Source organism: Mercenaria mercenaria, chromosome 11, assembly GCF_021730395.1.
Source record: "Mercenaria mercenaria strain notata chromosome 11, MADL_Memer_1, whole genome shotgun sequence".
Lineage (NCBI taxonomy): Eukaryota > Metazoa > Mollusca > Bivalvia > Venerida > Veneridae > Mercenaria > Mercenaria mercenaria.
This window is the reverse complement of record NC_069371.1, coordinates 52,449,875-52,594,053: the sequence shown is the minus strand read 5'-3', so window position 1 is coordinate 52,594,053 and position 144,179 is coordinate 52,449,875. Positions and strand designations below refer to the sequence as shown.

The 144,179-nt window shown below is 35.9% G+C and overlaps 5 protein-coding genes across 6 annotated transcripts; 3 read left to right on the top strand and 2 right to left on the bottom strand.

Moving 5' to 3' along the window:
- Positions 1 to 42,721: 42,721 nt before the first annotated feature.
- LOC123532766 (solute carrier family 40 member 1-like) lies at positions 42,722 to 56,249 on the bottom strand. Its single transcript, XM_053518106.1, has 9 exons — positions 56,246 to 56,249; positions 51,418 to 51,512; positions 49,432 to 49,591; positions 47,977 to 48,222; positions 46,777 to 46,980; positions 45,572 to 45,649; positions 44,859 to 45,110; positions 43,729 to 44,130; positions 42,722 to 43,397 (listed from the first exon to the last, which is right to left on the bottom strand). The coding sequence occupies exons 1-9, from the start codon at positions 56,247 to 56,249 to the stop codon at positions 43,114 to 43,116; spliced, it is 1,725 nt and encodes a 574-aa protein (XP_053374081.1). The 3' UTR covers positions 42,722 to 43,113.
- A 3,838-nt stretch (positions 56,250 to 60,087) lies between these two features.
- Positions 60,088 to 61,536, top strand: LOC128546780 (alpha-(1,3)-fucosyltransferase C-like). The gene has a single exon (XM_053518105.1). The coding sequence runs from the start codon at positions 60,088 to 60,090 to the stop codon at positions 61,534 to 61,536; it is 1,449 nt and encodes a 482-aa protein (XP_053374080.1).
- Positions 61,537 to 66,900: 5,364 nt separating this feature from the next.
- Positions 66,901 to 81,832, top strand: LOC123532468 (carbohydrate sulfotransferase 10-like). Its single transcript, XM_053517438.1, has 3 exons — positions 66,901 to 67,085; positions 75,936 to 76,024; positions 79,925 to 81,832. Exons 1-3 carry the CDS (start codon positions 66,944 to 66,946, stop codon positions 81,056 to 81,058), a joined length of 1,365 nt encoding a protein of 454 aa, XP_053373413.1. The 5' UTR covers positions 66,901 to 66,943; the 3' UTR covers positions 81,059 to 81,832.
- Positions 81,833 to 87,971: 6,139 nt separating this feature from the next.
- Positions 87,972 to 126,506, bottom strand: LOC123530984 (uncharacterized). 2 transcript variants are annotated; one of them, XM_053517437.1, is made up of 8 exons: positions 126,361 to 126,462; positions 116,265 to 116,326; positions 113,626 to 113,801; positions 111,383 to 111,519; positions 104,704 to 104,816; positions 101,672 to 101,827; positions 99,284 to 99,401; positions 87,972 to 96,882 (listed from the first exon to the last, which is right to left on the bottom strand). In XM_053517437.1, the coding sequence occupies exons 3-8, from the start codon at positions 113,784 to 113,786 to the stop codon at positions 95,396 to 95,398; spliced, it is 2,172 nt and encodes a 723-aa protein (XP_053373412.1). In that variant the 5' UTR covers positions 113,787 to 113,801; positions 116,265 to 116,326; positions 126,361 to 126,462; the 3' UTR covers positions 87,972 to 95,395. The 2 variants fall into 2 exon arrangements, with proteins under 2 accessions (XP_053373412.1, XP_053373411.1); XM_053517436.1 differs by lacking the exon at positions 116,265 to 116,326 and having other exon boundaries at positions 126,361 to 126,506.
- A 7,414-nt stretch (positions 126,507 to 133,920) lies between these two features.
- LOC123531776 (uncharacterized) lies at positions 133,921 to 143,002 on the top strand. Its single transcript, XM_045313019.2, has 3 exons — positions 133,921 to 134,280; positions 136,550 to 136,683; positions 137,320 to 143,002. The coding sequence occupies exons 1-3, from the start codon at positions 134,202 to 134,204 to the stop codon at positions 137,728 to 137,730; spliced, it is 624 nt and encodes a 207-aa protein (XP_045168954.2). The 5' UTR covers positions 133,921 to 134,201; the 3' UTR covers positions 137,731 to 143,002.
- Positions 143,003 to 144,179: the final 1,177 nt, after the last annotated feature.

Genomic DNA, 144,179 nt, shown 5'->3' with positions numbered 1-144,179 from the left:
CACAACACTCAAACCCCCCTTTTCCATTTCACATCAGGAAAATCTAACAAAATATATACAAGAATATTTAAAAGAAACAAATCTTTTCATTTTATCATTATCATAAAACATCAAATAGATAGGATACATTCTATTCCAAATACATAAACAAGCAGCCCATTTTAATTTTATTTTACTTGTGACAAAATATCAAACCACTTAAGGTTGTTTTTTTTTTCTTTCCTAACTGTCACTGATTTGAACTTTTCGGTAAAATACAGTTATTCGCCAAATGAAAATACCTATTTTTTCCTCCCAAATGGAATCCAAAAAAAAACCACAAGAAAAAGGGTGAAAGTTTGTGCCCGAAAGTTTATCAAATCTGCATTATTACATCATTTGGATATCCTTTTGACAAAGAGTTTTTTCATTTTGATAAGGTTGCAATAATTAATATTCAAGCAAGTGTCCCCCTCGTTTGAACGTTTCCTGAAACATATTTTTATACTTTCAAAACACAAAGAACAAAAGTTTTTGTAAAAAATCCATCATCAAAAAAATGTCACTTTTTACAATTTCCCGCTTTATTCCCCTTTTCTTTAATAAAGACAGAAATTCCACTTCTGTCGTTCCCAAAAGCCGCCTCATGAAGGAAAGATGGGTCCTACATTTTCAATGTAAAACCGCCTATAAAACATAATTTTTAGTGGGAACAAACAAAAAGCATGTAAATTATAAAAAATGACATTTTATTAGGGAACAGAAAGAAGTGAACAGATGTGTTTTTCACATCAATCATCATCAAGAAAATGTATATTGTCCATCCAAAAACGGTATTTTCATTCACGTTTTAAATATTTTTTAGCATTCAAATTTTGGATATCCTGGTGGTTTTCCTTCCCCCCCCCAAATGTAAATTAACATGTATTTTCCTTTTCCGCCGTTTAATTAAACTGACAGTGTTACCGATAGATACATCTCTTCATCCAAAGAAAAATCGTAACCATGACCTTCACCACCCGCTTGCTTTATTATTTACCCAGTAATTACTTTTTGGTCCTGTCTGTTCTCCCCTGTCTGTCCTTAGTCTGGCTACTGTTATCCTATTATATGCCTCCCCTGAATTCCCGAAAAGACAACAGAATTGGTTCTTATAAGCTGACTTTTTGTTTTAGGTTCAGCAATCTATCTGTATGAGTGTAATGCAGTCAAAAAAGTATGTCCTATTTCCATATACAATGTTTTTCTTCAGATAACGGGGACAAGTTTTTGATAAGTTTTCAAAGTGTAACACCAACGGTTCCCGTTATATCCACTGGACAATGTCCTGATCCGCTTTTGTCAGTAGGTTTGCACTGTCATTTGTCAGTACGATTTTGCATTGTCCATAGTCAGTACTTTGCCATATCCCAAATTTTTCTAGTACGTTTGTATTGTCCCATATATTATGCGAGCATAACTACCCCTTTGAAATTACCTACATAATATTTGACATTAAATTAGATTTTTTTCCAACAGTAGAATAGGGTACAATATAGATTAACAAAGCAACAGAATTTGTAGCATCATCTGCTATAATCAAGAACAAAGTGCATTGCCCAAGCATACGCAACAATGGGTAAAGTGACCAGAAATTCGAACCCAGGACCTTCGCCCCGTTGGAAAAGCGTCCTTTAGGCCCTCTCGACCAATGCTTTAAAAACGTAATTATCACAAGCCCCGCACTGTACTTTCAAAAAGATACAGCGATGTGTGGTCCTGTAATAAGTAACTCCATATCGAAAGCCTATCAAAACCCCTTTCAGAAAGACCGGCTTTACAGTACTTGACCACACACACTCATCCTCTCGTCACAACTTCAATGTTTTTTTTTCATTTGGGAAAAAATTCTCACCTTCTTATGTGAGCTACGCAACTTTTGCTTTATTCAATCATAAAGGAACATTATCTACTGTAGGGTTACAAAATTATAAAATAACTGAGGAACCGCGCAATGTTAATCAGAATGAGCAAAGGAGTAGTTAGCTATCAGATCGTTACCCCAATGTTCACCATGGAAAATACGCATAAACCAACCTATTTGTTACTGATGGATTTCAAAATCACGTCAAGAATTCTTATTCATGTACCAGAACATACTTGGGAAAAATGATACATTACTGGTGCAATCAGAAAGGCATAATTTGGAAGCAACAAAAAAACGCCGAAAAATGATGGGATGAAAAAGTACAGTGTCTAGAAAGTTAAACCACAAAAAAATGCAAAATATGACATTTTTGTGTCAATTGTAATACAAGTATATATGTTTTTCTTCCCTCCATTAAAACCACAGATTTTTAAACAAGTTTACATTAATTTCAAATGTGGACTGTCCCTCCGTCTAGAACAGCCCTATGTCGAAGATGTAAAATAAATTTGGATATGTTAATTCTTGTGGTAAACACTGTTTCAACTTTCTATAATGGAAGCAGAACCATAACTCTTTGGGCCCAAATATGTTGGAACATATACTAGTTACATGTTTAGACAAAGAAACACGTAATAATAAGTTTCATAAATTTGCGAGCCAAGCAGTTACCTGTAAGCAGAAGATTCGAAATGTAGAAAATTCCCCATTAGTTTGGGAAATGCCGCCCAAAGCTAGGGAAAATAAGCATTTGTTAAGTGTTTAGAGTGGGGACAAAAATATCCTCACATATTATGATAAATCAAAATTTCTTGTTATTATTTACTGTAGCACTTTCAGTGCGCATACATTTTGTCTAGATTAACGTGAACCTCTCTTGCTTTAATTACCCATTTGCTTTTTGGAATCCCAAAATTTTTGTAAAACATCCCAAGTTGAAATAAAGAAAGCAAAACAGTTGAAAGTCCTACAAAAAAGAACAAACAAAATTTTAAGCAATAATTTTCTCATTTGGGATTTTTTTTTAAATAGAATGAATTGGGGTTTTAAAGTGTCTGCCAGTTAATGTTTCAGCCCAAAATTCATTTCAAATAAATGTAACACTTATTCCCCATAAAACGAACCTTTTGATAAAACTGAGACAAAAAGGGGAAGTACATGTAATTGCCCATATCTAATAAGTCCAACTAAACATCAATACTCGGAGGGACTATGACATATATCAAAAGAAAATATTCATTGTGGGGTATTGCAGTCCTTATATCCAATTGCCACTGAAGACACCGTGTAAAAAATATGCCATATACTTTATAACTATAAAATAAATTCTGTTATCACAAGAGCCATGGTGGAACCAAACACAATAAAAAGGGAACAAGTCAAATGGTTTTTCGCGGCCAGAAATTTGTCACAAACCAGACAGAAGTTGGCGAAATTATGTGATTTGTGCAAGGAAAGAAGCTTTTACCCAATAATGTCCCAGTACTGGACAGGTATAGTGGACCATGGCAAACGGACAACAGCCCAATTTTTCCTCAGAGGGGGGTCCCGATCCCCTGGCCCCCACCCCAGACCCCGCCCACCCCCCAGGAATTTTTGAAAATTAGCCACTTTTTCATTTTTTGCATTCTGGGGCAGTTTTAATGGACTAAAACCCTGTTAAATTTGGGAAAAATGATAAAATCAAGCCGTTCCTTGAAGGTTCAATTCTTAGTTTCTTTTTTAGATAAATAATATGAATTTAGGTCGTGGTCCGTAATGGAGCCCCAAACAGCAGCCGCATATACTTTACACATGCAGTTCCTAATGTGCCCTTTTTTTCGAAAAAACCAAATTCTTTCCCTTCCTGTCTTCTTTCTTTTGTTTAAAGATTTTTCCAGAGGGGTTCCGGACCCCCGTCCCCCCCTCCCCCCCCCCCCCCCCCCCTGTATCCGCCGCCATGGTGAACATAAAATCACGCTTTCTGTTTACTAGGTTTGCAGTAAACTTGTGTTTGGTTAAATTTCGACAAAGCACAATTGTCCTGAACAGTGTAAACAAACTCATTACCGTTTTTGATTTTTCAGAGGCAAGGGTGGAAAAAAAGTGTAGAAAATGAAAGCAGTAACATTTTTAATTATTAAAAAAAACAATAAACAATGAGATACCAAACATTTCAACAATCTTTGGGACGGTTTTCAAAAATCCCTCGTGTTAAACATACGATAAATCCCGAACGCGTGAAAAAATGTTTCCGAATGTAAATCGGGTGAAGTTAAGCGCTCCCTATGTATGCGTCTAGATTTTGAATAAATGTGCGAGTCTACTTACTTATTACTTTGAGGATGAAAAAAACGTGTTTATTTAAAATGTTGCTCTTAAAAAACAAAGTGGCGGTTGCAACACTAAACGACCATAACAGTTAATTCCACAAACAAATCATACGGTATGCGTTTTTAATAATCAGTAGAAGCTAGGCGTATGTAACGGCTTATCTAGTCGTATTTAAACGCTTATGAACCTGGTTACATCACAACCCACAAGTAAAGAATTCACCAGGTCCCATCATGAAATATTTTCCCCACACGTATATACTTGTCCCCGAATTCAAAATGATTCGGCGGCCTTATCGGAAACCGCGATCAATAATTCCATAACGAATCAATTCTGCTGTCCGACAATAATAAATCTACTCAAAAGCCTTGTCCCTAAAAGAGTTTAAAGGCTACATAATGTCTCTGTATAAAATGTGAAAAGTAAAGTATGCATTTCATCTAAATGGGCAATTGATGGGGGGGGGTCTGTTTTTTTGGCCCTGTATGGAACTTAAATAGTAGAAAAAGGGCTCAACTTATGAAAAACACAAAAAATGAGTAGTATGAACCTTAAAAGCAATGCGTATAATTACGTCGTGTGAAATTACAATCCATTCTCATAGTGGTTTACCGAGAATAGCAACCAAATTTACATCAACAAAAACAAAACAAGAGCTTCCCATAAGATAACCGTGCTCGAATATTCTACAGGTTCCCTACGTCAAACAAGGGTATTGCTCGGGCAACTTATTAAACGGAAGTTACAAACATATAAAACGTGCATGCAACTTCCATCAAATTTTCATTAGTCAAACAGAGGCCATAATTTCAATTAACTTAAAGTAAGATTATCTAACTTAGTTCTCTGATTAGCGTTATGACTGAAAGCTCTGTGTGGAAGTTTTTTCAATTCAGTTACACGTAGTTTATTATGGAGATATTGCTGGTCAGTTGCACGCAAACCTTAAACTAAATTTCTCTATTGTCCAAAAAGGGCCATAATTTTTAATTAGAACCCCACAACAAAGAGTTTCTAAGCATTGTTAAGTCAGTCCTCTTGTGTATAGTTTTTCAATCAATACACGCAACAGTTACCGAGATATGACCTCGCACGCGAAATACTTTAACCAAGGTATGATCCGACGCGCGCCGGCACCGACGCCAACATCAACGCCCGGGGAGGCAGAATAGCTCTCACTGTACTTCGGAAAATTCCAGCAAGATGTGCATAATTGTACAAGTGCACAACAGACCATTTTTAGTACAAACTAGATGGCAAAATTCTGTTTCTTTTTCTTCGGCTTTCCTTGAATAATGTTCTTCCGTGGTTTATTTGCCCTGCCGGGAAGTCGTAAAGAGAATAAAAAAAATAAACCATGTCTGTATATTTTCTTTCATACAATGGAGGATAATCTGTAATCAAATTGAAATCAGAGTTATGGAACTTTGTTATGACTTTTTGGAAGTTAAAAACATTAAAGACAAGAAGAAATTCTTTCACATGTTTTGAAGGTTGATAGAAATATCTGGGCCCGAAGGTAACGTTAAGAGGTAACAGAAATCTGCCGCGTTTTAACCCCCAAAAAGAACGCTAAGGCCAGATCTTTTTCCATCTGCACCTTCAAGTAGGTGAAGATATCTTTTTCTTGCATGTCGTATAGTTCAATAAGAGATCAAACTAAAGTAAAAACAAAATGCATTTTATCCTTTTAGCTCGTTTATTATATAGTAACGTATGATACGCAATTAATTCATAAACTATACAATACGTTGAGTGAGCTTACATACCGGGGTGTCCAGACGAGTATTTATCACTGGCAAAAACACGAGGAAGTCCTGTCTGGGCATGCAAGAAAAATTAAAGTACGTACACTACTGAATCACTGGCAATCGTAAACAGAACTGTGCTCATAAACTAGGTGGGGGTGTCCCATACTAGACACCTAATTGGCCCCCCACTGTTTCCTGTCACTGTAACATGATGGATTTTCATGATTCTGATGTGAAAATATTGTTTTAGTATACATGTCTGCAACACAACTTTTCAGCACTTTATTGTATAGGTATTGTGTATTTTCTCAAAGTGAATGGAAATACAATCTGGTCTGCCTGGGAGAAATTCAAAATATGAAATACCAGATGCACAACTCCACATGCTATACAACAGTCCTCTAAAGTTTTATACCTCTAGGTCCAAAATACTTTTAAAGAAACAAATGTACAATGGGACGCAAACGTTGATGCCTTAATGTAAATATATTTTTTTCTAAGTCAAGGCCATAATTCTAGTCCTTGCAAAGGTGGAAAAATGTGAAAAACTCAGGTTTAAAAATGCATATACTTAAATAAAATTCTAAACGGTAATGCTGATAGAAAAAAACAAACCCCTAAAGGTTTTATGACTCTTAAGTTTTAATACTTAACTGAGATACAATGGTACAAGCAACCTTGTATGTCCTTTGTATTGAATATATTTTGACGAGACAAGGACCATAACTCTGGTCCTGACAGGAATAGAAAACCCGAACAAAACCCTTGTGGCAAATCTTTCATAATGGCCCTGATAATATTCCCATGTTTTTGTGACCACGTTATAAAGAAACTTTTGCGACCACAAACTTTAATTTATATTGTTTTACAAAGTTAAGGGCAAAACTCTAATCGGCCGGAAGTAAAATCTCCTAACAAAACCCAAGGGGAGAAACAACCTAACATGCGAAAGGATAATTCCTGTATTTTGGTTTCATAATGCCAAAGTTAAAATACCTTTTTGAGAACATACACAAACTTTAATCCCCTTTTTTAATTCCATATGTTTTTTACTAAGTTTAAGGGCAAACACTCTAATCTGGCTGAGTAAAATCTCCAAAAAAAACCCAAGGTGAACAACTTAACTGCTGGAAGGATTTCCTGTAATGTTTTCATAATGCTAAGTAAAATATACTTGTTGAGATACATGCGAACCCAAACTTTTAAGACATTTTTTATGCATATTTGACTATTTCAAGGGTCCAAACTCCTGGTCTGGACTGCGATGATTGGTAGTGATGTTTAAGTAATAAGTTATATAAAGAATCTTTCCACAGGTTGAAAGTGTGGACTGAAATATCGGCTCTGGGGGTTACTGTTTAGGCGGTCCACGAGACTCTTTTTTGATTTACCGAGAAACAGTTTACCAAGAGGCCGGTTATTTCCATCCGCATACCTTAACCAGTCAATAAGATTCTGCCTTCCCTTTTTCTCCTAGCATACCGTATTCTTTTTCAAACAGTAGAAGAAATAAAAATCAATCGACCGATTTTCTTTATAAGCACTATTTGACTATAGTGCAAAATAATAAAATTTACGCGTTTTGTTCGTAAGCTCCAAGCCCCTTAAAGACCCACCACAAACCAGTAAACTATTTTTTTCTTTCCACGTGAAAACCCATGGCAAAAATCATTTTATGATACTGCTTTTAATACCATGTATAATACAAAAGGGACAGTAAAATTTTTTTATAAACCACCGGTAAATAACCCGTAAAAATAAAGTATGGTTTGCATAAAACAAGAAGCAGCGTTCAAATAAACGCTTGATGCCCCCGGCGGCACCTTGTCGATACAAAGCCCCCACCTATAGTCCCAAAACAAGGTCAAGTTCAAGGTCAACTGAGGTCAGTGATGTCTGAAGATAGGAATGGAAACAGGTTAAAGCTGCATTAGTATCATTTCCTTCTAGATAAGGGAGTATTGGAATGCTATAACCAACCGGTCCCCATTTGGTTAACCTCGTACGGACCGGATGGGACGAACGAACGGACCGGACAGGACAATCACTGATTTGCCGTCCCGGCATCAGTAGATCCGGGGGGCCATAAAAATGTGCATACTGCAACATTCATTCAATTAAAATGTTTTTAGACATGAATATTTGCTTGGCCTAAAATGTCAGATTGTGTAAACTAGAACATTACTTGCATTTCTTTTTATTTTATGATGCAATTCATGCAAATAATTCTAAATCATGAAAAATAAAAGAAAAGAATACAGCTATTCGTGCGCGTCTTTAAGTCTTTTTACCCTTGGGTGTCCTGGGAAAAAAACATACACGGGAAAATTCCTGTCCAGTATGCAAGAATGAGAAACATATCATGGCCATGTGTCCCCTTTCAGTGGTATTATCATTGGGAAGGAGAAATTGAAACGTTTCCTTAGTAAGTTGTGATGTAGAGATTATATCTGATAATATGAGTTTGCTGAGAACCGTTTTACTGCGATGCCTTACGTCAGCGCGGGGAGTACAGCATCAGCACTTTGTAAAACATCGTCCCTGAGTGCACTAAAGGGAAATTTTTGGGGGGAGGGGAAAGGGGGGGAGGAAACTCATACGGGGTTGTTTTCGAATGGTTTTTTTAACTAAGATTATACGGTACGGGGCCGCAGAAGACCATACTTTTTTTCAAGATTTCGTTCCAGGGCATTTTGAATGCCGATCTGATCAAAGAGCCGTGTCAAAGCCTGGTTTTTACATCACGTTTAACCACTTGTTAAGTGGTATCCCAAACAGCATACTTGACAATTTGCAACATTTCCCCCAGAACAGGGTAAGCTAGCATTATCACTAGGAACGACCCGTTTCACGATCATAATACACAGGGTTATTGGTTACCAGTGAAAATACAGATACAGTAACAAAGTTCCTGTCCTGCTTATGGGCTTCTGCATAAATCCCCCTGCCTGTATAAAGGGGGCATGATAGACGTGTAGAGACCGGACAGAAACAAAGAATCACAAGACAGGCTGTTACTGGTTTGTGGCCGAAGCACTAAAAACGTGTGATGTTGTAATGGCAAACGAGCGTTCTGCTTTACGCTCCCTGCTCCTAAAGCTATGGAAATCTCTCCGAACCCCTTCTTGGTGTACAACATTACGATGTAGTTTTACGCAAACTGAACTAACATATATTGTTTTCCTTTTCATGTCACAGCTAGACAGTAATTTGTTTATCACTAAGGTCACTTAATTTTTTTAAAGATGGTTAAATAATAGGATCTGTTTGGTCTTACTTTGTTTTAATCTATATGTTATTAAACATTCAGTTTTTCACACGGTAAATTGGAAAAATGGCGATTCTTTAATAAGTTGTTTAATTTGTAATTTGTAATTTGTTGAAATTGTAATTCTGTACAACACTTTTGAACGTGTGGCATGTGCATGAAAAAGGTTGCTAAATAAATGGTGAAATAATATAACAATATAAGTAATAATAATAAATGCGCAAGTCAGCTAGTAAGGCGCGTTTTTTGGTGTTTTAAAAATGACACTTATGCAAGTGCCGACTTCTAAATGGTTAATTCAAATTCGATTAAACTATTTAGGTTCAAGCCCTCCCAACTTTAAAACTATTTTGAAGTCACGGTTTGCAAGACCTGTTGGATATAAACGGCTACACTTATGCGAACAGGCTTGAAAATTGACTACGTAAGACAGAATGAGGCGTTTAATTACATACAGCCAACTACAACTATAGGGTAAACATTGAGCGATAACGAATGGTCTCGTTTCCGAGAACACGAAGAAATGAACTCGACGGTTTTCCACCGTCAGTTAAAAACGGGTTCAAAATCAAAACGCAACAAAACCGTCTTCCGAAGGATTCATTTTTTCAAATGTACAAGACCATTGAAGACGTTGCAAACGGCAGTTCCCAAGAAAAATATCCGAAAAAAGAACAAGGGGATCAAAATTATGTACCGTGGATTTCCAAATCAGATCAACACTTTGTGAAAAGACGGTGAATTGTGGGGTGCATTCAAGCCTTTTAAAAAAGCCCAGTTGCATCAGACGTAAAATAGGTTTGGCAAAATTTAAAAGGCAAACATTGAAAAGAAGGTTAAAAATGGGCTCAATGATACATAGTAAACAACCTATTCGGGGATATTATAATTGACCTCTAAAGCCGTTTAGAAATATATTAAGTGACCAAAACTGAAGAAAAAAATCTGGAATTCCCTCCCTTAACAACTGATGAACTAGAGGAACCAGTAAAAGAAAATTCTGATAACTGATAGTCAAATGAAATTGAATAAACAATTCACCAACGTGTCCTTTTAACAAAAGTCTGACCGTAAGACAGCCATGCCTTTTAAAACTATTCGAATTAATTTGGTCCCAGAAGCAGGAAAATAGTCAGCCCAATTGTTAAATATCATAGAGTTTTAATCCAGTTCTGCATTAGTTTTTGGCGATAGTAAACTTGCATGCAAAAACTTTAACCAAAGTTGTATGTTCAAAGGGGACATAATTTTGACCAAAAGTCATGGGCAGAGTTATGGGAACTATGTGAAATGCAATCAACTAGTACTAAAACCCCGAAGAACATGTGTGGAAGTTTCAAATTTAATATCTGCATTTGTTACTGCAGATAAGTAACTTGCTCGCAAACTTTAACCCAGAATTTCTAAGTCAAAAAGGGTCAATAATATTGACCAAAATACATGTCGAAGTTATGGACCTTGGACCCAGTGGAGGGTAGGTGATTGATCCAGAAAAAATAAAAAATAAGTTTCATATATATCGTTATAAAGTAATACTGTAATGTACTTGGCACGCAAAAAACTTTAACCAGTATGTTTTCCCAAGTCCAAAAGGACAATATGCAGGGCAGAAGATGTGGACCTGATGCCATCAGGCTAGTTTTTTTATTAACCCGAAGACACATGTGAAGTTTTTAATCAATCTCTGCATTAGTTTTTTGGAGATAGTAACTTGCATGGTAGAACTTAACCAGGATTTTTTGTTAACGTCCAAAAGGGGGCCAATAATTTTGGCTCAAAATTACATGTCAGAAGTTATGGAACTTGATCCAGTGAGGCTGGGTTATTGATCTAGAAAAAGAAAAAAATAAGTATTCAAATCTTATGCCCTGTTTAGTAAATAGCATGTATGGTACGATCCACGTAAAACTTTAAACCAGGATTTTCTAAGTCCCCCAAAGGAGGCATAATTTGGGCCAACAATGCCAGGTCAATAGTTATGGACTTGAGTTATCAATCTAGTTTTATTAACTCCTACAGAACACAAGGTGAAGTTTCAATTCACAATACTGCATTAGATCCAGGAGATACGTACTTGCATGTAAAAATAGTTAACCAAGATGGATTTTCGTATGACCCAAAGGGGCATAATTGCACAACATCAGTTGTCAGCTTATGAACTTGACCTAGTGAGGTGGAAATTGGCCTATAAAAGGAACAAATAAGTTTACAGCAGCCTATAATTGCCGTTCTAAATGAATAGCTTTAATATGTTACTTGCATGCAAAACTTAACCAAGGAGTGGACCGCCGACGCTGACGCCCAGGGTGAGTAAAATAGCGTAGACTAATTCCTTCGAATAGTCGAGCACTATTCGTTCCGATAGGTTCGTAGCAACTATTTCTGTCGAATTAGTCGAGCTAAAAAACCAAGACTGAAAAGTAATCCAGAGTGATAGTAATGTTATAAAATGGAAAACATAATAGAAACAACACGAAAGGGGTAATAAAACAAAAACTTTAAACAGATTAAATGCAAACTTAAAGCAACCGGGAGTTGAGTTTATGGAACACTGTGCAGTGTAGGGATCAGTTTTATTCACAGTGAATAAGTTTGTTGAAGTTTCAATCCATTTCCACATAGTAGTTATCAGAGATAACCCCCAGCTTCCAATTACAAAAAACCTTGAACCAAAATCGTGACGCCGACGCAGAGCTCAGACGCCGACGCCCGACCGCAATGGGTGAGGTCCGCAATAGCTTCTACTATTCCTTTTGATCTTTGAATAGTCGAGCTAAAAAAAACCCCAGTAAATACATTCATTACGGATATAAAAAAACAAGAAAGCTGTCCCCGTACAGCCAGCCAAGCTCGACTATTCGAAATATTGTCACAGAATCGTAAATTATTACCCAAAATGTAAATATCCAAAAGTATATTTTAGGTTCGAAACCGGAATAAAAATTTTGACCAAAAAACATGCAAATCAGGAGTTTATTGGGAACTTGATTGCGATATCAACATAGTTAATGAACCCCAGAAGAAACATGTATAAGTTTTCATTTCTCCAATATCTGCATTAGTTTTTTGGAGATAGGTAACTTTGCATGTACAACTGTTAACCCGAATTTTTCTAAAGTCGCAAAAGGGGGCAATACTTTGCTCAAACTACTGTATAAGTAAGTATTATGGAACTTGAACCACCAGTGAGGTTGGTAACTGACCTAGAAAATGAAAAAATAGTTTTACAAAGTTATATGCCTTTTGGTAATAGCTGTATGGTACTTTGCAACGCAAAACTTTAATAAAACCAGGAGTTTCTTAAGTCCAAAAGGGGGGCATAATTTGCCCCAAATTACACACCAGAGTTAAATGGGAACTTTGATTCTATCAACTAGTGTGTTTTTTGTAACCCGAAGACCACATTTAAGTTTCAATTTAATATCTGCATTAGTTTTTGGAGATAGTAAACTGTGCATGTAAAACTGTTAACCATGATTTTTCTAAGTTCCTGAATGGGGGGCAAATATTGCTCAAAAAACATGGTCCAGTCAGTTTAGGGGACTTGCCCATGTGAGGTAGGTAATTGATCCTAGACAATGAAAAAATAAGTTTCAATCAATATGCCATTTTAGTAATAGCTGTATTACATGCAAACGCAAAACTTTAAAAAGCCAGAATTTTTCTAATGTCCAAAGGGGCCCCAAAATTTGTGCCAAAAACCATGTCCAGTTTTATGGAACATGACCATTGAGGTAGTAAGAACTAGAAACAGAAAAAATAAGTTTCCAACATCTAAAGCCTTTTAGTAATAGCTGTATGTACTGCACGCAAAACTTTAACCCAAATTTCTACAGTTGACAAAAGGGGCATAAATTTTTTGGCCAAACATGAAGGTCAGAGGTTACGGGAACCTGGTGCTATCAACTAGATTTTAAATATAACCCAGACGACCATGTGGCAGTTTTCACAACAATTCAATATCCTGCCTAAGTTTTGGAGAATAGTAACTATGCATGTAAAACTTTAACCAGAATTTCAAAAGGTCCAAAAGGGGGCATAAATTTGCTCCAAAATACAATGTTATAGATGATAACTTGACCCCGTAGTCAAGTTGGAACAAGAACCTAGAAAAAAGAAAACAATTAAGTTTACAAAGCTAATATTGCCCCTTATACACTGATAGCCGAATTTATAGCCTGCCAAAAACTTACCCAAAAGAGGAGACGACCGACTGGCCGACGCCGCACGTCCAGGGAGTGAGTTGACGAATATCCTTAGACAATACTATCGAAATCGTCCCGCGCTAAAAAACTGGCCATCCTAAGTCCACCAACACTATGAAGCCGATGGCCGCATTTTATGGAAATGATCGTTGAGAATGTACAAAGAACAATATAACCACACTGACTTCATGCACGGAGACGGAAAAAAACGATCACCACACCACCTTGCGTAACCCGGTCAAGTAGAAAGAAGAAAAACGTTGTAGCACGGGATGGGAAAACGAAAGTGTAATTCAAAAGCACTAAGAGGTTTGGACATATTAAGTATAAATCACCAAGGAAAAAAATATGCTGCCAGCCAAAGATGTGCTTTTTTCCAACAACTCTGACATTAAACCACGAAAGCTCATCAGCACAATGTTATTGGAATGTAGCTTACGGAATACCAAAGAGGCGGTTAAAAAACAGAAAACAATGTACAATGCCCCGAGAAATTTAGTTCAGAAGGAGTCCTTGCTTTTATCAATCGAAGACCGTATACTGTGTTTAGTTTTAACCATAGAGTTATAAAGTTGTTAAAGCCTGGACATTTCGGGACAAGTCACGCAGCAAAATGCAATGTGAGAAGTTGAAGAGTGAACTTCGGTCGTCAAAATTTTCAAAATACTTCACGTCTGCATCATCACCCGCGATCATTCAAAAACCCAAATCTATAGATCCTGCCGCTCTCCCTGATACTGAAAGTGCACGTAGCAAAGATAAATGAAACTGAATACAAACTATTCAACACTTAATTCCAAGCGCCCGATGCCAGGTGTGAGAATAGTCACGAGCAAAAAGTCTAATTCGGCAACATGAGCAAACCATGTAAAAACATCTTGTATAACATCAGAAAACCGATTTAAAGACCCACCGCACGATCAAGTGACCTACTTTTTTCTCCCACCAAACTTCCAAGCAAAATCAATTTATAATCCATTAAATAAGCAGTTCTATACTAACAATTTTTTCCGGTTGACACGTTTTAGGCCCCACTCTCCTTCTTGATAAATGTGTTTTTCACATCTGTTATACTGCGAACCTATCTGTTCAATCTTCTTCTCAAGCCTAGTTTAATAATATAGAATAATAACAGTCTTACACCTGTAGAAACAAAAAGTGATTAAAATTTTAACTAATGCAACTGATATAGGTACCTATTATACTACATTCATTCACCCAAAATGGTTTAAGACAGTAAACAGACTTACTTTGCATGATACATATGGTCACCGGTCCCAATTTGAAACTAACATTCTCATTTTTTTTTTTCATGCAAATCCAGTATAATTAACCAACCATGGAAATACAAGAAGAATACCGTTTAATTTTGGGTGCCCTCTTAAGGGACCAAACCACTACACTAGTGACCCTACTCCATCCCACCCCACCCCCACCTCATATTGTAAATTCTTGAGCAAATCCATTGGGATCATACTTGTAATAATGAACTACAAGAAGACCAGGTTGAACAATTAGGGTCCTTCCCCTGAATTAAAGTGTTTTCTATTCAAAACTTCAAGTCTGGGAAAAATAATTCAGTCAATCTCATTCAGTATAGTTTTTACAAAAACCATAGAATAGTAATAACCTAATCTATCTACTGTAAAACCAAATGTGGGTCTAAACCACAACTCCCCACCTTAATACATAACGTACGGTGTACTACTACATTACAAATCAAATTTCATATTTTAGGACCCTTTATAATTATATCCACTGTCAATTTGTAGTAACCAGATACTTTGTTTATTTAATCTTTCTTTATTTTTACATACAAAGCATGTATAATTACCCATCAATGTGAAATGCGAAAAGAATATGCCGTAAATTTTGGGTGGCTCGTCTCATTGTAGACGCAACACGTGCATCAGAGTTTCATGCAGCCAAAAATAAATTGTGCAACAAAGCTACTAAGGTATAACATTTTAAAAAACGCAAAACATCTTGCTTTAAAAAATTAACTGCCATATGTGATACCAGAAATAACTTTAAAAATGCTGGTCGGCGAAAATGTAATAAGGAAAACGTTTATGACTTTTTTACATCTAACCTTCCATACTTTTCATCTAAACAATTTCAAATTACCAAACAAACATAGCCGCACTTTATCAATTTAAAAATAATGGTTCTTCTTATAAATTTTACCCGCAAAGGTTTCGTAGGGTTGCAATTTTGTCTGCATTTTAGCCATAGACGCAATATTTACAGCTTGTAGTTTTGATGATGTTTAATGAAGCGGTCATGAGAAAACTCAGCAACGGAGTTTATCAAGTGTTAGCTATATGGTCCCTATCCCCATTTGTAACAAAATAGCAGAGATCTTATCATATTTTTTCACATCGAGTTTGGATAAATAAGCCATTACATTTTAGGTTTTTTAAGGCCAAATAAAGGCATATCTAACTTTTTAGGCTATAGTGTCCCCTAATAGGGCCCCAACGTTCCTATATAAATAAAGAGGACCCTATAATGATGCTCCAGACCAAAGTATGACACAGTGCCCCCAAGCTGTTCTTGAGACGCTGGATAAAGATAAGTGCATATCTTAAATTTTTAGCTCTCTAACTGCCCCTCAAAATGGGTAACTGTCCGTATTAACATAGTTTTGCTCGGGCCTAATAAAGATGCTACAAATCAAGTTTGCATTTAGAATACAGAGAAAACAAATCAATTACAGGATTTTTTAATTCATTATATTCTATTTATGTTCTAAAATACGGCCTACTGATTTACCACGCTTTAAAAAAACAAAAGCTATTTGCTATTCAAATGAATCTTGGACAAATGACGTCTCGACACTTAATTTAAACAAAAAGTGAAGGTCCAATAAAACATACATGGCTAATTATTTCAATATTTCTTTTCATACAAGTTTGACCATAGTCATATCACACAGAATAAACTGTATGCAGCGTAACCTCTTTTTCAGTGTAAAGAAGATTCAGTCCATTATTATTAGCATATATAATAATAAAACAGATTTCAACTTCAGGTTCAATATTTGCATACCCAAACTAAAGAAAATAATCATATAATAATAAATCAGTTTACATAATATTAATAACAAATATATCAAAGCCAACAAGTACTTCCATTTAATAATGGCAATCTGAATAAGCCACAAAAGCAAGAAACCTTTTCATATACAGACGACAATTGTAACAAGGAAAATCTTTTAAAAAGCACTTCTCTACATAAAAGACTCTTATCACACTCTTATTCATGTGATACGCAGACCGTATTCAGCTCTTTCTTTAATTTAATATATGTTGGTATTTGAGAAGGTTTTTATCATATTTATTAAACTTACTTATCATTTTGAGATATATCAATATTCTTGCTAAATATACTGAGCCAAAGTTAGCTTTAAAACTGTGAACAGCGTCGTTTAGGATAAACGCTTTGTCTACATTTCACTCAGCGTAGCACAATCAAGAGAGTGAAAGAAACTGACACTCTCGGCCAATCAGGCAGAGTGTTACATAAATCTTCCATTTTGATAAATTATCTATAATGCGCTATCGAGTAGTTTGATTTGCAAACTGAAGTCACGTGGCATAGGTAACGAAAACGAATTTAGACGGCGTCGCCGAAAAATAGGAAAATTTTTATTAGGAAAATGTCATTGAACTACTCACAACAGAGAACTAAGAGGTATCATTTCAGTTCATATATATTATTTCAGGCCAGTTTGTTAAATTACCACAAGAAAGGTTCATAGGGTTCAGGTCTGCTTACCTGGCTTGTCCGCTCCCTGTGCCTGTGTGTGCTACCTTCTAAACGTTAAATATGGAAACAACACCTACCTTTCACAATAGGACCGACCTACATCCTGTATGGAACTATCGTCATACGAGAATTCTATGGATCGTCTCATGCAGCCGACAGTGTATGCCTATGCCTATGTGGATGTAATCGCGTGGGTATCGAACCTCTTAATCTGATTTCACGACAAGAATTCTGCGAATAGGTGAAGTTTACCGTTATCTGAAACAAACGTAACATGTAATGTTCAAAATAAAAATAGCAACACGTGCAATCTGTCAAAAAAGTAATGGTATGCTGCGAGTTTTCAAAACACGATTCCTTGTCCTATAGTTTAGTAGCGTTACATCAATAAATTGAAAATCGATAGTGTTTACAAAAATAAACACGAAAATATAAATGTTTATGAAGTATGAAATACCTGATAATAGATATGTGCAATAAAATTAGTTATTTTGAGAATTTAAAGAGATCCCTACAAAAATGGCATTTTTATTTCTCATTTCAAAATGTGACATGTTACCTGAAAGGCATAGAATGCTTGTACGTACAGAAACCAAGGAAAGTTAAATAAAACATCCACACACTTGCAAAAGCATTTGTTCAACATATGTACTGTTATACAATTAATAATTACTGAAATACTAGCCGTTCAATAGTCAAAACTATTTCCCGAGGTCCGGAGAGGGTTTCGCATGTTTGTTAGAAGCAGTGGTCTCCCTTTGGTTACATCATTTTCTGGCATCTAGGAAAACACTGTTAACAAAACACCTGCATGGAAATCAATCACTACAAGAAAGTTTATAAGTTTCATAGGGCTCAGGGCTGCTTACCTGGCCTGTCAAAACCCTGTGTCTATGTGCGCTACCTTTTGAACGCTAAGAATGAAAACAACGCCAATTTGAAAAACAGGAAATTTGTTTTTTAATAAAATGTCATTGAAATATTTACAATAGAGAACTAAGAGGTTAAATAGTATTTCAGGCCAGTATACTGTGTCTATGTCCGCTACCTTTTGAACGCTAAGAATGAAAACAATACCTACCTTTTACATTTCTATGGATCGTCTCACGCAGCCGACAGTGTACGCCTGTGTGGATGCAGTCGAGTGGGTAACGAACCTCGTAATCTGATTTCGCGGCCAGAGTTCTGTGAACAGGTGAAGGCTCCCTTTTATATTTACCATTACTGTATCTGAAACAAACATAACAAGTAATGTACAACATTAAAAAATAGCAACACGTGCAATATATCAAAAACAGGTCTAGGAAAGTGGAGTATTTACAGATTATCTGTAAATTTACAGATTTTTCAATCTGTAAATTTACAGATCAAGTGTTTGAAAACTGATGAAATAACATTTATCCTCAAAACCGCAGCTTGGAATTAATTGGTTTATTTACAGCATGCATAAATTAAGGTCATTTGTGGGTTTCAGCCATTTTTGTTGAACAGAAATGACTGAAAGTTACAACTGACCTTTATTTATACATACCATAAGTAAGTCAATTAATTTCAAGCTGCGATTTTGTGTCTAAATATAATTTTAGCAGTTTTCAAACACTTGATCTGTAAATTTACAGATTGAAAAATCTGTAAATTTATAGATTATCTGTAAATTTACAGATAATCTGTAAATACTCCACTTTCCTAGACCTGAAAAAGGTAAATGGCGCGGTGCGAGTTTTCAAAATCAATAATTTAGTAGTGTTACATCAATAAATAAATTGAATATCGATAAAGTGTTTACAACACGGAAATACAAATGTCTATAAAGTGTGAAAATAGTAAATACCTGATAATATATTTCCAATTTAATTAGTTATACTAAGAATTTAAAGAGATCCCTACAAAAATGGCGTTTTTTAGTTTTGTCTGTTTCCCTCTTTTCAAAACGTTACCTGTAACCTGAAAGGTGATAGGATAGAAAAAGTCACGTGAGAAAGACCATACAGGTAAACTTCCGGAGGGATATGGAACGCTGGTATGGACATAAATCGAGGAAAATTAAATAAAATATCCACAGTGTTTCAAAAGCATTTGTTCAATGTATGTACTGTTATACAATATATACTTATTAAAATACTAGCCGTTCAATAGTTTTCAATAGTCAAAACTATCTCCTGAGACCCAAAGAGGTCAGTGGTTTATCCCCAGAAAGAGGGTTTCCAGGCCCGTGTGCAGGATTTGTTTGCTGGGGGGGGGGGGGGCCCAACCCGGGGGGGGTTCGGGGGGGGTATCCCCTCCCGATTGCGAATTTTTTTTAATATGGCACATAAATAGATGCATTTTCCTGCTACCTGAAACACCTTTAAGGATGCATGAATGTATCATATATTTAAGGAAAAGTCTACTTTTTAATCATTTCATCAAGCCTTTTCAATGTATGTATGATTGTACAGTCACAGTGTATGGACTTATTTTTCTGTATGATTCCCAGTTGAAAAAAAATGTTGACGTTTCAAGATGATTATTAAGTAGACTAGCTCCTAGACTATGATATTTTTTTCACATTTTTATGATTTCATGTAGTGAACTGAGTCAGTCTATATACTATGTTCAATATTACAATTTTACCATCAGTCCTCTTAGAAAATCCCTAGAATAGACTGGCTTTTGTCTCTATGAACATAAAAAAGAAAAAAAACATAGAAATATCGTAATTATCAATCTAAGGGCTAGTCTAATTATTAAGGGTATCCTAATTGCAAAATGGCCAAATGTTTTTAGATTTCTAACAAAACAAATGACGTATTATGACAATTACTATTTTAAAAATAGATCATAGATTTCAAATGACATTGAACTCATAACTGTACCAAAGATCTATAAGAATAAATAGATGTGTATTTTATACTTCTTTGAGTGTACAAACTATAACATCACAGCATATATTAGTAAATGATATTTTTATGTATAAAACCCCACATAAGTACCGAGTTTTAGATGCGTTCTGTAAGATTTACTGAGAAACTACTTTTAAAACTATGAGAGTTTTAAGTAAGGTTATTGGACCCAAAAGAGTAAAATTGATACAGTAGTTTCAGAGTCATAATTGTTGTAAAATAAAAAGATAGGATAAATATCTATCAATTTAATAAATTTGGGGAATGTGCCTTAATGTAAAAACAAAATACAACCATCATAATATTTCAATTGTCAGATTCATTTTAAGATTTACTGAACAAAACCAACAATGTTCTGATCATTTTATAACACTTCCAAAGAGTAAAAAACATAATAGTTTCTCCACTACCCAATCAAGCGATCAATGAAGCATGCACATATAAACTTTTACCTGTGACATGCCTGGGGCTAATTTCCGCTACTGGACAAGGTTTTATGGCTCTTTAGTCTGTGTATTGCTGTCAAATCAAGCCAGTTGCGCTGGTGTATAAATTTGTTTATTGAGGGGCCCATAGTAATAAAAATCGTAACTAGCCAGCCAGCTGGGGGGGGGGGCCGGGCCCCCTGGCCCCCCACCTGGACACGTGCCTGGGTTTCGTGTGTATCTGTCTACACCGTGCACGTTAAACGACCAGACTGCCTGTTCGCAAACAGCTAGGCTAATGTAACTGAATAGGATTTTTTTTCTCTCTGTCACAGTCTAGGGGCTATTTCTCGCTCAGCCCCTCTGCAACTCTGGTAAAACATAAGTATCATAAAGGTTTTATTACATGATATGAAAAACATTTTAAAACGATAGTTTTTTGTTTGTTTGTTTCTTTTCTTTCTTTTTTTTCATACTATAGACAGGTCATTAACACAAACTATAGACCGGTTATCTACATAAAGAACTTTGTAATAATTACAATTGTCAGGAGGTTGCAGCATGCACAAGAATCTCTTTCAAAGTGACTTCCTCACAAAAGCGAATTCTACACCACAAGAGAGGGTTCAAATCAAACAGCGGTGAGGGACAAGTGATTCGAAGTCAGCGACCATAACCACTTGCCCACAGAGGCCCAACAATTTCAAAAAAAAATATTGAATTATAGCTAACAATAACTTTTCTGACGGTGAGATCGAGACTGCGGACTGTATGATCATTTCATAGTCTGTATTGAGACATATGATTAATAGTAATGCCTAAACTAACACCTTTATTTCAGTTTTGTGGGGACAGACATAGCTGTGAAGTTGTGAAAGTGATGGAGTGGTAGCTTGTCTGAGAAGTTTTTAGATTTGCGCATTATCTCATAGAATTGCAACTTTTACTACAGTTCAGTACATTTAAGAGGTGATTGTAGATAATTAAGTACAAACAATCTATGAAACGGTTTGTCCACATTTAAAAACGTACCAAAATTACGAAAATCATAACTTTTATTTTCTAGAAAATACATCCACTTCAATGTTGTTTATGCCATGGCCTAACCATGACCCATGAAATATTAAACTTTATCCAAATTCACACAACAGAAGTCTGTCAGACATTACCATAACATTAACAAGGACATTTTCAAAACTACTGTTTTGAAATATAGGCACAGTTGTCCGATTATATCTGCTCCTTTTACTCACGGAAATAATAGAGCCGCGCCATGAGAAAACCAACATTGTGCCTTTGCGACCAGCATGGATACAGACCAGCCTGCGCATCCGCGCAGTCTGGTCAGGATCCATGCTGTTCGCTTTCAAAACCTATTACAATTAGAGAAACTGTTAGCGAACAGCATGGATCCGCGCAGTCTGGTCTGGATCCATGCTTGTCGCAAAGCCACTATGTTGGTTTTCTCATGGCGCGGCTCAATAAACGATAATACTGTTCTCTTAAGATAGACATAAATTGCTTCTTTAGCAAATCAATTAGGTGAAAGAAACATATATATGGCAATTTTCAGTATATATTAGGAATTCACTATTGACCTTGGTGTTCCTATCTAGATGTTGCGGAGCAAATTTCAGGAATGCTAATGGAACAAATGTATTGGCTGATACACATTAGCACTCTTGATTGGTTAATGGTTCTTAGAACATTACTTCTGGTAATAGTTTTAATCCTGAATGGAAACAATCACAAGTTTGGTTAGATTATGCAGCAATCAAAACTATATACTGATGATAAAATAAACGTAATTGCAAGAAAATAAAGACAAATATCGTTCTCTCAATGATCTTGTGTTTTTTTTCTTCTCCACCAGATAGTCTTGTTTATATAAAAAATAACTTTACTTCCTTTCGAAATCAATTTTACCTAAGATTCAAGAAGCAATCTTGGAACAACATTTTTCATTGTATTAACTGAATTTTACTTCCTGTCGGAGATTTTGTCATCTATTTGCCGCAAAGCAATTTCAAGAATCGTCAATGGGACAAATGAATTGGTTGATAAATGTGAGTACTTCCCTGTGATAAATGTTTGGTAGAAAATTAGTTCTGATGAGAACTTTCGCCGCATTGTCGTTATTGCGGAATCTGGTATATCAACATACAGTCATAGGTTCTGTTTGATATTAATTACTTTATGTAGTTCCAAAGATGGTTGCAGTTTTGTTGGCGTAAATGTGTCGTGATGGTCTTCTATGATACAGTAAAATTGAATGGACTCCCTTCTCCCAAATATTCAAGCCACTAACTACGGAAGAGCATTAGTGCCAGGTGCGTTTTGTTTATTAACTCGACATTTCGAGAAACTAACTTGAAATTTCGGTTTATTTACTCGAAATTTCGGGTTACTAACTCGAAATTTTGACATAATTAACTCGAAATTTCGAGTGACTTAATTCAAAATTTCGAGATAAGTCGAAATTTCGAGTTAATAAGTCGAACTTTCGAGTTAGGTAACAAGAAATTTCGAGTTAATAACACGAAATTTCGACTTCGTATTTTGTACTTTCATCCGAAAAATGTGTACGTCTGTCCGTCTGTCAAAGGTCAAAAATGTAATGGACGATATTTGACTCTTCGAAGTGGAATCTTCTATCTACACATCCATATATTGTACCCAACATGTAGAGATTTGAACATATACTACCATACCTTAATGTATGATCTACCCCATAGCCTCTAGAGCTACTCCAGATTTCAAACTGCATCCAGGATATATACCTTCTCTTCTTCTTCTTCTTCTTCTTCTTCTTCTTGGCGTTCACCGCCTACACTGTCACCCCTGATCCAGCAATGAAGGATGCCGTCTTCTTCAGCTCCTCCTTGCCGTGCACTTTAGTTTTCATTGGAGTGCTGTTTGGCCACACTGTTTTTCTTTGGTTTTCCAAACGTGGGCATCTCTGCAGAATGTGCTCAGCAATTTGCTGTTCCAGACCACAGGGGCACATCGGAGAGGGAGACAATTTAAGCTTTGTGCACATGTGGGCATTTAACCTGTTATGTCCTCTGCGAAGCCTAAAGATGATGACTTGTTCCCATCTTTCTAGTAGGTGGTAGTCATTCTTGGTTGGCCTTGGCTTTGTAAGTGCTTTGATCATTGTCACCTTCTCCTCGTGAGTAATGGCATTTTGTGGCTGGATATATACCTTTATTTACATGTATTGTATGTTCACGTGGTAGGGGCTCGAACAAGGTCGAAAACGGTCAAGATATGGTCAAAATAGTGAAATATTCTAAGTTTGAGTACTTTCCGGTTACCATCTAAGACGTCTCTTCAAAATCTAAATTTATCCAGGTACCCAATCTTGGTCAGACTTATTACTCCTCGTTCATGAAGGATATGTATATATTTCCTTGCCATGTGGCCTCAAACCAAGTCGAAAACCTTCCAGATTTAAACGACATTTTTTATGAGCAAACGCTGCCTGGTCATCTTAATTATATGACCCTGTTCGGCTCATTTCAATCATGGAATATTGACTCTGTTTCCCATCAAGATGTCGCGTAGCAACTGCAGGAATTTCATTGCAATAATTAAAATGGCTGATAAATATGAGCCCCTCTGTCATTCGTGTTTTGGTTAAGCATCAGTTTTTGTCTGGGTTGAAAGGAAATCTGGTTCAAGTTTGGTTAGATTGCTGTACACTGATGCAAATAGTGTTTGTAAGCAAATTGAAATACTGTTACTCTGGCAGGCATTTATTGCTATAAAGCTACGTCAAACTATGGCATGTCAAACGTTGCTAAATTATATATGTATGTTATTATTATTGTATTTTTGTTATTGTTATTCAATGTCTTGTCATTCATATTCTAAAAGTCATTATTGTTATTCTATATTTCGTTATTCTTATTGTATCTTTGATATTGTTATTCAATGTCGTGTCATTCATATTCTAAGTCTTACCATTGTTATTGTATATGTCGTTATTCTTATTGTATGTTCGATATTCTTATGGTAAAAGTCGTTATTGTTATTCTATATTTCGTTACTCTTATTGTATCTTTGATATTGTTATCAATGTCGTGTCATTCATATCTAAGTAATAACCATTGTTATGTATATGTCGTTATTCTTATTGTATGTTCGATATTCTTATGGTAAAAGTCATCATTGTTGTTCAAGATCTGACGATTCTATTGAAAAACGTGTCATTCTTATTCTATGTTATGTGATTGTATTTGTATAGCGTCGCTGTGCTATTTATATCGCATGTGCTATTTATATCGCGGGAAATCCCACATACAATAAGAATATCAAGCTTACAAAAACAATAATGAATATACAACAACAATAACGTCTTTTACAATAAGAATATCGAACATACAATAAGAATAACGACATATAGAATAACAATGGTAACACTTAGAATATGACTGATACGACATTGAATAACAATAACAAACATACAATAATAATAACATACTATATAATTTAGCAACGTTTGACATTCCATATCAAACATCTACTTAAAATATATTAAACCAAATTGTTTAAAAAAAATGAACAATTGCCACATAGTATCATAGTATCATAGAATTAACTAATGTACGTGTACAAACGTTACTAAGCGTTTAATTAAGTTTGAAATGATACAAACATTATACATAGTATAATTGTATATGGAAAAGTTTCGACAAATGCCCGTAATACATGACATTTAACAGTGATTGTATGTAGCTCAAAAACACAGTTGGAGCATTAAATATCTATAATCCAGTGATATATATATTCATTTGACATAGGATTTTCTGCAATTCTAAATCTAATATTTAAAAATACTCTATTTTAGTGATACTTACGAACTGGATATCTTTAATTCATTGCATTTGCCACAGCATTTTAGAGACTTTTTTATTTTTAAAACAAACGATAAAGAATAGTTCAATCAAATCTAAAACAGTCTGTGTTGACGGATGGGAAAATATTCCACAAATTCATGACGAATTAGGCAGTGTCTGGAAGCTCGTTTCTCTTTCTGTCACCATCGCAGCAGAAATCCATTGATTAATTTGAAGTTGGGACAACCGGATCAGACGCAACATAACTGAAACGACAACAATACAATGACACACTCTAGCTACAGTACAGCAATAAGAACTATTTTCATCTTTGAATGAAAGTACATACATTCAAAGGTGAAAATTACTTTATATAATGAGCTTACTTATGGAATAATATAGATATGGAACAAGGAATCATTAAAGGGTACTGTTAAATGATACGACGTGTTCGTTGATAAGCAGTTCACATACATGTAACAAAGTCGCAAAACCCATGTAGTCGAGCTGAATAAAAGTAAGATCTTATATTTATGATATCCCGACTTATATTTCCGTTTGAAAAAATTACATGTACGACATATATATTTTTGAACATTATTTTTGAATGTACATGCCACTAATAAAGAATCGTTTTGTACTGTATGAAAAAGACTTAACTTTTATCAAATGCCGAGGAGATTCCTTTACTTGAAATTCATCAACGTTGATAATGAGCATGAACAATGTTGTTTTATGTTATATATACAAAATCAGATACACTTTTATTTATACTTAACAGTGAATTAACTTTTTTTATCGGATCTTTGATTGAAAAGAAGTTGAAGGAAGTATACTTTAACATATTTATTAGACAAGCGTATGTCCGTGCTCAATAATAGAATTAATAGAAATAATGAGAATAGTAGGCCTAATCATGTCGCTGCTACACTTACGTCATATAAACGTCGTCTTGTTATTAATAAACGAATATTGATTACAATTGTACATATTTGCATTCGTTTTATTTCTTTCCATTGAGAATTTTGATGTTCATTTTGTATGAAGAGTAAAAGGAAAGGCATCGCAGACGCTAGTTAGTGATAACGGGCCACTGTTTTGACGACATCCACTCGTTCCTTAGATGACGTCGAAAATGTTCCTTTTTTTTAACAGAATGGCCGGGAAGTTGATTTTAATGTTGAATGCAACACAATTTATGCAATTTATAATATAATCTTGTTTACAAATGAAACAGAAATATAATATGAATATAATAAATGAATTAATTTTTTTCGGCGTTCATGCTAAATGAACGACAGAATAGGATCGACAAATTAAATACGTGTCGCTTAAGAGTTCATAAAAGAAATCCTGTAGACAGGTCACTTATGCCAGATACTCGCATTATAACATTTGAACACTAGAAACAATGTCAATGTGACATACTTTAACTACTTTCTTCTCAATGCTTCTCCATCAGTGTTCTATATTTTATACGCGAAAAAAGTGTTTTGCATCTTAATTTCCCAGCAAAAGGTTCTTCACCATACGTGATAACTGCTTCGCATAAACTTGGGAAGTGCTCTAGAAATTAGTATCGCAACTAGGAAAAGGCTTATAACTTGATTTCAGTTTAAGTTGGTCTGCAGTTCGCAGTTCGCAGTTCGCGTTTCCATTTGCGAACTGCAAACTGGTCTGCAGTTCGCAGTTCGCAATTCGCGTTTCCAATTGCGAACTACAAACTGGACTGCAGTTCGCGATTCGAATTGCAAACTGCAAACTGGTCTGCAGTTTACGATTCAAATTTCAAAGTGCAGTCTGATCAGCACTGTCTTGCGCATTGTGGACAAAAATGCATTTCACAGTTGGTCTGCAGTTCGTGTTTCCAATTGCGAACTGCAAACTGGTCTGCAGTTCGTGTTTCCAATTGCGAACTGCAAACTGGTCTGCACTTCGCTATTCAAATTGCAAACTGTAAACTGGTCTGCTGTTTAAAATTAAAATTTCAAGGTGCAGTCTAATCAGCACTGCCCTGCAAATTGTAGACAAGAATGCATTTCACAGTTAGTCTGCAGTATGCAGTTCTCAGTCCACGTTTCCAAACGCGAACTGCAAACTGGTCTGCAATTCGCAGTTTGCAATTCGTAGTTCATAATTCGAATTGTGAACTGCAAACTGATCTGCAAATCGCGATTCGAACTGCGAACTGCAAACTAGTCTGCAGTTTATGATTCAAACTTCAAAGTGCAGTCTGATCAACACCGCCCTGCGAACTGTGGACAAAAATGCATTTTACAATTCGAAGCCAATAGCTTTGTAATCGAATTTCGAATTGCAGACCAGTTTGCCTTTCGCAAATCAAACTGCGAACTGTAAACTGGTCTGCAGTTTACGATTCAAATTTAATAGCCCAGTATGATAAGCACTGCGCTTCGAATTTCAGACTAGAATGCATTTCACAATTCAATGGTCATGGCTTGGAATCGAATGACAAACTGCAGACTGGTTTGCAGTTCACAATTCGAACTGCGAACTGCAAGCTAGTCTGCTGTTTACGATTTAAATTTCAAAATGCAGTCTGATCAGCACTGCCCTGCGAATTTCGACAAGAATGCATTTGACAGTTTTCAAATGCGAACTGCAAACTGGTCTGCAGTTCTCAGTTCGCAGTTCGCAATTCGTAGTTCATAATTCGAATTGCGAACTGCAAACTGGTCTGCAGTTCGCAGTTCACGATTCGAATTGTTAACTGCAAACTGGTCTGCAGTTCTCAGTTCGCAATTCGTAGTTAATAATTCGAATTGCGAACTGCAAACTGGTTTGCAGTTCGCAGTTCGCAGTTCACGATTCGAATTGCGAACTGCAAACTGGTCTGCAGTTCAAGATTCAAAATAAAAATATATTTGAACGTTACTTTTATACTTTTAAGTAATAGGTCAGTATTTGCTAAATATAAATGAGCCGTGCCATGAGAAAATCAACATAGTGGGTTTGCGACCAGCATGGATCCAGACCAGCCTGCGCATCCGCGCAGTCTGCTCAGGATCCATACTGTTCGCTAATGGTTTCGCTAATTGCAGTAGGCTTTAAAAGCGAACAGCATGGATCCTGACCACACTGCGCGGATGCGCATGTTGGTCTGGATCCATGCTGGTCGCACACCCACTATGTTGGTTTTTTCATGGCACGGCTCAAATGTTAATGGTCTGCACTTCCTCCCTCTTCATTAGAACTGCGAAGTGCCGGCTAGTCTGCGGCTCTTAGTTTTCGATTCGAACTACGAACTGCAAACTGGTCTGCAGTTCTCAGTTCGCAATTCGTAGTTCGCGATTCGAATTGCGAACTGCAAACTGGTCTTCAAAATAAAAATATATTTGAACGTTACTCTTATACTTTTAAGTAATAGGTCAGTATTTACCAAATATAAATGAGCCGTGCCATGTGAAAATCAACATAGTGGGTTTGCAACCAGCATGGACCCAGACCAGCCTGCGCATCCGCGCAGTCTGGTCAGGATCCATGCTGTTCGCTAATGGTTTCTCTAATTGCAGTAGGCTTTAAAAGCGAACAGCATGGATCCTGACCAAACTGCGCGTATGGTCTGGATCCATGCTGGTCGCACACCTACTATGTTGGTTTTCTCATGGCACGGCTCAAATGTTAATGGTCTGCACTTCCTCCCTCTTCATTAGAACTGCAAAGTGCCGGCTAGTCTGTGGCTCTTAGTTTTCGATTCGAACTACGAACTGCAAACTGATCTGTAGTTCTCAGTTCGCAATTTGTAGTTCATAATTCGAATTGCGAACTGCAAACTGGTCTGCAGTTCGCAGTTCACGATTCGAATTGCGAACTGCAAACTGGTCTGCAGTTCACAGTTCGTGTTTCCAATTGCAAACTGCAAACTGGTCTGCAGTTCTCAGGTCGCAGTTCACAATTCGTAGTTCATAATTCGAATTGCGAACAGCAAACTGGTCTGCAGTTCGCAGTTCACGATTCGAATTGCGAACTGCACACTGGTCATTTGCTGGTCATTGCCTTCAAGTTGTAAAGGCCAGCGCTTAAGAAATTGACAATAACTTATGACAATCCGGACAGTCAGACAGACAGAATACAATGCACCTCCCTTGAATTGTCTGATGGCCCTACGTCACTCATCATAGTTTCACAATGGAAAGGGTAGCATGTGTGGCAGAGAGTCATGAAGGAGTCATGTCTGTACTTTGTACTTTGGCCTGCAGATTCAGCGGAAGTATACCATATAGCCAGAAAGGGAAGTATAGCCTTTTATTTCACTAGAAAAGATGGCTTTAATAATTTTGGTAATAGTTCATCCAAAGAAAATACTTTTGAAGTTTTGTACGAATCGGACTAATTTACAATTCTTGGTTCATGGTAATCTAACGGACCATGTCTGTGTAAAATTATTTAAAATCTGGCCATCAGGCGAGAAGATCCTTCAAGTTACCATTATGTACATACAGGAAAAAGTGATCGCGCCCTCTAGCGGCCATGTTTTGGCGAATCTAAGGAACTTGACAACAGCAATAGAGGGTCAAAATTAGCAAACATTTTATTTGAAGATTTGTTTTTGTCTTGCGGCCATGTCTTTTGACCAATCGGATAATTTAAATACACTTGATGGAAATTCCCCCATGAAACATTTCTGTGTAATACTTTTGAATTTAATATAGTTTCTTGAAAACATCATTTCAAGTAAAATATATTTTAATAAAATGTAATCGTTGAAAAGCTTAAGTCGCTCCATTATTTAGAAAACTTTCAATAAAATCATATCCGGAAATAGATATTTTAATACGCACAACCGAGATGATATTTTCACTCTAGACTAATAATTTTCTAGGTAAACGTTTACGAAATGATCAACCGCTGCATTGTTTCAAAACCTAACATTCCACAAGAAAAGATATTATAACATCATGACAGTAAACGGGTTCGACTTTAAGCCATTTAATAGTTACATTTGGCAATACTTCGCTGTAGACGATTCCTTATAATGGGTGTAAATGTCTTTACATTGAAATATGTAAATTACATGTCACAACATATATCAACTCCCGGCATAGGTTCGTTCTGTTTTATTTTCCGTAATATAAAAAGTCTAAAACTTAATAGCGATAAAATTAGCACTCGTGATAAAATAAAGATAAAATAATACAAAGTTTGCACAAATAATAATTCACGCGCTCTGTAAAGAAATACAAACTACAATGTTGAAGATATTTCTAAATATTCCTTACCACACCGACTGGTGAATTAATTGAAGTAATCGAAAGAATTCTACATGATTTTAATTAAGTTTTCTCTGCATTTTACCGGCTTACTCGTAAGAGTACATTAACTACTCTGAGGGCAGAAGGAATTTGGCAGTAAAAAGTACTAAGAGATTAAAAAGAACACCAGTGTATTTCTTTCTCTCATTCTATCTCTCATTCATACACATAAAACAAACCAAGAAGATTGGTCATACATGACAAGAATTCACAAAGACTGTGCGGGCAAGGATGAAGTGCCTCGGACATCTCCGTTAATATTCGTGATATATCGTACATTGCCGAGGATATCCGATTCAATTAAACAGCAGACGATACCGCGAGGGCAAAGTATTAGTTTTCCCGCTATGCGCGGCGCACGTCACTATAAAGTTTAAAAAACATGAAATGTCGTCCCGTGACATACATGCTATAACTTCTACATGTTTTTTTTTTGTTTATATTTAAGCTTATCTATATTCGTCACAGGTAATTATGGAAAGTCGTAGTTCACCCCCGGAGTACTATTCATTTTTTCTATACAATCATATATGGCTGTTCTTCTACTTCCCTTACTCATTGCCGGAGAAGGAGTATCCAGACTATATCGTGTTCTTCTCCGCCGATTTTATAAAAGGACGAAGAACAACCAACACCGGTATTGTACATCTCCCCATGATTTTCCGACGAATCATCTAAACTATGCTGTGTTATCTGTCGCCTTTTGTAAGGAAACGAAGAATAACCAACCGCATGTTATACAATTCCCTCGTTTTTTCTCGATACTCCAAACTATATTGTGTTCTTCTCCGTCGGTTGTTAAATTAAAAATTTAGGAAAGTCGTAATTCACCCCCGTAGTACTATTCAGTTTTTTTCTATATAACCTTATATGGCTGTTCTTCTTCTTCTCTTATTCATTGTCGGAGAAGCAGTATCCAGCCAATATCGTGTTCTTCTCCGCCGATTGTAAAAAAGACGAAGTACAAACCAACACCGGTATTGTACATTTTCGACGAAGCATATAACTATGCTGTGTTCTCCATCGATGTTTGTAAGGAAACGAAGAACAACCAACCGCATGTAATACAACTCCCGAACTATGTTGTGTTCTTCTCCGTCGGTTTTTTAAATTAAAAATTGAGATGAAGAACAACTTTTCAACGCGATACTTCTCTGTCTACTTCTCCAACAATGAATAAGGGAAGTAGAAGAACGGACAAATATGGTTATATAGAGAAATCTGAATAGTACTCCGCGGGTGAACTACGGCTTTCCATAGGTAATTGATATGGGCGGCTCCTCCATAAAAATGTTACCAATTCACTGGAAAAAATCCTGCAAGATACAGAGGACGCTCCACTTCAAGAATCTTCCTTTCTTCTTTACTATTCCAAATGTAAATCACCCATGCACGTGACACTTATCCGAGTGTTAGTAACTTTAATTGAGAGCTGGATATCGAACAAATAACCGATTTCGTAGTTAGTTGATCACTGCGTTCGCTCTAAGTTTGGTTTGTTTGCATTTAAATTTATTTATAGTCGCCAATAGTAATCCTTCGGAGTACAGACAACAAATGTTAGTAGGAGGATACGGCAAGAAAATGACAGACGCTCCCCTAGCTCTTTAGCGTGTCGTATGTAAAACACACAAAAAACAAATGACAATTCAATTTAAATGATAAATTGCAAAATAAACATAACCTGTCCGTAAGACAGCCAGTGCCCGACTTCTTGATTCACTGTCCCAGAAGTAGGAATATTACTCTAAATGTTATCCAGTATCTGCATTAGTTTTGGAGAGTGACTTACACGCAAAACTTCATTAAACCGCAGACCAGTTTGCAGTTTGCAATTCAAATCGGAAACTGAGAACTACTGACTAGCAGGCGGTTTTGCCATTCTAATGGAGAAGGAGTAAGTGCAGACCCATAACCTCAATTTATCCACTACTTACTAAGTACTTAAATTATAGTAGTAACATCACTTGTACTTTTATTTTGAATCGTGAACTGCGGACCAATTTGCAGTTCGCAATTCGAACCGTGAACTTCGAACTGCAGACCAGTTTGCAGTTCGCAATTCGAATCGTGAACTGCGAATTCTGAACTGCAGACCAGTTTGCAGCTCGCAATTCGAATCGGAAACTAAGAACCGCAGACTAGACGGCACTCTGAAATTCTTAATGGAGAGGGAGAGAGTGCAGACCCTTAACATTTATTTAGCTAGCACTAGCTTAGTAATTAAATCATAAGAGTAGTGTTTCAATAAACTTTCAATTATGAATCGTGAACTGCAGACCAGTTTGCAGTTCGCAATTCGAATCGGAAACTGAGAACCACTGACTAACCGGCGGTTTTGCCATTCTAATGGAGAATAACGGAGTGCAGGCCCATAAACCTCAATTTAGTCACCACTTACTAAGTACTTAAATTATAGTAGCAAAAATTCCTTGTACTTTTATTCTGAATCGTGAAATGCAGACCAATTTGCAGTTCGCAATTTGAATCGGAAACTAAGAACCGCAGACTAGACTTTGTAATTCTTAATGGAGAGGGAGAGAGTGCAGACCCTTAACATTTATTTAGCTAGCACTAGCTTAGTACTTAAATCATAAGAGTAGTATTTCAATAAACTTTCAATTATGAATCGTGAACTGCAGAGCAGTTTGCAGTCCGCAATTCGAATCGTGAACTGTGAACTGCAGACCAGTTTACAGTTCGCAATTCGAATAAAAAACTAAGAACCGCAGACTAGCCGTCACATTGCTATTCTAGCGGAGGGGCGGGGGTGGAGGGTGCAGACCCTTAACATTTCAGAGTAACATTCCAATAAACTTTCATTATGAATCGTGAACTGCAAAACTAAAAACCCACAGACTAGCGGGTGTAGTGAAGTATTTCGACCCCCATAGAATAACGACCCCCCCACCCCCGATCATTATTCTATAGAAAATGTGACTCCTTTCCTGTAAAATATTGACTCCCCTTATAAAAAAACTGACTCCCTTTGAAAACTTTATATAATAACGACCCCCGGTCATTATTCTATAGGAAAAACTGACCCCTCCAAGTAAAATACTGACTCCCTAAAGATGACTCCCTTCGAATCTCATAGAATAACGACCCCGGTTATTATTCTATAGAAAAAGTGACTCCTTCCATGTAAAATACTCACTGCCGAAATTACTACATTCGAACTCTCATACAATATCGATTCCCGGACATTATTCTATTTAAAAAAGTTACTCTTTCCGTGTAAAACACCGGCTCCTAAAAAGACTTTCGACGATAATATCTATTAAAAAGTGATCCCCACCAAACCTAACGGACAATTTTACTAGATCTACAACTCTAATACCCGCCATTGCCAATAGTTAACATTTTGATTGTACTACTACTACTGGTGCCGCTACTTCTATTGCTATTACTACATGTACTTCTTCTTCTTCTACTACTACTATTACTACTTCTACTACTACAACTGCTACTACTGATACAACTATACTTGCTTCCACTAATACGTCTTGTACATCTACCTCTTCTTCTCCTGCTGCTGCTACTGCAACTGCCACTACCACTGCCACTACTACTACTACTACTACTACTACTTTCTATTGTTGCCGCTACCGTACTTTACTGCCACTGCTAAGTATTGCAACTTCTATTAATACTAAGTTCTATGCTAGCAGTTTCTTGTGCAGTTTTCTTCTGAAGAATTACTTCATACCGAAGTTTGCAGGGATTATTGACACTGGTGTGTTTTGTGAACGTATTGTGAATTGTTATTTTCCTGAAAAAAATGTATACACCAAGATACAGCGTCTAGAAATAGAATCCCTTTTCCCGTTGCGGAATGCTCTGATTTCTGTGTCAAGTGATGGTATCTGGGGCTAATGGTCAAACGGAAGGACGGACGGACGGACGGACAAGGGCAAATCTATATGCCCCCTCCCCCGAGTGGGCGCATAAAATGCAGCAATTAGGCCTTAGATACATGAGTTATCACTAAATTTGACCAAATGACCGGGGGTCGTTTTTTTATGGGAGTCAATATTCTTCGTGAGGTTCAGTTTACTTCACGTGGGGGAGTCATAGTACTATGATCTGGAGGTCATAATACTATGACCGGGGGGTCCTTTTTTCTATAGAATAATGACCGGGGTGTCATTATTCTATGGGGGTCGAAATACTTCATTACACCTGCACTTTCAGAATCTACAAACTTTATGAACATCGGTAGGCCTATATAACATGCCTTGCGGGTTACCCCTAGAAATAGTGGATTTTCTTGGTCGAAGTCACCCTACCATATATACTCCATAATAAAGAAATATGATTTGGATTCGGTTTATTTATCTCCCTTTAAAGTTCTTCTTTTAAAAATGCCATTTTATTTTCTTGCTCTGCAGTTTATTAAGTATTGTTAATACTTTTATATAGATAATTTGTATTCTAAAAACCAATACAATATTGAATTTACTGAAAATAAATTACCCCTTTGTTTAGTGTAAGATATTTATGTAAGCAGTAATTCCAGTTTTTGACTAGTTCCGACGTCTAGTGAGATTCTTAATTTTAGTTGATGTATAAACAAATACACTCAGGGTTTGTATTTCATATAACTTTGGAATCATTGTGATTCTGGTGTACTGGTCAGGAACCCAGGCAATCCTTGCGTGTATCAGTGCTATACACTGGGCACGTTAAAGAACCAGGCTGTCTATTCGCAACGAGCTAGGCTAAGTTAGCCGGACATGCCTGTATCTGATTTCTGATCTTTCTGTCGTGGGGACTTTATCTCCCTCTGTCCCTCTGGTCAGATCGCTCTGTGTCTGTACTAGTAGAGGATGTATCATGCGCCCTGTGTGGCTGCATTTGAACTATATGTAAAGCGCCTTTGAATGTGAAATTGATCATGAAAAGGGCGCTATATAAATCTGGTATGATAATAATAATAATAACAATAATAATAATAATAATATTTATGATTATTGAATAAATTCTAACACATGTGGGAATATTTAATGAGATATGAATAAACTTATTCATGTTTTACCTGTAAAGGTGTCTTGTACAGGTTGAAGTTACCTAGCTAAACTTCTTGGATATTTTTCCATCTTGATATGGAAATATCCAATCTGTAAGTCTCAAAATCAATTTCACCCGAGAGGGGTCATTTCTAAAGTTTGGGAGAGTGTTGTGTTGTCAACTGCCGGGAACCATAATGACAGAATTGGGCCAAACTTCCAATTTCCGTTTTCTTTTCTGAATTCCGGTTTGCTCACTCAAAAAGTCCAGACGTCTTTCTGACATCGGCATTCATCACCTATTTTCAGGTAATTGTATGTTTTAACTTCCAGATGCAAAAGGAAATTAAAATTTAACCTAATATTATTACAACATTAGAAAGTTTCTAAATAATTAAATATTCCAGTTATTTTGAGTTATTCTTCTTGTTAATTGTTATTTACTAAAGATGCGCACCGACACAAGTATGTGTCAAGACTTAAACAGTCTGCTGAGATCAAGAAATCTGTAATCAGGTTTATTTCTTTCTTCATAATGACACCGATAATTTCTATGACCTTCTAAAACCATTTTCTCTCTAGGTTCATCTCGACGTTAGAATCAGAGATCAGAGATTTTTTTTTCAGAAAATGCTATTTGCAGGTTTTTAATGGCAGAGGTGTTTATTTTATTGGACTCTAACGACTGATGCCAGTCTGGTATAGGAGATATTGCGACATCCAGCTTTGATGGTGGAGGAAGACCCCATGTGCCCCTCCATGCATTATTTCATCACGAGCGGGCACCTGGGTGGGACCACCGACCTTCCACAAGCCCTCACATGAAGGTAAGTGATTGTAAGTCAGCGACCTTAACAACTCGGCCATGGATGCAGTTGTACCCGTTTCGGAATTCTTTTAATTTTAGTAACTAAATATTTCATCAGAAACGGATCGACTTGTTTACGATATTTTTCATGTTTCTGTCAAGCTACCTCAGTTTCTGAAAACAAGTGAATATAATCGCCTGCAGACAGGGTCAGTGGATTCAGATTATCATTTGCCCGATCCAACAGTTTCTTTTGGGACCTAAAGACATTGTACTGAGTTCAGTCCGGATTTCATTTAATTTCTCAGAACGCATGCCCTTACATAGATCTATGTTCGATAGATCTATGTTCGGCCGTTTGCAGACAGGAAACTTCTGAGCTATCAAGGGAAACCCTTGACTGTTACAACCGTATATTTCAAGATGTAGAATGGACTGCATGGTTGATGATTGAACGTTGGTAGGTTATTCAGTGAACTACATCTATCTAGCTGTCGAAAAATGCCAGTCATACATTTTGAAGTAAATAGGCTACTCTACACTGACTCCATACGTGGCAAAAATCTTCATCACATACAAGAGGCAACAAACAATATGGCCTTGTTAGCTAATGGATTGTGACGTTTTACTTACTGAACAGTTACCAAGCTTCCAAGACATAGGTCAATTTAGCTTGAAGACAATTTGAAAAAGTACGACCTGGGTCGGACATATTCCAATTAGTATGACCCTGGGTCGGACATATTCCAATTAGCTTTATGACAATTCCGAAATAGTATGACCCTCAATTACAGCAGCAGTCCTTAGTACGACCCTGGGTCGGATATATTCCAATTAGTATGAACCTGGGTCGGACATATTCCAATTAGTATGACCCTGGGTCGGACATATTCCAATTAGCTTTAAGACATTTCCGAATAGTATGACCCTCAATTACAACAGCCATCTTAAGTACGACCCTGGGTCGACATAGTTACAATTAGTATGACAATGGGTCGGACATATTTACAATTATAGTATGACCCTGGGTCGGACATATTCCGATATGTCTGACCCAGGGTCGTACTAAATATGAAATAGCTTTAAGCTAATTCCGAACCTTGGTCATACTAAATATAATATGTCCGACCAGGCTGGGTCGTACTAAATGAAATAACTTTAAGCTAATTCTCAACCAGGGTTATACTAACTGGAATATGCCCGACCCTGGGTCATACTAAATCGAATTGTCTTAAAAGCTAAATCGGCATTTTCGACCCTAACGTTACGCCATAAGTTAATACAAAAGAAAAACCTATAGATCTAGATCTAGGTCTATTGTCATGCGCGGATCCAGCCAATTTTCTCAGAGGGGGTCCGACCCCCACCCCTCTGGAATTTTTTTTAATTTAGCGCTTCATTTTCTGCATTCTAGGAGCATTTAAGAACACCTTTTCACTGCAATTCTATATACAATATACCCCTTATTTTCACAGTTTTATGGGCTAACCTGTTAAAATTTGGGAAAATGATAAAATCAAGTTTTCTTGAAGGTAAAATTCTTTTTTTCATATTTTCTTTCCATCTTATCGCATAGTGCGGCAATTTTCCTTTGATCTTTGCAGCATGTTATACATAGTAACACACATTATTACTACAAAACTGTGCTGATATCTTACAAAACTGTTGCGATATATATCAACACGGAAATCTCTATGGAGTTTCATAAGAAAAAAAGTGTTCCGATATATATCAGCATAGTAAAACTGTTCCGATATATATCGGAACACTTTTTCTCTATTGAGGTCCTATCAAGGGAGTATAATTTTTTCCTTTCAAAGAAAAGATGATTTTAGCTCCAGTTAACAGTTCACAGAGAAAGAATTGTCACAAACACCTACATTTATAAAGTAAAAGAATAAATAAACTAGAATATTTCAAAAACTTGATAGTTATTGCCAAATTCAGAAATACATGAAATATATGAAATTCTGAGATTTCTCAAATGTTTCTTTTTCTTTGATTTTTTTTACAAACAAAACAACAAGTTTTACAATATGTCTGGCCAATGAAATGCAAAGATTTAAAACCAATGCAGAAATTTGTTGGGTACTTTTATCTGGGGAACACATTTTCTGAAACAGAAGTTTTAGTGTTTCAGTCAGCGAGGCGCAGAAAGGGAATCAAAATAGTAAAAATAATAATAAACAAATTTAAATGAAAATGATATATAAATTTTAATGATAAACTATGCGATAAAACAGTTATAATATGTAGTGCTCGTGTGTTACCAGGATATATCAGAGCTAGGGGTACATCTCGTTATTTTTCTCTGCACATATCTGTCTCGGCCTACCGGCCTCGACGATATGTGCAGAGAAAAATACCCTCGATGTACCCCTAGCTCTGATATATCCTGGTAACACACTCTCACACATACTATAACTATTACTTATCTTCTTTCCAGGATTTGGGCAAGGCACTTTATCACGATTGCCTCAGTCGACCCAGCTGCAAATGGGTACCAGCAAATTGCTGGGGGTAAGGTATAATTGGTTTTTTTAATTAACTGTTCTTTAAATAGGGTCGCTAAAAAGCTCTACAGAGCTTATGTTAACTGTTTCACAAAGCGACGGTAAATGAAATTTACCTTTACCTTTTTTTTACCTTTTACAATACAATACAATACAAATTTTATTTAAAGTCGATCGGTGCATGTAGATTCTATGTAAACAGGAAAACATTAGCTATGTATAGCTATTTACCGACATACATAACAAAGACAAGTTTAAATAAAAAATTCAAAAATGCCAATCATTTTTTCGCCATTTTGCATCTTTTGTATTTCGTTTCATTTTATTTTCTATTTATTTTTTTGTAGAGCTACCGAGCCTGTAACATTTTCGTTTTTGCTGTGTTGAGCGGTCTTGTTTACTCCGTGGATTTTGGTTTTATTATCTCCCTTTAACATTCTTTTTTTTATAAAAAGGCCATTTTATTTTCTTGTTTCTCAGCATTTTAATAAAGTATTATTAAAATTTCCAATATAAATAACTTTTATTTTAAAAAACTTAACAAAATTTAAATTTACTGAAAATAAATTACCTTTCTGTTTAGTGTAAAGTGTTTTATATATATGCTACATAACTAATGCGGTCGGTACCGACCATAAGCTCACTCCATTTATAATATCCCCGCAATACGGCCATATTATAATGGAAAATTTTGCGCACCTGTATATAGGTGGTTATTGTGCTAATAATTGATATGTCAAAACATGTTACCACCCTAATTATATTCTGTTCACACCTATAAAAGATTTACATGAAAGCCAGAACCATGTTAATTAGCATTGTCCTCTCATCTCTTAATATGTTCTGTAAATAGATAGTTATTTCCAATCTACGATTTTTGTGAATGTGCTAATGCTTTTAAACTAGAATCTTATGCTTATAATTTTGCTTTCTCTCCTTATATAGATTGTTTGTTTGTATGTTAAATGATAGTCTTGTTTTGTCGGAAAATAGCTTGTATTAGCTAGTGTTAAAATGTTTGTTAAAACCGACGTTAAATAAAGATTATCTTATCTTATCTTATGTTTTAGCAGTTCAAATGAATAGTACAATATGATAATTTAAACGGGTGACGATAATATAGGTTCTTCGCGAGGTAACATCTGCAGAATTTCCTGGTTTGTGTTTGGCCCGAATGATTCTGAAGATGTTTTAATACGAAATGCACATTCGCTAATGCTACTCTAACATAAAACGCGTAAAAACTAATAAATGAATAGCTATAAGCTTTTGGGTCAAAATGCGATTTTGGTCGAAAATGGGTTTTTCTGTCTTTTCAGCTGATCTGACAGATTGTCATGTTCTAAGTATAAATTTGCTATTTGCTGTTGTTATGGAGAAATAACCGCTTTTCGAACACCATATTTTCGTCTAACTATATCAAAATTTTAATTTAGACTCCTTCTTAAAAGAATAATATATACATAATGAAATAACAAAAACACAACATGCATGTAATGAAATTTCTTTCTTTCTGTCTCTTTCTTTCATTCAGCACAAATTATTTTTCCCTAAAATCGTTTCCATAACAGTTGTTAAACTCAATTTTAATAGTTCCTTGATAAATCCAGCCAAAACTTACATCTAGAATGTGAAGTTACTAGTAATATATAATCAGCATTTTCTAGTGTACAGACAGAGTTCACAGACAACTGTTTTGTGCACAAAGTCTTATGGCCTTCTTTTGTACAAAAATAAAGACTTAGTGGATATTGAGTAAGATAACATGACAAAACTAGGACATTAACCTTGTTGTTAGAACAAAATTCATTGGCACATTTCTTTAACTGTTAGAAATATTATTAGAAATATTATAATTTGCTCAAAGTAGTTATTTCCATTAAATGTGCTGTTTTTTCCCCACGTTGGCGTCATTGGTTGGTGCCTCCGTGGCCGAGTGGTTAAGGTCGCTGACATCAAATCACTTGCCTCTCACCGGTGTGGGTCCGAGTCTCGCTCGGGACGTTGAATTCTTCATACTAGGAAGATATCCAGCTATCTCACGGAAGGTCAGTGGTTCTACCCAGGTGCCCACCTGTGATGAAATAATGTACAAAGTGACACATGTATGAGGTTTTGTCCATCATCAAAGCTGAAAAGATGCCATATGACCTAAAATTGTGTCAGCGCGACCTTAAAACAAACAAAAATACTTTGTCTTGAGAATTTTATAAGACGTATTATATTTGTTAACAAGGGTAGGCCAATATTTAGCCGAGATTCATAAAACAAGAGGGCCAAGATGGCCCTAGGTCGCTCACCTGAGAAACACACCATAACAGTGTAAACATATTTGACCTAGTGATTTCATGGAAGCCAGTTTTCATAAGGATTGGACCAAAAATGTGGTCTCTTGAGTTTAAGCAAGTATTTTCTTTGTCATGACCTAGTGACCTAGTTTTTGACCCCAGATGACCCATATTCAAACTTGACTTAGATTTCATCATTGCAATCATTCTGACCAAACTTCATGAAGATCAATTGAAAATTACAGCTTCTATCGCATACACAATGTTTTTCTTTGATTTTACCTAATGGCCTACTTTTTAAACCTAGATGATCCATATTCAAACTCAACCTAGATTTCACCAAGGTAATCATTCTGACCAAATTTCATGAAGATCAATTGAAAACTACAGCCTCTATCGCATACACAATGCTTTTCTTTGATTTGACCTAGTTTTTGACCCCAGATAACCCATAATTTGACCTAGATGTTATCAAGGCAATCATTCTGACCAAATTTCATAGAAATCAATTGAAAAATACAGCCTATATCGCATACACAAGCTAAATGTTGACAGACGACATACAGACAGACAGACGACGACGGACGCCGGACATCGAGCGATCACAAAAACGCACCTGAGCAGGTGAGCTAAAAATGAAAGTTTGAACAAAATGTTATTACCTCGTTTCGCCCATCTTAACTGCAAACTTGGAAGTATATCTATCAAATGCAAATATTTTGAAATAAAAAGAAATACTCAGCGTTGGAAATACTTCCCCGTGACAACACGGTGTGTATGCATGTCGGATCCCTCTCTGTGGTAAATGAGAAAACGGATCCTTCTGATCGCGCACAGGACCTTCTTTATGGTAAATAATGAACTCCAACGTCGCCGCTTTGTCAGGGAGCTCGGAAAGTCGAAATTTTCGTCCTGAACACAGGTTTGTGCATAGAAACATATGAATCACGGGAAGACTTAGCTATATACCCTTGCTTTTTTATCGTTACATTTGTTTTATCAGTTGACATAAGTCCTAACGAGATGGAATGAAGACGGAGGGTACCAGCTCGAATGAACATTAGGCCATATTTATGAAACTACAAAAATCTTTTTGTACACTAATTCTGCAGGCGATTAGCGTGTACTTTTCAGCCTGATCTGCGGAAGTGGCTTAAAATGTGACTCTCTTTTTTTCCTTTTTTTTATTTCGATTTTTCGGGAGGACTCTAACCTACCATATAATTAATTTGTTTATTTCACTTTTTGGGGGAGGACCCCAAAGTCCCATCTCTACTTGTATTCCTTTATGCAGGCGGGCAGTGTGTACATTTCAACGTGGTTTGCTCAGATTCTTGTTTGAAATGGCTTAAAATGCACCAGTTTTTTCTTCTATAAATTCGAAAATTTTCGAGTAGAACCGACCTGAACGCCTACCTCTACTTGTACTCAAATTTGAAATTGCTTAAAATGCAATTTTGTCTTGTAGAATATCAAAATAAACAACAGAAAACTTGAAATATTTTTTCTATAACACTTTTGCACAAGACAAGTCATCCTCCGCATCTTATTAACATAAAAGGTAAGGGTAGATTGGTAGATTTCGCAGAGCACAGAACACCCAGATACAGCCAAAGAGCCATGCATCGTAAAGTAGGCCCGCAACAAAAACTATAGCACAGTTGTGTCATAACTGATACGGAATCAGCCATGAGCCTAAAAGTGTTCAAATAAGTTTTGTAGTATTTTAGATACTAGTACATATTCTTTTTCATGAAATCGCACAGACTAAAACAACATGGATATGTCTCTATCTCATGTCACTGTTTTGTATCATTCAAACATGAACATTTAAGTGACTTTTGAACATATAGTCTTCTATTATAAAATTTAAAGAATGTATCATTTATATTCAAGACGCTCTGGTTTAAAGCAAGGGAACAAGTAACCGCGTGTTTTCTTCACATACACCGCAAATAAGATCCATCCTAGGCAAATGAAACAATACGATATTATGACAAGGTATCCGAATACTTCCGGAACCGGAAGTAGAAGCACAATTGCATATTTGATCATGTCCATCAGTTGATTAAGGGCGTTCTGAACCCCTGCCACGATTCCACGTTCTGTGACGTCAACGCTTTCTAAAAACAGCTGGGTAATTGTGAGATCAGCTAGCCACAAACCTGCAAATATAAATTACACTTGAATTAAAGTAGTTCTGATGGTTACTTTATGTAGGCATATTAGATTTTTTTATTGTTTTTCGTTGACAGCTGTATTGTATATCTCTCTAAGATATTATTGCAACGTGTTACGTAATAGGCCTAATGATCTTGAATTTACGTCACCACTAAACGCTTTCAATTAAAACATATTTATTGACTTATCAAGACAAAAATTTACGTTATGACTGATAATTCATGTTATCATTTTAACCATGTTGAAATCGGCTTATCCGAAAGAAACATGCACAAAGACGTTCTACCATTTATGACGTATAGCTAAAGGTCATACCTATCCGGGCACCTATAATTCCCGTCATAAGAAGTGAAATTGACACATATGACGACGCAAAGGGAGCCGGAGCAGTGGTTGGCTCAGAAGTAACATTCACTGTGGTATTGTTGGTATAAAACGTTGACAGGTATGACTCGGTTATTGTTTCGGTGTTATTTATAACCTTTGAATAACGTGAAAAATAAAGCGGATCAAACGGACTTCCGGGACAAAAGATGGATATTACACACAGTGTGAGACTACTTATTTCCGCTGCTAAAGCATAGAGCCCCGTTCTCTGAAGACCAATGCGCATCCGTATCCTTGGATACAGGAAAGTTCCGATAATGCCTGAACATGCTGCAGCTGCCAAGAGACCCCCAATTAGGTCCTCACTAAGTCCTTGTGAATACGCATACCCTAAAATAGTAGCAATAAAACTGAACAAGGTAATCGCCGATGTTACAAATATTAATGAACTATAATTATGAGATATTGCCGATGTAACACATATCAATGAACTATAATTACCAGATATTGCCGATTTAACACATATCAATGAACTATAATTACCAGATATTGCCGATGTAACACATATCAATGAACTATAATTACCAAATATTGCCGATGTAACACATAGCAATGAACTATAATTACCAGATATTGCCGATGTAACACATAGCAATGAACTATAATTACCAGATATTGCCGATTTAACACATATCAATGAACTATAATTACCAGATATTGCCGATGTAATACATATCAATGAACTATAATTACCAGATATGGCCGATTTAACACATATTAATGAACTATAATTACCAAATATTGCCGATGTAACACATATTTATGAACTATAATAACCAAATATTGCCGATGTGACAAATACTAATGAACTATAATTACCAAATATATAGCGAAGAGTTGTTGCTTGATTTAACGAATGTGAAGGTAGTAGATTCCCTTCGAGAAATCACAATACATATTCACCTCGATTATAAATCCTTTCATTTTCTAATCTAATCAGGCCTCTGCCCAAAATTAAAACGTATTTAAGAAATTTTACATGTGCTCATGAATTTGTAACTATGGCTTGCAGAATGTTGGTGTGCAACTTCCAAATAAGACATACCCGATATACATACCAATAGTGATGCTATGGAATCCCAACACTGTAAGGTAAAGAGATGCCAAAGAAAGCCCCGCAAATGCCACGTTATAGCCTCTGAATATTTTCCATCCACGTCTCAGCGTGATGAAACTTGCGCACAGACTCGTCAAGAATGTGTACTTTGGTTTCTCGTTGACAAATTTCATCTTTTTGATGTATTGTTGTTCCGCCATCTCATCGCGCACTGGCTCTTCTGTTGTATTTACATTTGTAACCATATGATCACCTGACAATGAAAAATAGTAGACATGACGTAACGACAATCGGCAATTTCCGTGTGTTTACGTATTTTCGTATGGTATTTAGGTATTTCAAGCCCACTTGTATAACCTTTCCGTACCAGTCTGAGGATAATATGCAGAATGCCTAATCAAATGTCATTACTTACCCGCTACCTTAATTCCAAAAAAAAAATGGAAATACTTGCCCGCTACCTTAAAGTAAATAGGGTTACCTTCGCAATTAAAAAGAAACAGCATTTGTGAAAATATGTCATACGTTATTTTGTTAAGTTGTCTTTTTTTTTCAGAGTCTAAGATAGTGCAAGATAAGATAACGAACATATCTCCTATGTCTAATTAAAATAAACTATAAATGTAGCGATAAGCCATAGCAATACCAGCCTCACTTTATCGAGCCTGTTAGTCCTATACTGGTTATATGGCGAGTATAAATCTGTATTCTTACCATTTTCTTCTAGATCTTTAAACTCCATTATCATATCGACACCTTGCATATGTCCGACAGACATCTGATGACGCTCCTCTGAAAATAAAAAAATCTAGTGATAAGAATCAGCAAGATATACAGCCAACTTGATTTGCTTCACCTGGTGTGGATTCTAAACATGGTGTTTTGCGCCATATATATCAAGTGGCTGGTGGAGACCTTGCGTTCTTTACATATCAGCTCTCTCTGCCCGAGGTTGTGCGGATGGTACAGGTGCAAAGAACGGACTGACAAATTAAAGCATGTCGAAAATGGTAAATATAGGTTAAGAATCAGCTGTAACGCTAAAATACATGTATGCATACATTTATATCAATAGCTGTGAAAAAAAGCAACATCACTCAAGTATCAAATAAGTCGTAAGCCAGTAACAAGGTTACAACACACTAAATAGCTGTTCTTCTTTATTCTATATAAAATTGACATATTTCCAATGGCCGCAGCACACACCAGAACGTTACCCATTTTAAATGTCTGTAACTTACATTTTCTTGAAGAATATTGTCAGTGCTAAATAAAAATCAAAAGAAAAGTGGGGGTCATGTTTGATGCAAGAAAAATATTTTCAGTCAAACACACAAACTGCAAAATCAGCTAAAAAAATGAGACCCCAAATTGTAGTGGTGGTGTATCATCTAACTTTCCATGAAAAATTCTGTCATGTTGTTATTTCATTATGAAAATGCTACCTACATGTCAAGCATAGATCTATCATGTGATTTCAGCAAAAAAAAAAGGTAAATAGCTCTACAGAGCAAAAAAAAAACTGATGACTATTTGTATCCGCCATTATGCGGCTACCATATTTTTCGCGCCATTTTCCTATTTAGTGTCTGTATGCCACAAGTCGGCGCTTTTCGGACGCCATTAGGTGTTAGTGTCCATACCGGAACACTTCGTTTACTTGCAAATGGTGCATGACACTGAAAAAAGTTTCGTGCAGCAAAGTCAGTTGGCATTTGTTGTCAGTGAAACAAAAATGATTCGAAGACTTCCTCGACGTTTTGAGTATAAGCATGCTAACTTTCGGACATCTTTGCTCAATATGAACTAGCTGCAGTTCACACCTTGACTCTTCATACGCATATATATCATTTACATTTATGTTTTGCTTTTTCCCCGCTCACTACTGTCACATACAAAACATGTATATAATTCCTTACCCCTGACCTTTTCCCTCCGCAGTTGAGGAACCTCTTGGTATATTTTCCATAAAAGGGCATATTCTACAAAAATGGTTACGAAATTCCAGCCGGCGACTGCAAGTGCACCTGTGCTGTGTGAGGTACGACTAAGGATCTGACCTGTTACTATAGGTGCTATAACCATTGTTAACAAACTGATTCTCCGCATTGTAGCACTCAGAGCTGAAGCAAATATAAAGAAAATATAGTTTCCACAATAACCTTACTTAGCAGACTCTAACCAAATTGTGTTGCGTCCTGTATTTATGGTGGCCTAAAGTTAACGTGTGATCGTTTTGCTTAAACAACTAAATGTTGGGCATATACTGTACTTTCTTGGTTGTTGGTAAAAAGAAATTCTGCGAAATTTTACCAAGAGAAAGTCGTGTCAATTAAGCTATTTTGCGAATATTAAGCAAAAAATCACGTTACCTTTATGTAAAGAGAGCATAAGTTCTGGAAGGTGTTATTTATTTATTCAAAGTTTCGACAAACTAACTTGAAAATTAAAAATTTTCATCTTAAGTGTTCGAACCTGGCACGGAAATGGTATTGCATCCTATACAAACGTTTGAAACCAATATGGTACTTCGAAATCTCGAGAAAATCAGTCGATATTTGTAAGCAAATAGACAAATTCTGAGTTAGTCGACATTTCGAGATAGTCGAAATTTTGAGTAAGTTTGACGATTTTCCAGTTCAAAAATAACACGCACCTGGTACTATAGTGCTGTTGAGTACATAAAAGTGCCAAAAAACGCATATTACTGATAGTTTCAAGATTTTTTTGAAAAGAAAATAATAGACGCGGAACACTTTTTGTCATTTCGCTATTATTCAGAAAAAAGAACTGCACCGACAAGTTCTGGTTATTTATATGTCATCTTTATGCCATCATAGTTCCAACATAGTACACAGGTCATTGTAAGTATCACAAGGGTTGTGAACATGTAAATGACTGGCATTTAACGTTTTTGTTCTTCTCTTAGAAGCTGTTTCTAAAAATTGTTTTATTTAACATGACATAATTTACTGACAAAACAAGTGAATCAGGTGAACAGGCGAATGTCTGCATGCACATATTTGTATGAAAAGAACAGACTGATGTTATAGAAGCTAAAATAGGTTTTACAAATACAAGGACTATCTTAGTGACTCCTTACTAGACCAGCTCCTTACTTGCGAGCATATCTTTGTCTTTGTCACAAATTTCAACGACCCAGTCCCTTTCTATAGCCGTCTTTCGCGCCATGTTGGTTAAGTTGGATAAAATGGCGATGATTATAATAAGGGCATAGCACATGCGCAGTAACCCTTCATTCGGAAGAACACTGGCTACATCGGTCTTGTACTCTATGACGACATAGACGATTAGACAACACACAATCAGGGCCGAGTTCTGAACAAGAACTGTTGCTCTTGCCACTGTAAAAATGTTCAGAATGCACTATACATTTATCAAAGGTAATGACACTTTTGTGACTGATCAAAAATGTTCGCGGCATATAAGTTAATAGTACTTTAAACTGTCACTTTTTGTAAACACAAAACAAGAATTACATGTATTTTTAAACTTTGATATTTGTTATAGGTACAGTTAACAAGAAATATATAGTAGTAATGTGGTTTGTAAATGACAAAAAAGGATCGCTTAAATTATTCTACAGAAACCTTGAAAAGCTCCTTAGCTGAGCTTTATAAAACACTTAACTAATTATACAAAATCTTGATATATGATATACTACACGGGGGTATTAATTTTCAAAACGGTTATATGTCGGAATTGATTGGTAATTACAAACTACATGTATTTTAAAGATTATAGTATGAACCTTTGGAATGATAAACCTTTAAATATTCGACATGTAAATAATCTTTTTAATGGTATATGTAAGTTGCGTTCTCTTGTAAGGGATTATAGATAATTCATTATTGGATTGTACATGTATTTTTTTTAATTTCTGAAAGCCACATTTGAAGTAACATGTGATTAATTGTTTATTTCTTTGCGGTCAGTGCAGACCAAGATCACTGCATGCACTTCCGTACAGGCTGATCATGGTCTGCACTGTTCGCTATTCAGTCAGTAAATTTTCAGTGACACCCCTTCGAATAATAAATGGTATTGCCCAAACTAACTGATGGACCAGTCCATTTTAGAAATTAAGAAGGGTAAAGGTTAATGTGTTACCATCCTTGAATAAAATGTAGTTATTTTTACAATTATTATGATGATGATGATGATGATGATGATTACTATTATCATTATCATCATCATTATTATTATTATTATTGTTGTTGTTGTTGTTGTTGTGAAAGCACCCACCTCGTGTGCGTTGATTTATATCTGGAGATATTCCGTTAAAAAATCAGTAGCGTTCCATGAAATCTTACTGAAATTAAGGAGCTCTCATTGGCCACCGACAAATTTCTCAGAACATAAACACATTATGTACATTGTGCTTGGTCAGATGAGAGAAAATATGTTATTTTAAAACTAAATTGTAGAATTTGTAAATTCATTTGTGAATAAAAATATGCCATATTGTTAACAAGATTTTTTTTTTAGAACATCTCACAGAATGATTTATATATATAAAGAAGTTTCTACATTATTTAAAAAAAAATACACACCAGTGAGCCTAGAGGTACGATCAACCCAGTCTCCCACAACGGTACCGAACAACAGGACGGCAATGCCACCCACTAGGCCATAGCTTGCTGTGAACTGAAGATTCTGTGGTGTTATCTCCACAAGGAACAGTCCGAGCGCAAACCACCAGATATTGTCATCCTGAAAATGTCAAGATAGTCACTAAATCAGTATGATATATATTTAAATGCATTTCATAATTTTAAAATGTTCTAGATATATCATAAAATAAATTAATGATGTAACAAAATTAATTATGATATTGCAAAATTATGGTAGCTGATTTTTGCCATTTCGCTTTAGAATGTTGGTGCTTTTGAAGAGATCGGGTTAGAGAGAAGGTTAAAGAGTATCGAAGATTTGTAAAGGGTTGGAGTGGTTAGGTTAATGTAACATAGAGCTTTTCGGCGTAGAAGTATCATTGTTTAAAAGTTAAGCGTGGGACAAAAACTGTTTAAGAAGCTGATGTATGGAAAGCTGGTGCTAATTGACAAATTCAAAATGATAAGTATTTAAAGCTAAATGCCATTTATCTAATGTTAAATGCCTATTACTTAATGCTAGATGCTACACACCAAATGCTTTATGCCATAGTTACTGCTAAATGTCAATGCTAAATGTTAAATAGCTAATGCTTATTGCTAAATGCCAATTCTAATCGTCAACTTCTTTTAATTTATGAATCAATGATTTCTATCTCTTAACCTTATGAATGTAACTTTTAGATATTTGAAGACATAATGTTCTACCTGTCAGACTTGAAATAATAACATGTTCTACTAACATTTGATCGAAACTATTTACTCTAAAAATGTTTAGAAAAACACTTTTAACACAGACAAAATTATATATCAATGGCCAATGACTATTTAAAGGATGCATTCATACATTGATATATTCAGCTCTTTTTTAACAAGCACTTGGCAATAAGCATTTGGCACTTGTTGTTTCGCATTTTCTCAATTAACAATTAGCATTTATCGTTTGACACTTACCGTTTGACAGTCAATATTTGACATTCAGCATTTGGCAAATAGTATTTTTCATTATCTATTTGTTATTTAGCACTTGGCAACTGGCATGACGCGGTGGCCTTACATACTAAGTCAGTGTACCTGGATCGATATAGTTCATCTTGTAAATGAACCTGTGTTTGTGTGTTACAAACTGCAAAATTTCTTATTCTATGCAATCTACATGTGTTGAGCAGTAGTCATAGAGTAGTTAGTGCGGTCAAGTGGTCAGTAGAAGGACAGGTGGTAAACAGTGGCGTTTTGGGGTTTATTATATCATGAACAGTGACCCTTGCGAGCGATTTGTCAAAGAACTTGACAGAGATATCGCGGACAACGCAAGCTTTAATTCTCACTTATTGGATGTACCACACATTGAGTGTATATTATACCGATTAACGGTTAGGGTAAGGTTTAGCCTAGGTTTGATAGTGTAATTCAATGCGTGTAAACGTCCAATGTGTGAGAATCGTTGCCAACACATGGACAACGGTGGTGCAGTTTTGTCCAAAACAGTGTGAGCGAAAAAATAAAAACAACTTCTCTCAAATTGAAAAAAAAAAACAGAGTAAAGAAGTTTCACAAATTCTTGTATGACGGAAATTTTCATTGATTACCGTCTATATGCCGTTGTAAATCGTAGTAGGTCCTAAAAGGAAATACCAAAGATTGTAACATTCCACGTGCAGCGTTAGGCTGTGACTCTCTCTACCATCCGCCTCTTAGCTCATTAGGGAGAACGCAGGTCTACTCTAGTGAGTTGCATTCCTGGGCGAAGCGATATATGCAATACAGACAGCCTATGACCAAAGATAACCTGGCTTTAAAGTTTTCAAAACCATCAGCTTCATATCAGATTAACCCGTAAATAACGAACACAATTTAAGTAAAAATCACCTTTTAACTTTTTCAAGGATGACCTCTATATGTAGAATTGACTGTAATAATGCTTACCCATCCGACAATGAAATGATTTAGATACACCAGCCATTTTGCTTTTCCTTTAATCCCTTTGTCATCTAAATTAAACAAAACAAAATGAGTTTTTACTAAAGTAAAACATATACCGGATAAATATTCATATTTGTTCCATTTTCGCTTCTTTCAATGTCGGCTCTCTTACGCATAGCTACCTAAACGACAATTAATTAACTTAAATAAGTAAATATTGAAGCTAACTGAGTCCCGAATTTAAAGAGGATAAAGCAAATTAGCTGTCGACTGTGTCAGTCTGACTACGTGGATAAAATTTAAATCAAAGGCGGGAATGATTCAGTTTGCTTTAAGTTTGAGCCCAGACCTAAATCTTAAAAACCAGTTAATTTGTTTCCTTTATAACATATCGATAGATCTACAGGTAGATCTACTTTAAAAGAAAACGTGTAAAAAGGGATTTTTCTATCAACGACAAAAACAAACAACCTTGACGTTACCGGTTACGGAAGGTGCGCAGGCCCGGATCCAGGGCCGGGCCGAGGGGGCCCGTGCCACCCCCCAAAAACTGCACCGAAGCAACCATTTTATGCCTGTATTTCAAAGATTATCAGGGGAGAGACCACTGACCCCACTAAAACGAGGGGAGTACACCCACTAATAAATGCACCAGAGGACACCATTTCATACCCCCAAAGAAAACAGAAATAAATATGTTAAGGGGGTATGTGTGCGAACAGGCTCAAAATGTATTCAGATTAAAAACTACGGTGTTCCGTTTGGACAATCGTGACTCTTTGTTTAATACTAAACCGCGATGCACGATGGTACGATGACAAAAACGCGATGGCGCGATGGCACGATGATGAAACAACGATGGTACGATGGTGAAAACGCGATGACACGATGATAAAATCGCGATGGTGCGATGGTACGATGGTGAAATGTCGATGAAATATCGCGTTTTCATCATCGTACCATCGCGTTTTCACCATCGCGCCATCGTGCCATTGCGTTTTCATCATCGTACCATCGTGCCATCGCGTTTTCACCATCGTGCCATCGCGTTATCATCATCATACCATCGTGGTTTCACCATCGTACCACCGCGTTTTCACCATCGTACCATCGCGTTTTCACCATCGTGCCATCGCATTATCATCATCGTACTATCGTGGTTTCACTATCGTACCATCGCGTTTTCAAATACGTAGTTCCGTACACTTGTATTTTTGTCAAAAATAGATAGAATAAAATGTATCTCAATGTATTTTGTGAGACGAAATTTACCATTAAGATTCTGCTGTTTTGCAAAATGTTTTAAAAATGTTCAGTGCTCAGTTTATTACAACTGTAAAATCTTCAAGACCACGTCCTTTGTATTTTATGTATGCATGAAAATAAATTAAAAGCTGGGTTTAATAGCCACATGGTATTATTCAAACTCAGCTTATTCTTGTCAGGATGTAGAAGGTAAATGGTGCAATGTGAAAATGAGATTGTATCAAGCCTGTATTTTACTGACACATATACTGTACCTCTGCGCATGACCACCAGATGGCACGATGGTGAAAATGCGATGGTACGCTGGTGATAACGCGATGGTACGATGACGAAAACGCGATGACACGATGGTGAAAACGCGATGGTACGTTGATGAAAACGCGATGGTACGATGATACGATGGTGAAAACGCGATGGTACGATGATATTGTCCAAACAGAACACCGTAGAAAACCATCCTAGATAATGTAGATTCATAGGAAAAAGTCAACAAAATGAATCTGGCCATTGAATTACTGGATAGGCGTATTAGTAATTGTAAGAGAGAATTATCAGCATGTAAATTGTCGAATAATGGTATAGTACACAACTTCACAAATTTATATATTGATAACAACTTAACTAAAATAAAATTCATTTGACATGTGACTATATCACGGCTTATGTACATGACCGCAGTGATATTCCGTGTAGACTATGTTGCATTAGTTACAAGTTGTGGCAATTGATACCGTCATTTTTGCCTGAGTATATTTTTGTAATGAACTTGATGCGTAGATGTATTTAATAAGCTAGTTATACACAGTAAGGTAAAGTTCATGCAAGTACAAATCATTTTTTAAGGAATAATTGTTTTTTTTCTGTGGTGTTTTTTTGTTGTTGTTGTTGTTTTGCGTTCAACGTGTTTTTTGGTTGAATTTTCAATATAGTTCTGTACTGTCCCGTTTGTAATAGAAGTAAATGTTTCGTATACGTACGTCTTGGTGAAAAAAAACACACACAAAAACACGTGTAAATGACGCGTTTTCATGATGCTTCTTTTATCTAGCTGAAGAACAAAATACCCCTTCAAAAGGTCATATGAGCCGCGCCATTAGAAATCCAACATGGTGCATCTGTGACCAGCATCCGCGCAATCTAGTCAGGATCCATGCTGTTCACTAACGGTCTCTCTAATTGCAGTAGGCAGTTGACCAGATTGCGCGGATGCTGGTCGCAAATGCACTATGTAGGATTTCTCATGGCGCGGCTCGTATTCTTATTTTGTCTATAGGTCTACCATGCCTATCAATAGCACAAAAAAATGTTTTAACATGCCACTTTGGATTTAACTGAACGGCCGAGCATGAGAAATAAAGACGCGAGGATGGAATTGAAAAACTGGTATTATGTTATAAAGAATAAAGGCAATTATTAATTTGTTTAACGTAGTCCCTTATATAGGCGGTTGTCTCAAATTGAAATATGTATATTTTAAATCATTAATTGCATTGAGGAATAATGTTTTACCTTGATCGAACGGTCACAAAAAATAGTGAGCACAAGTCAGTACACAAACATGTATTCATGCTATTAAAAAACAACATTTTAACAGACGGTTATCATCCGAACCTTTGATATGATTATAAACAACAGTAACCAATAATGAAAATGAGTTAAATGGGTTGCGCGTATCTCCGCTGTCCCCACCTCTATTACATAGAACGGCTGAAACAATGATACGCACTTGACTTGAGACATGTATTTATTTTACGTCAATGCAAACGAGTAAGTACAAACACATTTTCAGAAAAAAAGCTGAAAACCTGAAATGGAAATAACTTTAATTTGAAGTAAAATGTTAATTCAGGGTCTTCCGTACAAGAAAATACTACAAGTTTTGGACAGAGTTTGTTTTAATTTTTCATGTCTGTTATTCAAAAATGAAAATATCTGACGTCGCTAACTGTGAGCAAACCCCCAAATGACGTTTGTATGGACGCCGCCATCTTGAAATAGACGTCGCGTCATTTTACAATGCAAGTCTATGGGGAAAAACATAAAATCTTGATTTTTAACTTCATTTTACATTTTTTCAAAAAAATGAAAAAGGTGCCTAGAGATATTAACCGTCTGGTATAAACGATGTCATTTTTGACAATTTTGTTTACAGTATAAATAAATTATCGGAGGTCCAAAATTAGGTGGGACAGACTTTAGTATCTTTAATGAATATATTTTGTAACAATGGAAATTCTAACCCTAACCTTTAGTCAGTATGTTATACATAATATACACTAAATGCGTGCGGACATGCAAAAATTTGCGTATATTTGCTGTGCGCTCGATGGAAATGATTTTGTGACATGCGCAGAACGACTGCACCAGATCTGTAATGAGAAACATAGTTGAACATTTGCAGGTTTGGAGAGAATTTCAATGATTTTTTTTTTTTTGGGGGGGGGGGGGGGGGGGGGGGGGGGGGGGGTGGGTAAAGTAATAGGTAAATACTTACATATATGATAGAATATTGACTTTTCAATTTAATTTGCATATTGTTGTTGTTTACATAGTCTTTTTTTTTCATGAAATTTGGGGCTTCCGTGGCCGAGTAGTTAAGGTCGCTGACTTCAGATCACTTGAGCTTTACTCGGGGCGTTGAATTCTTCATGGCTTACGGAAGGTCGGTGGTTCTACCCAGGTGCCCGCTCGTGATGAAATAATGCACGGAGGGGCACATGGGGTCTTCCTCCACCATCAAAGCTGGAAAGTCGCCATATGGTCTATAATTGTGTCGGTGTGATGTTAAACCCAACAAAATAAATAAAATAAATTTTCATGAAATTCAGGATTTTTCAGCTGACCCAAGCGAGGTACGCAACGGTCGATTTCTCTTGCGATGTTATTACTAAAGACTTTAAAAATAGAATAAATAATTTATATTTTGGGTAACAAAACTACAAAATATCATCTATTTAATATGTGCCTTCTAATATCCAATGTCATTTATGACTTAGTACTAAATGGTTTAGCTTTTCAGCTCGCACCTGTTCCGTTCCCCGATTACTATAGAATATAGGTCAAAATCCATGTTATACAGCTTACGCCGAAAAATCAGAATAATTATGCAAACATTTAATGATAAATATCCAAACAGACCACAGGATTTGTTTAATGTCATTCTTCAGCATTTAGACAACAATTTGAGCGTACGTTACTTACTAAACTATCGTTTTGTATCATACAGTCTGTGTGTTGCTACAGCGAATGATCTTTTTTTACCAACTACCATGAAATTAATATAAAAAGATGTAATTTAAAAGATGAATACGTCAAGAAAACTGCTTAAGATAAAGTGATGATAGTTTATTTAATTTGACAATTTAAGGGGCAGTTTTGTTTCACTTTGTGGTTTACTTAAAATTAAACGAACTGTGTACTCTAATTTGTTTGCATCGTAGAATTTTTTTCGGAAGCAAATTTGCGATGTTCACACAGTTCTGAAGGATAAATGTTGCACTAACAAAAAAGTGTACAATAGTTTCATTTAAATACATTCATAAAATGTGCTACAAAAAGAACTTACCCATTTTAGTAAGATAAAATCCGTTATCCGGCGTTTATTTGCTAGTGAACTGTTTAATCATCTTAACAGGTTAATATGTGCGTGACGAGTAATATTTTCTCCAGCACGAGATCAAACACGGCATCAAATAATTAAGATTGAAAGTATAATATACTGTATATAGGCTAAATAGACGTGTGGTGGTCAAATGATGTATTGTGTCAAAATATTGGCACATATTTGAAGTTTATGGTTCCGCCAAAACAAAATTCTGATCTTAGTGCGCACCGAGAAATCTAAAACGGCGTCCAAGACGGCTACCATTTTTGTCAGATATGACCGAAAGTAATAAAAAATCTTTTCTTTTTTTTTTCTTCTTTTTAAGCATATTAAACAGCTTAAAGTTCATGTTTAAAGAGGAAAAATTAGAAATATTTTAAAAACTGAAGAAAAAATGCTCAAATGTGTTAAGGTCAAACCCAAAATCAAGGTCAAAAATGAAAAAAGTGTCATTTTTTTGTCCTTTGTGTACACATTATTATTTGTATATATTGGCAAATATCTGGAGTTTATGGTTCCGCAAAGACAAAATTCTGATCTTAGTGCGCACTGAGAAATCTAAAATGGCGTCCAAGACGGCTACCATTTTTGTCAGATATGACCGAAAGTAATAAAAATATTTTTTCTTCTTTTTAAGCGAATTAAATAGCTTAAAAATCGTGTATAAAGAGGACAATTAAGAAATATTTTAAAAACTGAAGAAAAAATGCTCAAAGGTTTTAAGGTCAAAGCTAAATTCAAGGTCTAGACATATTTCCAACTTTGAAATTGGAAATATGTAATTTTTTTGTCTTTTTGGGTACACATTAATATTTGCATTTTTACTGAAATTCAACAAATGTGTTATTTATTGTCCTTGAAGGAACATTAACAAGTGAGCTGTATTATCTTAATAACAGAAATATTACGAAACGAAAATCCATGATGGTGTCCAAGATGGCCGACATCCTCGCTAAAAAATGAAATATTACTGTTCAGTTCTTATGTTTCTCAATATCTTTACTGTGAAGACATTTCAGGTGAAACTAAAAAAAAAGGTAAACAAATTAAAGATGTTTTAAACTCTTGACAAGAATAACCATATGAAGGTAAAAGATTAAGGTCAAATTCAAGGTCAAATCTCGAAATATGTCTTCTTTTTTTTCCGTGTTTTAAATACTATTTTAACTACATTTTCATAGCAAATGAATAATCCTTCATGATTATTGTTTTATCATTTTATTGCGGCATTCTTGGACACTATCTTGGATTTCTCAGCTCGCCACCATTTATGCCGGTGTAATGAAGTATTTCGACCCCCATAGAATAATGACCCCCCGGTCATTATTCTATAGAAAAAGTGACCCCCCGGTCATAGTATTATGACCTCCAGATCATAGTACTATGACTCCCCCACGTGAAGTAAACTGAACCTCACGAAGAATATTGACTCCCATAAAAAAACGACCCCCGGTCATTTGGTCAAATTTAGTGATAACTCATGTATCTAAGGCCTAATTGCTGCATTTTATGCCCCCACTCGGGGGATGGGGGCATATAGATTTGCCCTTGTCCGTCCGTCCGTCCTTCCGTTTGACCATTAGCCCCAGATACCATCACTTAACACAGAAATCAGAGCATTCCGCAACGGGAAAAGGGATTCTATTTCTAGACGCTGTATCTTGGTGTATACATTTTTTTTTCAGGAAAATAACAATTCAAAGTACGTTCACAAAACACACCAGTGTCAATAATCCCTGCAAACTTCGGTATGAAGTAATTCTTCAGAAGAAAACTGCACAAGAAACTGCTAGCATAGAACTTAGTATTAATAGAAGTTGCAATACTTAGCAGTGGCAGTAAAGTACGGTAGCGGCAACAATAGAAAGTAGTAGTAGTAGTAGTAGTGGCAGTGGTAGTGACAGTTGCAGTAGCAGCAGCAGCAGCAGCAGCAGAGGAATAAGTGACAGCAACAACAGCAGCAGGAGAAGAAGAGGTAGATGTGCAAGACGTATTAGTGGAAGCAGGTATAGTAGTATCAGTAGTAGCAGTTGTAGTAGTAGTAGTAGTAGTAGAAGTAGTAGTAGTAGTAGTAGAAGAAGAAGAAGAAGAAGTATATGTAGTAATAGCAATAGAAGTAGCAGCACTAGTAGTTGTAGTACAATCAAAATGTTAAATATTGGCAATGGATGGTATTTGAGTTGTAGATCTAGTAAAATTGTCCGTTAGGTTTGGTGGGGATCACTTTTTAATAGATATTATCGTCGAAAGTCGTTTTAGGAGCCGGTGTTTTACACGGAAAGAGTAACTTTTTAAAATAGAATAATGTCCGGGAATCGATATTGTATGAGAGTTCGAATGTAGTAATTTCGGCAGTGAGTAGAGTCACTTTTTCTATAGAATAATAACCGGGGTCGTTATTCTATGAGATTCGAAGGGAGTCATCTTTAGGGGGTCAGTATTTTACTTGGAGGGGTCAGTTTTTCTATAGAATAATGACCGGGGGGTCGTTATTCTATAGAGTTTTCAAAGGGAGTCAGTTTTTTATAAGGGGAGTCAATATTTTACAGGAGGGGTCGAAATACTTCATTACACCGGCACTTCCAAATTCTACAAACTTTTACGAACATTTCGGTATATAACATGCCTTGTTAAAAATTGGGTCCGGGTTACCCCTAAAACTAGCGGACTTTCTTGGCCGAAGTCCCCTCACCATATCTGAACCAGAGTCTAAGTTTTGTTTGGGATTTCAATCTGCAAACCCAGAGTTATATATCTCTTAAATTAGTCAAAAATATGCACTTAGGACCTCCAAGATCTTGTCGCATATATCTCATCAAGTATCTGACCTGGAATCATGAAACTTTATAGGGGATGGTGTTAAGCGTGTGAAGGTATGCATACATGTATATACCCCTTTCCCAGTCAACTTACACAGAAAATCATCAAGAGTTACATATCAAATTAATTGGATTCCTGCCATTTTTTTGGTGTGACGGCTGAATTATTACATCACTGTCTGCTCTATGTGATTTTTCTGATGATTTCTCTGAAATATGCAAAATTTTAAATATCTACTATTATTTCACCATATTATTGAATCACCATGTTTTATAAATTTTCTAGTATTCTTTACATTTTTATAACATAATATATCTAGGACAAACTTGAGAATGGAGAAAATGGAATACAATTTGCATAACAAGCAGTTTAACTTAATGAACACTAGAAATAATGCTTCGAGCAAATTTAATAATTATTTATTGTCTTATTGATTAAATAAAGATAACCAATATTTATTGTTTACGGCAATTTGTTAACGTAATAAAAATATCGTAATGATTTCACCTCAAACGTGTATTTTAAGTTTTACACACAGCTCACCACAAAATTTTGACAAAAGACCGCATCTTGCGAGATGCTGAAAGGAAGAGGAATTAGCCATCATATCCTTAAGGTTAGCGTTTTGAAGTAAATATTTTTGCAGCATTCGAATATTCACGAGATTAAACGATATAACGTAATATGTGTATTGTTCAGTAGTTTTTATTTTTTTAAATTTGCGTTCCCTACAGATATTTTATTTCATATGTAAACAAACATGCCAGTGCTTGTTTTTGGACTTTCTTCGCACAATACATTCTTTTAACACTGTATTTCTTTCATGATGTCTAACTGTTTTCTCAGTATCGAAGCTTATTCCATAAATTACGACATTCGAAATCCACGATTTTACTCATCTAAAATATATTTTCCGTTCTATATATAGATTGCTTCCAATGATGACTATATTTAGACACAAAGTTTTGACAGTATTTGTCGCGATGTCGTTAACTACAGTAGCCATTATGTACAGTAACACCAGATACATATCGACAGTCAACTACGTGCATTTTGAAAATAATCAGGAACAAAATCAAATACCTAAACATATAGACCAAAACCGGTTAGTCCTAAATGACACTTTTAAGACTGGTTCAGAAGTAGGCGTTGAAAATATGATTGTAAAAGATTCAAGAAGGCTGTTAGAAGTGATAAATTCTTCAGAGAACTTGAGTGTTTACATAAAAGATCTGGATGGTGTTTTGGAAGATGTTTCTAATGTGAATGATGATATATTCAAAGGTAATCACACTGAAACTAATCTGGAAACTCGTAGAGGAGGAGAATTTAATTCACCAATAAAATATGTTCGTGACGATAAAATAGTGATAGCTTTGTATCACATTTACCATACACAGCTGAAATGGGCTACCAAAAAGTTGGACATGTCTAAATGTTATCACACTTCAAACTGTAGAGTTATACACCAGGCAAAATGTTCCGATACACCTGTAGAGGCGGATGCTGTTGTATTCCAGGGAAACAACATGCCGAGGGATCGTCCCACAAGACTTGATAAAAACCAAGTGTTCGTGTATCTAAATATAGAATCACCGCAATATCTTCAACAGACCAGAATAGGTAACCCCTTTTTTAATGATTTTTTCAACTGGACTATGACATACAGACAAGATTCTGATATCCCATACCTCTATGGAACAGTTTTACCTCGAAGTTATGATAAAAGTGAGTATTTATCGAAAGCTGAGAAAGTGAGCGGAGCTTTGGATATCAAAAATTACCACGACAAATATAACATTACAGACAGACGTACAGATAGAGATAAGAAGAACTATTCCGCTATATTCAGAAAAAAGAAAAAATCTTCTGTTTGGTTCGTGAGTCATTGCGGTACAGCGAGTAAAAGAGAGCTGTATATTTCAAAAATGAAGAAATTCACCGATGTTGATATATTTGGAAGATGCAGTGAAAGAACAAACGAGTGTCCAAAAAAGAATCCACACTGTGGCAAAAATGTTAAAGATAACTATAAATTCTTTTTGGCTTTTGAAAATTCGCTTTGTGAGGATTACATAACAGAAAAAGTTTTCAGGTGGCTAAGTGAGGATATTATAGTTGTTGTGCGCGGGGCGCGTTATTATAAACGCTATTTGCCAGACGGTACCTATATCGACGCAGACGGCTTTAATTCAGCAGAAGATCTTGCCAAATTTTTGACACAGTTAGGTTCAGATGAAGATGAATATTTGAAATATTTGAAAAGAAAGGATGAATATCAGGTAATTAGCGAGGAAGAGCACGTGCAACTTGCGTACTGTAACCTGTGCTATAAATTGAACAATCTAGAACGTTTCAGAAAACCCGCTCGTCTTTTATACGAGTGGTGGAACGCTGAAAAATGTATTAGACCAAACGATATATTTAGGTAAAAGTGACAAAACAGGATATGTGTTAATATAATGCGATAAAACGAAAATATTGTGTCTCATTCAAAGTAATAAAACAATTTTTTCTTATGGTGAAAATATTAAATAGGCTGTCTAAGGAAATGATCAGATTTTGGTAAAGTAATGGATTTTTGGATCGATTGTCTCACAATGCAGAAATTTCCTTACTGCAAACCGAACAAAATAGTGCGGAAAGTAGTTCCATGCCATAAATTAAGTCAACCATCAAAATATAATTATTCCGGCACGACTCAATTTTCAGCTGTCAGACGTCCAAAACAAGAAATTCTTATCGTGTTTTTCAATTTTTATTATATACATTTCTGTTGTGTATTTCTGACTGCAGTAACATATTATGACGCTTCTACTTGGTTTGAAAACCTTATAATATATTATTTATAAACTCTCTTCCGAAAATGCAGGACCGTAGGAAGCATTTTCAGATTTGGGTGGGGGTACACATTATGAAAATCAGCTAAAATTGACTCGCTGTCAAAAAAGTGCTAAGATAATTACCATAATCGTTCAAATTATGGGGGGGGGGGGGGGGAGCGTCTCCCCCTGGACTACAGTCCTGAAATGTTAAATGTCACAGGTCACTGGAATCTGTATAGATAATTTCAAGCAGTGATCGTGAATTCATATTTTATAGTTTCATAAGATGCCAATCCGCTTAACTTATTTATATTCACACCTTTTAATTATTGTAAATCTGTGACCCTCCTTTAAATGGGCATAAAAACAGCCGAATAAAATACTATACTGTGAGAGGAAAAACAAAAGTTCCACTTTACGTGACTTACGTGACATATTTCATAATGCTTGCAGTTTTTTAAATGGATTTCTGAATTTGTAATGTTAAATACCTTTGACATCGCCAAAGATGTAGATGTACCCGAAGCAGAGACTAAGAAATCGCTGCGCTCAGATTGTACATATTTTAAAACCTCCTGTTTCCGTTCATCATTTGACATTTTGTAACCATAAACGGCAGTATTACGGTGTCCTGTTTGGGCTAATATTAATTGTTCTGGGACATTATCTTAGTTTAATCATATTTTATTGCATGTAATTTTCATTTCTACATATATACAAAACATACATAATAAATAATCATATATTGAAATGAAAAGAACAGCAAATGGGTTGGACTTAAAGTTATGCCAACATTATAAATAGTCCTCCCCATAATTATCTTGAAACAGTCTAGTGGCCGTTGCAGCTCTTAAAATGCGCTCCACGTAAGCGCTCAAGGACCTTCTCGCACACCATATAGTCCGGACTTCTGCATGTGCACAAAAATGACACATTTTGCCCACATGTGGTTAATTGTAGATGTGATTTTAGAAAAAGTAATATATGGAAATAAAGAATTAGCGCGTAGCTCAATTACAGAGGTTTTCAGCTTTATTATGTATATTATAGCGTTTTGCATTTATGCTGGATGACATAGAATTTTTGTACCGAAAATTGTGGTGCAAACATACTGACAACTTTTCCAACTTCAGTCTTTTTATTGAAGCAAGAATTTTTAACGCATTGTTACATTGGAATAAAATCTGTTTTTACAGTAACTTTGAAATTCCTCAGAAATAGTATCATATTCCACCATCCACCTGATACATACATTTCAATATAGCATAGTCCTAAAAGTATGCAATAATTAGCTGTATCAATTTACCTGTACGTATTGTGTGTCAGAAAAAATTTTGTTGACTTCATCATTCATGCTCATCGAAAATTTCTAGAGCCTGTGATCCGAATCGTATTCTTTGCCAGACATGATGACATGTGCGTTGTTGTCCGCAGTTGTGTAAGTCGGTTACTTACCTCGTAATCCAGTATTCCTGAATATGAAAAACCTGCGCACGTGAAAAACTGTAAACACAGTGTGTACATACCACGTGGTTTGTGACGTCATTTTCGGGTATTACGGCAAGAAAATTAATAAACAAATCCGTCGATTCAGAACTTAAAAACACCGTAAGTATTTCATTTTTTTCACCGATTTAAATAATTCTTTTACGAGGCTCAAGCCAAGATAGTGGGCTATAAACACAAGGTAATGCTTTTCTGAAATTCTAAGCAGTTTTTGCAAATGTCCGTTCCAACCCTGAAACTCGGCAAATTCTTGGAGGGTAATACGGCAAGAAAAACCAATGTTTTACGAAATAATGCATGATTGCTTTCTTTTACTTTGCTGTGTCTTTCACCGCTGTTTATTTCAGTTCCAAGAAGGCCTGCGAACCACTTTACTTGAAATAAAACGGTAGGTTTCTCTGTGAAAAATGTATCTTCCGAAAATGCTAATACGGCAAGAATGACTCGACGGCAAGTTCATGAATACACATACTGTTCCTTTACCAACCGTTTCGCGGATTATTGAGTTTGAGACTCGTTTCCTCATGTATAATACCTGTTTGCAGATTTATTTAGCTTTTAAGATAATTTCGGTATGATATGATATGAAAGAACGGCTTTTTTCAATGCTTCTTAAGGTTCGTTTAGTAGATCTATTAAAATTTTCTGTTTCATTACTTATTATCTAATAATTTAGAGCTTTCAAGAGAAGTTTACTAATTTCTACTTTATTTATAGTCTCGAGAGTTATCTTAAAATTGAGTTCTTATGTATCTATACTGTTGCATCCGCGAATGCTAACAACCATCTTAAAAGATTCAAACTGCCAAAATGTCTACAAAAAGTGTTTGAAATTAAAAATACATCCTACATGTTCACATTATGTGTATACTTATCAAGCATTAGTGAAAGTTGGTCTTCTGAACAATGTCTATCAATAATAGTAATTGATAATGTATCGAAACTTTATATAGGATTAAGTCTTTGAGATTTCGTGATTATGGTGGTAGATCTACCAAACTTTGATATAAAAAGCTTGATGTTAGCAAAGACAAATACTTGAATGACGTATTTTAACTTTTTCAGAGTAATGACGAGAACGAAGACTAAACTTAAACTTTGGAAACGATCTAAGACTTCAGTGTTCAGATACAGAAACCAACAAGCGAGTTCAGATGTAAAGTGTGTTACATCGTGGATACGTACAGAAGATAAAATTTTCAGTAAAGTACTTATTAACATAAAATTAACACATTAAATTATAGTACATGTATATGCAGATAGTAACAAATTTAAGAAATTTATTAAACGTTTGAAATGTAAAACATAACAGTGAAATATAAGTAAAATTGGAAATATTCATTTTATCAGACCCAACAAAGCAATGGCAATACAACAAATGCAAAATCAATAAAAGGTCACCAGGCTGGCTTTGTAGTTTCCATATACGCAACGACACATTATGCATAATAAAACTTAGTAATCAACGTTCATAAATAAAGACTGTGCAGCATCTTTTTGTGATAAATTTGTTTTTCAAAATTATCTTTTACTCAAACAAAAAGTTTACTGACGCTGGGCAAACTAAAACATGTATATGATATAAAGTTATTGTAAGAGCAAAGCATTTCCATCTCGACTTTGCATTTGTCGTATCGTCCATTAATCAAAGTTTAATCAATGTAAACCATATATAAATAATAAATATATACATGTGTATGCAGTACTTCTTGTATGTCATACTAGATTCACCTTTAAAAAAATAAAAATAATATACAAAAGGTAATGTGTTAAAATATTTGTTCAAATATCTGGACACTTTCAACGCGTAAACCAACGACGAGAAGAATATAATAAATTCGAGTTTGAGTAAAACTTCTTTGTATCTCATAAAGACCACAACAAATGTGAGAGAAAGAATATATTGCATGACCTTTGAATAAAGCCTTAGTGATTAGCCATATATAAGTGCGATATTGATCTGCTCCTGAGGCATGCCTCTGCTGGTGAATAAAACATAGTTATCACAGACGGAATCAAGGGTCATGTAATGAAACAGTTGTCTACTACTAAATTATACGAACCTAGTTATGATAAGGAACGCAGAATCATTACTGATGATAACTCGAGCTTATCATAAAACTTAAAAATCATATAATCCAATCATATAATGATGAAACCAGAAAGTGCTAAAACTTTTTGCCCTAAAAAAAGGTAAAAGTAAAAGTATGAAAAAGTAAAAGTAAAATGTAAATAAAGTAAAAGTAAAAAGTAAATAAAGTAAAAGTATGAAAAGAAAAGAAGATTTATCCTGTTTGATAAACGTAACATGTTGAATTTGAATTTTCTTAAGATTTTGCATAATCTAATATCAAAATTGTACAGTATTACATGCATTCTTCAGACCCCTATACGTATGTTGTCATAGTATCAAATTATTTTTGACAAACGATAAATATCTTTTATGATCAATATTACAGTCGTTCAAAATATCGTTTCAGAATCATGGTCGTAAAATGGAATGTAAGACTATGCCTATACAATCACTTTACTTGCCAACATTATTCGTAAAAAGTATTTTCAAGTTGTATTAAACAGGCAGACTTTAAAAAATAATCTCGAGACGGCTATGACAGTCTTTTATCGCTCACATAGTACAACTGCTTGTAAAGCAAAGCCCCCATCCTTCCTATGGACTGAAAGTGCATGAAAAGGTAACAATAATTTTGAAAACAGACCACTGAATTATTCTTTCTAATCAATTTTAGGCATACGGAAAAATGTTTTGTCAACACTTCAAAAATGAAACAGGGCTTTACTGTAAGTTTATAAACGGTTCCGTCTAGTTTAGCATACCATGCACTAAGTAGGTAGGCCCTATTTACTTACCTGCTGACAGAATTAAGTAGTTTTAAAGAACCAAGTCTAAACTGCTGTTAGGGACAATATGTGTATTCATGAATCTGTTTGCCGTCATATCATTCTTGTCGTATTAGCATTTTCCGAAGACATATGTTTTCACAGAGAAACCTACCATTTTATTTCCAGTAAAGTGATTCGCTGGCCTTCTTGAAACCGAAATAAACAGCGGTGAAAGACACAAAAAATGTAAAGGAAAGCAATCCGGTATGATTTTGTAAAACACGGCTTTTTCTTGCCGTATTACCCTCCAAGAATTTGTCGAATTTCAGGGTTGGAACGGACCTTGCAAAAACTGCTCAGAATTTCAGAAAAACATTGCCTTGTGTTTATAGCCAACTATCTTGGATTGAGCCTCGTAAAAGAATTATTCAAATCGGTGAAAAAAATGAAATACTTACGGTGTTTTTAAGTTCTGAATCGACGGATTTGTTTATTAATTTTCTTGCCGTAATACCCGAAAATGACGTCACAAACCACGTGGTATGTACACACTGAAACACCTCAAGCGCTACGCGCTCTCGGTTTTCACGTTTTTCACGTGCGCAGGTTTTTCATATTCAGGAATACCTCCTACTCGGTCAGTAACCATTACCTATCAGCAACAGCAATGAAAGTTTTACTAAGGAAAAAAGGATTACTTTTAGTGATAGGGTCAAGTCTAGTTTTCTGGATGTTGCTTCAAAGTGGAATAAATTTTGAAGAATCTATGGCTGATAAAAAGCAGGACACAGTTTTAACAGCACAAAAAAGTAAGTATGGTAAATCTGCTGTTCTGTTGTTATTCATTCAAAATAAGATTTTTTTTTCTGTTCAGCGAAAAAAAATGTATACCATTTCTTTAATGGAACTGTATGATCAAGGTTTTAATAACCGTCTATGCTTGCTGAAATTACTGGCCTGTCACAGTTCTGCTGAACTGTTTTTGGTTGCAAAAGTCGCTGTTTTGTCCAAACAAGAGCTGTCCGAGGACAGCAATGCTCGACTTTTCAACAGCCTTATCAATTGAATGAATATTAAAGTCCAAACAAGAGCACTGCCTTGTGGGTGCAGACGCTCATCTGATTTTTTTTGTGTCTGTATAATAGAAATATTGACCTACCCATGATTTTCTAAGTCCAAAAGGGGCCAAAATTCATGCAGAAAGCAATGCAGAGTTAAGGTACTTGCTATGCAGTGATAGCTTTTGATGGTGAACAAGTGTTGCAAGTTTTAAAGCAATAGCTCTGACCATAAAAGAGAAAAGTTGACCTAAACGCAAAACTTAAACAAGAAATCTAATATTTTCTAAGTCCAAAAGGGGCCATAATTCTTGCAAAAAGCAGGATGGAGTTATGTTTCTTGCTATACAGGGTCAGCTATTGATGGTGAACAAGTGTTGTAAGTTTTAAAGCAATAGCTTTGATAGTTTAGGGGAAAAGCTGACCTAAACATAAAACTTAACCAGGCAATGCCAACGCTGATCAAGTGATGACAATAACTCATCATTTTTTTTCAAAATATCAGATGAGCTAAAAAAAAGGGGCATAATTTAGAGATACCAGCTTACATATAAAAACTTAACCAAAAAACTGCTAAGTCAAAAACGGGGCATAATTTTGTAAAAATGCAAAGTACAGTTATGGAACCTGTGCACTGCATGTCAGATCATGACAGTGAAAAAGTGTGTGAAGTTTCAATCCATTCCCATCTGTGGATACTGAGATACCAGCTTACATACAAAAACTTAACCAAAAACTGCAAAGTCAAAAAAGGGGCAAAATTTTGTAAAATTGCAAAGTAGTGTTATGGAACCTATGCACTGCATGTCAGATCATCACAGTGAATAAGACTGTGAAGTTTCAATCCATTCCCATTACTGGGTACTGAGATACCAGCTTACATATAAAACCTTAATAAAAAATTTCTATGTCGAAAAAGGGGCATAATTCTGTAAAAAAGCAAAACAGAGTTGTGGAACCTGTGCAATGTGAGTCAGTTTATCACATACAAGCTTACATAAAAAAAAAAAAAAATCGGAACGCCGACACATGGATGAGTCCAACAGCTCTATACCTGTTCTTTGAATAGATGAGCTAAAAAACCAAACAAGCAAATTTGATGAATTGGTAACCCTGCTGAATGGGTTTTTGGTGAGGAATGGCAAAGAAATATATCCGGTTAATAACTCTGGTGTTACTTCAGCAATCTGACTGAAACTTGACAATGCAGCATTTCCCTATAGTGGTGAACATGTATATGAAGTTTTATTTAAATATTCCAAACCACTTCCTAGATGTGGCTCCGGACGGACGTACAACGCCATTACTATATCCCTTTGCCTACAACACTGAAAATGCGATTCCTAACTAACAACTTTTCCACACAAATCTCTACCTATGAAACTGGTTTCTTGGTTTTCTTAACCAGTGCTGACATGTTCTGCACAAGTTATGAACAACTTTTACACATAAATCTCTACCCAGTTAGCAGGTTTCCTGGAATTTCTTAACCAACAATGACATGATCTCTGGAGTTATGTACAACATCTCCACATAAATCTCTACATACTACTCAGGTTTCCTGAATTTCTTAACTAGTACTGACATGTTCTCCACTAGTTAAGAACAACTTCTCCACATGCATGTCCACTTATTAAACAGTTTCCCTGTAGTTCTTTTACAACAAAGACATGTTCTCCAAAAGAAATTGGAAACTTCTTCACAAGTATTTCTACCTATTTAATAGGTTTCCTGAAATTCTTAACCAATATTTTAAGACGTTCTCCATAAGTTATGAACAACTTCTTCGTTTGTATCTGTACCTAGCTGATTTTTGCCAGTTCAGATGTGTAACAAAAAACGGTCATTGTGGAATGTTTAATACAAGTTCCACACTAAAGGGTGACTACTCTTTCATCGACCTTAGATTAATACAGATGTCTGTTGCATACTGAAATATCGTTTTTTCTTCAAATAAGTATAACATATTTTGTAGAATACAAAATCAACATGCTGTATACATGTGCAAAAATAAAATAAGTTAAATTGCATGATATTCTCGGCTAGAAAATTTGTACTGTGCACTCTGACTCCAGGAATCCACTGACAAAGCTGGCAAAACTTACCGCTTGTAACACACTATCAATGATATTTTGCATTTAAATGAAATTTACTTGTACATGACAGTAACAATGGGAATATATTTTCAAATTAACATTAAAAGAATAAAAAGAATAAATATAATTACCTACCGCCTCCTTTGTTTGAAAGAGGTCTATAAATAACTTATAGAGTGCTTAACAGGTCTATAATAATTACCAGACCTGCCCTACTTTTATTGTTTACAATACTACTAAGTATATAGGCATGAGAAATTTGTGCATATCATTAAATGCAAGACCTTACTGGCCAGTTTTTCAACTCTAGCACTAAGAAAGGCTTAAGCCAGTATTAATTAAGCCATCGTTCAACCTTGTTTTTTTTAAAGGATTTTTACTAATACTCGGCGGGTATATTTGTGATGTACTAGCTAAGCCTTGGTCACACACTTTCAACATGTAGATACAGTCATCGGACCGTTTCGCTATATTTTTACATCACGAAAGGGTTTGCTCAGTCCCGTATGATTCCCTCCTTCCGCAACATTTCTGCTTTAACTACATGCTGGAAATTTTTAGTATAGTAATTGACAAGTAAATGAGGTAATAAAACACTAACAAAACATTGCTAACAAAACACCAACAAAACATGATATGCAAATTATGTTACAAGTTGATACAAAACACTAACAGAATGCTTTATGTTTTGTTAGTGTTTCATTATATGTGCTAAAGAAAACACTAACAAAACACTGCTAACAAAATACCAACAAAACATATGATAAGCTAAAGAGCTAGGTTACAAATTTAAACAAAACACTAACAGAATATTTTATGTTTTTTTAGTGTTTCATTACAAAATACCATTAAAACATGAACAAGATACACTTTGCTGTTTCTTTCAGTATCTCGAAATTCGTTCAACACCTGACTGCGATAAAATTTAAACATGTAATGTTAAACAGGTCCTGGGATTTAGAACATGCAATTATCTCACTGTGAATTGGTTTTCAAATATGTCATACCTGGAATTTAATTTGGTATAATTATCTGATTTCTACTGGATTTTATTTTTATAGAGGTATTGCCTTTTTAAACCATTAGCAGTCAGGTTACAATCCCTCCAGTCCGTTCATCCAGATCTCAATCTAACCATAACAACAAAAATAGACAACACATCTTCACAAAACATTGTATGCAGCTAGAAGGCAATAAGGAAGTCCTTTTATTTCATTCATAAAACAAAAAAGGGCAAAGAACAAATCAAAAACGCATTAAATTTCTTCTTGAAACCAGACGTGTGAGAAAAAAGATGGAGTGGGGTGAATAATGGTTTTGAGGACACTGTTCTAGCTATGTGCAACTAGTTTCAGTCGGGGTGTGCAACAAAGCACAGACAGCTTCACACACATTTCAGTGCTGTCACCAAAAGGGTCCATATTTGAATCCAACTAGATACACAAATCTATTTCTTTAGTTTTCAATCAGATAAGTTTTAGATCTAGATTTTATGAAATGTACATTCCTACAAGGTCTCATGTAGATCAGTTAGAAAACATGCTTTCTTAGGAGTGCTACCATTAGTTTTGTAATGATTTGTTATAGTGATCAAGTTTTTGACCCAAATCATGCACTTTTAAACATGGTTTAGACTTCATTAAAGACCTGCTCCAGTTCTACCTTTTAACCTAAAATTGTCACTGAAAAGCATGAAAATCCTGACTATGAACAGTGACGCCTGTCAAAATAGTGTCTATTTTATATAAAATTCTATATAAAATACCTGTGGTTTTGCGTGCTAAAGTGTGGTGCGTGGATGTTAACTGTTACCTATTGTAATCATGGGTTGCATACACACAATAGAATTTGTATAGCTGCGGAGCAGGGCTTTTAAAATTAACATTTTCACAAAATTCCATGTATATTAGGTTGATTATATGGTGTTAACAGGTTTCTCTGTGATCTGACAGTTTCTGTTAATCCAGTTTCAAACTTGACCTAGATTTATATAAAGACAAACATTCTGACAAGGTTTCATGAAGATTTGCTTGAAAATGTGGCCCGTTATTGTTTTTCTATCATTTGACAAAGTTTTTGACCCCAGATAATTCCATATCAGTCTCATTCAAGACTTAATTGTGGCAATCTTTCTGAACAAGTTTCATAAAGATTGGGTGAAAATTCTGATGTCTGTGGTAGTTGAAGATGGGCACAGGGTGGCCACAGTAGCTCACACTGAGCACTTTGTGAGCTTAAAAAATACCATGTAACACCTTTGTTCTATTTTTGTTATGTTTATTGTATACTTAAATTCATTACTATTCATATAAAAAGTTAATTTTCAGATTCACACAATTAGGGCTTTGTATACAGCTGCGACTGCTTTGTAGTTTTAAGATGAGGAGAAATTATTACAACATGGCAATGTCCTTCAGTACATAAAACAAATAAAATGTCAGTTGTCATTTTACCATACCTTCATTCATTAACATGCTAATTAATTTTAACTGCTGCAGTATGTTGGCAACAATTTTTTTTCACACAGATAAAAGCATTTTCATCTGCTTATAGATCATTATTAATTGCCTTGCAAAGTGCAGATTACCTGTGACTTTAGTTTAAAGATGCTACTGAGCCCCGTCATTTCACAAAAATAAAATTAGGCTTAAAAAAAAATTGTTTGTTTCCGGTATCCCGACCTACCCTAAATTTTTCGCCCGACCCTAAATGTTTTAATGGCCTTGGAGAATATTTTTTTCAACTTTTTAACAACAAGTTGACTGCACTTTTTATGCTTTAAACCTGTCCAGTGATGTTAGAAATCAACTTACAGATGCTCTAAAGCCATTTCTCCCTTATTGCATTCATTTTTTGACACAAAAATAATTTCTGGAAAGTCTCACTTAATAAAAAAAATCCAAAGAAGAAAACTTTTCAGACCTACCTACCCTAATTTTTTTGAGCATGTTCGAATTACCGAAAACAAAAAATTTTTTTTTAGGCCTTCAGGGTTTTTTCTCAGTATTTTGGGAATAGTACCAGTACCCGTGCTATTGGGGAAAATTCTGTTGCTTTTGGTCAAAGGGAAATGTTTATGAAGCACATTTTGCAGTAGTTAATTCAAAATAACAACTGAGAAGGCTCTGAACTCTGTTTAATTATTAATACTGTCATTCAGTTATCACTTTACAGAGAAATCTCTCTGTTTTTGGCAGTCTGAATTTTTCAGTAACATCTCATGTGAGCATGAATGTGTAGATTAACCCGTCAGTAATGGCAGTTCACCAGACCCAACAAACACAGATTTCTCTTCTACTTTATTGCTTAGCGATGCACCCTCTTTTTCTTGAACATTCTGTTGTTTTGAAAGCATTTCATAGATTCTTTTCTTCTTTTCCGACTGCCTTAATCTTTTTCAGTAGTAATTGCATGCTGTTTTGCAACATTTTATCAGTAAAACGGGATGCAAGTAACAATCGTATCCCCAATAACCAAGTGAAAACCGAACCAGAACATGCTGATAATATGCATAATAAGACTTAGCACTGATCACTCCTTTAAGGTTTGGTTGAAATCTGCCCTATCATATAATAGAAGTGGCTAAACACCATAAAATTTTATGAATCAAGGGCAAAAAACTCTGCTAAAAACACTGAACTGGAACAAGCCCATGATATGCAAAACTAGGCTTGACAATGATACAGTGACATTTGGTGTAATTCCTCCTCGTGGTATTGGACAAGGCCGCAGCAAATTGATTACTTGGTCAACGGATTTCCCGCTCCATTTTTTTCCAAAATCAAAAACAAATATTTTTTTTTGAAAATCAGCTTCCGCTCACTTCAGTTTTTGCAGACCAATTTCAAAATTTCAGAGCGGGCGTTTTTCACTGTTTAGGGGCCTTATTATCACTGTGAAGCGACAGTAATTCCTAAAATTTAATACTTTTTATCAAAATTGTCCATTAAAACACCAGAAGAACATGATTGAGGCTCCGTGCTGCCCCAGTTTGCAAAACTGACAGCCGAAAAGACAGATTGTGTAAATAAATCCTTGAAAGATCATTAGAAAGAGTTTCCGCAAAACATTTTTTTTCTCAAGATGAACATCAATTTCTCATCAGTTAAAACAGTGTCATTTAATAATGGCTGGTGATTAAAACAACGTTTTGCTGCAATCCTTAAAATTATACACATATATCAGCAGTAATTTGGTAGTACTTAAATGATGAACAGGTGGTATAATTCAGTTTGGACTTCACATACAGTGTTACATCATTATCATAAATAATGTATTGTTGAAAAAACTTTGATTTTAAGGACTGGAACACTGCTTCTCTCAGCTATGTAAAATGAACACAATTTTCTTGCGGAGAAGGGGTACGCACATGGAACTTTATTAGGGCAAAGGAATCCTAAAGAGCTTACAAACTCACAATCCAAGAAAACATGCATTAAAGGCTTACTTTTTTATTTTTCAAGTAGAGTTGAAAAACAAGAATATTATATAACTGTTTATAGATCCTTTTTCAGATTTGTTTAATGGGTACCATCAGATCTATTTATCAAAAAGAAACTGAAGATGATAATGCATTTATTGTTAAGACTTGCATCATCAAAAGTAAGTCTTTCCTTATTTGCCAAAGTTAAATGTGAAATCAAAGAACAACAGAAAGTGCAAAATTTGTCATTGAATTTGGCCATCAGTGGATGATGGATTTCCTGGCATCTGGTGAAATTGCATTGAAAGTTGACAGACACTATGATATATAGGTCATGAGTATACCTAATCATAGTACTGGTGAGGTGATTGCAGAATTTTTCATATATATAATGATTTCTGTTATACACTACATGAGAGTAACAGCTTTTTTATTCTTATGTAGTGACATAGAATCTAAGGCAAAACCCTTTATGTGGCCAGGGTACTGGCTTGCCTAGGATAAAACTTAGCAAACACATTAGTTCTATACACTAGAAATACGGTCAAATTGCAAGATTGTCTTGTATCCGCCTGTTGTCCCTCCAGTTTGTTTAAATGTCTAAACGTTTGTAATGTATTTTGGGAACAGTTTGTAATTAAACCTTCAACATTTAAAGATCTTTCGTTCTTTTATGTATTTTCAAGCCATTTTGATATCGAGGCTTGTGCGATGTTTTTGCAGTGTTTGTTGACTTTTGTGACAAGGTTTTTATGCCCCCGAAGGGAGGCATATAGTTTTTGAACCGTCTGTCGGTCTGTCCGCAATTTTCGTGTCCGGTCCATATCTTTGTCATCGATGGATGGATTTTCAAATAACTTGGCATGAATGTGTACCACAGTAAGACGACGTGTCGCGCGCAAGACCCAGGTCCGTAGCTCAAAGGTCAAGGTCACACTTAGACGTTAAAGGTCATTTTTCATGATAGTGCATTCGTGTCCGGTCCATATCTTTGTCATCGATGGATGGATTTTCAAATAACTTGGCATGAATGTGTACCACAGTAAGACGCCGTGTCGCGCGCAAGACCCAGGTCCGTAGCTCAAAGGTCAAGGTCACACTTAGACGTTAAAGGTCATATTTCATGATAGTGCATTGATGGGCGTGTCCGGTCCATATCTTTGTCATTCATGCATGGATTTTAAAATTATTGAGCATGAATGTGTACCACAGTAAGACGACGTGTCGCGCACAAGGTTCGTAGCTCAAAGGTCCTAAACTCTAACATCGGCCATAACTATTCATTCAAAGTGCCATCGGGGGCATGTGTCATCCTATGGAGACAGCTCTTGTTTATTTTTTTCTTCAAATCGCTCCTCGCCCGCTCCAAAAGTAGGTGAAATCCAAAAACAAATATTTTTATTTTTATTTCGCTCGCTCGCTCCTAAATTTTTTGGAAAAATTCCGATGACCAAGAAATTAATTTGGTGTGGCCCAAGGTAAAATATGACAAATCAAGGTGCATAACTCTATTTAAAATCAGTGAACTGGAGCATGTCAACAACATGCACAAGGCTTGGCACTGATTATTTTTGTAAGGTTTGGTGGAAAATCACCCAATCATGTAAGAGAAGTGACCAAAACATCATAAAATGATGGATCAAGGACCACGAACAAATCTGAAAATGCCAATAACATTAATAACATGCATGACATGACACTGATCACTCCTGTAAAGTTTGCTGGAAATCCACAAAATAATGTAAGAGAAGAGACCTAAACATAATCAAGGACCATAACTTTGGTGAAAATCATCAAACCAGAAAATGCCAACAATATGCACAACTAGCCTTGGAAATGATCACTCTTGTGAAGTTTGGTGTAAATATATCCAGTAGTGTTGGAGGAGTTGGGTGGACAAACTTATATAAACAGACAGACTGACAGACAGACAGATGAACAACACTACATCCACTACATGTGGAAGATATAACTCCTTCCATTAGTAGTTAAAGCAGCTCCCCTGTAAGTCTTCTTGACATTTTTTCTAGTTATGATTTGTTCATTCTTTATCTCTCATTTTTCATTTATTTTGCTCTTCAGAAATGAAGAAAAGTAACACCAAGTTGAATATGGAGAACATTGATAACAAATGGAACAAACAGGAAGTACATAAAGCACATTCAGTAAAGGTAAGATGATATCATACTGCAACTTCTGACAACTCAACAAAACAACAACCTTTATTACTATTTGCGAAAAATATTTAAGTTTAATTATTTCATCCAGATTTAAAATCAGTGAAATATTCTTTGGGTTTGTCTGAAAAATTAAGTTAAAAACCAAGCTACAATTGTTCAGTGGCATACACTTCATTCAGGCGCATAGCTAGGGCATTTTTCATAATACGCAGACGTAATGGGGAATGGGGGTCGGTGTATCCTCCCCTTAAGGTATTGGACCCCTAATAGTAATGTTTAAAAAATGGCATTTATTTGGTATATTCTTAATGTTGACCATGTTTCGCACAGTGTTGCAAATTTTAAACAACTTTTACCGTGCCATTTTTTGTAAATTTTGTATAATTCATGGTATTTCCTCAAGCTCAAGTAGAGACAAATTTCAATGTGATGGTCACTATCTAAAACGTTTGCAGAGAATTCATTACAGCATTAATTTTGATAAAAGAAACATCAAACTATTGTTAAACAATTATAAAACAAAAAATAAAACTGTAAATATCATTTTTTCTAGGGTGCCTCAAGTAAACAGATTTAATGAGACAGAATTCTAACTCCAACATCGAAAAATTAAGGTCGAATCCTGTGGGTCTGTTTTTAATTTTGCTCACTTCATTCAAAAATAACCTTGGGGCAGAAGTAAAACCTACATGCATTTCTTCCACAATATGTAATCTAAAGAATGAAGGCAAAATAGAGAACTTTTACCGCATGGAACTCAGTATTTTTAAAGATGTCTAACTCTACCCCTCCTGATTCAGAGGTAAATTTACTTTGAACAGCAAAAAATCGCTTATAAAATGAAAATTTACCATTTTTGTACAATATAGTCTTGAAAGAAGTAAAAACTTACTAGAAAAAAAGGAAAATATGGAAAAAAATTTTGGTCCCAGTGGGGCTTGAACCTACGCCCCTCTGAAAATTGCAGTCAAAGTAGGTTTATGGTAGGAATTGAATACTCTTCAAAAAGGAGGTACTCTATTACGGGTCCAATACCTTAATTATTTATCAATGTGAGAACGGCAAATAGTGCATTTTAGCGTGTATTTAAAGCAAAAACATTGCACGAAAACCTTATTCTTTGTTAATTGATTATATGAAATGTTTTATTTTACTAGATGTGTGTGTAATATTGCACGTGCAATCTGTGGTTTAGTGATCCATGTTATATATGTGCAAGTATTAACTCCAAACAAATGGTTAGTGGTGACACACTTTGAAAATATCATCATGATTGGATATCTTTCAAGAGATATGTCTGCAAGTACATAATTATATACGATAGTTTTACAAGGAATTTGCCATAACTCAAAACTGAATACTAGACTAGTCAACAAAGAAACGTTAAGTTTCATGATACTGATACAAATGTACCAAATCTGAAGCTGATACCTTGCGTAGGGAAAGCTTTCCAGTATAGCTAGGTCTTCATTACGTCAACTTCATTAAACGTATTCCCTTATCTTTTTTAAAAAAGTAAAACAGTATTCTGCAAAATGTTTCTTACACTTTTAAAATCATTTCGCAGTTTTGCCATCATGATCTCGTGTTTCTCATGCATCATTTTTTCTAACGATTGCTAAGCGAGAGATAACGATGGCAAATGGAGAGATCGAAAAACTCTAGCAATTTCGCGCTTTGCCATCGTGATTTAGCGCATGTAAAAATTCTTGATTTCTCACTTCGTCATCGTGATCCCGCGCTTTGCCATCATGATTTCGCGCTGTGCAAACAAACGAAAATTTCCGGCTTTAACATTAGCATTGGGTAGACATTTAACCAACAATATTTCTTCATAAAAAATGTTAAAAACATAGCGTGACAGTTAATATATTTCAACGTCATCTAAAACCAAGTATAATTACACTGAAATCTTGATTGGATAATTTTTTAGAATGTTGTTAAAAGTCTTCTGAATTATAATACATAAAATGTAGTTACCTTATTTAAAGGCCATTGAAAAAACTGTAAGCACCAATTATAAAGAAAGGACACATTTTTCTCAATGTGAATTGGTTGATCAGATACGGTAATATCTTATGACTTGTATCAGTGTTAAAACTTGGCAATACGCGTAGGATTTAACTAGGTGTAAGTATTTCTATTTACATGTATGATTTAACTAGGTGTAAGTATTTCTATTATAATTTATTTTCTACAAATTTGGAACCATACAATAATAGACAATTTCATATTATAAGATACAAATGTATATCTTTAATATCTGAAAATAACCAAATTACGTCTGCAGCATTATACAAATTGTCCTGATTTCTCAACCAACAGTTGATTGTGTTATAATTTATTATAGAAATTTGACTCTTTAAACCATTGATTGTGTTGTAATTTATTATAGAAATTTGACTCTTTAACCGTTAGGCCTAAAAAAAAAAATTCTTTGTTTCCGGTAACATGCTGAAAAAAATTAGGGTAGGTAGGTCGGAATTTTTTATATTTTTGGAAATTTTTTTTATTAAGGGGGACTTTTCGGAAATTATTTTTTTGTCAAAAATGCATAAAAAGTGCAGTTTTGCATCTTTTTCTTAAAAAGTTGAAAAAAATATTCTCCAAGGCCATAAAAACATTTAGGGTCAGGCCAAAAATTTAGGGTAGGTTGGGATACCGGAAACAAACAAATTTTTTTTTTTTACGCCTTAGCAAAAACGGCGTATGAATGTAATATTTCAATCAAATAGTAGAATAATGACCGTACCTAAATTGTTATAAAACTACAAATCAATTATTGATGAATTTCAATGCACATTTTAAATCAACTAATTATGTAAACCAGTTTGCTATTACTTCATTTTATTGTACTTCAAACAAAATATTTAGTAAGCAATGATTGCGTATGGAGCAATCTCTGTTACACGATATAGACTTCTTGTTGCAAGCAAACAAACTAGACAGTTTAATTGCCAGATTTTCACTACACAGCTGCGTAAAAGCAGCTACGCATCTGTCATTTATGAACTTGCTTCAAAAACTTGACCTTTAGCCTGATGTCGGGCAAGTGATTCTGTCTTTGTGACCAAGAATGACAGATAAGTCCATTTCAGAAATTTAGCAGGGTTAATGTTCAACAACTTTATACAGAAACTTGGCAGAAAGGTTCCACTGTTTGGTAAGTGTCACAGAAGACTGTATAAACAGAAATGCACGTCACCATCTGACACATAATGTTGTTGTATATTTCTTGGTAAACTGGAAGTAACATCTTTTATTTTTATTTAATATGTGGTTAACTTAGAATACAAAACATGATTTTATTTACATCTGCATGCCATTAATAAATGGTTATGGGGTGTGTCTTCAACTTCAAGTCTGCTGAAAATTCTACATCCAAGAGAAATTGTCATCATAATTATTACAGCAGACGGTACTTTTGAAGCCCGCCTGTCAGAAGTCCGTTTTTTTAAAATCAAACCTTCAAAAATCATGCATATGATTATTCACAGACTGAATTTTCTCAAGTCATTCTGAAATTTTGAAGAAACTTTTGATCTGACCTTAAGGTAATTTTTCTGAGAATTCTAACTATTGTTGGCTATGTGAGTGAGTTTTGATAAAGTGTATGATTTTTTAAAAGCTCAATGTAAACATTAAACTGAAATAGTAGGATTAACAATCATAAAACCATCTAGAACTGTCAGCCTTTTGAGCAGACTGAATACACCCCAATACCATCCCTGACTTGTATCTTATGATTATATACCTGTGCACTATAAATGACACAGATGGACAGACTGACATTGTGACTCCAGTATACCTACAACTGAATTTCATTTACAGGGGTATAAATATTGCTACTCTAGGCCTATGTATTCATTTTTTATTCATGTTTTATTTTAGGTGAAAACACCATTCAAAATGTCACCACCTGCACAACTAGCGGAGAGGGTACGTTCAAAGTGTACAGCATATCTCCGATCACTACCAAAGAAACCTATAGTCTACCCTATTACAACAAATGCACACTATAATCTCCTCTTCTGTCCAATGTGTAAACTTGCTTCAACATACTGGACTAAGTTTTTTAAGATGCTTGAAGTGTATAAAGCAAACTCCAGTATTCATTCACCATATGATATACCTATCAGTATTGCAAAACCTACAAAAGAAAGACTACAGATAATTCAGGGTACCCCTGGAACTCGATATGACAGTTACTACAAGTTCATGTTTGTACGTGATCCCTATGCAAGAATTTTATCTGCATATGTCGATAAACTATTTGCTCCAAATCCAACATTTTGGAAAGACCTCTGCAGAAAAATTATTACATCAGTAAGAGATAGAAGTAAGCCACATGCAAAGTGTTGGTCCGACTTATCGTTTGAGGAATATATCCGTGCTATCGTTACCGCTCATCGAAGACCAGCTGAATCTGGAATGACAGACTGTCATGATGCTAGTTTCATAGGCTACTGTCATCCGTGTGAACTTAAAATGGACTCTATTGGAAAAATGGAAACATTTTCATCTGATTCAAACTTTTTGTATCAAAAGTTAAACTTAAGCAGAACTTTAAACACCCTCGGAAAACAAGGGAAGCAATTAGCTGATGAAGATGCATTACTGGACACAGTAATCTCCCCTTTCAAATGGAAAAATGATATTAAAAAATGCATTCCTTGGCATGAAGCTCTTCAAAGAATATGGAGAAAACTGCAGATACGAGGTGTAATAGGAAAAGAACAGTTACCTCTAACAGCCGAACAAGCTGAAAAAATAAGTCAACAAGAATTTATTGATCTCATTAAGAAAACACAAGAAAATACCTCATATTCGGAACGAAAACAACAACGTACAGAAGCCCTCATAGAAATCTACAGTCACGTTGAAATGGAGTATTTACATCAATTGAAAGTATCATATAAAAATGATTTTGACTTTTTTGAGTATGAAGATAGTCCGGCAAATATATTCAACATCAATAGAAAGGATATACAGTATTATGGATACCTAGACTTAGGACAAAAATAACTCTTCCTTTCGGTGTATTATTAAATTATTAAAAAGACGAAGCAAGAATTAATAACAAAAGACTTTTTTGTAAAATGCACTGCTGAAATTTAATACATGCAAATAAGGGAAAAAATATTAGTTTTGGTGCAATAAAAAAACAACAACAAAAAAACATGTTTCACTGAAAGAACATTAGGTGCAATATTTTCAGGAATGGTGCGGAAACCAAGGAAAATATAAAATCTGGTATTCACAAGTGAAAGATTATAAGATTCTTTCACTGGTTGTAGGTGCATATGGGAATATCCGGCCTCGAGGGTAACTGTTCAGGCGGTAACGAGGCTCCTTGCCGAGTTACCGCTTAAACAGTTACCCGAGAGCCGGATATTCCCATCTGCACCTATAACCAGTGACAGAATCTTTTTCTTGCATACCGATTTCAAGAAATACTAATAGAATCAATCAAACGGCTTTCTTTTTAGAACTATTTCTTATAGCAGTGTATTTAAACAAAGTGCGGGAAACCAATGTCCGTAAACTGGAAAGACGTCATGACATTTCAAAGCAGATAACAATGTTTAGTTCCAGTTTTGTTTTATCAGTTGAAGCGTAATGTTATGAATTTTTGATAAAATAACGTGATTCGAATTGAGAAATTACTATCAGGAACCAATATTAGGAACTGTCAAGGTATTGAATTTTTATTTCGTTTTTTAAATAAAATATAAATTACTACATAAATCTTCTACATATATGTATTTCGTAATACGTCAATTACAGCACGAGAGTCATCTTACACCCTGGGGTGTAAGATGGATTTTTCCAGCACCGGTAAAAATACCGAAAATCCCTGTCTGGTATGCAAGAAATTTCATTCTTGCATACCAGAAGGGGATTTCTGGTGGTTTCACCGGTGCTGGAAAACTCCATCTTACACCCCGGGGTGTAAGATGACTCTCGTGCTGTAAATGATGTATAACGAACTACATATGTACAGAAGGTGTGTGTAGTAATAATAATGTTTTTCGTAAAACGGGATAAAAATTAAATACCTTGATAGTTCCTCTTTGTTCCTTATAATATATTTCTCGATTCAAAAACCGTTATTTTACGGAAATAACATAACGTTTCATTGCAGATGATAAAACAAAACCGGAACTCTTGTGTTGTTTTCGTCTCTGTAACGTCATGACGTTCTTCCTGTTTACAGACGTAAAGTTCCCGCGCTTAGTTAATACGCTACTATAAGAAAAAAGTGCTATAAGAAAATCATTAGTTTGAATTTATTATTAACTCTTCTTTGTTGAATATGGTATGCAAGAAAAAGATTCTATCACTGGCTGTAGGTGCAGATGGGAATATCCGGCTCTCGGGTAACTGTAAATTACGCGGTTACTCGGCTGGAGCCTTGTAACCGCCTGAAACAGTAACCCTCGAGACCGGAAATTCCCATCTGTACCTGCAACCAGTGAAAGAACCTTATAATCTTAACAAAGTTTCTTTTTATTTCCTTTATCTTTTTAAATGACTTTTACCAATGTATACTAGTTTTACCTGGTCAGCACCACAGATACTTGGCAACATCACATGCAAAATCATGATACCACAAAGTTAATATGAGAAGAAAGGAGATTTTTTTTTTTATTTCTTTTACATTTAAATATTATTGAGGGCTTTTTGTTTTACAGGTATTTAGTTCTATTACTTATTATATGTTTTTAATGATGTATATTTTGGAAAAAAATTCCAATTATTTATAATCCATATTCTTTTGTGTTTAACTGTAGTTCTGTTATAGTGAAAATTATGAAAATGAAACTGTGATAGTTTAAAAGATATCTTTGATAATATTCTGCTCATAACTGTAGAAAATATTTCGAATTAAAACCCAAGATGTGATAAACCCTATTTTTCAACGTCACATGCAAGACATTTTCAAGTTTGAAGTTTAGTCTTTTTAACAGAGTTGGTATAGAAAATTTCAGTGGAAAAGAATTAATTCATACAGCAATATTAACACTTCTAATTCTATATTACTTTTAAATCATTGTTGGGTGGGGGGTGGGGTGACTAATTTTCATGGCTCAGTCAATCCAGAACAAACAAGAGGGCCATGAAGGCCCTTTATCACTCACCTGACCTATTGACCTAAAGATCATCAAGATTAACATTCTGGCCAAGTTTTATTAAGATATGGACATAAATGTGGCCTCTAAAGTGTTAACTAGCTATTTCTATGATTTGACCCCGTGACCTAGTTTTTGACCCGACATGACCCAGATTCGAACTTGACCTAAAGATAATCAAGTTTAACATTCTGACTAAGATTCATGAAGATACAGTCATAAATGTGGCCTCTAGATTGTTAACAAGCTTTTCCTTTGATATGACCTAGTGACCTAGTTTTTGAACCCATCTGACCCAGATTTAAACTTGACCAAAAGATCATCAAGATTCACATTCTGACCAAGTTTCATTAAGATGTGGTCATAAATGTGGCCTCTAAAATGTTAACTAGCTTTTCTTTTGATTTGACCTGGTGACCTAGTTTTTGACCCGACACGACCCAGATTCAAACTTATTCTGAAGATCATCAAGTTTAACATTCTGACCAAGTTTCATGAAGATACAATCATAAATGTGGCCTCTAGAGTATTAACAAGCTTTTCCTTTGATTTGACCTGGTGACCTAGTTTTTGACCCCACCTAACCCAGATTTGAACCTGAGCTATAGATCATCAAGATTAACATTCTGACCAAGTTTCATAAAGATGTGGTCATAAATGTGGCCTCTAAAGTGTTAACTAGCTATTTCTATGGTTTGACCCCGTGACCTAGTTTTTGACCCGACATGACCCAGATTCGAACTTGACCTAAAGATAATCAAGTTTAACATTCTAAGATTCATGAAGATACAGTCATAAATGTGGCCTCTAGATTGTTAACAAGCTTTTCCTTTGATATGACCTAGTTTTTGAACCCACCTGACCCAGATTTAAACTTGACCAAAAGATCATCAAGATTCACATTCTGACCAAGTTTCATTAAGATGTGGTCATAAATGTGGCCTCTAAAGTGTTAACTAGCTTTTCTTTTGATTTGACCTGGTGACCTAGTTTTTGAACCGACACGACCCAGATTCAAACTTGTCCTGAAGATCATCAAGTTTAACATTCTGACCAAGTTTCATGAAGATACAGTCATAAATGTGGCCTCTAGAGTATTAACAAGCTTTTCCTTTGATTTGACCTGGTGACCTAGTTTTTGACCCCACCTAACCCAGATTTGAACCTGAGCTATAGATCATCAAGATTAACATTCTGACCAAGTTTCATAAAGATGTGGTCATAAATGTGGCCTCTAAAGTGTTAACTAGCTTTTCCTTTGATTTGACCTGGTGACCTAGTTTTTGACCCGACATGACCCAGATTCAAACTTATCCTGAAGATCATCAAGTTTAACATTCTGACCAAGTTTCATGAAGATACAGTCATAAATATGGCCTCTAGAATGTTAACAAGCTTTTCCTTTGATTTGACCTGGTGACCTAGTTTTTGATCCCACCTAACCCAGATTTGAACTTGAGCTATAGATCATCAAGATTAACATTCTGACCAAGTTTCATTAAGATATGGTCATAAATGTGGCCTCTACAGAGTCAACTAGCTTTTCCTTTGATTTGACCGGGTGACCTAGTTTTAGATCCTACATGACCCAGATTCAAACTGGACCTTAAGATCATCAATATTAACATTCTGACCAAGTTTCATGAAGATTCAGTCTTGAATTTGGCCTCTACAGTGTTAACAAGCTTTTCCATTGATTTGACCTGGTTACCTAGTTTTTGACCCCAGATGACCCAATATCAAACTCGTCCAAGACTTTATTGAGGATAACACTCTGATCAAGTTTCATTAAGATTGGGCCAAAATTCTGACCTCTAGAGTGTTAACAAGCTTTTTCTTTGATTTGACCTGGTGACCTAGTTTTTGACCCCAGATGACTAATATCAAACTCATCCAAGATTTTATTTAAGGTAACATTTTGACCAAGTTTCATTAAGACTGGGCCAAAAATGTGACCTCTAGAGTGTTAACAAGCTTTTCCTTTGATTTGACCTGGTGACCTAGTTTTTGACCCCAGATGACCCAATATCGAACTCGTCCAAGATTTTATTGAGATTAACATTCTGACCAAGTTTCATTAAGATTGGGCCAAAAATGTGACCTCTAGAGTGTTATCAGTCAAATTGTTGATGACGGACGGACGACGGACACAGGGTGATCACTAAAGCTCACCTTTGAGCACTTCGTGCTCAGGTGAGCTAACAAACAAAAACTGACTTTCCTATCCTGGTTGCCTAAAGCAAGGAGTCATTTTACCATAAATATATCTTTGATAAAACATATTTTAACAAAGGAAAGATATAAATATAATACCTTTTATCACATGTTTGACATTGCGGGAGTGAAATAAAGCCATGAAATAAAAATGATAATACACTAGTGTAATAAAGCTTTGACGTCGACGTCATTTATAGTATATTCTTGTATACCAAAAGGGGATTTCTGGTGATTTCACTGGTGCTGGAAAACTCCATCTTACACCCCGGGGTGTAAGATGACTCTCGTGCTGCAAATGACGTATAATGAAATACATATGTACAGAAGGTGTGTGTAGTAATAATAATGTTTTTTGTAAAACGGGATAAAAATTAAATACCTTGATAGTTCCTCTTTGTTCCTTATAACATATTTCTCGATTCAAAAAACGTTATTTTAATGAAATAACAATGTTTCATTGCAGATGATAAAACAAAACTGGAAGTCTTACGTTATTTTCGTCTCTGTAACGTCATGACGCACTTCCTGTTTATGGACGTAAAGTTCCCACGCTTTGTTAATACGCTACTATAAGAAACAAGGAGCTGCGTTCAATAAACGCTTGATGCCCCCAGTGGCATCCTTGTTGATAGATTTTGCACCTAAGTCCAAAACGAGGTCAAGGTCAAACTGAGGTCAGGTGATGTTTGAAGATGAGGAATGGTCACAGTTTACATCTGTATTAGTATCAATTCATTCTTGTAAGGGGTATTGATGCTAGACGAAATGGTCCCATTTGGTTAACCAAGAGATAGCCCATATAAAGCAACCTAAGTCCAAAATGAGGTCAAGGTCAAACTGAGGTCAGGTGATGTCTGAAGATGAGGAATGGTCACAGGTTACATCTGCATTAGTATCAAGTCATTCTAGTAAGGGGTATTGATGCTAGACGAAACGGTCCGATTTGGTTAACCTCGTACGGACGGACGTATGAACGGACGGACGGACAGGACAATCACTATATGCCGCCGGCATCAGTAGATGCTGGGGGCATAAAAAGTGCTATAAGAAAATCATTTGTTTGAATTTATTTTTTACTCTTCTTTGTTGAATATGGTATGCAAGAAAAAGATTCTATCACTGGCTGTAGGTGCAGATGGAAATATCCGACTCTCGGGTAACTGTTTACGCGGTCACTCGGCTGGAGCCTCGTAAACGCCTAAACAGATACCCTCAAGACCAGAAATTCCCATCTGCACCTACAACCAGTGAAAGAATCTTATAGGATGTGTTGATCAAATTGACTTGTTTATATAGTAAAAGAAATTTTTTATGTTTCGACAAGAAAGGTTAACATGTGATAAAAAGAATATTACATTTGCGACTTTCCATATTGAATTTATTAAACAAGTTGAATAAAATAATAAAATGCGAGGCTGTGCAATCATGTAATATCCTCTATCTGCATTATTTTATATTTACTGTAGACGGAATACATTAGAAACACAAGTCTGAAAAATAATGTCTGTATTTGTTTCGCACTCAAGATAGACTGGATATATCACAGGTAGTTTTTGTTCAGATTGTTAAAATATCCTGATATCTGTCAAATTCACATATAAAACTATATTTTTAGATTGAAAAAAAAAAGGAATACGCAGTTAAATTACATATCACCAAATTAACAGGGGTTGGGGTGTAAATACCGCCTCGAAAGCTTAGTGGTAGAGCCTCCGCATAAAGTGCAGAAGGTCGTGAGGGTCGCTCCCTTACCAAATCCTTTATGTGAATATTGGTAATAGAAGCTTCCTGGCTTGGCGCACAGCTTAAAGACTTGTCAGCCCAACGTCATTATAATGTGACTTGGTGCATTATCATATCACGTGTCTATGGCGTACTGAATATTAAGACTGGAAATGGTATAAACAAGAGTTGTCATTATTAGTGACAAATGCAACCCTTGGGATCAGATGAACATTTGTGTTAGGGTTTAGGGTTAGTTATCTTGGCCTGAGAGCCCAGGTCATAAGTGTGACAAACCTCCATATGGTTAACATTTGTCAAATTATTTTCAAATCCACCTATGAATGTTGAAGTTACAGCTCGGACAAGAATTTACAAAGACGCCCGCACACACGGACGTACGGACTGTGCAAATTTAATATGCCCAACTTTGGGGGCACTAAAGTATTTCATTTTTTCTGAATTCTGGTGAAACAGACAAATTACAGTTATGTTTACAAAAATATGAGAAATATGTGCAAGTCTATCAGGAAAATCAAATTGTGAACTTCAGTTTGGCATGAAACCTACAAACTAGATGTGCGTCCTTTGGACACTGGTGGTGCACCCCTACCACAGTCACTGCGTGCCTATGTTTGATTAATCCCAGGGCAATAAAGTTCTCTGTTCTGACTGGGTGAAATCCCAATTAAAATGCCTGGTGCACAACTTCATGTGCTGAATAATTCTTTGAGGTCTGATGACTCTTTTGAGATCTGCATAACAAAAATTCAGACAGACAGACTAAGGCAAATCTAAATGCTCACCCAAAAATCTTGTGCATTTAAGAACAGTTACTCTGGCATTAGGAAAGAAAACGCAACACATTTCTGGTAGATATATTATTGATTTATTAAATCCTTTCCTGAACAAACTGATTATTCCAATATCATGCTTTCTGTGAAAGTTATGTTACTACAAATACCATGTTTTCTGTGAAAATCATGTAACTACATGAACTGACATCAAATCTACTGTTTGATTTCCCCTTTCTGTAACACAGTGTTTCCACTATTACTCTTTAAATATAAGGCAATACTATATGCATTATACATTGTATATCATTCTAAAGAAATGCAAGGATGGCTAAATAATTTTTTCTGTTACAATCCATGACAAAAAATAATCAAACAAGAGCTGTCAGTTGACAGTGCTCTTGACTATTCTCAGTGCTTGATAGTATAATAATATAAGCTATGAGTAAAACTTTAACATTACAATAAGCATATTCTAAGTTGAAAAGGGGCCATAATTCAGTCAAAATGCTTCATAGAGTTGCCTCCTCCTTTTTACAGATTGGGGTCATGATGGTAAACAAGAAAGCAAAATATCAAAGCAATATCTCAATGGACTTTGAAAATATTTGGGGTGGTATGCAAACTTTAACATTTGTGTGACGCTCACGCTAACACTAACGCCGACGCCGGGGCGAGTAGTATAGCTCCCCTATTCTTCGGGCTAACAAAAAATGCTGCTTTTATGCCAAGATATCCTGGAAGACAAAAAAAACGTTAACACTGAAATTTTAAAACTTTCTGAATTTCCAAAATGGCTGAAATTTACAATGAAAAATACATCATTTAGAGACTTACCCTACGCCATCTTTACACAAGGGATAAACAATCTGTTTATATAGTGAAATTGTTGAGTGAACACCGTTTGTTAATCCTAATCCTGTCCATGTTATATCAGTGCATAGAAAAAGTAACATATCTACGTTAAAATGCTATCTGTGATAAGACAGTCCTGCATCGAACAGTCCAGAAATTGATTTCTTAGATTTTCTCATATTTCTATATATTTTTTTCCCATACTTTGATGCATATATATGGGTAGTAGAGATTGTTCTCTTTCCAGCAGTAGCCTTTTTAAGATATTTTACCTTGTGAAATTCTGTGGGGTTTGACTTTTTAAAACAAGGAGCTGCGTTCAATAAACGCTTGATGCCCCTGGTGGCATCCTTGTCGATACAAAGCAACCTAAGTCCAAAACAAGGTCAAGGTCAAACTGAGGTCAGGTGATGTTTGAAGATTAGGAATGGTCACAGGTTACATCTGTATTAGTATCAATTCATTCTTGTAAGCGGTATTGATGCTAGACGAAACGGTTCCATTTGGTTAACCTCATACGGACGGACGAACAAACAGACGGATGGACAGGACAATCACTAGATGCCGGGGGCATAAAAAATCGTCTGTTTGCTGACAAATTTCACCATAGAAAATGTCACACTTTCCCCAGGGCATTAATTTATATGATCTTTACATAGTTTTCTATTCAGATTGCTAATCTGTGTGGCAATTACGCATGCTTTTTCCCTGCACAGAGGTAAAAAGTGCACAATTTTCATGAGGTTTTAGATCAATAGCCACATATGCCAATCATAAAGTCTTAGCGGAGTTATCTCCTTTTTTTCCAAATGTTTTACCTGTGATCATTTTTTTCAGCTCAAACAACTTTTTAACAGAAAATGATATTGTAATATTTTTTTCAGTCTACATACATTGATGCAGTTAACTACACATATATCTAAAATAAATTGTTTGTACCTTAAGTTTGTATTTTAGATACACTGCCTGCATCATTAAAATCTTCTTTTTTTTCTATGATAAATTCACAACTATTAACCAAGATATTTTTAAAAAGTTTCAGCTATTACCACTCTCTGGGTTTCTTTAAAAATGATGTGTTTTAAAAGAAATCAGGAAAATACCTTGTTACTGACAGTAGGTTCAAACAGTAGGTTCAATATTACCATGTTAATTTGATAATCAAACTTTTGTTTCTTAACTGAACGGTACATAAACATTAATATTAAAGGGGCATACCTCCTTTTGTACCTCAAAAAATCAATTTAAAAAAAAACAAAGGAAAAAACTTCTATCAAGTATGATAAAACACAAATAAACAGGTTTTTTTATTAATCGCTTGAACAGTATTAATTTACAACTAAAATCTTCCTATTTTACGTAGAAACTTTTATTGTGTAACTAACACTATTATATGAGCCGTGCCATGGGAAAACCAACATAGTGGGTTTGCGACCAGCATGGATCCAGACCAGCCTGCGCATCCGCGCAGTCTGGTCAGGATCCATGCTGTTCGCTTTTAAAGCCTACTGCAATTGGAGAAACTGTTAGTGAACAGCATGTATCCTGACCAGACTGCGCAGGCTGGTCTGGATCCATGCTGGTCACAAAGCCACTATGTTGGTTTTCTCATGGCGCGGCTCATATGTATTCTTCCTACCTATTCAACTACTATTTAACAGATTCCATGTGCTTTTACAAATATACTACACAGAATTCATCAGACCATTATTACTAACAGATGAGAGTACTTTTTAAGTTTCAAAAACTTAGACACAAATTCGAACGGAATGCATGCCCCTTCAAAATCAAGTTTTTAAATGTCAGAATTTTACTGTACAGAAAGTTAAAACATGAGACCAATGTATGACATATGAAATAATCAGAAAATGACTGGCCACTCTCATTCCATTTTAATTGTAATTTATCTGCATTGATTATTCTTCACTCTTTTTAAAGATTATAATATCAATTTAAGCAGTTCATGGAACCAAAATATGATTTTTAAAATACAAAAATATATATTTAAACTATCTACAATACATATATGATATGTATATGTCACAACCAAAATGATAGTTATATACATGTATATAATATGATGTATTAACAAAATAATCACAGATTTAGGAATGATGATAATATACAATGGTTACATAATGTATATACATATGTACATTAACAAAACATGTGGGGAAGTTCACGCATAAAACTCTAGGACTCTTTCCATTGAAGAAAGTTATGTAATGACAGAAAAAAAAGAAACAATAAATATAGCATCACCATCCACCATTGATAGCTGGTTGGCTTGTGTATTCTGAAGCAATTACAGTACACAATTTCTCCAACTATAATTCTTTTGCACCAAATCTCCCTTAAGCAAATTGAACATGTTGAATCACACTTATATTTCACCAAATGTTTAAAGATGTATCGTGTACCTACCCTATCATCTTATAACACATTGTATAAAACAATTCTGAACATAATGCATCTACAAGACACAGGCAATTGCACTTAGTCAAATATGAAAAGAAGACGCTTATAACACAGAGGAAGGAAAAAAGAAACAAGAGGACCATGATGGTCCTGAATCGCTCACCTGTCCTCACATGAACTGAGTATGACATTGTTTTTTTTCTATTATTTGACATAGTGACCTAGTTTTTGAGCTCATGTGACCTAGTTCTGAACTTTACCTAGATATCATCAAGATAAAAATTCTGACCAATTTTCATGAAGATCCATTGAAAAATATGGTCTCTAGAGAGGTCACAAGGTTTTTCTATTATTTGACATAATGACCTAGTTTTTGAAGGCACGTGACCCAGTTTTGTACTTGACCTAGATATCATCAAGATGAACATTCTCACCAACTTTCATAAAGATCCCACGAAAAATGTGACCTCTAGAGTGGTCACAAGCAAAAGTTTACGCATGCACAGACGAACGATGGACGACGGACGCTGCGCGATCACAAAAGCTCACCTTGTCACTATGTGACAGGTGAGCTAAAAACAGGACAAGAAAAAGCATAACAAAACAGTAAGAGGATATAAATGTCCTAAAAACTGTAATAAAAGAAAGGATAAATTAAATATTACAGACTTTCATTCATATAATATAAACTCATATGGCACATCAATTATGTACAGAAAAATTATGTATTAATATCTCAGTTCACATATTTAAAGATTTAGACTGAAAATTTTGCTTTTACTTTGTTTTACATGGCAAGGCTTAAGGCTGAAAAGCTAGAGTTAGGAGACCAGTCTTGGATTGCAACTCTGTCATTGGTCAATTTGAAAATTGTGATCTGAAGCAGCCAATCATATGCTGGAGATTTGAGACCGGTTTCAAAAACTCAGTTTTACTAGCCGGGGCTAACATCTGATTGGATGTAGGTTTTTTTCTGGATACAATAATGGAATGAACAAAAGGCAATATTACCTTCCCAGACAAAAGAATGAACGCTGTGATCTTATGACTGGACATCAGACCACAGACCCATGTGTCACAAGTTCCATCCCCTAATGCTCACACAAAAAAATTACCAACAACCTTTCGGACATGATTAAATTGAGGTCCTGTGTAGGCTATTTTACAGGTGGCACTTAAACGAACCTGAATTTGCTTCTGTTTCTTGCACTATACTCCAAAATCTAGAACAACTAAAATTCTTTATAAGATACCCATATCAGCAAATCATGACTTCCATTTTAAATAAACTATAAAAGCTCAACTGGACTCCACAGAAAGGTTCTGTCAGCATACAATAATGAAATGAATAAATGGCAAGGCTGCATTCAGAGACAGATCAATAAATGAGGTGCGCCATGAGAAAACCAACATAGTGGCTTTGCGACCAGCATGGATCCAGACCAGCCTGCGCATCCGCGCAGTCTGGTCAGGATCCATGCTGTTCGCTTTCAAAGCCTAATGCAATTAGAGAAACCATTAGCGAACAGCATGGATCCTGACCAGACTGCAGGAAGTCTTTTATTTTTCCCAGAATTTTAAATTATAAACCTTAAAATCAGTATATTCATGAGCTGTTAATTTTTTTACTTCCTGGTTGCAACCATTCGAAAAGCTAAATCTCTATGATCAAATAAAACTCCTACTTACGAAGTGTGAAATCGAAAGTAACCAATGCATGTCTTTGCTAATAAGTCATATTTGCCAAAACCACAAAATTGTATTTCCATGAAATTAAATGATTTTTAAAACCTATTTTTTTTATTTATAATCACAATACGGGAGTAATGAAAAGCGTATTTTCTAACTTCATTTTTTATACCATTTACATGCATACACTCCTCCCTAACCAATAATTTCGTCACATTTATAACACATATAATTTTGATATGTACAAATAATGGAATGAAACATAAAATACATAAAAAAAACAATTTTGTGTGTGTATGGACATTAAGCACTAGTTTTATTGACTAAAATAGAAAATAAAAACAAAATATACTAGTATATAAAACTGAAAAAAAAAATGTTAAAAAAAATTCTACTTTGGTCTAGAGTCAAAAAATATGAATACACATTCGTTTCTACAGTGTTTCATTAGTGTATTGAATATAACAGGAAAATATGTTGTTCCTTCAGCTTAGATTACAAGTCAAGATATGTAAGTTATAGAATACTGAACTAGTCTCTATGCATATACAGTCCAACTTTGTTAACTCAAACTCGACAGGACTGGCAAAATTTGTTCCAGTGATCGGTTGTTTGAGATATCCAACAAAATTCATTATACAGGGTTTTTTCCGTGACCAGATGACAAGTTCAAAAGAAGGGTAGTGTACGAATTATCCGAGTTCCAGTTAACGAAGTTTGACTGTAATCAACTAAATTACATTGTAAGTCATAAGAGATAGATCAAGTAAGTAGAGTGATCAAACCACTGTCTAGTCTCTTCCAGTGCTTAGCATAAATTATGCAAATCTGCATTTTTCACAATATCCTTCAAAATAATAAGCAGCATTAATTAAGCAAATCAATGTTTTTGCATGATATCCTTAAAGATATATTTTTTTAAATAATTGTTTTGAAAAATAGATAACTTTTAAGTAAATAATTACACAAGATTTTATGCCTTATAGCTAAACAACACAGTTTTAAAATGTATCATTCAACTTTTGTGTGATTTATATTTCGTATGTCTTAAACCTATGAAAAACAGATTGGGTTATATTTCTGGTATGCCAAGCAATGGTCCCCTTTTTTTGTCATTTTTCAGATTTACAATATGTGAAATAGATATTAACTGTTCCTATTATTTGCCACACATCTTGTGATGGTAAGGTTATAATTTAAACTATTATAAGAAAATTCTGTGTAAATCTAATTTTGTTTTTCTTAACAATTCAACATGCAATGTTTGCATCACTCTATTACATGTATCATTAAATACCTGACTGTCTGAGACATGTATGAACAAGACCCTTTTACAAGAGCTGTTTGTAAAACAATTATACCCGCACAATGGCCTGTCCCATTTTCAGCCTCAAGATCATTATGACCTTGCCCTTTGTCCTACTAACCCTCAGCATTATACAGGCCATTTACTGACCACAGGTAATCATCCTATGAAATTTGTAGATTATAGACAAAAGCATTTTTTAAGTTCTCGAGTCAAAACAAAAGGATCATCCACTGACCACAGGCCATAATTCTATGAAGTTCAACAATTATGGGTGTTCTTTTGGTATTAAACAGAAACTGTTTAAGTCTCAGTTAGCATGACCTTGACCTTTCATCTACTGAGCTCCAAATCTACTTACCACAGGCAATCACCCTATAAGTCTGACAACTGTAGGCGAAAGCCTTCTATTAAGTAAGAGTGGAAACCTTTTGACCCCAAAACAACAGACTTAACTTACTGACCACAGGCAGTCATCCCATTAAATCTGACAACTGTAGGCCAAAGCCTTCTTCAGTTATTCAGCAGAAACCATTTTCAGTCTCAAGGTCAGTGCTACCTTGTCACTATAAAACTGTAAAAAAGTCATCTACTGACTACAGGCAATCATGTAATGAAGTTTGATGACTGTAGACCAGAGATCTTTTGTAACTGGACCGAAACTATTTTCAGTCTCAAACTTACTGTAACCTTGACCTCTGATCCATATAACCATAACAATAGGGTTCATTTACTGACCACAGGTAATAATTCATGAAGTTTGACCATTGTGAGACAAAGCTTTCTCTAGTTATTGATTGGAAACCAGTAAATCTGCAGACCAAACAACTAACCAGTGGACAGACAGACCCACATTCAGCAAAACGCCTTCCTCTTCAAAGGGAGTAGGGGGCATAAAAATATTTTCCTCAAGAAATAAACTGTGGAATCAATATCATTCTTCGAGGATTAAATTTCATAGTTCCATCAATCCATGGATTTAAATCCGAAAGAACAAATAAAACTCTATTTAACTTGAATTTGAATCCATACATTCATGTCTCTGCAATATAGCCATTTTAACCTAAAAAACAAAATGCTACTAAAATAAAATTAAATGATTCCAAAGTGGCTAATTCTGTGCAGCACTTAAAATCCGATCTTCCTTATTTCATCATTCGTAGATCAAATTCATATCCTGCGGCTGCCTTATTTGAACTAAATGCAACTAAAAATTCTTTTGAACACCTTAAATAAAGCTTTCCTCCACTGGCTCTCCATTAGAATTCATGCGTAACCTTGACCTTGAAAATTCTACATCAGGGTCGTCACATGATCGCTCAAGGTCATTTATGTTTTGCCGCCATTTTTGCAACTCTTTGTTATAGTTTGAATCACTGTAATACTCCTGCCGTTGACTGGAATTAGGAACACTTTGACCTTGCTGCTTCAGAAGTTTAGCGGCCATTGCTTTATGTTTGGCCATAATATCGTCTACAACTGCATGTTCCTGTTCCGGTGAATCTTTTTCAAAACCGCGATTATAGTACGGAGTTTTTGCGGAATAATGCATATCATTATTAACACCACCATTTCTATCTGTTCTATAATTGGAAGAATCAACACCATTTTCATTTTCACCAAATCCACTATCAGATGCTGAAGTGTCCGATCTACCACTACCTTGATGCCTATGAAAACCACGTGGTAACGGAATAGGTGCATCCCTATTGGAACTCTGGTGAGGCCCTCGCCATGAAGGACTATTTCTGTCTCTATATAAATCATCTGGCCTTGCACCAGTGCTTGGGCCACGGTGATTAGGGCTTGGTCCTCGGTGATTAGGGATTGGTCCTTGGTAATTTGTACGCTGATTTGCATATCTGTCTCTAGGGTCGAAATTTTGACCATTTGTCATTTGATGGTCATACCGATCCATGCCAGGTTTATTTCTATTAAAGTTTGTATCGTACATGTTGCCAGAATGCATCTGCGGAGATTTTGGACTGTGCTGTGAGAACCCTCCATCGTCATCATCTGTAAGGTAAGTTTGATGTGAAGGACGGGTATTTACATACTCTGTGTTGTATCTGTCATTACTAGGTGCCGACCTGGGAGTCACAGGGCTCCGATGCCCAGATGGACTTTGTGTCTGTAAATGTTCTGAAGGAGGCATTCTAGGTGTAGTTGGTGTGCTTGGGGTCTGAGGAGTGCGTGGTGAAGTAGGAGTGTGTGTTCTTGGAGACGAAGGTCCATTGGGGGAAAGATGTTGACCATACTTTCCAGTCGTATTCATAGTCTCATAAGGTGAATCTGACGGATGACTCGTACGCGGGGATCGAGGGGCACCTGAATTTTGCACCATTCTATTTGTATATGGGTTTTCTGGAACACCTGTTTTTCTGTTCAATTTCTCATAATCATGACTTGAAGATAGTGATCTATCCCTGTTTGGTGAAGATGGCGGGTATAAAGTCTGTGGGCCATTACGTTCCGGAACATGTAACTCAACCGGAACTACAACCTTCTCGGCAGCCTGATTTGCCTTCCGTCTTGCTCTACCAACTACTTTACCATCAGCAGCTGGCGGGATGAAAGCCTGCTCTTCATAAGAAGGTGGATCGTATCCGCCTACAGCCCCATGCTCCTCCTCTTCTTCTTCATCAGAGGACATTACCCCAGCAAGAGGGTCAATATTTTCGAAATCCCAGCCTGGTAAAAGGCTATTTAATTCATCTGAAAACAGTAGACATAATGATTAGCACAATAAAAATTACTAATGTTTCCTTTTAGACATTAAAGGCAACAAAAAATTATGGTCATATTGCAACTTTTAGAGGAAATCAAAATTGGCCATATGCCAGAGATGTATTTGTATGGGGTTTGCTAGAGCAATTACAGGCTTTCAGAAACTCTCTGGACAAGCTTTGAGTTTTTGGTAAGTAATTGACATATAACCAAATAAAAACCACATACAATTTAATTCCTTAAATTTCTACTACTCCAGTCCATCATTTGAATTATCACTGTATTGAATTCTTGCTTTATTTAAATGCATTGTGTCAAATTTTAGAAGTCATTTAAAATGTTCACTTGTTTCAATTTTGTATTTATTTTCACTTTTTTTTCAACCCATTTTAGCTTAGCTGGTGCACTATCAATAAGGTCACAAACAGGTAAATAGTTTTCCCTATATATTCTATATGAAACTGACATTTTTTAAAGAGCTACCAAACATAGCTACACCCATTTCAGAGAACAAATCCTTACCTCATTTTAAAGAGTTATGATAACCTGATATAAAATGAAGAGAAAAGTAGGGGTCATGTATCTTCTAACAGAGATTTCTCTGGTCACATTTGCTTACTGTAAAATCACATCAAAATCACACTGCTGTGACCTGGAAGTACTACTCATACTAAAATTGAGCTTCACTTCACCAAATACAACCTGCTCTCCCATTTGTCCTACCAAAATGTCAAAAATACATCCACAATGAAATTTAAACAGAAACTAGCTTTAATTTAGACCTCTGTTGCCATGCCAAGTGAAAAATTAGTGTCCGCCATTACGTGACTAACCCAGATGGCTCCCACGCTGGTTCCTTTACTATAGTCAGGCCAATAAAACAAGCAATTTGACTGGTCTAAATGTTTCAACCAATGGGAAGAGACTTAAAAACTTCTATTTTGTGAAACTATTTCTCTGTCTGTGCTATGTTTTCCCCCCTAGAAGGGCCCCATATAGGTCTATCTAATTTTCTCCTGAGATTTATATAAGTCACAGAACCACTGGGGCCTCGGGGCCTCACAAACCCATGAAATCCACAGACATATCATATACCTGCATGCAGGTATCACAAGTCAGGCACCAGAGTAAAAGCCTCTAGCTTTTGCAATCCAACACACCAAAACCTCATTTTTATCATCAATGCAAAACTCTCAATATATATCTCAGAAAAATACTTCCCTTTTCCTATCAGTCTTGTTTTTATCACACAAAAAATTAAGGTCAATCATTTGACAGTTTTTTTAACTGCCACAGACACAGCTTTTCCATGATTTACATGTTTTGTTTTAAAGCAGAGCTAGTCTTGATCACATATTGATATATATTAATACAACATAATTTTTATTGGTTTCATTAAATTTTGTTTAATACAGAGTTTTACAACTAGCTTTTCAAGTGAAATGTGCACATTAATAGTTCTTTTTATTTTTGGCAGCAAAACAAACAAATACAGTCGACATTGTATTGAGAGACCACCCAAGGGACTGCTAAGAGGTGGTCTCTTAATGGAATGGTCTCTTAATGAATTTCAGTCAGATGAAAAGGAATGTTATTTTTAACTGTTAATGTAACTGTATTTATTATGAACATACATGTATGTTTTCAAAATCTGTTTTAACATCGTGAACACTTTTCCAAGTCCACAAACCGTGAAAATTATGGCTAGATTGTTTGTCAGTTTTACTGATACAAAGTTTAATTGCATTCAGTCATGTGCAAAACGTACTCGCTAATTACAGAGATGAAGAAATTCCCGGTAGAATTTGGTACCCAGTCGCTTAATAGATACTTTTGTCGAATGTTCTACTTGTCGGGACAACATTAATGTGGTCGCTAGTCGTTTAATAGAAAAGTCGTTTAATGGAATGAATTTATATACTGAAAATGTTCGGGAGGGATTTTGACTGGTCATTTAATACAAAAATCGCTTAATAGAGGTGGTCGCAAGTAGGATGTCGACTGTATCATATTATATAAGAATATTCCAAGCATTTTGAAAATTCTCATGTAAGATTCAAATGTAATTTTGTCAGCATTCTGAGAAATACTGTCAGTCTCATGTTGACTTAAAATTACATTTACTGTCCCATACAAAACAACGTGATACTGTAAAATCATTTAATTTCGTGGGCATGAAATTTTGTGGTTTTGGTCAAAACAGCAATTTCGTTGGGATATGAATTTGTGGATTTCAACTTCTGAACATAAAATTAATGGTAATTTTACTTGTTCGTTGGGATTAAATTTTGTGGATTGACTCACCCACGAAAATTAATCCCCCACAAATATTAATGATTTCACAGTATTTATACAATGTGATAGATATACCAACAGATGATGGTATTACCTGGCATAATGACACGTAATGCTGGACTATTCCTCTCCGTCTGGGCTGACATTACTGTCCGTCTTGTAATGTCACTCGGAAGTAAATCTTCAAACTCAAAACGTATCTTGTTCTTTGACTGTAAAAAAAAAAAATACAGAAAATTCATATTATTTATTGCAAATTAGTTTACATTAGGCATGTAATCGAAATATCATTGGAAAATGACTGTATCCTATAAGTAGGTACTATCCAAGAACAATTGCATATAGGTGTTTCTGCTACTGTTGTGATAGTTAATATAATATATGAAAAAATCAAAATGTGTCTCCAACTTGGTATCAGTAGTAAACCAAAGCACCCTCTGACATCCAGTTCAAACATATGAGTGAACATCATAGATAAAATAGATTTTGTGGTAGCCATAGTTACTAGAGTGCAATGATGGCTAGTCTTTCACCTGATCTTAACCACTGTACCTTGAATATAAAACAGTGAATCACAAAAGATAGTATCAAACAGCTCATAAGAAGTCATTTAACCTATCAAAATATCACTGCTACTACTCTATTCCTGTACCTACCTATATTTCCCACTGTATTATCCTTTGTAACCTGTCCTCAAAGTAACATATCACAATCTCAATCCCACCAGTCCATTCCTGTACCTACCTGTATTTCCCACTGTATTCCCCTATGAAACCTGTCTCCAGGGTAACATATCACAATCTCACTCCCACCAGTCCATTCCTGTACCTACCTGTATTTCCCACTGTAATCCCCTATGAAACCTGTCTCCAGGGTAACGTATCACAATCTCACTCCTACCAGTCCATTCCTGTACCTACCTGTATTTCCCGTTGTATTCCCCTATGAAACCTGTCTCCAGGGTAACGTATCACAATCTCACTCCTACCAGTCCATTCTGTACCTACCTGTATTTCCCACTGTATTCCCCTATGAAAGCTGTCTCCAGGGTAACGTATCACAATCTCACTCCTACCAGTCCATTCCTGTACCTACCTGTATTTCCCACTGTATTCCCCTATGAAACCTGTCTCCAGAGTAATATATCACAATCTCACTCCTACCAGTCCATTCCTGTACCTACCTGTATTTCCCACTGTATTCCCCTATGAAACCTGTCTCCAGGGTAACATATCACAATCTCAATCCTACCAGTCCATTCCTGTACTACCTTTATTTCCCACTGTATTTCCCTATGAAACCTGTCTCCAGGGTAACATATCACAATCTCACACTTACCAGTCCATTCCTGTACCTACCTGTATTGCCCATTGCGTTCCACTATGAAAACAATCTCACTCCTACCAGTCCATTCCTGTACCTACCTGTATTTCCCACTGTATTCCCCTATGAAACCTGTCTCCAGGGTAACGTATCACAATCTCACTCCTACCAGTCCATTCCTGTACCTACCTGTATTTCCCACTGTATTCCCCTATGAAAGCTGTCTCCAGGGTAACGTATCACAATCTCACTCCTACCAGTCCATTCCTGTACCTACCTGTATTTCCCACTGTATTTCCCTATGAAACCTGTCTCCAGGGTAACGTATCACAATCTCACTCCTACCAGTCCATTCCTGTACCTACCTGTATTTCCCACTGTATTCCCCATATGAAAGCTGTCTCCAGGGTAACATATCACAATCTCACTCCTACCAGTCCATTCCTGTACCTACCTGTATTTCCCACTGTATTCCCCTATGAAAGCTGTCTCCAGGGTAACGTATCACAATCTCACTCCTACCAGTCCATTCCTGTACCTACCTGTATTTCCCACTGTATTCCCCATATGAAAGCTGTCTCCAGGGTAACGTATCACAATCTCACTCCTACCAGTCCATTCCTGTACCTACCTGTATTTCCCATTGTATTCCCCTATGAAAGCTGTCTCCAGGGTAACGTATCACAATCTCACTCCTACCAGTCCATTCCTGTACCTACCTGTATTTCCCACTGTATTCCCCTATGAAACCTGTCTCCAGGGTAACGTATCACAATCTCACTGCTACCAGTCCATTCCTGTACCTACCTGTATTTCCCACTGTATTCCCCTATGAAACCTGTCTCCAGGGTAACGTATCACAATCTCACTCCTACCAGTCCATTCTTGTACCTACCTGTATTGCCCATTGTATTCCACTATGAAAGCTGTCTCCAGGGTAACACATCACAATCTCATTCCTACCAGTCCATTCCTGTACCTACCTGTATTTCCCACTGTATTCCCCTATGAAACCTGTCTCCAGGGTAACGTATCACAATCTCACTCCTACCAGTCCATTCTTGTACCTACCTGTATTGCCCATTGTATTCCACTATGAAACCTGTCTCCAGGGTAACACATCACAATCTCATTCCTACCAGTCCATTCCTGTACCTACCTGTATTTCCCATTGTATTCCCCTATGAAACCTGTCTCCAGGGTAACGTATTACAATCTCAGCATCCTCAAAGTCTATGAATGTAAACCTGCTGTCTAACACTGCCTTGGTTAGTCTGTCCAGATACACTCTCTTCAGGTAGGCGTTGAAAGATATCTACAAAATAAAACATAATGTCATTTAACTCTAACAATGAAGAAGAGGTCCCTAAGACACTCACCTGACCGTGACTATTTACCTTGAATATATGTATGACACACTGAATCATGAATGGTAACAACAGTGTTTTGTATAAAAACAAAACAAGTCAAGTGCCCGTATCTGAACAAATCTGAGAGAGAACCTTACAATGTTACATACATCTGATGAAGATCTGCCGGGCAGTTCATGAACAGCACTTGTTTAAAGGCTGTTCTATGTTTTAGCTCTAGCAGCTTTTAAAAAAGAGGCCAAGTGACCTAATTTAAATAAATTTGGAAGAGCACCTTACAATGATGATACAGACCACCTTTGATTCAGGAGAGCTAAAAATATACTGGAACTGTCTTAGATTTCTTACTGTGGCACCCTCTTGCCATAAATTTTAAAGTCCTATTATATTGTGTCAAACTATCTGTATTATCAAAAACTTTTTGTTTCATTTTGGTCACTGAACTTGGTGTATTTTTTTGTTGTCTAAAAACGAATTCACTAGCATACCTGAAATAATTCATCCAATATAATCAATGTACTCTGTAGAAGGGACAGTTGACAATGACATAAAATATTGCAAAAACCATACTTCAATGAAGAATTAGACAACAGGAAACAAATGCAAAATCTAGATTTAAAATGCAGATGGTCAACTCCAAACAACTCTGATTTTATTGAGTGAAATCCTAAACAAAACCCCGCACGGACAACTTCACATTCTGAATAACAAGCCAATAATGTCTGATGACTACAGTTCAAACATTTTTTACGGTATATGTTCAGATAGACAGACAAATGTGGGACAAGTTAAATTATTCTACATCTGCTGTGAAGTTCTGAACACACAGCAATAAAAGCAAGTGAACTGAAGTCAGCAACCTTAACCACTCTGCCAAGGATGCCCCTGAATCTACCAGTCTTTTTCTGTCTGTCATTCTATAATTTGTCAACATTAAATATTTACATATTCCAAATATAGCAACTTTCATTCTGTAACTGTGAAATATACACACAACACATACATATTCTAAATATATATTCTTTTGATTAACCAAAAACAAGGTCCTGTCACTACATTATACACACCTGCTACTAGACAGTACTTTATAGTTCAATTATGAATAATGTATAGGTACAATTTATTGTTGCCTTCAAATTATCATAAAACTCAAAATACCATTAAATCAATTATATAACATATTAATATGTAGGTGTAACATTATTCAGTACATGATTAATGAGTATGTCATCCAGATACCTTTAGCAATATTCACATGTGTTTAAACATGTCATGTTTCTGGCTGTGTACCTTTCTTCAATTAACTTTTCTGGATTCATTTCAAAAGAAAACTAAACTATATAAGTTTTACCTTGTGGCAAATAAGATTTTTTGAGAAACTAGATGTGTGTCTATAGGACACTGGTGCTCCCATTTTATGTCACTGTTCATTCATATGTTACTTGCTGACAATGTACACTACATAAACATTCATATTACCTTGGGGTGTGGCTGCTAGATGAGGAGGGGGCAGGGTTCAAGAATACCAAAAAGCATGACCAAGAAACTTAAGAAGTATTTTTTGTTCTTTTTAAAATTAAACCCCAGGTGCACAACAACATTAACATAGTTTCATGACTCTAAGGCAAGTACTTTTTGAGATACGTGCTACACACTTTATGACTAAATCAAGGGCTATACCTCTGGTCTTATTGAGTGAAATCCCAAATAAGACCAAAGATGCACAACTTCGTATGCTAAAAAACAAGAGCTGTCACTAATGGTGACAAATGCCCCTACAGCGCCTTGACCTTTGACCTTGACCTTTGACATGGTGACCCCAAAGTCAATAGGGGTCGTGTACTCAATAAGTACTATCAGCATGTGAAGTTTGAAGGTCCTGGGTGCAGTGGTTCGCGAGTAAAGTGCCTTCATGCAAAAAGTTAACATTGGTCCCTGTGACCTTGACCTTTGACCTGGTGACCCCAAAGTCAGTAGGGGTCGTGTACTCAATAAGTACTATCAGCATTTGTGAAGTTTGAAGGTCTTGGGTGCAGTGGTTCGCGAGTAAAGAGCCTTCATTCAAAAAGTTAACATTGGCCCCTGTGACCTTGACCTTTGAGCTGGTGACCTCAAAGTCAATAGGGGTCGTGTACTCAATAAGTACTATCAGCACGTGAAGTTTGAAGGTCCTAGGTGCAGTGGTTCGCAAGTAAAGTGTCTTCATGCAAAAAGTTAACATTGGCCCCTGTGACCTTGACCTTTGACCTGGTGACCCCAAAGTCAGTAGGGGTCGTGTACTCAATAAGTACTATCAGCATGTGAAGTTTAAAGGTCCTGGGTGCAGTGGTTCGCGAGTAAAGAGCCTTCATGCAAAAAGTTAACATTGGTCCATGTGACCTTGACCTTTGACCTGGTGACCCCAAAGTCAGTAGGGGTCGTGTACTCAATAAATACTATCAGCATGTGAAGTTTGAAGATCCTGGGTCAGTGGTTCGCGAGTAAAGTGCCTTCATGCAAAAAGTTAACATGGGTGTGACGAACTATTAAACGGATGGACAGTTGAAAACTAATATGCCTCCCTTCGGGGTCATAATAATCTAATGATGTATGATGACTAGGCTGACAAAAATTCGGAAGGATGTGCAGACATCCGGTTGGACAGACTGATGAACAGAGGCAGATCTAAGTGCCCTACACCCACCCCCACCCCCAAAAAACAACTGTGGCGGGAAGCTCATAGAATGAAAAATTAGGTATCATTTCCAGAAATTCAGCAATAAATAATATTGCGAAGAAAATTAACCCAGTGGACAAGCTCCTTAGTATGTATTTACTCTACCTCAAGAATGAATGGTTCTCCTCTGTCCATTTTTGCCTTTGCTGTTTCAATACCCATCTTAATTCTGCTGAAAATCTTTGGATGAGCTTGGTTTATCATCATTACCCAGCGTTCTGAAATATACAATAAAACATATTTGATAAACTGTACAGCTTATTTATACATTGAACTTATAGAAGGAATATGGTTTTACCTAGGTTCCCACACATGGTGAATTGATGTCCAGATGGGCACCTGTGGTTTCCTTCACTATCAAAAGCTGGAAAGTCGCAATATGACCTATAATTGTGTTGACGTGATGTTAAACCAATACTGAATTTTATAATGACTATGATATTGCATCAATAATGCTCGATACTGTCTGGGTTTCAGACCAGTTTAATCATCACAGCAGGGAATTTTTGCTGGAATATAATTATACTTGTTTAAACATTGAAAGCCCACTACATTAGACTTAAACCTGATTGTTGTACATAGTTTCTTGCTCTGCAGGGACTTGTTAACTAAAGAACAGATGTACCTGTAAATGTCAGGAAATATTTCCCTTTGTAGAGAGGCTTTGCTCAAAGCCAGCTGGGTGTTAACCTCTTTCCCAAGCCAGGTGGAAGGTTACCTCCTTCCCAAGCCAGGTGGAAGGTTACCTCCTTCCCAAGTCTGCCGCATGGTTACTTCCTTCCCAAGCCAGGTGGGATTGTTATCTCCTTTCCAAGCCAGGTGGATGGTTACCTCCTTCCCAAGCCTGGTGGACGGTTACCTCCTTCCCAAGCCAGGTGGATGGTTACCTCCTTTCCAAGCCAGATGGAAGGTTACCTCCTTTCCAAGCCAGGTGGAAGGTTACCTCCTTCCCAAGTTTGCCACATGGTTACTTCCTTCCCAAGCCAGGTGGATGGTTACCTCCTTCCCAAGCCAGCTGGATGGTTACCTCCTTTCCAAGCCAGGTGGAAGGTTACCTCCTTTCCAAGCCAGGTGGAAGGTTACCTCCTTCCCAAGTTTGCCACATGATTACTTCCTTCCCAAGCCAGGTGGATGGTTACCTCCTTCCCAAGCCAGCCGGATGGTTACCTCCTTCCCAAGCCAGGTGGAAGGTACCACTTTCCCAAGCAAGCCAGATGGTTACCTACTTCCCAAGCTAGCCGGATGGTTACCTCCTTCCCAAGCCAGGTGGATGGTTACCTCCTTCCCAAGCTAGGTGGAAGGTACCTCTTTTCCAAGCCAGCCGGATGGTTACCTCCTTCCCAAGCCAGGTGGATGGTTACCTCCTTCCCAAGCCAGGTGGAAGGTACCTCTTTCCCAAGCAAGCCGGATGGTTACCTCCTTCCCAAGCCAGGTGGAAGGTACCTCTTTCCCAAGCCAGCCGGATGGTTACCTCCTTCCCAAGCCAGGTGGAAGGTACCTCTTTCCCAAGCCAGCCGGATGGTTACCTCCTTCCCAAGCCAGGTGGAAGGTACCTCTTTCCCAAGCCAGCCGGATGGTTACCTCCTTCCCAAGCTAGGTGGATGGTTACCTCCTTCCCAAGCCAGGTGGAAGGTACCACTTTCCCAAGCAAGCCGAATGGTTACCTCCTTCCCAAGGCAGCTGGAAGATTACCTCCAACCCAAGCCAGCTTGACCCAAGCCAGCTGGATGGTTACCTCCATCTAAAGCCAGCTGGATGGATATGTCTTTCTCCAAGCCAGCCATATAGTTACATCATGTCAAACATTATACATCCTTTCCCAAGCCGCATGAAACATTCTGCAACCTTCCTGAAGCCATCATTACCTCAAATCTTAACATTTTACATCTTTCCCAAAGCAAGCCGGATGGGTACATCGCATGAAACATTCTACATCCTTACCCATGCTAGCTGGATGGTTACCTGATATGAAACATTCTAACCACAGCCCTGAGTGGCAACTTGGTTTGAAATCATAGACATTAACCTCTAGGCTGTCAAGTGACATTGTACTATTGTATATTCCTTAAGTTTTGTTTTTGAGTCACGTCATCAACACAATTTTTTATATTTTACACAACCCTTTCCTGGCTTTTGACGGTGGATGAAGACTCCATATACCATATTTGCATTATTTCAGACATGGGTATACACCTGGGTTGAACCACCTACCCACTTTTAAGACAAATGGATGTCTTTCTCGCATGAAAGGGTTCTATAAAGGCAAACCTGTCTTAGTGACCACCTGTAGTAAACCACCACTTGCCTTAAGCAGCCAGTCTGCTAACTTTTACTCTAATTTCAACTTGTCTTTAGCAGCCACCTGTCTTAAACTTAAACAGCCAGATTATGTTGCTCCCTTGGTTGGCTGCTTACTACAGGTTTGACTGTACTTCAAGATCTTGAACCGACAATGGTGAGAGGTAAGTGATTCGCAGTCTGCGGCCTAAACCACTTGGCCATGGAAGCCTATCCTTACAGATCTTTGAGATACAAGTGAACAATAATATCACTGTATGTTGTTTAAAATTCCAATCACTCCTTTTGTCTACAGTAATTTGAACTTCTTATAACCACAAAGAAGTTCTCTCTTATCAAAAACCCAGCTTATTAAAGGATACAATACTCTGGATAGCTTTTATTGACTCTGCTATTAAGAACACAGCACAAACAGCTAATGGTGACTTGTCAGTGCAGTAAGTACTACTTTCACATATCAAATTTCATCTGATTCTACCACGCACTTGAAAACGTAACTTATTTAATGACTTCAAAACTTCAAGACAGTATTTTATGTTTCACAATTTTATCTACTGTGAGAAAATTATCTATAACAAGATCAAAAGAGTGATATGACCACAAAACAATAAAGATTACAGCTTTGCATATAACTTTATAACTGTGTATATATATTTTGTTTACACCACAGAACGGATGTTTCTCGTATTATATCAAAATTATTCAAAAACATTTCATGGCTGCATAACTTTAACTGCTTAATTGCCATATATGAATATCAAACACTTGTGAATAATTTCAAGGTTAGAACGTGACATATAACGTGACATACTACAGGTATAACGATAAGAGAAGACAAATTTTCCTTTGTTTTCATTGAATTTTTTTAAGTATTAGAGTAAAATAATTAATTATCCGGTCATTTCACAGCATAAAAAAATACTGCATCTGGCATTCATTTGGTGAAAGATATTTCGATCTTACCTTGAAAAAAAAACAACACAAGTAGCCATACTTTACATAAACTGTCCTCCCTATCTTAAATTGAGATATTAACAATCTAAATTTGAAGGAATATGAAAAGGGACAACCTAAGAAACATTCCTGTAAAAATTTGGTTGAAACTGGCTTTGTGGTTTAGGAGAATAAGTTCTGGATAAATGGTGGACGACAGATGAAATTGGACAATGGACATCCAACATTCTTAAAAGCTCACAATGAGCACTTTGTGCTAAGGTGGGCTACACAGACTTTATGTGCATTTTATAGAAATACATAAATGTATAAAATTACTGTTTCTATCATGCCATGTGTTACTTACACCATACTGTTTCGATATACAGTGTATCAAAACAGTGTGGTATTAGTTTCTTACATAACTTGTTACGAAATTGTTTTAATACCACAAGTTGCATGACCAAACAAATATTTCCATATTAGATCTCAGTTTTCAATTGTTCATTCTACATTTGTAAGATAATAATCACAATTGTTGCATGATGCATACGTTTGTATAATCAGAATAATATGCTGCATTACAAATAAAACTGATTTAAAAGATATGCATCACATATTATACACAATTATGAGCCATTTATGGTATTTCAAATGAATTTTTATTTTAGAATCTGCCAACAACGAATGCCTGGAAATTGATTTTGACTCAGCTTGAAATCCCTGAATATGTGTTTACAAGAGCTGTCACAGGAGACAGCACACTCTACAACTTCGATGCTGGAAAGTGAAACTGGGCAAATCTGAGGAAGCTGGAGCTGTCACTTAAGTGTTTAATGACTCCAGTGTGGATGAAGATATTGGACAATAGCTTGAATCTGTGGCAAAAGTATTAAGTAACAAGGCAGTCTGAAAGACAGCTTAATCCCCCGCCACTGCTATGGATAGTGAAAGGGTAAACCTTTGACCTTTAGCTGTGACCTTTGACCTTGAACTGACATGGCTGACTCATGAATTCTGCACAATGTCTTGATGAGGTGATCATTTGACCCAAGTTTCATGAAAATCCTTCAAGGGGTTTAGGAGATACAGAGCTCAAACCTTTGACCTTGAGTTGTGAAATTGACCTTGAGTTGACATGGTTGACTCATGAGTTCTTGATGAGGTGATCATATGACCCAAGTTTGATGAAATCCTTCAAGGGGTTTACGAGATACAGAGTGGACACAAAATGGAAGGCTCAAACCTTTGACCCTAAGCTATGACCTTGACCTTGAGCCGGCATGGCTGACTCATAAGTTCTGCACATTGTCTTGATGAAGTGATTATTTGACCCAAGTTTTATAAAATTCCTTCAAAGGGTTTAGGAGATATAGAACGGACACGAAATGGAAGGCTAAAACCTTTGACCTTAAGTTGTGACCTTGACCTCGAGCCAGCATGGCTAACTCATGAGTTCTGCATATCGCCTTGATGAGGTGATCATTTGACCCAAGTTTCATATGAATCCTTCAAGGGGTTTAGGAGATATAGAGCGGACACAAAATGGAAGGCTCAAACCTTTGACCCTCAGTTGTGACCTTGACCCAGCTTGGCTGACTCATAACTTCTGCACATCGCCTTGATGAGGTGATCATTTGACCCAAGTTTGATGAAAATCCTTCAAGGGGTTTAGGAGATATAGAGCGGACACAAAATGGAAGGCTCAAACCTTTCACCCTAAGTTGTGACCTTGACCTTGAGCTGGCATGGCTGACTTATGGGTTCTGCACATCGTCTTGATGAGGTGATCATTTGACCCAAGTTTTATAAAATTCCTTCAAGGGGTTTAGGAGATATAGAGCGGACACAAAATGGAAGGCTCAAACCTTTGACCTTGAGTTGTGACCTTGACCTTGAGCCGACAAGGCTGACTCATGGGTTCTGCTATCGTTTTGATGAGGTGAAAATTTGACCCAAGTTTCATGAAAATCCTTGAAGGGGTTTAGGAGAAATGGAGCGGACACGAAAATGTTACAGACAGACGAAAGGACGGACGGAGACCATTCCTATAATTCCCCACCATTTGTGGCGGGGGATTAATAAGAGAGATAAAGATAATGTATCAAAGCATTAAATAAGTATAATTCTAAGCTAAAAGGGGGCATAATTCATGAAATATTTGTGCAAGAGTGATGCACCTTGTGTCATATGATGTTGGTAATGATGTGGAAGTTTGAATGAAAGACTGCACCAATACTTTTACCTGAAATTCTAAGTAAAAATTTATTTATTCATTTGGGTTTTACAGCGCACCAACACAGTATAGGTTATATGGCGCCAAACAGGACTACAAATGTTGGTTCCACATCTCATTTACATCGGAATAAAAACATGAGGTATGGAATCTAAGTAAAATGGGGAGATAATTAATGAAATACTGGTGTTAGAGTTATGGACCTTGTGTCATATGACATGAGTGATGATGTTGAACAACTGTTTTAAGTTTGAATCAAATCCTCTCTGTAATACCAGATACATGTATAGTGAAAATGCATCAAAATTAACTTAAAATTCTAAGTAAAAGGGGGCATAATTTATGAAAAATTGGTGCCAGAGTTATGGACCTTGTGTCATATGATGTGGGTGATAAGGTGAAACAACTATTTTAAGTTTGAATCAAATCCATTTAGAAATAACTGAGATAGAGTGAAAGTGCATCAAAACTTTAACCTGAAATTCCAAGTGAAAAGGGGAGATAATTCATGAAATATTGGTGCAAGAGTTATGGCTCTTGTATCATATGATGTGAGTGATGATGTGGAACAACTATTTTATGTTTGAATCAAATCAATTTAGTAATACCTGAGATAGAGTGAAAGTGCACCTTTAACCTGAAATTCTAAGTAAAAGGGGGGGATAATTCATGAAATATTGGTGATAGAGTTATGGCCCTTGTGCCGTATGATGTGGTTGATGATGAAGAATAACTACTTTAAGTTTGAAACAAACCCATCAAATGATTACAGAGATAAAGAGAAAGTGCATCAAAGACGTCAACGACGACACCGGAGTGAGTAGGATAGCTCTCCTTACTTCGTATAGTCAAGCTAAGAAATGACTTTTTATATCAAGTTAAATGCCACAATATATTCATTTTTGAATACTTGTTCCACGACTGACCAGTCTACAGGAAACTGAAGTTTCTAGAAAAGAAAAAAACAAATAGCCAAAACAAGGATTTCTATATCCCAGAGAGAGAATCCCATTAAAAACTGGATGTGACAGTAGGACATTAAATTTTCTGTAACACACAAACCTACATTTCAACCCCTCCAACACAGAAAATATATCTCAAGCAATGAGCTGACCTTTTTTATCTGCCAAAATACAAATCATGCCTTTAACCTGATAAATTTTATGACATTTGTGTAGGAAGATACACTGTATTATACAGTTAGCCTATGGCTGCTTTAAAGCCAAAAAGATTCATTATTTAAAATCCATCTAACTTTTCCTATCTACCAAAATAGCTTGAACATGCCAAACATTCATTTCCAAAGTAAACAATTACCTTCTTTTGTATATAAGGTACATCTCATTACAGCAAGACCTCGCCCAATGTAGGCGGACGGCTGCAGTACGAGTGGACGCTTCATCATCTCTGTCATAAACAGGTCAATTTCCTCTGGGTTCTCCATACGATAAATTCTGAAGTAGAAATATAACGTAACTTAAATATTCAAGACAAAGGGATCTCACTCAGGAGTGCTCAGATGGTTATCTGAGGAGTGTTAGCACAAAATGAACCGAGAGGTTGCAAGTTCTATCCCCGAGCAAGGTATATGTTCTATACCACACTTTGACAGAAGACAGTATTCTGAACTCTGAAGTCGTTTGTCCTTCACCTTTCAGTTATTTGAGAAGGAAAATAAGTCAGTGCTGGTATAATATACCCAGAACTACTAGAGAGGGAAACTGACCGCCATAACATAACAAAAATCAATCTGAAAAACACTGTTAGACTTTAATCTTGATTTCAGACAACACTCTTGGAGGGGATAATTGTGCAATTTTTACATAAACTTTAACATTATCTATATCTCTAAGTGTTTTTTTTAAATTCCACTGAATTCTTCAGTGACTAGATATTCAAAGATGAGTCATCTTAATGAAAATAACACACTCTTATCAACCCTGAAAAACAATGTAATAAGATAGGCATTTACCACAAGTTTTAATAAGACAATTAAATTGTGAATTTTCTGTCCAGGAATCAGACTATAACCGTAAAAATGTTTATATTTTACCAACAGACCATATATAGCAGCATAGAGATCTGCTTTACTCCCACAAGTTTTTAAAGGGGCATAGATTACTGTAAAAATTTCAAAACTCTAGGTCTTTCAATTCAGTTAAATACATCAATTTTTGGGCAATTTATGTAGAAATTGCAAATAAATAGTAAAATCTGTGACTCCGATAGTGAATTCTATGCAATATTAACTTGTTTATATAAAAATAAAAACATATTAATGAAGTCTGTTACATATATGTTGAAAATTTTAACTAACTACAGTATTATCTGCCTTAAAACAGTTTTTTTAATCGTAAAGTATACTCATGAAGTATAAACTAAAATATTATGAATTCATGACCTTTTTTCTTTTGATAAAGGTTGCAATTTAAATATACCGGTAACATTTTTAGGCATGTGCTAGCTTAAGCATAATGCATGAACGACTTCAACAGAAAGGACATGCTGAGTTTAATGATCAAAGATATTGTGTTTCTCAAATCTTTCCCCCAAAATATTTCAATTTTCTTCAATGATTTTATCTATTTGAGTTTTTGTAAGCATGTTAATGCAGTGTTAAAGCCAGTAAAATGCAGTCATTTTAAATTTCTTATACCTTATTTCAACAAAAATGCATAAAAATTACTTCAATAAATTAAAATTTCTGTAGAAAATATTTCAAATAAGTTTTATATACAAAACATTCATAATTTTCACACAAATTGACTTCTCCATAAACTATTAGTACTAAAGCACTGGGTACAAATTTAAAAAAAAAATAATGAATTAAAAACATTTTCGCTGTAAATGAATGAATCTGTAAGGTGAGTTAAAATACCGCCTACTGGGTCCACAAATGAACCTCTCTATATTACTCAGGGCCAAAATTTATAAATCTGAATTTGGAAAGCCCAAGTCTAAAAACTCCAGCATCTGATTGGTTGTTTCCTAGCACAAATTTGAAATTAACCAATCACACAACTGCATGCAGAGTCTGTGTTTGTATGAGCTATAGTTAGGGACTGATCAGGGATTTGGTTTAGAGGGGGCGCAGGATTTCTAGCCAGTGTCGGGGACATGCCCCCTTCAAAATATTTATTCACAAAACACCTTGGTGTTCAAGCTGATGTATATTTGACAAGCACGGGGCCTATATATTTGACAAAATGTCATCAGTTAAATTTGTTAAATAAAGTAAAAAGAACAATTTGATTAAAGTTAGAACTTTTAAAGTTCAACTGTCCTCCCATCACTTCTCTTCAGCAGTTATAAATACTACTAGATACTGTCAGCAAAGGAGCCAAAACATTTCATCTGTTGAATGGCTAATGTCTCAACTTCAGGCTATAAATTGTATGCAAATTTTAGAGGTGGGTGCACCATGCACCTAAATCTACCCTTGGTATTAACAACGATGAGTGCTGAAAAAAACATACAAGAATGTAAAAACTCGGAAACTGCTGACTGTTATAATGGGTCTACTACCTAAAAAAATACAAATTAACACAGTAAAAAGCTACCTTTTCTTTGGTATAACATTGACCATTGCTGCAGTGGACTCAATCTGACTCATATCCTTGGTAGGCTTGATGAGTCCATACATAACTTGCCCGTGTGTAAGGGCCTCATCTTCACGTGCGGCAATTATTGCCGGCGGTAGCTTCTGGTAGGCTGGCAACATTGTCTATCTTCTAGTCTGCAAACATACAATGATGAAGTACACATAACAAGGTTTATACTTTTATACAAGTCATTCACAACATGGATGGTACCCTGTTATTTAAAAGCAAGGCCCCACTTCTATTTAGCCATTTAAACACTAAGAAAGCTCCAGTTCTTAATTTTAAAATTTACCAAGAGCAATCAACATTAAACGTTGAGCATTTATACAAATAACTGTCCATTCTGGAACAGCCAATATTTCAATTATATTCAGTAGTCACTCAACCTAACAAGTATTTTTGGAGTCCTCTAAGCTAACCGAAAATTATTCTTCACAAACAACCAAACGCTTCTCCACATGGATCAGAGGTGGATGCATGACTTTAAGCATCTTGTCTTCAGTCACTCATCACAGAAAACTTATGTCTTGACTAGGTTACACTCTTAACTCTTCTTTGAAATATGACTAACTGGGCACATTCTCACCTATTACTGGAAACATGCTTATTGCACACTAAAACAAAGGTGCGCAAGAACTAGGCACATAATTATGCAGGCCACTTTCTGAATTTTAAAAATAAACAGTATAATTTTGAGTGGGCCCATCACCATGATGTCTTTGTGATATAGTTTTAAGATGTGTGTACAAAAAAACATCAAACCAAATGTCAAAATGTTACTCAATTAATCATTCTTAAATAAAGTGATGGTGATTAATTAATGTTAATTAGAACACCTTGTGGATAATAAACATTAATTATGTCCTTGGCCTAAATACAGGCCTTTTTATTTATTTTAAACAATCTTTGTTATTATTTGTTTCAGCTGTATATACCTTACCCTGCTAAAATTCTATAATTAACTCATCCATCTTTCAATTTGGACAGTACCATGAACTGTTAAAAGGGAAGCTTACCAAAAGATACTGACTAAATGGCAAACAGTGCAGATCTTGATCAGACAGCACAAATGTGCAGGCTGATCATGATGTACACTCCAGTCGCAAAGGCAGAATCAATCATGTCCAGCATGATAAGGGATATAAAATAACTGTGTTTCCATATCATTACTTGTTTTATTTATAAAAATAGTCTACCTTCTTATCAGCTTATATTTGAAGAAATACCATAGACAAGGTTTTAAATCATCTGCAATGTTTACTTTAGACATAAAACAATATCTTTCAAAGGTTTATAATACTCTGATTTTGAATCATATAAGAGTTCAATTTAGGGACTTGTCTACATTTACTTTATTATTAGGGAAATCAGCTTGATTTGACTTGCCTTATTTACGGTAGATTAAAAACAGCATCCAGAATGGCGTTGTGGTTACGTGGTGGCCTGTCATCTGGACAGATGGGGTTCAATACTCTGACAACACTGATTTTTTCCCATTGAAAAATTTTTCGTTATACAGTCAAACTTTGTTCGCTCAAACTCAATGGGACCAGCAAAATTTGTTCAAGTTATCAGTAGTTTGAGCCATCTAACAATATACATTATATAGGGATTATGCCAGGACCTGACGATGAGTTCGAGCAAAGGGTTGTGCTCGAATTATCCAAGTTCGCGTTAATGACGTTTGACTGTATTCATTTAAAGGTTTAATTTTTAATTGCTACTTTATCATTATTTTTGTAAGGTACAAGTAAATTTCATTTCAATGCAAAATATTATAGCTGTACCTAAGTGGAGTCCTCATGCCAGTTATATATTGACAAGCAAAATTTGTTCAATTCAAGTATTAGATATTATTATTATTTATTTTATTTGCAAGAGTATACAACATATTGACTGTTTATTCTATAAAATGTTTATATTAATGATTTGAAGAGGCAACAGACTTCCATATAATTTTCATTTTGTCTACACCTCTCTATAAGCTTATATGAGTCACAAAATATACTGTGTAACAATTTGTAGTAATTTTAAATACTTTGAAAGGAACCTAGGCACATAGCCTTTTAGTTGTTCTTAAAGTTTTTAGGGTGACACAGACAGTTTATATTATTATACACAATACCAGTTACAATTATGAATAAATTTAGTTTCAAGTACAATTTTAAATGTAAATGCAGGCCCTTCCCCAGAAATATTTTAAGGCGCTGGGGTAAAGTTTGGGTGGCGGGATAAGGGGTGGGTGCGGGAGGGGAAACCCCTCCCGTGTTTGATTTTTTTTTAAAAAATCGAACCCAAATGGTGCATTTTAAAGTATACCATATGCAAAAAAACACAACAACATGTATTTCATTACTTCTACATTTTCACATAATCATATAACCATCAATATATCATATACACTACACAGATGTCCACTTCTTTTATAAGTATTTTCGAACAACACATATGTCCTTCCACTTCTTTTGTACTAACACTAACAACATATAAGTGTCTTGTCTTTGGCACTGTGCCATTCCTTTACTGCACCACTGAAATTAAAGTCATTCATTTTTTGTCCCAGCATGGACACCATGAGTAAGGCATTAAGCACTTACAGGCTCACTGGTGAATGGTGGGTGGTCTTTACACATTCAACTGCTGAAACCTTTCTCACAATCTGAAAGTACAAAAAAAAAGTATTTGTTATTTTCCCAGAGCAAGGATAACCAAGGATGGATTTATATTGTAAAAGTTCCTAAGATTTGACATTTATCTTGTGTTCTTCTGCACAATGAATTGCAACAGTATTTCTGTTAAATATTTTGGGTGTTAACAACACCATTGCAGCTTTTTTACACACAGAAGCACTGGTTCTGTATTTCAAGTTTAACTATGTATTTTATGTATACACACCAGCTTTGGATAATGAATATGCCTTTAATATAATGTAATATCAAACTGAAGCTTAACCAAACATGGTGTTTTTACGGAACATTTTGAGACATGTTGTAAAACACTTCGCAGCAGAATGGGTCCACAGCATCCCCTGTTATATTATACCTATATCCTTTACTACTGCTGGTGGTAATCTAGCGCAAATTTCAGCATACGAAGGTTCAATCATAATCAAGTCCTTAATTTCATTACCAAGAAATCAGGACTGCATAAAATATTCACAGTCCACAACAACCGAATAATATCATGTACGTAAAGCACAATTTATAATAATTATATCATCATAATACATATTTATGAACAAAATAAATACAGACATACAGATTCTTTTTTAAACATCCATTAAAACAATGTAAACATCCAGATACACTGAACAGTGAAGTCACAATGAACTTCATTGGCTTCTTATTTTACTCGAAGGGTTTCAAATATGCTAGGCATTTACCAAATATTTAATTCATAACTACCTAATGGGCAAATCTCTGTCATATATTGGGGAAACTTTTCATGTTGTTCTGTACAAGAAATACAATACTTCAAATTAATACATTATTAAAAAGGGAACAATACATTATTTATTGTAACAAGTGTGGCAAAAATAGCATCAACATGACAAAAACATTCAATAAAACTTTGAGATTACCCATTAAAACATTGAGGTTACCCAATCACAACACTGAGATGACCCAAGTACAACACTGAGATTACCCATTAAACATTGAGATTACCCTATTACAACAATGAGATTAATTAAAACATTGAGATTACCCAATTACAACACTGAGATTAACAGGGTTGGCATAAAAGCGGGAAATACTAGTTTTTACCAGGACAGCAGGAAATACAGGAAAATAGTGGGAAATACAGGTATTTCCCAGGAAAAAAGTGGGAAATTGTAAGTGGGGAAAAGTCAACATCTCAGTGTATGAGCAGAGACTTAAACAAATGTATGGTAATTCAGTTAACATGAAATATTTCTCTCAATTAAAAACAAATAATATAAATATTCTTTTTAAGCACTAAATGTACTAAAATCAAGTCCTAAATTTTTATTTTAATTGTTTTTTTTTCTTTTTTGTTTACCAAAAATGCCTATTACTATTGAGAATCAGAGCATCACATTGTGATGCCTAATTATACATTATTAACACCTTTTCACAATAACTGGGACTAATACTCTTTTCACACTATGTTGGCCCCTCAATTGTCATAATCAGTAACCGTACAATGTATAGGTAATCTATTAGCCTGAAGCTGTAAAGTAAATTTTCATGCCAAAAATTTTCAAATATTGAGTATTTCCCACTTTTGTGAAATATGGATCATTTCCCGGGACGGGAATTACCGGGAAATACCCGTGGTAATTTCCGCCCCCGGGAAATACTTGCCAACCCTGGAGATTACCCATTAAAACACTGAGATTACCCAATTACAACACTGAGATTACCCATTAAAACATTAAGATGACCCAATTACGGCACTGAGATTACCCATTAAAACATTGAGATTACCTAATTATAACACTGAGATTACCCAATTATAACACTTAGATTACCCAATTACAACATTGAGATTACCCATTAAAACATTGAGATTACCCAATTACAACACTGAGAGCACCCATTAAAACATTGAGATTACCCAGTTTCGACATTGAAATCCCCCAGTAAAAATTTGAGACTTGTAACATTTGACCAAAACAATGAAGATATACTGTAATTAATCAAATTTCAAGGTTTAAAATGTAAGAGGATATACTTCCACAGAATATAATATACATTCCATAAAGTTAATCAATTTTGTTTTGGTACTTGTTATAAGATCAGTCAATAACTAGAAAATGCTTTTGTAAAAAAGCGCATGTCTCCCCCAATGCAAAGTCCTATAGGCAAGAAGTCAATAGGGGTCAGGAGCAAAAATCAAAGAGACACTGATGGTTGGCTGCAATAGGGATCATCTACTTGGCATGTCCAGTCATCCCGCTAAATTCAACACTCTTGGCCTAGTGGTTCTCAAGTCACTGTTCAGGCTCCTGTGACCTTGACCTTTGATCAAGTGACCTCAAAATAAATAGGGGTCATCTACTCTGCATGTCCAATCATCCTTTTAAGTTTCAACATTGTAGGTCAAGTGGTTCTCAAGTTATTTCCAAAAAATGATTTTACATGAACAGGCCACTGTGACCTTGACCTTTAACAGACTGACCCCAAAATCAATAGGGGTCATCTACTCTGCATGTTCAATCATCCTATGAAGTTTCAACATTCTGGGTCAAGTGGTTCTCAAGTTACTGATCAGAACTGGTTATCAATGTTCAGGCCCCTGTGACCTTGACCTTTAATGGAGTGGCCCCAAAAACAATAGGGGTCATTTACTCTGCATGAACAATCATCCTATGAAGTTTTAACATTCTGGGTCGAGAGGTTCTCAAGTTATTGATTGGAAATGGTTTTCCATGTTCAGGCCCCTGTGGCCTTGACCTTTAACAGAGTGACCCTAAAATCGTAAGGGGTCATCTACTCTGCATGACCAATCATCCTATGAAGTTTCATCATTCTGGGTCAAATGGTTCTCAAGTTACTGACCGGAAATGGTTTTCAATGTTCGGGCCCCTGTGACCTTGACCTTTGACGGAGTGACCCCAAAATCATTAGGGGTCACCTACTCTGCATGACCATCCTATTTAGTTTCAACATTCGGGGTCAAGTGGTTCTCAAGTTATTGACTGGAAATGGTTTTCAATGTTCAGGCCTCTGTGGCCTTGACCTTTAATGGAGTGACCCCAAAATCGATAGGAGTCATCTACTTTGCATGTACAATCATCCTATGAAGTTTCAACATTCTGGGTCAAGTGGTTCTCTAGTTATTGATCGGAAATTATTTTCCATGTTCAGGCCCCTATGACCTTGACCTTTGACGGAGTGACCCCAAAATCAATAGGGGTCAATTACTCTTTATGACCAATCATCCTATGAAGTTTCAACATTCTGGGTCAAGTGGTTCTCTAGTTATTGATCGGAAATGGTTTTCAATGTTCAGGCCCCTGTGACCTTGACCTTTGACGGAGTGACCCCAAAATCAATAGGGGTCATCTACTCTTCATGATCAATCATCCTATGAAGTTTCTACATTCTGGGTCAAGTCGTTCTCTAGTTATTGATCGGAAATGGTTTTCAATGTTCAGGCCCCTGTGACCTTGACCTTTTATGGAGTGACCCCAAAATCAATAGGGGTCATCTACTCTTCATGACCAATCATCCTATGAAGTTTCAACATTCTGGGTCAAGTCGTTCTCTAGTTATTGATCGGAAATGGTTTTCAATGTTCAGGCCCCTGTGACCTTGACCTTTGATGGAGTGACCCCAAAAACAATAGGGGTCGTCTACTCCAGCAGCCCTACAACCCTATGAAGTTTGAAGGTTCTAGGTCAAATGGTTCTCCAGTTATTGCTCGGAAATGAAGTGTGACGTACGGACGGACGGAAGGACGGACGGACGGACAGGGCAAAAACAATATGTCTCCTGGGGGAGACATAAATAATTCCCTTTAAAAACAGTTTACATAATACAGTATACACAAATTCCATAAAATGAATACAGGTACAAAATATTTATTTAAAGTGTCTCATTTTAAAAAGCACTTTAAAAAACTTCTTGGTCAAGGTATGGTTGAAAATTTTAGGACTTCCTCTTTTTAGTATACAGAATTTAAAAACAAAAGAAGTGAGAAGGGTCAACCTTAAAAATATGATTGTTCTCCTTCCTGTGACGCTGGGTTAAGGTAGGTTAATAGAGACTTTTTAAAAATAAATCTGTTAACTGACCAAAATCTGATTAAGGTGGCAGGGGAGCGGTTTCGTAGTTTGGCCCCGGTCGATTTTCTGTATAAACAGGACAGGGTAGATATAAAGGCATATCTATCTTACTGGTTATTTATCATTATTAATTCTTTAATATATCTGGGGAATGAGGAACGGTTAATGATTCTACATGGCGGGTGTTTTAAAATTCCTAGCTCCGTACTTCCGGTTCAGGCTAAAACATAAACATCAGAACAAAAAGTCGGCCAGACGCTCGGCTGTCATCCATCCACTTTTTTTCAAGTGAAAATTAGGGAAATAAAGTGGTGGTTGGGAGACACATTCCACACCACCTGGGTATGCATCTATGTTAGCACTATACACATATGCTACGAAATTGGATTTAAAAATACAAAATGGATGAATGGCAGAGTTCAAAGTGAGGCCCGGTTAGGCTAATTTTGGTCTATAAAATTTGGGTGATTTGGCCAATTTTCACTACATCTGGCATGGAAAGCGACAGGTGCATAGGACCGGAGAGTCGTCTTTATGTAGTCTATAGTATCTGCAATAGTCCATAGTAGTTTCAAAGAAAAATAAGCAAAAACGAGATTTTTATGGATATTTCAACACTGGTACCCACACGTCAATGTGGAATTCGCGAATCTGCACTCCCCTGCCACCTAACCCTTTTATATTTTTGTGCCCATAGTTGGGAGTTGCTTCAAATATAAATATTTTATTACATATTAAAATGTGATTACTAGGTTATAACTAATAACATATCAATGTGACCAATTTGTGGATTTAATATCTTGTTCATGTCCATATTATCTAATCAATATGCGAATGTCATCTGTATGTAAACAGCCAGTACCACAAATAGAGCAGAGAATTCGACCTGTCAGGTAAGGTCATTAACATTTGTAAACAGCCGGATAAATGTCCCTTGGTGGATAAAATGTTAAGCATGTAAACAGTGCTTACAGCAGAAAATATTTCATTTTAGTGTGATGGGAAAAAGTATCAACTGCACTAATATACAAATAAACTGGTACTTATTTAAGAGACAAAAGTACAGATAAAAGCACCACTAATGAGCAACATCTCTACAAAGGCAAAGATTTGTTGATAAATTTTTTAATAAATAGAGCAACAACCTCTGTACAACAAACACATTCTACTTCTCAGACGTTTGTGATATACGATCTACAGTTTGTTTGTTTTTGAGTGTAGCGCCATGCATTTTTCAACAGTATTTCAGTTACGCAACAGCAGGCAGTTACAGTACTAACCTGTTCTCTGCAAGTAAATGCCAACTAATCCCCACACGAATCAGAAGTGGAGGATAGAATGATTTCAGAAACAATATCAATGGTAAGTCCATACGGCAATATGCAAGAAAAAGAGTAATGGTTCATGGCCTTCTTACTTACCTATTGATGTATAAAGTTCTAAGCTAAATTATTCAAGAAAAGTGAGCTTCATCAAACAAAAAATAACCAATTTTCTAAGTAAACAAGAGATCACAGAGTGATCTTGGCGCCCACCAAGGGCCATTTTTGAGTGTTCCAAATTTCAAGACTTACTGACTAGCGCAAGGTCAAATTTCATTTCCGTACACAACACTGTGCATGTGGTCCAAATTCGAAAGCTGTAGCTCGAGAAATGTGAAAGTAGGTCACTAGATCAATCTTAAGGTCGAAGTTTAATTCGGTACACAAAACTATGCAAGTGGTCCGAATTTGAAGGCTTAGCTTGAGAAATGTGTAAGTAGGTCACTAGGTCAAAATCAAGGGTCAAATTTCACTTCAGAACACAAATCTATGCATGTGGTCCAAATCTGAAGCCTGTACCTTCAAAAATGTGAAAGTAGGTCACTAGGTCAATGTCAAGGTCAAAATTTGTTTCGGTACACAATTATCCTATGCAAGTGGTCTAAATTTGAGGCCTGTAGCTACAGAAATGTGAAAGTAGGTCACTATGTCAATCTTAAGGTCAAAGTTCATTTGGTACACAAAACTATGCATGTGGTCCAAATTTGAAGGCTGTAGATTGAGAAATGTGAAAGTAGGTCACTAGGTCAAAATCAAGGTCAAGTTTAATTTCAGAATACAGAACTATGCATGTGGTCCAAATTTAAAGCTTGTACCTTCAAAAATGTGAAAGTAGGTCACTAGGTCAATGTAAAGGTCAAAGTTTGTTTCGGTACATAAAACCAGGCATGTGGTCCAAATTTGAAGGCTGTAGCTTGAGAAATGAGAAAGTAGGTCACTGGGTCAAAATCAAGGTCAAATTTAATTTCGGAACACAAAACTATGCATGTGGTCCAAATTTGAAGACTGTACCTTCAAAAATGTGAAAGTAGGTCACTAGGTCAAAATCAATGTCAAATTTCATTTTGAAACACGTAACTATGCATATGGTCCAAATTTGATACCTGTACCTTCAAAAATGTGAAAGTAGGTCACTAGGTCAAAATCAAGGTCAAAGTTTTTTCAAGTGCACAAATCTATGCATGTGGTCCAAATTTGAAGGCTGTAGCTACAGAAATGTGAAAGTAGGTCACTAGGTCAAAATCAAGGTCAACTCATGTCAAGGTTCATCTTGCCACTCAAAAATATACATGTGGTCCAAATTTGAATGTTGTAGTTATTGACAAGAAGATTTTAAAAGCTTTTCCCTATATAAGTCTATATGAACCATGTGACCCATGGGGCGGGGCCATATTTGACCCTAGGGGGATAATTTGAACAAACTTGGAAGAGAACCACCAGATGATGCTACATTACAAGTATCAAAGCCCTAGGCTTTGTGGTTTGGACAAGAAGATTTTCAAAGTTTTTCCCTATATAAGTCTATGTAAACCATATGACCCCCAGGGTGGGGCCATATTTGACCCTAGGGGTATAATTTGAACGATCTTAGTTGAAGACCACTAGATGATGTCAAATACAAAATATCAAAGCCCTAGGCCCTGTGGTTTTGGGCAAGAGGTTTTTCAAAGTTTTTCCCTATATAAGTCTATATAAACCATGTGACCCCCAGGGCGGGGCCATATTTGACCCCAGAGAAATAATTTGAATCATCTTGGTAGAGGACCACTAGATAATGCTTCATACCAAATATCAAAGCCCTAGGCTCTGTGGTTTTGGACAAGAAGGTTTTCAAAGTTTTTCCCTATATAAATCTATGTAAATTATACAAATAAACAAAGGGCCATAACTCACTCATAAATTGTTGAACCAGTCTGATTTTCAGGGGGACACAACTAGGGTACCAATACATCATTCTGACAAAGTTTGGTCAAAATTCCCCCAGTAGTTTCTGAGGAGATGCGATAACAAGAAATTGTTAACGGACGGACGGACGGACGGACGGAATGACGGACGGACGGACCACGGACGCAGAGTGATTTTAATAGCCCACCATCTGATGATGGTGGGCTAAAAAGGGTCATAATTCTGACAAAATGCAAGCATTGGTACCTGACCAATGTACTTACTAATGATGATAAATGTATGTACAAAGTTCCAGAGCTTTTGTTCTAATCGTATTCAAGAGAAGTGAACCTAAATTAAATTTGGACAAAGAAATTTCCAATTTTCTAAGTACCAAAAGGGCCATAATACTGACAAAATGCCAGTGAGAGTTATGATTCTTGGTCCACTTACTAAAGTGTGCAGAGTTCGAAATATATAGCTCTTACAGTTTTCCAGAAAATGTGGACCTACAAAAGCTTAATTGCGATCAAGTGATGACAATACCTCGTAAAAAATTAGACAAACTTAAAGTTGTCCCTACAATGTAGCTATTATCGAAGTCTGGCTTATTTCCATTAAACATACAGAAAATTTGCCAAACAAACCAAAATTGCTGATCTACCTGTAACCAGGTCTAGGAAATAAAAGAACAAAATCAATGTTGGTCTTTATTATTATTAGATAACAATATTATTTTCAATATATTTATTAAATAAAAAGATGCAATAATTCTGACAAAAAAAAATGTGTTTCATAAATGCTTTGCCTTAAAATTCTCACTCAATTATCAGTAAGAAATGAGTAACAACAAGCAAATTCGATGAATTGGTATCCCCCGCCGAAAGGGTTTGTGGTGAGGAATGGCAAAAAAATATATCCGGCAAAAAGTTAAGGATTTAAATTTGGCTATTTGAATTGTTATCCCAGCAGCAGGAAAATTACCTTAAATATTAATTTTAAAAGTATCCATACAGTTTCAATCAGTATCTAACTTACATATAAAACCTTAAGCATAAGCTTTTGTACATGGGATTTGAGTTGATGCCCTGACTTAGTTTTATAAAGCCGAAGAAATTTAAGATTTCAAAGTCCAAAAGGGGGCATTATTAGCCCAAAATACATGTCAGAGTTACGGGACTTGATCCTGTGAGGTAGATTATTGACCAGGAAAAAGAAAATGTAAGTTTCAAAGCTATATCCCTTTAAATAATAGCTATATGTACTTGCATGCGAAACTTTAACCAAGTCCAAAGTCCAAAAGGGGGCATAATTTGACTAAAATGCATGTCAAAGTTATGGGACTTGATGCTGTCACATAGCTAGTTTTACAACCCCAAAGAAATGTGTTAAGTTTCAATTCAATATCTGCATAAGTTGTGGAGATACATGTAGTAACTTGAATGCAAAACTTTAACTAGGTCCAAAGGGGGGTATAATTTGGCAGTGAAGTTGGTAATTGACCTAGAGGAAGAAAAAATAAGTTTCAAAGCTATATGCCTTTAAATGACAGCTATACGTATGGTAACTGCATGCAAAACTTGAACCAAGTTGTGACACCAACACCAGGGTGAGTACAATAGCTTAGACTACTCTTCAAATAGTTGAGCTAATATATGGAGTCTGTAATTTTAAATCCGGCTTGGCTTATCAGAAAGTCCACAGTTTTCTCTTTTTAGCTTTGACAGCCCCAAATAAACCAAGAAGTATTTGAATGAATTTGTCTGAATTCTCTCAGCGCCTCAGTATGGTGCCAAATAATATGTTGATGTTACATATAATTTCCGTGTTTAAATGAAAATGTCATTGTGCATACATGTAATTCTTCCATATTAGAATTGTAGTTAGAAGACAGAAGTACCTCAAGTGTCAACTACATGTATGCCGACTTTTAACACTATGATAATAGCTGTTGCAGTCCTCTGTTAGGGGAAGTAACTAGAATTACACTGATTGGGACTATATATATATGTACATATGTCCAAACAATTAGTTATTTATTCTGTTGGGTTTAACTTCGCACATACACAACTACTGGTAACATGGTGACTTTCCAGCTTCGTTGGTGTAGGAACCGAAGGCTAACCCAACCAATTGTGCACAAAGGGCTCTTTGATATTTAGAGACAACGCCATCTACAGTACAGTAAATGTCAGTCTTTGAAACCGGACTGCCTTGCAGCTGAAACACTGAGACTAGAGGAAGACCCAAATTCTCCATGAGCCAGCTGGATGGCTTAATTCCTCACATGAAGAATTCAAGCGTTCAACACCCTGACTGAGTGAGGCATTTGACAATGAGTCACATGTATTCAACTTTCTAACATTTTACCTTTTTACTATCAAGAACATGGAAAATAAAAATAATAAAATGAACATATATGTATAAAATAATATGAGTTAGGTCAGATCTTATATTTAGACTAACATACATCTGGAACAACTACCACACCTTCCTGCATGCATGTACATGGCATGATCTGGTGCCACTGTAGCAACAAATTTAAGTATATGCGTTTTGGCATCTTGCTATTACGCTAAATAATTTGTCGCCATTTTGTAATAACTTTTTCTCACTCACATCGTACTCACATAATGTAACTTGTAAGTAAATGTTTGTGTTATTGTTTTGCGGTTCTCAACTAAATACACACACACAAAAATACAAATTTTGTATAAATAAAATACTGTCACTTACATTGACAAGATATATCAAAACAAATTCCATCAAAAGTCACATCTTTTGTCTGTTAATCCTGTAATAAACTTGACACAATTTTCAAATATTTGTCTACCTGTGTCATCCATAAAGCAATCATCCATGACGGTGTCCAGGTAAATTAAAGAAAATCATATCGTGTGTTTAGTCCCCGCGGGTTAGGATTTAGGTGTAAACCCGCTAAATGAATGCCCCCTTCTTTTCTACCATGTCAATGCGTATATATAAACCTGCCCATCTTGCATGTGATCTGACTTCAAATCCTGTAACATCCTGTTATTGGCCAGATCTTACCAGAACGCCTAGAGTTACATGTCATTGATTTATCTTGTGTACTTTCTAGACTATTACTGGCCAGATCTGACCAGAAGGTCTAGAGTTGCGTGTCCTTGATTTATCTTGTGCATATTATTACCTAGGTCTAACCAGAAGGTCAAGAATTACCTGTGCTTGATTTATCTTGTGCACATCCTATTATCGGCCAGCTCAGCTCAGAAAGCCTAGAGTTATGTGTCCTTAATTTGTCAAAAGATGGCATGTTTCACTTGTTAAACTCTTGCACTTTCATTTCATTGTGAATTTTTACATTTGACATTTAAAAAAAAAACAACGGAATTGTGCATATCTATTCAGATTTGATTAAGCACCAAACATGACAAGATGATCTTGAGTTATGTGACCTTGATATAAAAAAAAGTTGTGTATTTCACAAATTTTGACGATCTAACTTCATTCCTTCACCAACCCTCACCATATTTAGAAAAAAATGTGTATTTCCATGAAGCAAGACATGGCACTCGTTTGGCCGTTTTTGGGGCTGAATATGGGCCCAATTCCCCTCATAAAATAATATGTTTTCCCCTTTCTCAGAAGAAAATTCCCCTGATAATAGGTTGTTTGACACAACTAGATATGAACTCTCTATTATGGCGTCTCTAAGGAAGGTAACTGATGCAATATAGTTACATGAGTTAGAAATGATTGAAAACAGTATTAATAACGATGAAAAGTAGTAACATATATATGGCTAAAAACTTCCCCTTTTTATCTTAAAACGACGAAAAAAATCCCTTCCTGAGGGTATGGGTACCTGTCCCCAAAAGTTGCCTAGTGCCCTGCAAGACTGGATCGATTAACATAGAGTTAAGTGCCTTTTTATTCAAAAGAACTTGCTTTAAAATCTTATGTCAAAACTATCATTTAATTACTAGTGCTGATCATCTTTTAAATGATTTATGTCAAGTTAGAGAATACATGAGGCAAGGTTATTATAAGTAATGCAGATTAAACAAAAAATGTAATGCAACTTATATCTATTTATCACATGCTTGGCGTCGCGGGATTGAAATAAAGCCATTACATAAAATTGATAATACACTAGTGTAATAAACATTTGACGTCGATGTTGTTCAAAGCAATGGAGACGTTGGTCAATTTGACTTGTATATCATTGTTAAAAGAAAGCTTTTCTTATGTTTCAACAGGAAAAACTACCATGTGATAAAGAGAATTTTACATTTGTGACTTTCCTCATTGAATTTATTAAACTCGTTGAATACAATTGATAATATGCCCGGCAGAGTCTTGACACGGGTCTGAAAAGTATTGCTGTACGTACCAAAATGGATGCGATTGTACGTGGTGGTACCATGTCATGATTACAAGTAGAAGCATTGTTATTCATGTTTGCAAAGAGTATTATTTTGGGAATATACTGTCTGTATTGTTCTTAAATATTGTAATGTTTATGTTTTGTATACACATTAACATTTTTATAATGCCCGTAGTTAATTCAACCTTTAAAATAAATTAATTTCTTATGTTTCTTCTTAAGATGTAAAACATGGTAATTTCTTTCATTATAGCTTAAAAATTGTTTTACAGAAGTAAGTAAATACAATTCAGATATATAACTAGAAATTTAATAATTCCGCCATTTTTGGCTTTTGTTGCCATGGAAAAATATAAATGCTCATTTCTCATTTTAAGCCGATTTTTAAAATTATTTCACTTCTTTAATGATTCAAGATGTTCTAGCAGACAGAAGTAATATAAGAACACATTGTCTTTCCCTTTAAAAGTACAAGTTTTAAATAAAACGTAATACATCTAAAATGCGGGTAAAATGTGGTCGTAGTACCTGTAATGGACTGTATACTGCTCCTCAACCAACATCATCAGCATGGAGTCTGCCGTCATCAGGTGTTTCGGCCCTCAAATCCACGAACACTCTCGTGACGGGTGGGCTCAAAGTGGTGATCAGTGAATGTGCGTTGGTTGATCGCTTCCAGTCTCAGCCACAACCAGGTAGACGCACGTTCAACAGCTTGGCTTAGTCTCTGGATAGCCTTCCGTCTCTCTCTGCAAGTGCTCCGAAGTCAACAGGCAAACGGACTGCGAACAGAACCCTCTAACGCCCACTTCAACGGGGAAAAGTAAAGTATGCCAGCCTTGCTTACAAAGATCCAGAAGTTCTGTGTACTTTGCCTTCTTCTTATCATAGGCCTCCTCACATCTTGTCTCCCATGGTACTGTAAGCTCGGTGACGATGAGCTTCTTCCCCGTCTAGGACCACAGAACGATATCTGGACTTAAGGTGATCTGGACAATGTCTGGGAATACAAGTCTCCTCCCGAGGTCAACTTCCATGTTCCATCCGGTCTAGGATCGATGATTGTTGGTTTGCTTGACAAAGGTGATATCACTTCCATGGGGGTTACTTCCGCGTTCTCTCTCTCTCTCTCTGTCTCTCTCTCTCTCCCTCTCTCCCCCCCCCCCCCCTCTCTCTCTCTCTCTCTCTCCAGCAAGTCAGCAACTCTCTTTGGACTGTGTCATGTCTGTCTCCATCTGTATCTTCCCTGTGTCAGTGATGTTGAACAGGATGAAAGTACATGCTCTAGAGTGCCTGGTCTGTCACATAGGCTGCATTTAGGGTCGGCTGTGAGTCCCAAACGGCACAGGGTCGCTGGTGATGGTAGAAGATCAAAGACAGACAGGAGAATAAACGACAGTCTCAGCGGTTTATACTTCCAAATGTTTCCCTAGGTCAACTTACTGTCTGTGATATTCCACGTAGTCCATGTTCCGTGTGATCCCATTTCCACCGTCCCCACTTGTTTGGCATATTCTTCCGCTCAACCGACATCTGACTGGATCATGGCTCGCGTATCTTTCTGGTAGGACCTGCTCCACAGTACTGTGTCGGTGGCACCGATACGTTTACGTCCCACAGCAGTCATTCCGGCAATAACTTTGTGCTTGAGTGGGCTCTCTGCTTGGCTCACCGTATCTGTTGCTGACCATTTCCTGCCAGTACGGGTTACAATCCCTGCTTCACGGATAAGTTCGTCAGGAGAGTCTGTCAGAGTTATTACCAGTCTTGTCTTGACTGTCTTTTATACTTCTACCAGTGAAGACAGTGGAAGCTAGGTATTCCCAGCCACTTTCTGAGGTGTCGGCTCGTGAGTCCCTCGAGGGCTTCCACTATTGAGCTGGGTACCTCGTATAGCATCAATAGCCAAGTCAGCCTTTGGAGTAGGGTGTGCTGGTAGAGCCAAGGCTTTAAACTTGCCGGGTAGTCCGCAAAGATCTATCTTCTAGCTTACATGCAAAAACTTAACGGAAACTTGCTCAGTCCAACAGGGGATTGACTTAGCGACCTGTGGTTTTCCACATGCCTGGTTGTAAAAATGCAAAATAGGGTTGAAAAACCTGTGAACTTCATTTCAGATCATCATACTGAACATTCCAATAAACGGTTGCGGAGAAACCAGTTTACATACAAAAATAATGAAATCGGGAAACCGATGCAGTTGCGAGCTAGTAAATGGGTGAATGCAAAAGCTTTACTTATTCTTCGAATAGTCGAACTAAACATGGTTCCTTTGACAACAAATATTGCAAACAAAAAACTCTAGAAAGGGATTTTTATTGCTCGGCAAAAGCCCTGTTGTCTGTTGGCAGACATTTTATTATTTTATTCAACGAGTTTAATAAATTCAATATGAAAAGACACTCATGTAATATTTTTTTATCATATTTTGTTAGCGTTTCCCGCCGAAACATCAAAAATTCTACTTTCTTTACTATTATGAACAAGTCAATTTGACCAACGTCTCCTATACTATAAACGACGTTGACGTCAAAGCTTATTTCACCATGATGCTCGTCAAAGTAAAAGTAGATTCTAAAAATAGTAGTTTGATGTAGAGTCAAAATGGATGAAAAATAAATGTCATTGTCTTTCGGAACAAATTCTCCATTTTATACGGTCCGAACAGCAGAGATCGGCGCTTCCGTTCAAGCCAAAGGCGAAACATTGGGGAAGGCTAAAAAACAGGCTTGGAGAGCCGATGGACATCGTATGGTGAACCAATGAATTGTGGGCCTACCTCACCGAAATTCATGATTGAAGAAAAAATATTTCTATATTCACACAGAGAATGGTGCTTCAAAAGAATTTGTGAAATTTATTTTATCCCGAGCCGGATGGTACCGGATGGTACCGACGGTCCATTTGTGTGTGTGTGTGTGTGTGTGTGTGTTGTGTTCGGGTTTAACGTCTTTTTCAACAATTTTACAGTCATATAAACGACGGCGGTCCATTTGTAATTCAGTATATTGAAACGGTGAGATTTTTCACAGCCCCAACACGACTCTCAAAACCGGCTGTTTTGGATTGATAACAAAATCTGTGAAAAGATCCTTTGAAAGCAAAGAACACAACCATGCGAAATAATAGCAGACTCTGCTTGATAAGACCTCTTCATAGGAAAATTGTTTGTGGTCAGAAGATTACTCTGAAAGTCAGTTGGTCATGGACTTAATGATCTTAAAGGTAAGATTTGTTGCCATCATTGTTCATGGTATTGTTGGGACTAAACTATTAGCTCATGAACTATTTTCCGATAGAGATTAACGAAAAAGAAAGGCATAAGAATGTTTAAGCAAATTTAGGTAAAAGTAAAGAGATTAAACTACTTCTATCTACGACATGCATGTGCACATAAGTCTACTATACAATTAAAATAAATAAGTATAAGAAACTTAATTCTATAAATAATACTTGTAATATATAGCTGAAAGAGCATCATGTGTGGAATTTTATGTACCAGTCATTTTATGTACCAGCACCTTATGTACCACTTTGGACACCTTATGTACCACATATATAATATATAGTGGATTGTCATTTTTGTTTTGATTTGATCAAAATATTATATTTGATGTGATATAATAAGTTTATTATTACATTTAATTGTCAATGTCACAATTAATTAGGTAATTGAATTATATGCACTTGTTATATTTGAATATTCTTACCTCAAAGACAAAGTGAAGGTCCATATCTTATCCATATTATTATATCCCTTATATCATATTTTATTTTATTAAATATTTTACTAATTTTAATAGTCATTTCACATCAATACATGTGTATAAAATGAAAAAGTAATACTGTTGTTTCAGCAGATTATCATTGAGCCCTAATTAGCACATTAGTTACATCCAATGAATTGCTTCACAGTTCACTGTTTCAATAAAAAGGCTTGGTACGACAAACTTATTATGGCACACTGAAACCAGTTAAACAACCTATTCTATGTGTTGGTGCCTTTGTTGCAATCAGAGGCCAAGGACGTTACCATCACGGTCAGATTGGTATCAGAACACATTGTCACCAGGAACCACCGGGAGAAGTACAAGAGGATCCATGACCAGCTCTTCAACATGTGGGACTACTCAACATCACAACTACTTCGAGAATGCAGCGACCTTGTCGGTATTGGACTGATACCAGCCTCCACTGATGACGACAGCGACGGCGAATGATATGTTTCCCAGGAAATGTGACTTTAAAGTGATTTGTGTATATATGATTGTTGTTATATGTAACATCTATACATGTATTTATATAAGCACTGGTTTTCTCCAGGAAATGTGTTGATTTGAATGTGCTTGCTTGGTGTTAAATTTATTTATGAATGTTTGTATTATGTGCTATGTTATATCTAAATGCATGTAAGTACTGGTTTTCACCAGGAAATGTAATTTTACAGTGACTTGTGATAAATGCATGTATGTACTATTGTTATGTACCAAGTACTGGTTTTCTCCAGGAAATGTGTTGATTTTATTTTAATGTGCTTGCTTAGTGTTAAATTTATTTATAATTGTTTGTATAATGTGCTATGTTATATCTAAATGCATGTAAGTACTGGTTTCTCCAGGAAATGTGTTGATTTTTATGCCCCCGAAGGGAGGCATATTAGTTTTCAACTGTCCGTCCGTTCGTTCGTTCGTCACAACGTTAACTTTTTGCATGAATGCACTTTACTCGCGAACCACTGCACCCAGGACCTTCAAACTTCACATGCTGATAGTACTTATTGAGTACACGAACCCTACTGACCTTGGGGTCACCAGGTCAAAGGTCAAGGTCACAGGGGCCAATGTTAACTTTTGCATGAAGACACTTTACTTGCGAACCACTGCACCCAGGACTTCAATCTTCACATGCTGATAGTACTTATTGAGTACACGACCCATACTGACTTTGGAGTCACCAGGTCAAAGGTCAAGGTCACAGAGGCCAATGTTAACTTTTTGCATGAAGGCACTTTACTCGCGAACCACTGCACCCGGGACCTTCAAACTTCACATGCTGATAGTACTTATTGAGTACACGACCCCTATTGACTTTAGGGTCACCAGGTCAAAGGTCAAGGTCACCAGGTCAAAGGTCAAGGCGCTGCGGGGGCATTTGTCACCATTAGTGACAGCTCTTGTATTTTAATGCGCTTGCTTAGTGTTAGATTTATTTATGATTATTTGTATTAAGTGCTATGTTATATCTAAATGCAAACAACTTTAATTTAACTCAGTCTTTCCCATAGAAATGTTCTCAACATTCTTTGGACTTGAGCTGATTAAATCAAAGCTGTTTTCACAGGTAATTATCATCTATTTACAGTGCTACACTATGTGAGATACAGTTACTATATAATATATAGGTGGTACATTAGGTGTCAATGTGGTTAGGTGGTACATTAGGTGTCAATGTGGTACATAAATGGTACATAAAGTGACTGGTGCGTTTAAGGTGTCGCACCCTCATGTGCGCATATAAAAAGACTCTTGTAGTCATATTTGTCTGCATATGTGTGACAACACTTAATTTTATATAAATAAGATTAAGTTCGTATACACCTGTAGTATGCCTACTCTCAGGTGTTCGTGTACCGTACCTTTGTGTTGTGTATGTCAAAAGACTCTTGTAGTCATATTTGTCTGCATATGTGTGACAACACTTAATTTTATATAAATAATTAAGATTAAGTTCGTATACACCTGTAGTATGCCTAGTCTCAGGTGTTCGTGTACCGTACCTTTGTGTTGTGTATGTCAAAAGACTCTTGTAGTCATATTTGTCTGCATATGTGTGACAACACTTAATTTTATATAAATAAGATTAAGTTCGTATACACCTGCAGTATGCCTAGTCTCAGGTGTTCGTGTACCGTACCTTTGTGTTGTGTATGTCACAGATAATATTGTACACGGCCACCGCTTCGTGTCTATCAAAATAAATACGAAAGTAGAAGTTAATCATAATTAATTCTCTCACAAAAGCTTTTGAAACATGTACACGAATCAACATTTTATAAGGACATGACTACGTTTTCCGACATGACTATTATCATTTTGAGCTTGACAGTGGCGACTAATTGATTTATCAACTGCACATATTTTCGGATAGTTTGGTATTTGTTGAAATTTTGAAGAAGCATAACACATTAACAGTTAGGAATCCTGGAAGAATGTTTAGTAGTATCATACAAAATATAGCTAAACCTTTCAACAGAAGTCATTCCAACCAAAGCACTGGCAGTGCTACAGGTAAGCAAATCAATGAATTTTGATGAATCATGTTTTTCAGTTAGCAGATTACTAGATGATCTATAAAAAGGTAGCGCCTAGGGGTCTGATAATTGGACCTCTAGACCTGGAGTCTGATTATAGTCTCCAATCTCTGTAAATACCGTTCTCAGTATTCATATTGAATACCAGACCTTGAGACAGCTCTACAACATGCCTCCAACTTGAGTGAGACAAAAAACAAGTAATATAATGGCAACTTTATTCATGAGCACAATCCATGTCTTAAATACTAAAGAAAACAGTAAGTTTATTATTTAAATTCATCAGTCCAGAGAAAAACAAAAATTTGATAAAAGCTTCCAATTGCTTTTTATTATATAACGAATTTTTGATTGTATTTTTCCCGGGATTAAAAAGTTATAAATACTTATGTTTCCTGTCACTTAGAGTATATTTCAAACAGCGAGAAAATTACAAAATCATCTCCTGTTTTCAAAGATAAATTATAGTCTCCTCATTGTAAATACTTTTTCAGTATTCATATTGATTACCACACCTCTAGATGTAGCCCTGTGCTTAGCCTTACTCATTTTGCTTATCAGGATGACTTATTTTATGATCTGATATTTTATAGTTGTCATCCCTCTAAGCCTTACCCGTATCTGCATTTTACTGTTAGGAAAACGAAGACATTAAAAAATAAAATAAAAAGTCATAATATACTGGTCAGACGTACTTGCTTTAATAAATTAAACATTAATATTCACGTAGAAACTTCAAATGGGTTGAATTTTATTCATAATTTTAAATAAGAGACTTAAATCTTTGAAAATATGATGTGACAGGTGTGAGGAGATATCTGCCTGACACCGGTTTCAATAAACAACAGACTGCTGATTTCACTAAATTGCAGAAATAAAACACAAAAAATACAGTCATAAAATGACAGCGAGGCAAGTTTTTGCTTTAATGTCAACATAAAATCATTTTCAGACATGTAATCATTACTAAAACATTGTACATGTACCAGAAAATGTTCAAATGGATTTCATTGGGGATTTCCTAACAAAAATATGCAGAATAAGTTTAGACGTGACAGAGACAGTGACAGTCAAAAGTTATCATGCTGTCCCGAAACATCCTATTATTTGGACTACCCTGTGCGGGGCAGTCTAGAGGTCCGGTTACCGGACCCCTAACTACTGCCATTTGAAAATGGGTATACTTTACGTAGAAGACCCCTATTGTGTTAGGTCAGTAGGTCAAACATGAAAGTAATAGTGAACTCGGGACTGAAAATTGGACAGGCCATCATATGGTGAAGGTAGGAGGTGGGATCATATAAGTTCCATGAAATTCTTTGAAATAAGTAGGAAATTTCCAGTAAATCTCAGTGTATACTTACATCAGTTCTTCGAAAAGTCGAGCATGCTGTCAACAGACAGCTCTTGTTTCAGATGGTTCCACTTGACTGTACCCAGAAGCCTCAATATATGTTTGAAAATCTTGCTACAGTTTTCAGCCTATTATCTATATTGCAGAAAACACTTCTCGGCTGAACTTATATCAAGGATGGATGGCCTGATTACTAAAAAGCATGGCCGTCATCTGCTGGTCTTATATAGAGGATGCACTTTGAAAATGATCTTGTATAAAACTCTTTACATTCAGACTAATTTCACATAGCTACTCCATGGATGAATCTTTACTGAAATATCTAAAAATCATATTAATGTTAAAAATCATAGCCCAAATGAAAAGTGTTTGTGCAGTGAAATTTACATGAGCAACCTAGGACCATCATGGACCTCTCGTTTATTCATTACAAAATATGCAGATTTATTGTATAGAAAATAAAAGCATTTAGTACATACAAATTTAAAGAACGATAACATGTATCAGAAATGAGTTCATTTATAATTTATAATAATTACATTAACCCTTACCCTGCTTAATTTCTATAATGAACTTGTCCATCGTTCAATTTGGACAGTACCATTAACTTTTGAAAAGAGTGCATACCAGAAAGCTACTGACTGAATGGCGAACAGTGCAGGTCATGATCAGACTGCACTGATGTGCATGCTAATCATGATCTGCACTGGTCGCAAAGGCAGAATCAATCGTGTCCAGCATTATATGGGTTTAGAAGGGATATTGATTATAAATTTGTAACTTTTTAAAGTACGACACTAATTTGAAGGGATTAGTTTCAAATGCACCCGTACCCACTACCCACTGTCCCAGTATATTCAAAATAAAAGTTTTTAAACTTCATATATTTTAGGACCTGCTACCGGTAGAGATGATCGTGTTGAAGATGGATTTCTGTTAGTTGGTGACACAGCTAGTGAAAGAACCATTATCAATGCTAGAAACTTTAGGGCTGATACCATTGATGCTCCACCGAACTATAAAGAGGTCAGTGTATTGAATTTTTATTAGAGAAAGTTTTCAAATGTTCATTGATGGCTTCAATTTCAGTGCTTGTTCAGTGTACAACTAAATATGATAGATTCTAAAGATAATGTCGGAATGAATTTAATTATCATAAGCCATGATTTGAAAATGAACTTCGTTTTCTCTAGCTGATTTTATAGTCGATTGTGTGTCATATTCCTAATTGAAAATACTGATAAAATTTCCCCTATTCAGATCCCAGGAAACTTTACCAGTTCATATAATTGTTTACTTAATAGAATCTGTTATGGCAGTAAAACAATATGTTATTTTCTGGTTGTTTTTCCTTCCTTCAATCTCATTTAATTTACCAGTAATTATAGTCACATTAATAAAGATTTTAAAACAGAAATATTTCCCCAAGTTGAAGAAAATGTGGCTTTCCCAATTTGACAGGTACCTTGGTAAATTTGTATGGATCATATTAAAGTGATATCACATTCTGTTCTGTAGTAATAAAATAAAACAGGTACTGTAATAAAAATACTGGTAATGTAGAAAATTTGAATAACTCATTAGCATTGATTACTTAGAACATGAAACAAGTGACTTAAAGTTAAAGTGAAAAACTTTATGCATTTTGTTTATATATTTTAGGCATCAAACAACTGTCTTCCAAGCTACCAGGATTATACTGCAAGTATGCATAGTCAGTCCCCAACACTTGATGTTTCTCAGTTCCCTGACATACAACATGGAAACCCCTTCCAAACAGGTTCAACCACTGTAAACACAGGAAGAGAAGCTCATGGACTGCAACAGAGAAACCCCACAGATCAGGGGTTCGCAGATATGAAATCAGCAAGGACTGCAATATCAGATGTTCCTTTTGTTCTGGGAAATGGTTTACAGTCTCCTAGAGTGGTTCAAGAAATGCGTTCAAGCAATATATTTCAGCAGAAGACTTTTGATTATTCTCTGTATGATTATAATTTTAATTTAGAAAGATCATTTTTAAATGAGCAGGAGGGATACAGGGAAAACGAAAGCATGGAATTCTCTTACTAAAACCTTATCAGTTATGTGAAATTAGACACTAATTATCTTACGGATTGAAAACCCATTAAGGAGTTTTTGTCCCCTTAAATCAAAACATGTTATACTTATTACTTAAATGTTGCAAATTGATGTCTGTTTCTGCAAAGTGAAGAGTCAATCGATATGAAAATGACGCTCTGGAAAATGGTAATTATGATCCAGATTTTTACTACATACTGCTGCCATAGTAGAATAAAGTCGCAAGACTAATGGATGTATGGAGAAGTGAGACAATTTCTTAGACTGTATTTTTACAGGCACATATCATGCGTGAAGGTATGGAATTTGTCTAACTTCAAAGTGAGATATATCCCATTAACTAATTTTCTCTTTATTTCATGCTGATTGATGAAATGCAAGCAAAGATATAAACAGAGCTGTATCACTTACAGTGCAAGGGATATGAATTAAATTTCCTTGTTAAAACACAGAGGTCATAGCTCAAAGACAAACCTCTGATTTATTTATTTTGCTTATTTAGTGAGTATGTGCATGCCTGGTTTCACCCAGTCAGTGTTTTCCTATATATTCAACAACCTGCCAAAATCCATGCAAGATCTAAGAAAAATTATTGCTAACAAGGAATAAAGATGTTACAAAATGTCTGCAATCAATGAAGATTTCCTCCTCTTATAGGGGATTTCCTCCTCTTATAGGATATGAGAAATTTACCTTGAGAAATAAAATATTCCTAATTTGTCATGCATATTTGAATGAATGTGGCAACATTTTCCATGAGTGATTTTGATTGGTTAATGAAACAATGCTGATTGGCTGAACACTTTAGATAAACTAAGTAATGAAATGTGCCAGTGGTACAACCATGGTAGACCTCTGGCATGCAAGAACATTCAACAATTTATATACATTGACATCAAGCAGTCTGTATTGTGTTTTCCAATATTATTTGAATTTGATTTGTTTTCCTTGTATTAAAAAAAACATTCTGTGTATTGTTGAGCTTTAGGTATGTTTTTGTGTTCTGTTTTTTTGCATGTTGTAATCAGAAAATCAATGTCAGAAGGTTCCTTCATAAAGAATGTACTGTTTAAAATTGATTTTGAGCTCTATTTGCCAGTAAATACTCAAGGTTACATTCCTGGTTTGTTGGTCTCATCATAACTTACTTACAAAGACGTTCTAATATTTTTTCCAAGTTTATAGTTAATCAGAGATTTTTATTACCTAGTAGATATATATTATATTTTTGTGATGGTATTAGCATTTAGTTTAAATACTGTATTTTCTGGGCAGTGAAAATCATTTTGCTTGTTACTAGTGATGTGCTGATTACTTAATGGAGTTGACAAATCGTGTTTCCTGATTTGTCAGCAAAAAATTTCATCTTTAACAAATTCTGAAATTGTAAAAATGCCACAAAATTACCTCTTTCTAATATTACATATCATAATTATATAACCATTCTGTTGACAGAATTGTCATTTTTATTAGCTCGACTATTCATAGAATAGTAGAGCTATTGGACTCGCCCATGCGTCTGCGTCCGCATCCGCGTCCGCGTCCCGATTTGGTTAAGTTTTGTATGTAAGCTGGTATCTCAGCAACCACATGTGGGAATGGATTGAAACTTCACACACTTATTCACTGTGATAAACTGACTTACATTGCACAGGTCCCATAACTCTATTCTGCTTTTTTTACAAAATTATGCCCCTTTTTCGACTTAGAAATTTTTGGTTAAGGTTTTGTATGTAAGCTGGTATCTCAGTAACCACTTGTGGGAATGGATTGAAACTTCACACACTTATTCACTGTGATAAACTGACTTACACTGCACAGGTCCCATAACTCTATTTTGCTTTTTTACAAAATTATGCCCCTTTTTCGACTTAGAAATTTTTGGTTAAGGTTTTGTATGTAAGCTGGTATCTCAGTAACCATTTGTGGGAATGGATTGAAACTTCACACACTTATTCACTGTGATAAACTGACTTACATTGCACAGGTCCATAACTCTATTTTGCTTTTTTACAAAATTATGCCCCTTTTTCGACTTAGAATTTTTTGGTTAAGGTTTTGTATGTAAGCTGGTATCTCAGTACTCACTAATTGGAATGGATTGAAACTTCACACACTTGTTCACTGTCATGATCTGACATGCACAAAGCAGGTTCCATAACTCTATTTTGCTTTTTTAGAAAATTATGCCCCTTTTTCGACTTAGAATTTTTTGGTTAAGGTTTTGTATGTAAGCTGGTATCTCAGTATCCACTAATGGGAAAGGATTGAAACTTCACACACTTGTTCACTGTCATGATATGACATGCAGTGCAAAGGGTCAATAACTCAACTTTGCATTTTACAAAATTATGCACCTTTTTAAACTTAGGAGTTTTGGGTTAAATTCTTATATGTAAGCTGGTATCTCAGTACCCTCTAATGGGAATGGATTGAAACTTCACACACTTGTCCACTGTCATGAGCTGATAAGCACTATGCAGGTTCCATAACCCTATTTTGCTTTTTTTAAATTATGCCCCTTTTTCGACTTTCGTATTCATTCAGTCGACAAGGCTGTTGAATAGTCGAGCGTTGCTGTCCTCCGACAGCTCTTGTTCATTTACTGGTATATACATGTAAAGTTAATATTTTTGTATATGTTAATTTGAATAATTGATTAGTTATTACGTTTTATTCAAAGTTGGCGATAATTCTTTAATGTCCAGAGGCAGCTTTTTCCTCATAAGTGACATATTTGATTTTGATTATGATTAATTAACAACAGGCACTATTTTGTCCTGAATAATTGTCATGAAAATTTAACAATATATTTATGTAATACAAAAACTTAGGAAAAAAAGAAATCAAGTTGATCGGGGCAGTTTGAAAACAGTGCCAAAATGGTTATTTCATGGGGATATGAATTGAATTTCATGGATTTCAAATTTCGAATATAAAATGAATGTGAATTTGACTTGTTTGTTAATATTTAATTTCTTGGAGTCACTCAACCATGAAAAGTAGTCCTGCATGATCTTTAATGATAAATGATATAAGATAGTTCACAACTGCAGAACGAAACTGGTCAAAAGAGCATGTCCTCCATGGCTCACACCCAGCCACATCATACTATGATCATTAATGAGTATACAGTAGGGTCATTCTTTAATTACTAAAGAATCTTACCAAATTGTGGCATTTTTATGCCCCCAGCATCTACTGATGCGGGAGGCATATAGTGATTGTCCTGTCCGTTCGTCCATCCGTACGAGGTTAACCAAATGGGACCGTTTTGTTCTAGTATCAATACCCGTAACTAGAATGACTTGATACTAATGCAGATGTAACCTGTGACAATCCCTCATCTTCAGACATCACCTGACCTCAGTTTGACCTTGACCTTGAACTTGACCTCATTTTGGACTTTGGTTGCTTTGTATTGACAAGGATGCCACCAGGGGCATCAAGCGTTTATTGAATGCAGCTCCTTGTTTTTTCAATTTCTGTAAAGGCAATAAAAGCAATGTCACTGGTGAACATTTTTCAGAATGAACATTTTTTGGCAATATAGTTACTGCAATATTAGATTATTTCAGATTGTGATCAGTCATATTATTTGGGTATGCATGCAACAATTGCATGATTGTTAGTCGTAGCTTACTAATTTTTTTAGTATTTTCATTTTTATATTCATTGAAAAATGTATTTGGCTGGTTCATTTCTTTATGTATCCTTACAAGAAGGCCCTGTATCGCTCACCTGACCTATTGACCTAAAGATCATCAAGATTAACATTCTGACCAAGTTTCATCAAGATATGTTCATAAATGTGGCCTCTACAGTGTTAACTAGCTTTTCTTTTGATTTGACCCCGTGACCTAGTTTTTGACCCAACATGACCCAGATTCGAACTTGACCTAAAGATCATCAAGTTTAACATTCTGACTAAGTTTCATGAAGATACAGTCATAAATGTGGCCTCTTGAGTGTTAACAAGCTTTTCCTTTGATTTGCCCCATGACCTAATTCTTGACCCAACATGACCCAGATTCGAACTTGACCTAAAGATCATCAAGTTTAATATTCTGACTAAGTTTCATGAAGATATAGTCATAAATGTGGCCTCTAGAGTGTTAACAAGCTTTTCCTTTGATTTAATCTAGTGACCTAGTTTTTGACCCCAGCTGACCCAGATTTAAACTTGACCTAAAGAGCATCAAGATAAACATTCTGACGAAGTTTCATTAAGTTATGGTCATAAATGTGGCCTCTACAGTGTTAACTAGCTTTTCCTTTGATTTGACCAGGTGACCTAGTTTTTAATCCTACATGACCCAGATTCAAACTGGACCTTAAGATCATCAATATTAACATTCTGACCAAGTTTCATGAAGATATAGTCATAAATGCGGCCTCTACAGTGTTAACAAGCTTTTCCTTTGATTTGACCTGGTGACCTAGTTTTTGACCTCAGATAACCCAATATCAAACTCGTCTAAGATTTTTTTAAGGATAACATTCTGACTAAGTTTCATTAAGATTGGGCCAAAATTGTGACCTCTAGAGTGTTAACAAGTTCCTTTGATTTGACCTGTTGACCTAGTTTTTGACCCCAGGTGACCCAATATCGATCTCTTCCAAGATTTATTAAGGGTAACATTCTGACTAAGTTTCATTAAAATAGGGCCAAAAATGTGACCTCAAGAGTGTTAACAAGCTTTTCCTTTGATTTGACCTGGTGACCTAGTTTTTGACCCCAGATGACCCAATATCAAACTCGTCCAAGACTTTATGGAGGGTAACATTCTGACTAAGTTTCATTAAGATTGGGTCAAAATTGTGACCTCTAGAGTGTTAACAAGCTTTTCCTTTGATTTGACCTGGTGACCTAGTTTTTGACCCCAGATGACCCAATATCGAACTTGTCCAAGATTTTATGGAGGGTAACATTCTGACCAAGTTTCATTAAGATTGGGCCAAAAATGTGACCTCTAGAGTGTTAACAGTCAATTTGTTGACGACGGACGGAGGGTGATCACTAAAGCTCACCTTTGAGCACTTCGTGCTCAGGTGAACTAAAAAAGATAAATGAAGTTAATTTGTTGTTGCAGAGAATAGACCTAAATCGCCTATCATTAATTGACTGTTTAATAACTATGGTTTATAAAATATAATGTTAGTACATTGTACGTTACTTTTGTACACTAATCTACCTGTTATCAAAATCATACTGTGATTATAACCTATTAGGTTTGAAGAAATAAAACAGTTTTGACATGCATCTGTATGTTTTGTTTTGATGTTGTTGAGTGTCTTTTGTAGATGTCTAAATTTTTGTAAAGATTTGACATCCACTTACTTTTGTCAGGCTTTAGATTTTGGTCTTTTTCAAAGTGTTGAAAGTTTTCACAAATTCAATCAGATGCCCTAGATTGTAACTTTTGTTTAATGGTAGAAACTCCCTGGATGATTATGTCATATTGTTTTTGCCCTGTCCGTCCGTCATACTTCATTTCTGATCAATAACTGGACAACCATTTGACCTAGAACCTTCAAACTTAGTAGGGTGGCAGGGCTTATGGAGTAGACAACCCCCATTGTTTTTGGGGTCGCTCCATCAAAGGTCAAGGTCACAGGAGCCTGAACATGGAAAACTATTTCCGATCAATAACTGGAGAACCACTTGACCCAGAATGTTGAAACTTCATAGGATGATTGGTCGTGCAGAGTAGACGACCCCTATTGATTTTGGGGGTCACTCTGTTAAAGGTTAAGGTCACAGGGGCCTGAACATGGAAAATCATTTCCGATCAATAACTTGAGAACCACTGGACCCAGAATGTTGAAACTTCAAAGGATGATTGGTCATGCAGAGTAGATGACCCCCTATTGATTTTGGGGTCATTCTGTTAAAGGTCAAGGTCACAGGAGCCTGAACTTGGAAAACCATTTCTGGTCAGTAACTGGAGAACCACTTGACCTAGAACCATCAAACTTCATATATTGATAGGACTTCCTTAGGATTATTGGACATGCAGAGTAGATGATCCTTATTGATTTTGGGGTCACTCTTTTTAAGGTCAAGGTTGCAGTGGACAGAACATTAAAATCCATTTCTGGTCAAGAACTTGAGAACCATTTGACCTAGAACCATCAAACTTCATATATTGATAGGACTTGAAATGTAGATGACCCTTATCCTTTTTAGGGTCACTTGAGCTAAGGTCAAGGTCACAGGGGCCTGAACATAGAAAACTCATTCCAATCAATAACTTGACCTAAAATGTTGAAACTTAATAGGATGATTGGACATGCAGAGTAGACGACCCTTACTGATTTTGGGGTCACTCGATCAAAGATGAAGGTCACAGGGGCCTGAACATGGAAAACCGTTTCCAATTAATAACTTGTGAACCACTAGGCCTAGAATGTTGAAACTTAATGGGATGATAGGACAT

Bases quoted from the DNA above. Each gene is read 5' to 3' on its own strand.
- LOC123532766 (XM_053518106.1), bottom strand. The intron at 48,223-49,431 runs GTGTGTATTTTT...ACATTTTTACAG, and splicing joins TCGTACCTCTAGGCTCACTG to TGGCAAGAGCAACAGTTCTT. The intron at 43,398-43,728 runs GTATGACCTTTA...TTATATTTGCAG, and splicing joins AATTATAGGTGCCCGGATAG to GTTTGTGGCTAGCTGATCTC.
- LOC128546780 (XM_053518105.1), top strand. From the start codon at position 60,088: ATGTCGTTAACTACAGTAGCCATTATGTACAGTAACACCAGATACATA.
- LOC123532468 (XM_053517438.1), top strand. From the start codon at position 66,944: ATGAAAGTTTTACTAAGGAAAAAAGGATTACTTTTAGTGATAGGGTCA. The intron at 67,086-75,935 runs GTAAGTATGGTA...TTTGCTCTTCAG, and splicing joins AGTTTTAACAGCACAAAAAA to AAATGAAGAAAAGTAACACC. The intron at 76,025-79,924 runs GTAAGATGATAT...GTTTTATTTTAG, and splicing joins ATAAAGCACATTCAGTAAAG to GTGAAAACACCATTCAAAAT.
- LOC123530984 (XM_053517436.1), bottom strand. From the start codon at position 113,786: ATGTTGCCAGCCTACCAGAAGCTACCGCCGGCAATAATTGCCGCACGT. The intron at 101,828-104,703 runs GTAGAGTAAATA...TTTATTTTGTAG, and splicing joins GAGAACCATTCATTCTTGAG to ATATCTTTCAACGCCTACCT. The intron at 96,883-99,283 runs GTAATACCATCA...TACTGTTTTCAG, and splicing joins ATTACGTGTCATTATGCCAG to ATGAATTAAATAGCCTTTTA.
- LOC123531776 (XM_045313019.2), top strand. From the start codon at position 134,202: ATGTTTAGTAGTATCATACAAAATATAGCTAAACCTTTCAACAGAAGT. The intron at 134,281-136,549 runs GTAAGCAAATCA...CATATATTTTAG, and splicing joins AAGCACTGGCAGTGCTACAG to GACCTGCTACCGGTAGAGAT. The intron at 136,684-137,319 runs GTCAGTGTATTG...TATATATTTTAG, and splicing joins CTCCACCGAACTATAAAGAG to GCATCAAACAACTGTCTTCC.